The 144,179-nt window shown below is 32.5% G+C and overlaps 9 protein-coding genes and 1 pseudogene across 18 annotated transcripts in view; 5 read left to right on the top strand and 5 right to left on the bottom strand.

Moving 5' to 3' along the window:
* The first annotated feature begins 15,248 nt into the window (after positions 1–15,248).
* Positions 15,249–18,931, top strand: LOC100809356 (receptor-like protein kinase 7). Its single transcript, XM_003526471.5, has 2 exons — positions 15,249–18,185; positions 18,308–18,931. The coding sequence occupies exons 1-2, from the start codon at positions 15,614–15,616 to the stop codon at positions 18,685–18,687; spliced, it is 2,952 nt and encodes a 983-aa protein (XP_003526519.1). The 5' UTR covers positions 15,249–15,613; the 3' UTR covers positions 18,688–18,931.
* Positions 18,932–45,020: 26,089 nt separating this feature from the next.
* LOC100808284 (receptor protein-tyrosine kinase CEPR1) lies at positions 45,021–48,981 on the top strand. The gene is made up of 2 exons (XM_003526469.5): positions 45,021–47,773; positions 48,292–48,981. Exons 1-2 carry the CDS (start codon positions 45,277–45,279, stop codon positions 48,684–48,686), a joined length of 2,892 nt encoding a protein of 963 aa, XP_003526517.1. The 5' UTR covers positions 45,021–45,276; the 3' UTR covers positions 48,687–48,981.
* A 15,087-nt stretch (positions 48,982–64,068) lies between these two features.
* LOC100807401 (tubulin alpha-1 chain) lies at positions 64,069–66,239 on the top strand. Its single transcript, XM_014776272.3, has 3 exons — positions 64,069–64,251; positions 64,343–64,948; positions 65,409–66,239. The coding sequence occupies exons 1-3, from the start codon at positions 64,159–64,161 to the stop codon at positions 66,066–66,068; spliced, it is 1,359 nt and encodes a 452-aa protein (XP_014631758.1). The 5' UTR covers positions 64,069–64,158; the 3' UTR covers positions 66,069–66,239.
* A 4,088-nt stretch (positions 66,240–70,327) lies between these two features.
* Positions 70,328–74,277, bottom strand: LOC100806868 (xylulose kinase 2-like; annotated as a pseudogene). Of its 2 annotated transcripts, NR_174998.1 has the most exons (11): positions 74,219–74,277; positions 73,509–74,125; positions 73,289–73,377; positions 72,782–72,897; positions 72,569–72,633; positions 72,260–72,315; positions 71,929–72,049; positions 71,741–71,815; positions 71,622–71,675; positions 71,177–71,526; positions 70,328–70,816 (listed from the first exon to the last, which is right to left on the bottom strand). The product of NR_174998.1 is annotated as a xylulose kinase 2-like, transcript variant 2 (transcript). The 2 variants fall into 2 exon arrangements; NR_164004.2 differs by lacking the exon at positions 72,782–72,897.
* A 2,965-nt stretch (positions 74,278–77,242) lies between these two features.
* LOC100785676 (protein FAM135B) lies at positions 77,243–90,786 on the bottom strand. 3 transcript variants are annotated; one of them, XM_003527811.5, is made up of 16 exons: positions 90,578–90,786; positions 89,797–90,186; positions 89,625–89,710; positions 88,777–88,931; positions 87,643–87,707; positions 87,320–87,514; positions 87,080–87,164; positions 83,425–83,670; positions 83,190–83,323; positions 82,500–82,689; positions 82,316–82,375; positions 81,996–82,244; positions 80,269–80,527; positions 79,989–80,194; positions 78,297–78,347; positions 77,243–77,808 (listed from the first exon to the last, which is right to left on the bottom strand). In XM_003527811.5, exons 2-16 carry the CDS (start codon positions 89,898–89,900, stop codon positions 77,518–77,520), a joined length of 2,376 nt encoding a protein of 791 aa, XP_003527859.1. In that variant the 5' UTR covers positions 89,901–90,186; positions 90,578–90,786; the 3' UTR covers positions 77,243–77,517. The 3 variants fall into 3 exon arrangements, with proteins under 3 accessions (XP_003527859.1, XP_006581472.1, XP_025984640.1); XM_006581409.4 differs by having other exon boundaries at positions 78,297–78,344; XM_026128855.2 differs by having other exon boundaries at positions 89,827–90,186.
* Positions 90,787–96,872: 6,086 nt separating this feature from the next.
* Positions 96,873–101,148, top strand: LOC100806335 (amino acid permease 6). The gene is made up of 7 exons (XM_003526465.5): positions 96,873–97,159; positions 97,453–97,686; positions 98,147–98,240; positions 98,334–98,548; positions 98,690–98,835; positions 100,210–100,437; positions 100,534–101,148. Exons 1-7 carry the CDS (start codon positions 97,063–97,065, stop codon positions 100,957–100,959), a joined length of 1,440 nt encoding a protein of 479 aa, XP_003526513.1. The 5' UTR covers positions 96,873–97,062; the 3' UTR covers positions 100,960–101,148.
* A 1,409-nt stretch (positions 101,149–102,557) lies between these two features.
* Positions 102,558–111,096, bottom strand: LOC100785136 (KH domain-containing protein HEN4). Of its 4 annotated transcripts, XM_014776270.3 has the most exons (10): positions 110,934–111,096; positions 107,511–107,589; positions 106,597–107,291; positions 105,807–106,250; positions 105,466–105,720; positions 104,789–105,097; positions 104,041–104,120; positions 103,826–103,934; positions 102,903–103,059; positions 102,558–102,680 (listed from the first exon to the last, which is right to left on the bottom strand). In XM_014776270.3, exons 3-9 carry the CDS (start codon positions 107,284–107,286, stop codon positions 102,916–102,918), a joined length of 2,031 nt encoding a protein of 676 aa, XP_014631756.1. In that variant the 5' UTR covers positions 107,287–107,291; positions 107,511–107,589; positions 110,934–111,096; the 3' UTR covers positions 102,558–102,680; positions 102,903–102,915. The 4 variants fall into 4 exon arrangements, with proteins under 4 accessions (XP_014631756.1, XP_025984639.1, XP_006581471.1 ...); XM_026128854.2 differs by having other exon boundaries at positions 102,558–103,059; positions 110,032–111,095; XM_006581408.4 differs by having other exon boundaries at positions 102,558–103,059; positions 110,934–111,093.
* A 5,824-nt stretch (positions 111,097–116,920) lies between these two features.
* LOC102662300 (probable ubiquitin-conjugating enzyme E2 24) lies at positions 116,921–120,148 on the bottom strand. The gene is made up of 4 exons (XM_014777124.2): positions 119,972–120,148; positions 118,350–118,490; positions 117,514–117,654; positions 116,921–117,169 (listed from the first exon to the last, which is right to left on the bottom strand). The coding sequence occupies exons 1-4, from the start codon at positions 120,146–120,148 to the stop codon at positions 116,921–116,923; spliced, it is 708 nt and encodes a 235-aa protein (XP_014632610.2).
* Positions 120,149–133,374: 13,226 nt separating this feature from the next.
* ITPK3 (inositol phosphate kinase) lies at positions 133,375–138,871 on the top strand. Of its 3 annotated transcripts, XM_006580841.4 has the most exons (11): positions 133,375–133,826; positions 134,383–134,464; positions 134,663–134,695; positions 136,115–136,235; positions 136,357–136,449; positions 136,687–136,806; positions 136,911–137,087; positions 137,630–137,685; positions 137,773–137,857; positions 138,313–138,442; positions 138,531–138,871. In XM_006580841.4, the coding sequence occupies exons 1-10, from the start codon at positions 133,612–133,614 to the stop codon at positions 138,393–138,395; spliced, it is 1,065 nt and encodes a 354-aa protein (XP_006580904.1). In that variant the 5' UTR covers positions 133,375–133,611; the 3' UTR covers positions 138,396–138,442; positions 138,531–138,871. The 3 variants fall into 3 exon arrangements, with proteins under 3 accessions (XP_006580904.1, NP_001237484.1, XP_006580906.1); NM_001250555.1 differs by lacking the exon at positions 138,531–138,871 and having other exon boundaries at positions 133,612–133,826; positions 138,313–138,395; XM_006580843.4 differs by lacking the exon at positions 133,375–133,826 and having other exon boundaries at positions 136,123–136,235; positions 138,313–138,871.
* A 5,259-nt stretch (positions 138,872–144,130) lies between these two features.
* LOC100805806 (50S ribosomal protein 6, chloroplastic) overlaps positions 144,131–144,179 on the bottom strand; it is a 1,166-nt gene continuing 1,117 nt past the window's right edge. The window contains exon 1 of the mRNA XM_003526464.3: positions 144,131–144,179. This exon is cut by the window's right edge and continues 1,117 nt beyond it. The gene's annotated coding sequence lies outside the window, so the exon portion shown is untranslated.

Here is a 144,179-nt window from a genome sequence, read left to right as displayed (position 1 = left end):
TTGATGTTGTTAATATTTTTCATTGGCATTCAATCACAAATTGACGTATGATCAAATATAAAATAATTATCTTAAAATTCATATCAATAATAAATTTTTATTAATTGATAATATGAAATTAAAGTTATGCTAACAAGGCATGCCTATTAAGCTTTTTCAAAATAATAGTACTTTATAGTTATTAGAACACAAAAATAAATAAAGTAAAAATGTTCTATTGGAATTTTGAAATAGAGCGTAAATAATATAAAGTATCTATAATTGATACAAAAATTATGTTTTTATATCAATTATGAAGATGGAGTTTGAAAAAACAGGGTTTAAGAAATAGTAAAGATTGAAGGTAAAAAGGAATAGGGTTTTGAATAATAAAAAAGATGGGTGCAAAAATAGGTTTTATATTGTTTTTTAATATATACAAGAGTAATTTGTTGGTAAGAGTGTATACTTTTTTTTAAAAAAAAAAAAGAAGAACGTACACTTATTAGTTAAGGGAGTGTAAATATTAAAAGCCTAAAAGTTTTTTCTTTTAAATGGGTTTATATCATTCAACTTAGACTAGTTAAGATGTAATGTGAGTTTGAGATATGAATCCATCAAAATTAAAAAAATTATATTCCTTAATATATATATATATATATATATATATATATATATATATATATATATATATATATATATATATATATATATATATATATATTTCTTATTTATAAGATCCAAATTTAAAATAATATTTGTTTATTTTTATAAGACTTAATCTATTATTTTTCTTGCATTAATTATTTTAAAACTTAAAATATCTTTAATTTAAAGAAGAGGGAGAATATATTAAGAGAGATGAATATTAATTGCAGTTTTATAAAAAAATATAAATTTAAGATAAATTTATTGTTATCAACTAAATTAAATATTTTTCTTAATTTTGATTAATTAGGTAATTGAATTTGATATAATGAAACGAAATCAAATGTAATAAGTGAATTATTATATGAAAAATTCGTTGTATTTAATACTTATTTTAAAATGTGTGTTGGTATAATTAACTCTTGTATTATAAATTTGATATTTTTTACTGTGTATAATGACAATAACGAGATTAAAATTTATAATCTCATCGATTATTCAATTTCTTACCAGTGGATCCATCTTAGTTGGTTATTATAAATTTGAGTTGTTACTTTTTTTTAATATATGGAATTTCATATTGTAGTATTTTTCTTCTTGTAAAACAATACCTCAATTCATTATCATTTAATTTTTTTATACTTTTTGTATTTTTACAAAATTGTTAATTACTTAAAAAATTTCCTATTATGTTGAGTTTTATTTTTCTATCACTTCAAAACTCAACTTTAATAACATTTTTTTTTATTTATTTTTTACCGTAAATCACATCTTTCATACTTTCAATCTTTTTTCTAAACTTACGAAGTTTCATTTTAAAAAAAAAATAAACTACTTATATTTAGTAATATTTTAATCTTTTAAAATTTGTTTTTATCTAATGAAGTAGACTATAATTTATAAATGATTTATAATAATAAATTATTTATAATGAAAACATATTTATTTCTTCCTAATATCATAAATTTAAAATACCCGATCTTTATATATACACGATTAAACTCGTTAATATAATACCCAAGTTGATCTCATTAACTGTATTAATAAAGTATCACTTATATTAATACAACATGTATTCGGAATCGTCTATTCTAACAAGTTTATCATCACCTCTTATACGCTGGTCAATGTGGGATTCACTTTCCAAAGTGCCAATATTGACTATTGACCGACAATTTTTTTTTTTTGGCTCGTTCTTTATGAAAGTCAAAAGTATGTCTTCTTGTATTATTCGCACCATCTAGTAGTGCCAATGTGATGCACCTAGATTTTAATCTCCAATGGGACTGGCACTGTGCAATAGGGGAAAGACGCTATATTTTTTAATTGGGGTCAAAAGAAAGTTTTATTTTTAATGACTAGAATGAGATAAAAAATAATTTTAAATTCTTTTATTAATTTCATTATTTACATTGTATTGTATGATAAGTGTTGAATTTTTATTTTTTTAGGAGATTAGATGTATTTTTTATTTAATATTTTATATAAATATTAATAATTTTTAAAAATATTTAGTAATTGACAGGAAAAATATAACATTATTCTAAGATAAACATAGATCGCATAACAAGGCACGATGAGAGTAAGAACATGGTAGATAAAGATAAACTCTTATCCTATAGATTATGTGCTTGTTGCATTGCATCACGTCACATGTAACCTAATATACAATGCTACAATTTTATGTGAATGACAAAAATAAGAATTTTGTAAAATAAAACAACGTAATGCTTGTGGTTATAAAATGCTATTAATAGTGTTTTTATAAATATTTTATCAAATAATATTATTTGTGATTTTGTTTGTTTGTGATAAAAATAACAAGATTTAAATTTAGAATCTTGTATAAGCTATCTAAACCTCTCTTTATCAAGTCAACTGGTAGGTTTTATTATTGGTAAATTTAATACAACAACAATAAAATAATATAATTTCTATAACAATATATCATTTCTAAAGTGTTTAAAATCCTTGAACTATCAATTAATGTAAAAGTTTTACATTTTAAACCAATTAGAAATGATTTTTATATAATTTTAAATAAATTATCATAAAAAAATAAATTTACACCCATGCAGGCACAAAATTATATTTACGTTGGCAATAATGTTAATTAATGCTTATACCCTCATATTGGCTATAGCTATTTATGCCTGAAGTCAAAATTATTATGCTCACTTTTAATTGATTCAGTATAATATTTTATAATTTGTTTCTTTGACAAAGTGTTCAAAGTGTAGAAAATGAATACAATTATAATATTAATGAACAAAATCAATGAAAAAAGAGCATCAAATTAAAGTATAAAACATAAACCTTAATTGAAAAAAAATATTCAAAGATCATCCAATTCTAAAATATAAAACATCACAAATAAAATCATTTAAATTAATTATAAAAAAATTCAAAAATATTTTAATTTTCAACTATAAAATATCAAAAATTTATTATCCACGTATAAAAAATGACTATATTGTTTAATATACACCCACAAAATTTTATCAATAATTGCCCATACATAGACCCAAATCTATTTAATGGATGAATTCCCTTTGCTAGCTGCAGATAATTTTTTATCCAACTAAAGATTTAATGTTCATACATTAGGTGAAAAAGAAAAAAAATATTTAAAAGATACCGTGAATAAAGATGAGAAAAATGTTTTTTTATTAACAATAATGTAATCACTCGATTCAAAATTAGGTTATTTTAAAAAAGATCAATATATATTATCAAATTGAGTTACACTTATTGAATGGAAAAAACAATTAAAAATGAAGATATTTAATTTAAGAAAAATAGAAAGATAAATAAATAAATAAAAGCAAATAAGAAATGAAATAAAAATGACCGAATCTCAGACCTTTAAATTTCTCTCCTTTTTATTTTTCCTCCAAACACAGTTCATTTCTCCTTCACAAAACGATGGTAAGCGAGTTTAATTAGTTATACGCTTATCTTCACAGGTTTTCCACGCTCTGGAAAAGGGTGGTAGTCTTTGTGCGCTTAGTAAAAAAAGTAGTAGAACTGCTTCAAGGAAATAACCAATTATTGGCCGCGTGTGATCTCTGACGCAACATGCACCCATACACGTATTTGTATCTTTTTTTCGATTTGAGACAACTTCATTCACGTGTTTCTTTTAGGAGGCAACAAAGATAAGATTGTATGAGTGTTCTATCATCCTTGCTCTTCGTCTTGTCTTTCATATCACCTTGTATTTAATAATTAATATATGGGACTTTAATTTAGTGGTACCGCCACCATATCTGGCTGAATATTCTATTATTTATCCAATAATGCCTCTATCGACCTTGCATGTGTATGATATAATAGTATAAATGTATAATTAATTAATTAATTAATTATTAAGAGTATGGATTAGCATATGCTGTACAAGTTTTTCCTAGCTTTCGAATTAGTGACTAATTAAATTCTCTAGCCAGGCTGTTATTCCTTTTGCATTCACATTCGCTTGCTATAATGAACAATTTCCATTTTCCACCGTGTCTGAATCCTTAATTCTCATGAGCAAGAACCGGAGAAAGTTCCTATAATTCTCTGTTATATATACCACCAATAACCTGAGTCATGTGCTGATCACCAAATAATCAGAGACTAATTGTGTAGATGCATTTGAAACCTATTAATACTTAATTTGTGACGAAAGCTCTTGCTTTATTTTAAAAATAGAATTTGAATAAATATTCTTAATTGGAATTATTATAGTGATTAACTGGGGATTAGCACATGGTTTGGTGCCCAACCCTCGCACAATTAATCTTATATTATCGTCATTTCTTAACAAGCTTAAGCAGATAGAAATGTTTGGCAAATAGTTGCAATATTACAGTCAAATCATTATTTTTTTTTTCAGAATATTTTGACTGTACTGGCATTGGAAGAACATCTAGAAGATCTTGAAAAGCATATGCCTAGCTCGAGATAAATATATAATTGTATGCAAAGAATAAAATAGTTGAGGGAAGATTAACGTCCTGGTCGTTCACTATTCCTGACAGATGCATGGCTTGCAAGTTGCAATCAAATTCAAAATTTAAGATTAATGATGAATGTTAGGGAATTAAATGTTCCTATCAATCCAACTCAAAAATTCAACCCGAATCAATTAAGTTTGGTTTAAATTTCTTTCCTTATTCTGATTGAATTCGAATCAAACAAATTAAAATCCAATGTTATATTTACACATTTCAAATTTAAATCAAATCAAATCAATTATATATCTATTACACAACTTATGTTTTGGAGGCTAGTTTTCAATTTTATAATAAAAGTTTTTCACTTGCGAAAAAAAACTATATACCTATTATTATTATTACTATTTAATGTTTAATTTATATATCCACTATTGTATTCTTTTGGATCTTTTTATTGTATTTTATTTCAGTTTGTCTCTAAAATTAAGGTTGTGTTGGATAATTTAGTTTATTTTATTTTAATTATTATATATAGATGAAATTTTTTTATTTAATCAATTAATTATGTTATTTTTTATAATTTATGTGATTATTTAGTTGGTTATAAGTCTATAACATTTAAATTTTTGTTTACATTGTATTAAGACATTATTATTTGTCAAAATTAGGACAAAATTATGTTATTTTTAATTTTTTCAAAATATTATTTTTTAAAATGATCAGATATCTAATTACAAAGTTGAGTGAATCCGTTCATTATTGGTTTGATTAAATTAAATAAAAAATTCTGAAATTCAAATTAGACTGAACCAATTAAAATCAATTAATTTACATTTTATTTGTTCTTAAATTCAAACCAAACCGACTAACACACCTAATAAATATACATCGAAATCTTTTACAATTCACCTATATCCCATTTTTCCCCCTATTTTTTTGTGACCTATTTTTTATGAGGAATGTTAAATTGGTTTAGTTTTAAGAGATATTTTGATCCAAACCGGTTTGGTTCTTTAAAAAAATTAGCAATCTAAATGGAATCAACTCAATCACATTTGGAAGTGGTTCGGATCGGATCATCTAATAAAATAATAAAAAATTAAAAAAAAATCATAAGATGATGAAAAATATTAATAATAAAAATTATCAATCATACAACATAAAAACTATAAAACTATAAAATTACACAACATTAAAAATAATTATTTTTTCTAAAACAATATTAGTTTGAGTTGATTCAAATTCTACCCACTCAAATTGTATCCAAATCAGCGTCATTAAATTTGTAACTTTAAAACCCGAATCGATAATCTAAAATTAATAAATAAAAAAATCTCTTTATTTGAATTTATCGGATCATTGGATCATATGATACTCATAGTCCCGCCTATTTTTTATCTTTTCAATCATATTTATCATTTTTTCTTACTTTTTTTTTTGTTTTTGTTTTCTTTATCTCTTTCCTCAAGGCTCTATCCACCCCAATTTACCCAAAATGCGGTGCACGTGTAACATTACTCAAAGTTTTGTTTGCAAGTTTTTTTTTGGCAAGCATTGTTTGCAAGTTATAGCTAGGTAAGTCTTATATTCATTTCACGCGGATTATGTCATGGGCCCATGACCCTAGATTGGAATATAACTATAACTCATCGAGAATTTTTTATGCCCACAAAAATAATAAAATAATTGGGGAAGAAAATGACGGGTTGATTTACAATTTTTTTTTTATATACATGCGAAATAAGTTGATTTACAGTTTAGGCGTGCTAGCTTGAACCAGAAATGTAGCTAGGTACAAATAACGCTTGATTTCATTTTCTTTGGCTTCTCTATATCTCTTAATTTATTTACCCCTTTCAAATAAATTATCATGTCGTCTGAGAAAGAAAATTTTCTTTCCCTTTTTTTGTTGATAGCCTGAGCCATAAGAATTATAAGTCATTTTCATGATGCGTTTCCATGTGCAACATAAATATAATTCAAATTATCAGTATTCATTATAAAAATGTGTTTTTTTTCTCTCTCCAGAAAATTCATCTTCATACCGACACATGCATATTCTTTGAAGCCACGATTTCATTAAATACTGTCCTGGCATTTTATTTTATTTTACACTTCCTTTCTTTTCAGACTTTAATTTTAACTCAATTTTAATGTAATCCTTTTTAGATGCCAACTAATTAAAAATTATCTTAATTGTGACTTTTAAATTAATTATTATAAAAATTAATAATTTTAAATTATATAACAATATACGATTAAATAACAATGTAAAAAAAGTTACACTCTAATGTATTCCAATGTAAATTCTTTTTTTATATAGCATTTATGATTTATTTCAAGTTTAATTTCTATTACCGTCCTTAACATTAAGAATAAAAATAAATTGAGCTAAACAAGATTTTACTTAAATAGATTTTCCTTTGGGTCGTCTTTTGAATATATATAGTCCGCTTCTTTTGGGTCTTTTGAGTTTTGACCCTCCTTTTAATTAAAAAAAAAAAATGAATTGATCAAATTTGCACAATTTTTTTATTCATAAATTTGCAGGATTTGAAAATACTAAATTGTCAAATTTGAGAAGACTAAATTGGAAAATTAATTCACTATATTGGGAGACAAAAGATGCAATTAAATCTACTCCATCATTTGTCGCATATTTGAATGCTGTTGCCCTGTTTGATTGGGGTCAGTTCTGTTCCTAATTGCTGACTCGTCCATAATAATACAATTTTTGTCATTTTCCTCGTCAATCATACAGCCTTTCTTTTTGCCTTTGCTACTCCTCTTTTCTTCTTTTCTCTTTAGAATATATTTTAAGTCCTGCTCAATCGCACTTCACTCTAAAAAATCAATGGTTTTTTTTCTTACGTATACGCGTCCCTACCATTAAGCATAAATCAATTTCATTCAAAATAAGTTTTTTCTTTTTTGTCAAATTTTATATTGGACATGATGAATTAGCCGTTAACTGGAGTGTGGTTGTCAAGAACTAGAAGGCCAGTGATAATGCAGCTAGTATATAGTACTATAAAAGTCATTGTTTTTCTGGCTGGAAGATATTGGAGAGAACTGGTTGGTGTTAATTATGACGTTTGCCTCTATAATTTTCCCCCCCTTTAATAAGTGGTCCTAGAAAATCATCTCTCAGAGGCTAATAAACTCAAAAAATATACACTAAATTATATTGCTTGGCCATAGCGTTTAATTTTATTCGTTTTTTCATCGGTATAGAATCTGATTCAGTCATACATATATATGGTATCGTAAGTGTACATGTTTATGGCGTGCCTTAGCTATAAGTTTCCCCTAACTGATTGTTAATTTGCGATGGTACATTGTTACAAGTATAGTGTATATAGCATTTGAGGGCGTATTTTTGGAATGATTTTTCATCTTTTTTCCTTGTAACCATGCTGAGTATTGATTCTCTTTTTGATCCAGAAGGTCGTGACACTGATGACAGCTTTAAATTCCTTCGAATAAAAAAAGATTATCAATAATAAAAAAGATGCTATAACATACCATAATACCAACACTTTGAGAAGGAGAAGGATATATAATGTTGCTGTGCAGCTTGGGAGATAGGAAAACGAATATCCATTCTAATTTGTTGCATCAAAAGGCAAAAGGTCTTTTAGTGACAGAAGCAATATCTAAATATCTTCCATGTTTTAATTAAAGCATTAACCTCTCATAATTGGGTGGTAAAAGATTCAATTGCCTCTTTAGCATCTAAATTTAATTATAATAGCTAGATTTGTTGCTGTTCTTTTTCTCATTATCATTTTCAATTTAACTCTGTTTATAAACATTGGACAAAAACATGTGCATGTTACTGGATTAGCACTAGGACAAAGGAGTGACACACCAAAAAAAATTCTTAAAGAGAGCGAATTGAAAGAATGTGAAATAAATAATACAAATTGGAAATATATGGTGAAAGTTTTGAATACGTTTCCAGCGAATCTAATAGTGAATATATTTATGATTATACAACTTATTTATGTGGCTATCAAATATGAATGATGTTGACAACTTGACATTGTTTCTTTAATCCCATATGCATAAACCCAATATAGCTCTATCTATCCAAAAAGAAACCCATTATATGGCTCTTAGTAGCCTATATATCTCCGACTTGCCTGATATGAATTCTAAACTCGAACTGTTTTAACGTGCCAAAGCAATTAGACTGTCATACGAGTATATTAGATAATTGACTATATTGAATCAACGACTTGAGTAGATTTGCTATGCGTTTTCCTCCATAAGATTTGGATTGTCATTTCCTCCATAAAATTTAAATTATAGATTCTGTCAATGTTTTAAAGTGCAATCACAGTTAGAATCTAAAAATAAACGGTGTTATGAAAAATTGCAAACAAATTAATGTGGCCAATATAACCGCAGTGGTAGTCGCAATATGGTAAAGCAAACTTCAAAAACTTTGATGTTGCCAGGTGCAATTTTTGTTTCAAACCTTAATTTAAAACCCTGTCTTTTATTACTCTGTGATAATGTGATATTTTTATGTGAAACACAGAAGAAGTACAGAACAATGTAATCGCTCTTCAAAATTCGTCATTTGTTGACGATGTCATGCATCCATTAATCCTTGTAAGTCAAACTGCATCTGATAGTCAAAATGGAACTTATTCATATTCAGATATTTGAGTCAAATGGTCATCCATATATAACAGGGTAAATGAATTATTGATATTTATTGAATTATTGCTACAAAAAAGAAGGTTAACTAACGCCACGTATACATGCACGTTCTAAGATAAAACCATTCAGTAGGACTTGTCCAAGAAAAGAATAAAATAACTAAGGGAAAAAGAAAAAAAAAAAAAAAGGCAAACGAATATTCAAAAGAAAGAAAATCATGAGCAGTATTTAATTCACAAGTCGCGTGTTTTTTTTTCTTCTTATCGACAAAAATAAATGGTTACTCCCTCGGTCTTTACATATAAGATTATTTTAATTAATTCATATATTTTTTTAAAAATAATAATTAATATAATTAATAATATTAAATTTATTAAACATTCGTATTATCTTGTTAAAATTATCTTTAAGTTTATTAAGACTTATAATCTCTTTCTTTTTATTTAATTCTTTCTATGTTTAATTAATTAACTAATGTGTGTTAGTCATCGTATAAGAGAAATATTATATTTATGTTCTTTTTATGTAACTATATTTATATTTTAAATATATAACATTTATTATGAAATAATAAAAGATATTTAAATAAAAAAATAATACAAAACACAATTTAAAAAAATATTATAAAAAGGAATAAATAAAATTAAAAAAAGATTTTTATAGTTAAAAATCGAAATCATAATTATTAAATTTTATCATCGAAAAAATCGAACGCAACCTTTCCTTCCATTTTTTTTTCATTAAACAAACCTTATAATTCCACGTAATTTTAGTCTTTATTTTAAGAATTAGTAATAGTACGCTACATTAAAACTTGACCCTGATTATTTCCGCAGATAGAGGTCTGAAGATGAATGCTAATCTTGAACAGAGAAAGTGAGGAACCTTGCTTTATAAATGTGAGAGGTAAAAGTGGGGAGAAGAATCTTTAGCAACTAGAGGGGAACCAATAGCATCGACGAGATTGGTACACACAAATAGCGGTGCTGCATGTTGATGTGTTCAAGAATGTGCAAATGGCACTCGAAAAGGAGCTGCTAGTTTTTGCTGTTTGTTTTTTGTTAGGATGGTTTGACATTGAAAGTTTAAAAATTAATTTTTTAAATTATAAATATTTAATAAAATTTGTTGTCAAAATAATTGAAAAGTATAAAATAAATAAAATAATGATTTATTTTTAAAATTATAATAAGAAAAATTATCAATATAATATATGAAGGATAAAAATAAAAGATAATATAAAAAATTAAAAACTAAAAATTAACATTTTAAAAAATTAAAAATTAACTGAAATATTTTATCGAGTTTAACCTTCATAAATAATAATCATAATTTATCTGGGTTCTATGTTAATTTAATATATTTTTTATTTGCTGATAAAAAAAATATGTGAGTGCACCACATAATCCGATTACATCCACTAATTTATGTAATAATTTTGAGTTGAATATGATTGATAATTTAGCATTGTGTTACATTATTGAGAGGGAGTGAAATGTACACTTAAATTTTAAATACTAATTTTATAAGAAGAAAAAATCCATATGGCTTTTGATATGAGAACGTAAATTCATTTACGTGTAGAATAATATAAGAAGGGTTTGCTAAAAATTCTATATGACATGGAGAGTTTTCATATTAAAACAATTAATAAACTTATCAATAGTCATTATATTCATTAGATATATCATATGTTAGGAGAAAAAACATGTTATGTAACGATCATATAAAATGATTTATAGTATCCTTTAATCATAAATTATTATATATCATTAGTTTATTATATTTTTACATATTAATGTAATTATTTTTATATTGTCATATAATTATTAATTATTATATACATATATATGTGTATTGTTTAAGATTCATAAAATACATGTGACATTCTATGTAATATTTTGAGACACGTGTTAATTCCTATGTCAGTCATTCTTCTTTGGAGTGCAAATGCTCGACCCTCAGCCGGATTTTCCAATCAACAGGTTATCTCTAACATAATAATATTTGAATATCTGATCCATTGATAGATAATTAATTATCTATAAGGTCACATATTATCTACAAGGTACGATTATCTTCTACCTTTTATTTATAAACAAATGTTTATCTCTAATATTATTTATAATCTTTCGACTATTATATACAAGCGAAAATTATCTGTAAAAGATATAACAACCCTACAAACAAAGACTAACAGTCACACTCAACCCTTAAAAATAAGCATGTGTCCCCTTCTCTCTCACTCAAGTTATACTTAAGCATTTAATTATTTTATTATCTTAACTTATATTATTACTTGAGTATCAAAGTTGTTCATTTTGTAGGTTTCCTCTCCTTTCAAAGACACATTTTTAAATTGACGTGTGAAATGAAATCCTACTTCATTCACCTCTATCCTAATATGTTAGGATTCCAAATTTTGATAAGAATAATATATAATTAAAAATTATTTATTTATAATAAATAATTTTAAAAGTATATCTAAACTAATGTTTAATTAGTCAATAATGTAAAATTTTTATTCTGACAACATATTAAATTAAACTAAATAGTCGATTTTATTCCGCTGAATAAAGTGTGGTAATTCATTTTATGATTGACGCCCCTCCCCAAAAATTATTTTTATGATATAAAATGATTGTAATCAATTTGTAGATTGTATCCGATTGTGGCAACTATCAAAGATTTCATTGGCAGAGCTGGTCATTATTTTTGGGGTCATGCCTGTAGAGAAGCTGCCCAAGTAGTTTATGCTCTTGTAAAGTTTGGTTTTTCCATTTAGGGAGAGGGTAGAATTTTATACTATTTTGCTTTCCTTTCTTTCCAGTCTTGTTTTGACTGAAGTATATGGTATTTCTTTCCCTTGTGGTTTTTAATAGATGTCCTTCTCTTGGACCCGGGGTGTCTTAACCACATGTTAGGAAAAAAAAAATTATAGATTGTATTGCAAAATGAGTAAAGTCTCATTATGCACTAAATACTTTCGCTATCACATTCATTACTTTCAGAAATGAAGCTTAATTAAACCGCAATTAGTACCTTTTTTTTTGCTGGGGTAAGTGAATCTCCATTTGAAACAGCGACATTTGCACTCTTTCTGTTTCTGCTTTCTAGAACAACAAGAAACTTGTCATTTGTTTATTTAGAAGAAAAAAAAATAGTCAGTTTCGGCGGCTAGACACTTCCGTATGTCTCCTGCTCTCTTCCTTATCGCTTCTCCTTACCTTCGAATTAAATTATAAATCCCTAGCCAGTAGCTAATATTAATTTTATTTTTAAAAGAACGATATTATCAATATGATTTTTCGTTGTCAAGATAGCAAAAATCCAAAATAGAATCATCTATTAAGGACAAAATAATCAAATATGTAGTCGCAGTTTATGCAATAATATTTCCGTAATACATTGTTGGCTGATAAAAAAGTGTAAGTTGTTGCACTGACACGTACCATTGGCTTGATATTGTATTTTTGCTTTCTTTTGTGTAAACGCCTAAACGGTACAATATTTGGATGAGAATATGTATGGATAAGTGAGGGTAAAAAATGATGTAAATGATTGCATCAACATCGCTTTTAAATACTAAAACTCGGGTTGTATAATTGAATTGCAAATTTGTTAGCAGCTCTACTTTTCATTTTGCATATTTTGTTTTGTGTTAAATAAAAAAGGAAATCTAAGTCATTTGATAGAATAGAATGAAAATGTGAATATTATAAATTTTTGATATCATATTTAATTCTTACCGATAATTATTTTTTTTTGGAACAACGTATAAATTCACTTGTCTTTCTAAATAAAATAGAATTATGTCAACGGTTGTGTCAAAAACACTAAATAGACGCGGGGTCCCTCTTGCTCATATTCTAATTTAATCAAATCCATTTGCATATTTAGCTACTCCAAAGGTGGCCCTCAAAAAAACAAAATAAAAAAAACTACTCCAAAGGATACACCCACTCGTGGTTATTCACTGTTGTTTCCGACACCAATACAAGAATAATATCGAGTGTAAATTTTCTTTTGTTGATTTATAATCTACTAGTTTCTTTCCAAATAAAATTGATTGCCATACAATGTTTTATTGGCCTATAATATTATAGGTATTAATTAATCCAATAGTATTTGAACTGAGATACATATACCGACAAACATACTTCCGTAATCACTAGAGAAACCCCCAAATTCAGGCTCTAAATTTTGATTTGAAATATCCTATTTTCAGTAAAAATATTTATCTATATCTCACAGTAATATCATCATCGATCCGATCCCTATCTATATACATAACGTGGGAGTTCATTCAATTAGATAATAACCTACAAAATATCCTCCTTTAAGTAAAACATCTATTAATTAGATAACTAATGTACAAATATTATTTTGCTTAATCAATAAATCAAGCACCTCTCATTTTCTTTCCTATAAAAAAGCAACGCACCAATTGTGCAATAACAATAGTAGTTACTCCTTAATATTGTTTTGGTGTAGTATTTTCTTTCATTTTATCTTGACAAAAGGATCTTCTTTCTTTTGTTTTTAATGCATTATATATTTGTTTTTTCTTTTCAGGGTAACACGGAGGTGTTCTACTGTTCTTTGTTCATGCAATCATTTATGATAGTCTTGCCTAAGTCAATGACTGTATCTGTATGTACATACTACATACATTGACACTGGCTGCTTCCAGTTTCATATCCGTCTACTTGGTGGGCCTTCTTCCACACGCATTCAATCACTGGTCCAAGGGACGATAGGAAAAAAAAAACTAGTGAATACTTAACAAAACTAGTTGAGTAAAAAAAATCAAACGAAAAAATCAAATGCTTAATTACAAAAAGTGTCCTTCTATTTTTTCTATTTCACTAAATCAGTTTTTCTATTTTTTAATTCACTATCAGAGTCATTCTATTTTTCCAAATTTACTATCTAAGTCTCCAGGAGAAAAATTGAACGTTGATTGTTAGCTTAAAACATTGATTGCATAATCGAGTCCTTCCTCTTACCTCCCAGTGCTTCAAATATGAAGACTTGTAACAATTCCACCATGGACCGGTCAATGTTGAAGCTTTTCCTTTTGGCGAACAATGCCATTGTCCAGGGAGCTGAGTTTCCGCCTTTGCCGTTTGTGATGTTGCCATTGCAGTATTTGATGTCGAGGAGGAGAAACGATGTAAGGGAGATTATGGTTGTCAAAACGCACACCTTGTTGTTGTTTTTGAGATAATTTTTAGTTACCTAATTACTGATGAGGGTAAATTGGAAATATCTCTTAAACGACCAATTATATGCGGACACTTGTTATTCAACGTTCAATTTTTCCTCTGGGGACTCAAATAGTGAATTTGGAAAAATAAGAGGACTCCGATAGTGAAGCAAAAACATACGGGAACTGATTTAATTAAATGAAAAAAAGGGTTAAGCCAAAATCAAAAGAAGAAAAGGACCGTTGTAACAAAAACACAAACATGAACAACCTTTTGTCTTGTAAACTACTGTACATCATAATCCAACGATGTCGTTAGGCTTAAGATGCTTTACCGCATGATTGGGTAAGTGGGTCAGACCGCCTCGCATAAGGTCTGCCTACATAAGGCCGCATTGATAGCAAATCACCATCTCATACTCTTACACAGACTTAATATATTGATCCACCCACGTCTTGTGGCCCAAACAGGCTGGTCCACCAACCTAATTAAAAAAATCTACAATTAAAAAAAAAAAACAAATTCTAAAGAGAGAGAAGGACCGTGTGTTACGTTTAAGAGAGGAAACGAAAAACCTAAACGATAGTGACGTGGTGGTGACATAATGAAAATGACAGATCAAATCGTGGTAAGGAGATCCGCACAGGGAGAAGTGGAGAATAGAGTGTGAGGCCGTGAGTTGCACACGCCGACACACGTGAGGAGGGGCTGGCGTCGCGTCACGGTGGTTATGGGCATGAGACGCAACGTGCTACATGAAGGAAGTGATGGTTATGACAAAGAAGAAGGAACGAGTGAACATTGAAGGAGTGGGAAGAAGTTTATTGTGCGTTATTGTGTTATACTTGTGCATTTAGTGTGTTGTGTTGGTCGGTGGTTCGAGGTATGGGACAACCCGCGAATCCCACAGTCCAAAATTGTACAACACACAAATTATACAAAGTGGATCCAAAATCCTACATAACTATTAATTCTTAAAAAAATTTGATCTATAATCTATGCTAACCACAACCCCACAAATCGATTCATGAACCTAAACCTATTTACATACCGTGACATCACGGCCATCTTTTTTCCTTCAATGTCACTACTTAAACTATGTTGAAATTGAAAGTCCCAAATAAAAACAGAGGTCCTCGCAGCCATTTTCTTTGACACTCTCCAAACATGTTCGCCACCTTTCGACTCCTTCTTCTTCTCTCATTCCTCTCACTACTCACCAGCGCCCAATCCGAAGACCAGCGTCAAATCCTTCTGAACCTAAAATCCACCCTCCACAATTCAAATTCCAAACTCTTCCACTCATGGAACGCCACCAATTCCGTTTGCACCTTCCTCGGAGTCACTTGCAACTCCCTCAATTCCGTCACGGAAATCAACCTCTCCAACCAAACTCTCTCCGGTGTTCTCCCGTTCGACTCGCTCTGCAAACTTCCGTCGCTTCAAAAACTCGTGTTCGGTTACAACTACTTAAACGGGAAGGTTTCAGAGGACATTAGAAACTGCGTTAAGTTACAGTACTTGGACTTGGGAAACAACCTTTTCTCTGGTCCCTTCCCCGACATATCTCCTCTCAAACAAATGCAATACCTGTTTTTAAACAAAAGTGGATTTTCGGGAACTTTTCCGTGGCAGTCGCTGTTGAACATGACGGGTCTGTTACAGTTAAGTGTCGGAGATAACCCTTTCGACTTAACGCCCTTTCCCAAAGAGGTTGTGAGTCTCAAGAATCTCAATTGGCTCTACCTATCGAACTGCACCCTCGGATGGAAGCTTCCGGTAGGACTCGGCAACCTCACGGAGCTCACCGAATTAGAATTCTCCGATAACTTCCTCACCGGCGATTTTCCCGCGGAAATTGTGAACCTTCGGAAGCTCTGGCAGCTTGAGTTCTTCAACAATTCCTTCACGGGAAAGATTCCAACCGGCCTGAGAAACCTCACAAAGCTTGAGCTTTTGGATGGGTCCATGAATAAACTCGAAGGGGATTTGTCTGAATTGAAGTACTTGACCAATCTGGTTTCGTTGCAGTTTTTCGAAAACGATTTGTCGGGGGAGATTCCGGTTGAGATAGGCGAATTCAAACGCCTCGAGGCTCTGTCTTTGTACAGGAACAGATTGATAGGTCCCATTCCTCAGAAGGTTGGTTCCTGGGCCAAGTTTGATTACATCGACGTGTCGGAGAATTTCTTGACGGGGACGATTCCGCCGGATATGTGTAAAAAGGGAACTATGTCGGCGCTGCTCGTGCTTCAGAACAAGCTCTCCGGCGAGATTCCGGCCACCTACGGGGACTGTTTGAGTTTGAAACGATTCAGAGTCAGCAACAACTCGCTCTCCGGTGCCGTCCCTCTTTCAATTTGGGGATTGCCAAACGTGGAAATAATCGATATTGAGATGAATCAGTTATCAGGTTCGATTAGTTCGGATATCAAAACCGCGAAAGCACTCGGTTCAATATTCGCCAGGCAGAACCGGTTGTCCGGTGAAATACCAGAAGAAATCTCAATGGCGACGTCGTTAGTGATTGTGGACCTGAGCGAGAATCAAATCTTTGGGAACATTCCAGAGGGAATCGGCGAGCTTAAACAACTAGGTAGCCTTCATTTACAGAGCAACAAGTTATCAGGTTCGATACCGGAATCTCTAGGTTCCTGTAATTCCCTCAACGACGTTGACCTATCTCGAAATTCATTCTCTGGAGAAATCCCTTCCTCGTTGGGTTCTTTCCCCGCTTTAAATTCTCTGAATCTTTCAGAGAACAAACTCTCGGGTGAAATCCCAAAGAGTTTAGCTTTCCTCAGATTGAGCCTCTTTGACTTATCGTATAACCGGTTAACCGGTCCAATTCCACAGGCTCTAACCCTAGAAGCTTACAACGGAAGCCTCTCGGGAAACCCTGGTTTATGCAGCGTCGACGCGATTAACTCGTTCCCGCGTTGCCCTGCTTCCTCTGGCATGTCGAAGGACATGCGCGCGCTCATAATATGCTTCGCGGTGGCTTCGATTTTGTTGCTCTCGTGTTTGGGCGTTTACTTGCAACTCAAGAGGAGGAAGGAAGATGCGGAGAAATACGGAGAGCGTTCGCTGAAGGAAGAAACGTGGGACGTGAAATCGTTCCACGTGTTGAGTTTCTCGGAGGGAGAGATTCTAGATTCCATCAAGCAGGAGAATCTCATAGGAAAAGGAGGCTCGGGGAACGTGTACAGGGTCACTCTTTCCAATGGGAAAGAACTCGCGGTGAAGCATATTTGGAACACCGATGTCCCTGCAAGGAGAAAGAACTCGTGGAGTAGCACCCCCATGCTTGGGAACAAGCACGGTGGTGGTGGGAAGTCAAAGGAGTTTGACGCGGAGGTTCAGGCTTTGAGCTCCATAAGGCACGTGAATGTTGTAAAGCTTTTTTGCAGCATAACCAGCGAGGATTCGAGCTTGTTGGTGTACGAGTATTTGCCCAATGGGAGCTTGTGGGACCGGCTTCACACGAGTAGGAAGATGGAGCTTGATTGGGAAACCAGGTATGAAATCGCGGTTGGGGCAGCAAAAGGGTTGGAGTATTTGCATCATGGGTGTGAGAAGCCTGTGATTCATAGAGATGTTAAGTCCAGTAATATTTTGTTGGATGAGTTTTTGAAACCTAGGATTGCAGATTTTGGACTTGCTAAGGTTATTCAGGCCAACGTTGTCAAGGATTCCTCCACTCATGTCATTGCCGGAACCCACGGATACATTGCTCCTGGTTAGCATTTACTACTAGCTCCTGTCTTTTTATAAGAAATAAGTTTTAGTGTATTTTGTATGTTAATTTGACAATCTTTAATCATGCTTATTAATGTATGGATTTTGTTTGAATTGGTGTAGAATATGGCTACACGTACAAAGTGAATGAGAAGAGTGATGTGTACAGCTTTGGAGTGGTGTTGATGGAACTAGTAACTGGGAAAAGGCCAACTGAACCAGAATTTGGGGAAAATAAGGACATAGTGAGCTGGGTTCATAACAAGGCAAGGAGCAAAGAGGGACTTAGGAGTGCGGTGGATTCGAGAATTCCGGAGATGTATACAGAGGAAGCTTGCAAGGTGTTGAGAACAGCAGTGCTGTGCACGGGGACTCTTCCGGCTTTGAGACCAACCATGAGAGCTGTGGTTCAAAAGCTTGAGGATGCCGAGCCTTGTAAATTGGTTGGGATTGTTATTACCAAAGATGACAGTGAAAAGAAAATAGGAGTCAACGACAAGTAATGTATTGTATTCCATCCTCCATAGTTGGTTACAACCGGACTGAAGATTATGGATCATCATGAAGTTGAAGGGGAACCAACCACCTCCACGAGTTATCTATAATTGATGTAAATTTTCCCGGAAAGAGGGAACACTGTAAAATATTAGTCTTGGCTTCTTTAATGTCTATTTTAAAGTGGAAGACTTGTGTAGTAAAAGGGTCTGCATCTAGTACTCCCAATAAAAGAAAAAAAAGAGAAGCAAATTCCTTCTTCCTTAATTTACTAATTAAATGAAACTGGTAGTGTCCAAATAATTGGTTTTAATTTTTATCCTATCCCAGTCAGTGTATCATAAATTGGTATTTATAAGATGACTGTGACTAGTGTGCATATTCCTTCCTCTTTTCAATTTAGGATAACCTAAATCCAACGAAAACTGGATAATAACAGATGATTGTGCGATGTCATAAGGCAAATTGCCCCGGAACGGGTGAAGGAAAGACAAGGCTAATCGAATGCTTAATTTACATACATGAAAATGGCAGATAACTGATCTCTGATCCAAAATAGTATGTTCATGCATCTATATTGAGTGTTGTATTTTTTTTGTATCATTTATCGCTATCATCTGCCTCCTTTAGTCTTTATGAGGTAAGGTGTGCTAAAGCCAAATTCAGTTCATTTTGCTTTTATTCATTCACGGTCTACTTAGTGGATTCTAGACGTGGCCATTAATGAATGGTAAAGTAGTAAATTCCTTTTAAAAGATAAATTAAAAAGAAAAAGCTAACAAATACTTTCAAAACACTAGTTGAAGAATAAAAGTAAAACAATAAAGGATTAACTTAAGGCGTATCTTGGAGTCAGGAGGGTTATATGGTTGCCTGGTGAAAATTATACGGTATATATAATCTTTATAGTGATCATTTTTGACTAAGAATCTTCCTGTAAATTGATGGTATTTCGCTCAGGATATTTAATGTCAGGTAATTGAAAAATTCATATGAACCTTTAATCATGAGTGTTTGATACAGATTTGTTTCTCGACAAGAATAATTCTATTTTTTAGAGAGAAAAAAACTTGACTCGGCATAAAACCAATGGAACAATGGATCAATATTATTATAGCATGCAGCTTAGGTAATTATGTGTAGATAACCAGTTGAAAACAACCATATCATGATACTTGTATGACAAGTGAAATGTGGCTGTTTTGTTGTGCTGAATGCATTTTTGTCAGGAAATTAACTTCAGTGCATTTGACTACATTTTCTTTCACCATGTACATAAATGGCTCCAGACCTTTACAAGTACTCAGTGTATATAGATCACTAAGTGTATTTTGCTGCATTACAGCATGTAACTATAAATAAGCTAAAATTGACAGATTTCTTTCCATATTTCTTTGAATGAAAGTGAATACAAAAATTGGGGAGGTCATGTTGTGGAATGAAGGTCCTGCTCAAGAAAGGAGATTGGTTGAATTGCAGCTGTCCACTGACCACAGCACCAACATTGGATAATTTGTGCAATATTTGAATTAACTTATTGCTCAAATATTTGGACTTGTCAACTACTGTGTGTGACCAATTTTGGACTCAATAAGAGCATCAAGTAACAATCTTAACTCTGAAGTCCAAGTTTACACTTAAATGGGGGATACGGGCCGCAGATAAGTGTGTATAGCTTTTGATTTAACGATGGCTTATATAAAATTCAACAAATTATGTCTCTGCACAGGTTGGTCCACAAGACGTATAAGTTAAACAAGTTTGGTATTTGAAAATCACTTTTATTAAAAGAATTACTTGTTTAATGTACAGTAGCTCTGTAGCTATAACTCAGTTACTTTTTCTTTTTTTTAAAGAGACATAACTCAGTTACTTGTGTATTAATAAATGTGTGGAAAATTAGACGGGAAACCAAAGTGTTTTTTTTGGCATGCCACGTGTCATTTATTAAATAGTAAATGGATGTAGATAACTTTATTTTATTTATCTTTCAAGATATATAAATAATTATCATATTAAAATTTTATAAAATATTAATTTAGAGTACTGTGATCATTATAGTTTTAATTTTAACATTAAAAAGTTGTCCATTATTTATTTGAAATTCTAAAAGTAAGAATTAAGACATTGATATTGAATATTTTTATAAATTACAGTATTATTTATATGAATTTAAAAATTAATAAAGAGATCAGTCATCCTGAAATATAAAATTACATTTTGAATTAGACTTTACACAAAATTAAAAAGGTACAGGAAGTAATTATGGAGATGCAGGAAGCAATTGCCAAGAGATCCACCTATAAGTTGGCCCATTTAAATGTACACCCGATCAAGTTTCTTAATTTCATATTGGGATTATATAAACTCATCAAGTTCAGTCCACATACCGAAGAAGAACTATTCACACCAATAACAAGACAGTTTTTTTTTTTTTATTTTCTTTTTGAGATTTTGCTATAAGCCAAGTGATAACCAGTTGTATTAAAATCACAAGAACATGCAGCTAATATTATTTAACAAATATCTTTAACTTTCATGAAAAAACAAATATCTTTAAGCATAATTTAATAAAAAAAACTATTTTATAAACACTATTTTTATATAAATTTAAAATGCTCCCTCCTTTCTAGGGTTTTACCCTTTTCTACAAAGATGAATTATTTTTCTTTGGAAAATCACTATGTCGATTTCCCCAGAAAAAAGATACGTTATTACATTTTGGTTCAAAGAAGAATTGAATTCAATATCAAAAGCCCAAAAGCAGCAAGTCGGGCTTACAATGTTGGCAAGTTCTAGTGTGCACAAGTGTGTTAGGTCAGTATCATGCATTAAATTATTTTAAATCCTCGGATATAACAATAAAATAATTAAGGGTGTAGATCTTAAGGTTGTACCAAGCAACACAAAGCATGCCATAATATATATATATATATATTTATTTTATTTTTTTTTATCGCAAAGCTCTCTCTCTTTCAGTTTTTCTGTCTTCTTTTTCAGATTTGGTCAACGACATGCCCTTCCTCGGCACTCTCCTCCGCCTCGACACGGACGCTAAGAACGTTCACCACCACCACGTTCATGACATCCAACCACGCGCCCTCCATGGTGGTTTCTGTTTTGGGGAAGGGTGAAAGTAAATGAGGAGGACATCGTTTTTGAATCATCTTCTCCTCACAGTGGTCACAGATCTAGTCACCACAGTTGCACTAGTGGCATTGCGACCAAGTGATAGGAAACGAAGAAGAAAGGGGATAGAGACTGAGAGACCAAAAAGTGTTGCGACGGTGGCTTATGAAGTTTTTCGACAATAAATGTTTTCCCTTTTATTGTATGATGTTATGGTGATTTTCTTTTTAACAGATGGTGACAGTGAGGATTAGTTGATTTTATGTTTTTTTTACATGTCCAAAGCTATAAAAAAAATTAATGCAAAACAAAAACATTGAACACTAAAAAATCAACATTATTTGTAGTTGTTATTATTTCAAACTTTTTCAAAGTCTACACACTACACTGTTTGTAGTTCCTTTCACTTTTTGGGTTTTTTTTTTCTTGAATAAAAGTTTGATTTTGATTGTCAAATGAGAAGATTTTGATTTTCAGAGTAAGTAAATGGGAGAATGACATAGTCGAAAGTTGAAGAAGAGAGATTTAAAAAAATAAAGGAAAAAGCTATGATGAGAGAAAAAATAATACAAATACAATTATTCTATACTTTATTTTCATGTTACTCCTTCATTATCTCCGTGGTTAATTATTTTATAACTATATCCAAGGTTGTTAAAACTTTGACACCGTTCCATACCTACCTCACTTTTGGCACGCTAGAATCCGCCTACAATGCTAGGAAACTCAAGTTACAATAATCACAATCTTCTTGCACTGTTTTTCTTCGCTTTCTTCAACTTTTATATTATTATTTTATACGTGTTTAATTTTATGATTTCACAAATTAAATTCTGACACCATCTGAATCTGTATAAAAAATCATTCTTCTGAAATTTAATTTTCAAAACTCAATCATTTTGCCTCTTGGTTGGTCGAAAGAAATAAGATAGAATATCACATATGAGAAGCCAAAGGTTCGAACATTCTCTGGTCTCCTTGGGGTGAGGTTCCTCCCTCTAAATTTTATTATACCAAAAAAACACTCCAAAAATAACTTTCGTAACTTATTGTTATAACTTATAATAACAAGAGAAATAGTAATTTAAGCATCCCACGTACCATGGGATTTAGAATGAGCACTCAACTGTAGTGTACTGTGCAACAGTAGCCCAGAAGAAAGAAAGAAAAACCTGGTTCCATGAATTTAACCCAACTTTGTGGCTTTCAAGGATTCAAAACGAGCACCAAGAGGCACGAAGGAATTGGTCGAGGGACCATAGAGGTACAAAAATTAACGGTGTTAATTTCTATACTTTTATACAGGGAGTTACTGATGGTCCCATGTAAATTACACTTGACTCCCCGTCATTTTGATGAGCTGAAATATGCTCTAAATACGTATTAGATGTCGTCTTGAATTTCGAAGCGTATTAAAGAGCAAGAGTCTTGTCAGATCCTGTTCGAATCGAAAAGAAAGAAGAGGTGATTGAAAGGGATTCACGGGATCAAAGAAGTATTTATGAAGTATAAGGCTAAGACAAGAAAGAGGGCTTCGAACCATTGGGCGATTCGAACTGGTGTATGGTCGAGTCGAAGTCGAGGCAGCAAGAGTTCTGGACTTAGCGCAATTTTTGACAAAACTTCACAAAATCAGTTCGATTTCGAGTAATGTGGATAACCGTTCTAAGGAGCAGTTATATGCATGCAAGGTATACGTAGCAGGACACTTGGCATTAGGATAGTGTTCGACCGTTAGGGCAGTTTATTTTCGAATGTCTATATATAGCAGTTTTTTAGTCAGATTTCAAGGTCGCAAATCATTTTTACAAAATCCTTATATACTCAAAGTACCCAGCGCAGAGAGAAACGAGTACGCAAGGAAAATGTATGATTGTGAACCATTTTAAGTTTCTGTAAACTTTACATTTCGAATGCAATGCAATTTACGTTTCATTTTATTATTCCTGTTTTTTAAATGGTTCATTCGATCGAATGAACTCGCTGATCCTTTAAATTCTGCAATTTACCTTTCCTTGTCAAGTTATTTCCAGCATTTCGATTTCTGTCAAACAATTTTGCTTTCTGCAAATCTCAAACCAGTGAATGTTTGTTGCAATGATGAACATTAAAGGCTTTACATCTAAAGCAAACACACAAATGGCATGCTCCTGAGATTCACTAGTTGATCTCGCAAGCAATTAACTTAGACTAGCGGTTGTTTACCAAATTCCAGCGTAAACAAATTGGCACGCCCGGTGGGACCGGTCAATTGTGTATTTTGGTTTTAAATTATTATTAAAGTTTTGTTTAGTGCAGTTGGTTTATTGCATTCTTAATTGTTTTGATTTTGTATGCATTTAAGAAGTGGGAAATCTGTTCCACACTTAACAGAATTCAAAACTCGTACAAGGATGGCTAGACCACCCCCAAGTAATCGAAACAATGATCTTCCAAATATGGAGGGGCAACCAACGCAGACATCTGTCAGTAATGCCAATATAAATTCTGGCATAGGAGCAATTCCTGACCAAACTGTTGGCACGATAAGTTCGACCGCTTCGACGGTTATGAATCAGTCAGGGGTAACTTCTCCCATGACCAACATGACGTTGGCAAGTTCGACCACGTCAGCGTCTGCTTTTGCCCCATGGAATAACCCTAGTTTAGGGAATCCCAGTGGAAGTCCCTTTCGACCGCCTCAAAACCCTCTATATGGCATGCCTACATCTTTGATGGCAGGGTTGCAAAACTCTCAACCAAATATAGAGAATCTTAATATGTCCTCTCCATCAGGATCTGTAGCGGGCAATCAAGGTAGGGTAATTCCTCAACATTTAACCAATACATCCGTTTTGTCACTCAGACAACAAATGGATGAAAGTAACCATGATATGGTTAACATGTTAACACAACAAATAGGAACTGTTATTAACCCCTTAATTCAAAATACAAATGACAGTTACCAAATGTTAACAAATCAAATAAGTCGAATTGCTGACTTTTTTGGGGCACCACCCATACAGCAACCACCAATTCGACAGATCCAAATACAGGCGCCTGTCCAAGAGATACAGATGCCTAACAATCCAGGGATGCAAATGGCTCAAGCACCACAACCATTGGCACGCATAGAGCCACCAGCCCAACAGGTCGAACCAAACCCTGGTATAGTATTGGTAAATAGGAACCAAAATGCTGATGAAGTAATAGGGAATATTCAACAAAACCGTTTCGATAGGCAGAATAACCTGGCCCAAATGGTCGAAACGATTTTGGTGCAGAATGGTTTGAACTTAGGCTTACATAGGCCTAATTTTGTGTCTCCATTATCTGAGTATGTGTTACAGACAAAATTACCAAGGGGTGTGAAAATCCCTAAGTTTACTAAGTTTGCAGGAGAGACAAATGAGTCCACTGTCGAACACATTGCTAGATATTTGGTCGAGGCAGGGGATTTGGCTAATAATGAAAATTTAAGAATGAAATTTTTCCCTAATTCCTTGACTAAAAATGCTTTTACATGGTTTACAACCCTTCCTCCTCATTCCATACATAATTGGAACCAATTGGAAAGGATTTTCCATGAGCAATTTTATATGGGACAGTCTAAGATCAGCCTTTAAAGAGTTAGCCAGCGTTCGACGCAAGGCACCTGAATCAATTGATGATTATTTGAACAGATTCAGACTCTTAAAGGCAAGGTGTTTCACCCAAGTCCCTGAACATGAATTAGTCGAAATGGCTGCTGGTGGCCTAGACTATTCGATTAGAAAGAAATTAGATACCCAGTATTTAAGGGATATGGCTCAATTGGCTGATAGAGTTCGACAACTCGAACGATTGAAGGCTGAAAAGGCTAGAAATTTTAAATTCCACAAGAAGGAAAAGGTTGCATATGTCGAAACCAATGACAGTGACCAGGAGTTCGATATTATTTATGAAGATATCGAAGACAATGAGGTTGATTTAGCAGAATTAAAACCTGGACCTCCTTATGTTTGTAAACTCCTTAGACCTTCCAATGGAAAAAACCCTGTTGAACCTAAAAATGATAAATTTGTGTCTAAAACTTATACATTTGACATAACTAAATGTGATGAAATATTTGATTTATTAGTCACAGATGGCCAGATTGTTGTTCCTAAGGGCTTGAAAGTACCCCCAATCGAACAACAGAAGAAAAGGGGTTATTGTAAATTTCATAATTTCCTTGGCCATAAAACCTCACGTTGTGTTCTTTTCAGGGATTTGGTTCAAAAGGCTCTCGACGAAGGGAGGCTCAAATTTGGTGAGAAACCAAAGGTTGTTCAGGCAAATGCTGAAACATCCAAAGCTGCTGAAACTCTCTATGCGGAGCCCCAAGAAATAATGATGGTCGAAACAATGGAGTTGTCCCATGTGCAAGTTCAGGACATATCTGAAGAGGATTACAACGAACAAATGAAGGTTGTGTATCCTCAGGCTGAGGAGGATTTAATTGATTTCTTGAACAGATGCAAACTCGAAAACAAGATTGTGATGCTCTGCCCTCGCTGCAGTGCAGTATGTGATAGGGAGGCTACTGAGGGCCTCAAGAAATACCAAGTTGTTAGCAAGGGGGCAAAGCAGAACCAACGTTTCGATAAAGGCAAAAGAGTTATGGTGCAGTCGAATACTAATCAGAAGTCTGGTCGAAGGAATACTTTCGCTCCTCCTGGTTCAGTTCCGGTCGAAAAATGGATGCACCAGGGACTCATAAGGTTCAACAAAGGGATCATGGAAGTAGGTGGTTCGAGTGGAACGAAGCAAGTTGGCCCACAAGAGGCTAATAAGTACTCTTATAAGAACAATTACAGAGGAAAGAATCCTATGACGAGGACCCAATGGCGTAGGTTCCAGCGTCAGAAGAAATTGGCCCAACAGAATCCGCAAACGGGCCAGTATAAAGAAGTATCTAGGAGGCCAGTAAAAGAGAGGCTCCTGCCTCCAGTGGATGAAGATAAGATGGAGGATGAGGATCTACTGGATTCTGAACCAGATTTTGATGTCATCTGTGTGGTATCTATCTTGCCATCTGAATATGATGTCCAATCTGAAGTTACTGAGATCGAAAGTGAGTTCGATCATTTTGATATGGCTGACCCAAAGCCAGTATGTTACTATGTTATGAACAATGGCTGTGTGGAAGAACAATTAGCTTATTTCGAAAAGCCAGATTTTCAGATGAAAAGTCATCTCAAACCTCTTTACATCAGGGCAAAAGTTGAGAATGTTGGAATCAACAAAGTGCTCATTGATGGAGGAGCGGCTGTCAACTTAATGCCTCGATCTATGCTCTACAAGATCGGGAAACATGACACTGATCTATCTGCCCACAACATTGTGCTTTCGAATTATGAGGGTAAAACTGGCTATTCTTTGGGAGCCATTCAAGTAGATGTTGCTGTGGGCAGTATAGTTCGACCAACTCTATTCCTGGTGATACAGTCCAAGGCTAATTTTAACTTGCTATTAGGAAGGGAATGGATCCATGGAGTTGGGGCTGTGCCATCTACCCTTCACCAGAAACTCATTATCTGGAGGGAGGATGGGATTGTTGAAAATATAGAGGCGGATCAAAGCTTCTATAAGTCTGAGGTCGATAATGTTACTGCACAAACCTTTGACAAAAAGTTGGCTAACATAGCACCTTGTGGTGATAAGGAGGCTATTGTCGAATCAAGTGACAATGTTATCCACTCTGTCAAACTCCATCCTACCTATGGGTTTATATGGGAGAGGGAGGAAATTGATGTTGTTCCCTCTGAAGATGGAGTCATTCCACCAACTGGGTGGAATATATATGAAGATTAATATGGCTGAGGCCACTGCATGGGCCAGAATTACGGCTTATATGGCCGAAAATAGACTAAATACGGCCTTTGAGGCTGAATCTCAACAAAATATGGCAGTTGAAGCCAAGATCGAAGATCATAAAAACAAAGAAACAAAGGATCGAAGACTGGATTGCATTTATGACGATGAGCCGCTGGGTTTCGAGAAAAATCCCGTAAGTGAGGTGCCAAAGATGCAGGCTCAAGATCCTTTGGAGGAAATCGACATTGGAGATGGCTCGATGAAAAGGCCAACATATATCAGTGCCAATATCACCTCCAATCTAAAAGAAAAGTTGGTGCCTCTTCTTAGAGAATTTAAAGACTGTTTTGCTTGGGATTACCACGAAATGCCTGGGTTAAGCAGAGAAATGGTCGAAATGAAATTACCGATTAAGGAGGGAAAAAGACCAGTAAAACAACTACCAAGAAGATTTGCACCAGAAATCATGTCCAAAATTAAGGAAGAGATCGAAAGGCTGCTGAGGTGTAAATTCATCAGATCTGCCAGGTATGTCGAATGGCTAGCAAATATAGTCCCTGTCATTAAAAAGAATGGAACTCTTAGAGTATGCATAGATTTTAGGGATTTAAATAATGCTACACCTAAAGATGAATATGCTATGCCAGTAGCGGAAATGTTGGTAGATTCAGCAGCTGGCTTCGAATTTTTAAGCATGTTAGATGGTTATTCTGGGTATAACCAAATATTTATTGCTGAAAGTGATGTGTCAAAAACAGCATTTCGATGTCCTGGTGCTTTAGGCACTTATGAATGGGTGGTTATGCCCTTTGGGTTGAAAAATGCTGGGGCCACTTATCAAAGGGCCATGAATTCCATGTTTCATGATTTTATTGACACATTTATGCAAGTTTATATTGATGATATAATCATCAAATCCTCCTCAGAAGATAGCCATTTGGATTACCTTAGGCAATCTTTCGAACGAATGAGGAAACATGGATTAAAAATGAATCCATTAAAGTGTGCTTTTTGTGTGCGTGCAGGAGATTTCCTTGGTTTTGTGGTGCATAAAAAAGGCATTGAGATAAATCAAAATAAGACAAAGGCTATTCTTGAGACGAAGCCTCCTTCGACCAAAAAACAGCTCCAATCTTTGCTAGGAAAAATCAACTTCTTGAGGCGATTCATTTCGAATCTAAGTGGCAAAGCTCAAATTTTTTCGCCATTACTTCGACTCAAGAAAGATGAACCATTCAAATGGAATGAAGAGCATCAAAAGGCTTTCGATGAAATTAAAGAATATCTGATCAAGCCTCCTGTGTTAATGCCTCCTAGTCGAAACAAGACTATGAAGTTGTATATTGCTGCATCTGACAAGACCATTGGTAGCATGTTGGCTCAGGAAGATGATGATGGCGTAGAGCATGCAATTTATTATCTTAGTCGTGTACTAAATGATGCAGAAACTAGATATACTGCCATAGAAAAACTTTGTCTTTGTTTGTATTTCTCTTGTGCGAAACTTAAGCAATATATAAAGCCTGTTGATGTTTATGTATATTCTCATTATGATATTATTAAGCACATGTTGTCAAAACCTATTCTACACAGTAGAATTGGAAAATGGGCTTTAGCATTAACAGAATATTTTTTAACGTACAAGCCTTTGAAATCTGTTAAGGGTCAAATTGTGGCTGATTTTATTGTAGATCACTCACTGATCGAAATGCCGCAAGACTATGTGGATACAGAGCCTTGGATTTTGTATTTCGATGGTTCGAAACACAAACATGGAACTGGAATTGGAGTTTTAATAATATCCCCCAATAAAGTTCCAACTAGATTCAAATATAAAATCAAAGGGCTTTGTTCTAATAATGAGGCTGAGTATGAGGCTCTAATTACAGGCCTTGAAATTTTAATTAGCCTGGGGGCAAGAAATGTTAACATAAGGGGTGATTCAGAATTAGTGTTGAAGCAATTAACACAAGAATACAAATGTGTTAATGAACACTTAGCAAAATATTTTGTTATGGCGAGTTCTCTTCTGAATCATTTCGATCATATTAACATTGAGCATATACCTCGACAAGAAAACCAAGAAGCAAATGATTTAGCCCAAATAGCTTCAGGGTACAAAATGTCGAAGGAAAAGTTAACTCAGTTGATCGAAATAAAAGACAAACTGGTGTTACCAGAGCCATTAAGCACTAAATTGCCAATGACAAAACTTGTGGGGGCAAGTATACCACAAAATAATGGAGATGAAAGCATGGATGATCTCCAGGGAAAAATTCAAATTTTGGCCATTGACAATATGTTAGATAATGATTGGAGAAAGTCCATTGTTGAATATTTGGAAAATCCAATAGGCAATGTGGCTCGAAAGGTCAAATATAGGGCTTTAAATTACGTGGTTATGGGAAATGATTTGTTTAAAAAGACTACAGAAGGAGTGTTGTTAAAATGTCTAAGTGAATCAGAAGCATACTTAGCAGTTTCCCATGTTCACAGTGGGGCTTGTGGATCACATCAAGCAGGCCATAAAATGAAATGGCTTTTATTTCGACAAGGTTTGTATTGGCCTTCGATGTTAAAAGACTGCATAGAATTTGCTAAAGGCTGTCAGGAATGCCAAAAGCATGCAGGGATACAGCATGTACCTGCTAGTGAGTTACATTCCATAATCAAACCTTGGCCTTTCAGAGGATGGGCTTTGGATTTAATTGGTGAAATCAAGCCTGCTTCTTCTAAGAACCAGCGTTATATTATAGTTGGTATCGATTACTTTACAAAATGGATCGAAGCAGTCTCTTTGCCAAATGTTGATCAGGAAGCAGTAATTAGTTTCATTCAAAATCATATTATTTATAGGTATGGTATTCCTGAAACAATTACCACTGATCAAGGTTCAGTTTTTACTGGACGGAAAATGCAAGAATTTGCCCAAAAAATTGGCTTTCGATTATTAACCTCAACACCATATTACGCGCAAGCAAATGGTCAGGTCGAAGCAGCCAATAAGATTGTAATTAACTTGATTAAAAAACACATTGCCCAAAAGCCAAGAAATTGGAATAAAACGTTAGATCAAGTTCTATGGGCATGTAGAAATTCTCCTAAGGAATCAACTAATACTACCCCATTTCGACTGACTTATGGGCATGATGCTGTACTTCCGGTCGAAATATATTTGCAATCAGCCAGGGTACAAAAACAAATGGACATTCCAATCGACCATTATTGGAAAATGATGTCAGATGAGTTAGTTGACTTAGATGAGGAGAGATTAAGAGCATTAGAAGTTTTGACTAAACAAAAAGAAAGAGTTGCTAAAGCTTATAATAAGAAAGTGAAGTAAAAAACTTTTAATGTTGGAGATTTAGTTTGGAAGGTTATCCTGCCCATAGATAGTAAGGATCGAGCCTTGGGCAAATGGTCCCCAAATTGGGAAGGACCGTTTAAAATAATTCATATCTATTCGAATGGTGCTTATGAGTTAGAGGAGCTAACCCCTCAGAAACGTACTTTGAGCATAAATGGTAAGTATTTAAAAAAATATAAACCAACACTGCTCGAAGTTAAAATAAGCATAGAATGAGAGAAATACTGGAAACATAAAAATGGCGATAACAGTAAATTGCCACAAAAGGGCCTGTGTCAGTATTACATCAAAAGTAGAATCGAAATACAGAATTCGAAATAAAGAAATTATAAGTTCTACTAATGCATGACCAAGTCCTCATATAGTTTCTTCAAGGTGGCCATCTCTTTAGTTAAGACCTGGTCAGCACTCTCCATAACTCTCGCCTCATCTGCTACAGCTTGAGATGCGCTAAAGGCCTTCAGGCCTTCTCTCCCTTTTTCAGCAACCTGTTTCTGAATCGAGTTAGCGGCCTTCTCCTGGAGTTCCTTGCGTTTGGCCTGCTCCGTCACAATTTTTTGCCTTAGATCATCGACCTGAGACAGCAAATCCGTAATAGTTGCCTCCCAGGAGGAGATGTTATCATCACAGGCTTTGATCTCAGAAGATCCTTCTTTCGCCTCTTTGGTGAGACGTTCGACTTCATGTTGAGCAGCTCGGGCTTTCTCGAGCAGAAGGATATGTGCCTGTTTCTGGGCATCCAGTCTGGCGCCATTTTCGCGTTTTTTCTGCACAGTACTTGCAAATTGATCGATAATGGACTCGATTTGGATAACTTTGCCTAGAATCTCATCAGAGGTAAGGGGGTTGTGCAATTTCTTCAAAAAGTTCAGGTGCCCAAAAGCAGCAGAGGGGTTCTCTTCAATGGATTTAAGTACGTCTTCCCGTGTGTATTCCATTGATAACTTCAAGAGCAGGCAATCTTGGCGTATTGAAGAGTTTATTTCAGCATCAGATGAGGACGAAGCACCAGGAATCTTTTCACTTGAGGTGTTGGCTTGACTTGTGTTCAGCAGGAGTCGAAGGGCTGCAGCAGGGTCTTCGTCTTGCATCTGAATGAATGTATCTTCTGCGATCCCTATGCTAGCGGAAAGCTTAGATGTCGAAGACGCCGGGTAAATGTCCGAACCTCCAGCTTCAGCCTCTTCTATGGCCTCTTCATCGGAAAAGTTTTCTTCGGATGAACTTTTCTGACTCGATCCATGAGGACTGCTGGATCCAATGCCTTGACCTTCACCCTGTTTCTCAACATTCACTGCATCCGTCTCAGGAGCGGGAGATGTTCGAGCATGTGAGGGTATTTCTTCTACAGAAACATTTTGTTGTACCTGATTTGAATTATCATGGAAAAAGGTTAACAAATAGTTTCGTATAAGCTATGAGTTGAAACACATTAAGAGGATGATACCTCGACGGCAGGTTGTTTTTGTGGTGAGTTCGGTGGCTCGACAGGGTTGCCCATCTCAGCAATAGAAGGAGTAGTCTCTACTTCAGTACCGTCAATATCGGTCGAAGGTGGTTGGACGTCAACAGGTTGATTGTCACCTTGTTCTTTTGAAGACTTGGTCTTTTTCTTTTTCTTCTTGATTGGCTCACCACCCTCAACAGCCACAGAAGGTTCAGGCTCGATTTGTTTCACTTTCTTTTTCTTCTTAGGCATTTGAGCCTGAGAATTGCCTGTCTCTGTTTGTTCAGCAGACTTGGTCGAAGTCGAAGGTAACTTTCTTTTTCTTATGAGTGGTCTTTCCTCTTCTTCCTGCATTACGAGGGTAAAGAATTGTCAGAATATAGACTTGAAAGAAAGTTATAATATTGACATTAGAAATAAAACTTGCATCTTTCTCTTCGTCTAGTTCGACGACCGCATGCTTCGAGCGTTTTGAAGTCGTGGTAGTCTCAGTGCTATCATCTTTCTTTTGACTCTGAAAAAATAAAGAAATATGAGGCAAAGACGTTAAGAGTAAAAGATAAGTTCAGAAGAGTTACCTTCTCTTCTTGTTTCCCTTCTTGGATCTTCACCCCAGTGGGTTTCTTGGGTCTCACATCAGCTCGAGACGTTTCAGTGCTTTTCTTCGTCATGATTGTTTTGCCTAAAAGTAAGAATATTAGAAAAGGCAAAAATACATATCAATTTAGAAAGTCAAAAGTAATTTAATACCTCGAGCTTGAAGGTTTGAGCGAATATTCTCGACCGTTGGTTGTGTAAAACCACTTTCAAGTCTGGAGATCATGATAGTAGTGTCTCCAATTGAACGGGTCGAATAATATTTCTCCCACCAGGTAACAAACCCCATGGTGCAGAAGTGGGAATGGTTGAACTCAAAAGGATGCAGGTTATAGTTTTCATCAAGAGAAATCTTCAAAAACTTCTTGAAAGTCTTTTCCGAAAGATTGGCCCCTCTTATGACGTCTCGAGGATCTTCGAACAAGCTTTTAGGGCGGATTTGCGAGAGGCCAAATTGTCTTGAAACCAAATTAGGCTGGTATCCAACCAGGCCTAAATAGTTCGATTGAACACCTGTACGACAAGACAGGATCTGTGGATTCAAGTAAAAGGACCATATTTCGTTCACTTCTTCTTCATTGTCCGGATCGACAGCAGGGAAATAGTCAGTGAACCAGGCTGGGCCAACCTCTCGACTAATGAATGGAGCATGTTGGGGAAGAAACTTGTCAAAGGTCAGGAAAATCCTCATATACTTTAGGAACAGCTTTTGTGAGCTTTGATTTAAGGACTTGGGTGTTAGTCGAAGTGCTCTCTGGCCTTCGATCGAGCGATTGGCAACTTCTTCAGCATAATCTTGTGGGATTATTAATCCCATTTCTTGTTCGAAAGTGGCATTAAGCCACAACTGGAGAAGCCACATAGGACCAGATACTAAGAAGGAAGACCCATCCTTCGATTTCTTCAGGTCATCGCATGCCTCACCAAGCGATTCGTATAGTACTGCTAACAAGAGGCGTCCAAATCCAAAGTTCTGACCTTCATGAATTTGTAATGCCATTGGAATAAATCTTTTGGCTACTTGCAAGGATTTTGTGCAAAAAACATAGTGAGATAGCCACAGGGTTAAGAAGGCTACGTGCTCTTCATCAGAAACCTCCTCTTCGACGGATCCTTTGTGTTCAGCTATGTATTTGGAAAAGGTGTTCTCCTTAGATACTAGCTTGATATTGTCACTAGAATTAGTGGGGTCATACGTTTCTCCGCTAGGCCTAAGGCCTGTGAGGGCGGCTACATCTAAGAGAGTAGGGGTCATCATACCACATTTAAATTGAAAGGTGTTGGTAGAAGACTCGAAAAAGTGCATAGCTGCTATCAGCATTTCTGGTCGATATTCAGGACCAGATCGAGAGAATTGTATCAAGTCAAAGATGCCATATGTCTTCCAGAAATCCTCATACGCTTGTTCGACTCGATCAAGCCAAGGTAGGTAATCCCTATGGGCTATTGACGGGGCGGATCGAAAGAGTTTGTGGGGTTTGCTTAAACAATTAAAGTTGTAAGGCTCACTATCAAAAATCCTAGGTTCGCAAGTTGGGTAGCAGGGAAATACCTTGTTCATTGTACTCGAAAGTGATTCTTGGTCTGGCAGGGGTCCACCGAAAGCGTAAACTGTTCTTTCCACTGCGAAAGGGATCATCACCTCTGATTCCCAGGTTTCTGTTTGTTCGGCGTCACCATGTGGTTCTGGGACCACCTTCTCTCCGTCATTCCTGATTGTGAAGTGTTGCCACTTCCCAGCAAACGGAACTGATCCTTGCGACATTGTAAGAAATCTGAAAAGGGATGATTTTCTCGTGAAGGGTTTGGTAACTGATAGAATCAGTGAGTAAAAGCTTGGACTCACGGAGAACAACGGCAAGGCTCAGAGATACGGTGAGGTTGATGATGAAAGGAGTAGCAAGTTGTTATCTGAAAATAAGAAAGCTTCGCCAGAGATAATGGATACGAATTAGAAGAAGAAGGGGTTTTCGGAAGCAAAGAAGAAGAAGGGTCTTCGGAAGCAAAGAAGAAGAAAGGTTTTGGAAGCAGAGAAGCTGAAGGGGTTTTTTTTTCTGGAGTTCTCTGTGCTATTTATGGGGTTTTACTTTAAAAAGGGAAAAACAATATAATAATCAATGGTCAAAAATCAATCAAATCATATTTACCTTCCGACTCCCCAGCGTGACACGTGTCCCACTCTGCCTAGAAAGGTGGAATTAATGATGGGTAGTGGGAGATCGAGGCGACGGTTACACAGTGAACGTGCGATCATGACGCCGTTTCAGGAAAACTGGTAGAAGAAGAGAAAAAATGTCAACTTCTCATCTTCCTTCGATCTCGAATCGAAGCAGACATTTTTTGGGGGCAATTTGTTAGCCCATATTTTTGATGAGCTGAAATATGCTCTAAATACGCATTAGATGTCGTCTTGAATTTCGAAGCGTATTAAAGAGCAAGAGTCTTGTCAGATCCTGTTCGAATCGAAAAGAAAGAAGAGGTGATTGAAAGGGATTCACGGGATCAAAGAAGTATTTATGAAGTATAAGGCTAAGACAAGAAAGAGGGCTTCGAACCATTGGGCGATTCGAACTGGTGTATGGTCGAGTCGAAGTCGAGGCAGCAAGAGTTCTGGACTTAGCGCAATTTTTGACAAAACTTCACAAAATCAGTTCAATTTCGAGTAATGTGGATAACCGTTCTAAGGAGCAGTTATATGCATGCAAGGTATACGTAGCAGGACACTTGGCATTAGGATAGTGTTCGACCGTTAGGGCAGTTTATTTTCGAATGTCTATATATAGCAGTTTTTTAGTCAGATTTCAAGGTCGCAAATCATTTTTACAAAATCCTTATATACTCAAAGTACCCAGCGCAGAGAGAAACGAGTACGCAAGGAAAATGTATGATTGTGAACCATTTTAAGTTTCTGTAAACTTTACATTTCGAATGCAATGCAATTTACGTTTCATTTTATTATTCCTGTTTTTTAAATGGTTCATTCGATCGAATGAACTCGCTGATCCTTTAAATTCTGCAATTTACCTTTCCTTGTCAAGTTATTTCCAGCATTTCGATTTCTATCAAACAATTTTGCTTTCTGCAAATCTCAAACCAGTGAATGTTTGTTGCAATGATGAACATTAAAGGCTTTACATCTAAAGCAAACACACAAATTGCATGCTCCTGAGATTCACTAGTTGATCTCGCAAGCAATTAACTTAGACTAGCGGTTGTTTACCAAATTCCAGCGTAAACACAGAGTTACCCTTCTAACGGAATTATGTTTTACAGGGAGTTACTTTTATACGATTTTCACCCACCTATTATATTTTTGTTCATCTCATATATAAACGAAAATGCATACGTATTTTTTCATGAAAAATTAATTGCAGAATTAAAAATTATCTTTTTTACTTTAATTAATTTTGATATAAATTATATGAATGACCATACACATTTTCTTTTTAACAACAATCAAATTAATTGTTCATACACTAAATTTTTATTTAAATTTAAATTAATGATGACATAAATTACTCTTTTTAATTATAATTAAAATAACATCATGAAATGATTTCATTACGATTAATAAATGTAATTCTTATAATAATTAATTTGATTATCTTTATAAATGATAAGTTGTATTCAATCAATTTAATCTTAATTAAAAAGATATGAAGTACTATTAAAAATGATAAATTATATCATAATTAATTTGATTACTTTAAAAAAAAGGTAATTTGCATTTTTAATTATCCTTTTTAAAGAAATTTTGTTGTTTGTCTCAATAAAGATCACAATGATTTTTTTTCCTCAACAAATTATAAAATAGAAATACAATTTTATTATATATTTTAACAAATATTACAATAAAATTATATTTTTGTTATGTATTTAACATGAGATGAGAAGAAGGATAATAGAGGTAAGAGGAAAGGGGAAGAAGAAAGGGTGGAGTGTTTAAACAGAGAAATAAAATCATATTTGTCAGGAATTTTAAAGTTTTGTAGAAGTCGAAAGCAATTATGATAGAAACTAATAATAACACCCTTGTATTAAATTGTTTCATGTACCCATTATATTTTAGAAGCCCAATCCGAAATGTTAATGAGGTGCCGGAAGTTTTAGCTAAAGATGAAACAAGTGCTAAAACTTTCTACACATCCAAGTATTGCTTCCTTCATCTCATTGAAAAGTCCAATCTAGAATATAAAATTACATTTCAGTTTTGGTTTTTCCAAAATGCGTTGGGAGCGCAGGAAGCAATAATTGGAGGTGCAGGAAGCAACAGGCTGGAACAAGAACCAAATGGGACGACAACAATACATGCAGTGCACATCTTCCCTTTCCAAAGATTGGGCCATTAATAAAACCAACTTTGGGCTTATTGGGTAGCTTTACAGAGAAGCGGTGCTCCAACAGTCAACATTATCATTTGGTTGCTAAATTCACACTTATTTTTTGCTTATTACACTCCTCTTTTCTTTTTCCTAAACTAAAATTACTTAAATAACCTCTCCTTTTTTAGCCTTCTTCTCTCCTTTGCATTCTCTCCTTTTCAATGCAACAATGCACTCCCTTTTTTTCCATAGAAACAACACATTTTCTTGTCTTTCATCACACTTCCTCCTCTCTTTCACTCTCCTTATTCCCTTCAATCTCTTGCTTTGATCTTTCTTTGTTCTTCCCTTTCCCAATCTCTTCCTCTAGCATTAGAGTTTTTTCATCCTTCAAACTTCAAGTTATTCCAGTGGAGTGTGTCAATTACATGTTTTCTCTACTTCAATTGCTACACTATTTTATAAGATATTTTTCATAAATCATAATAGTCTTGGACCGTATGCGTCTACAAATCAATCGGCCTAGCTTGTTGGGTTGTTGGTAAAATATTTGTGTGCATAGATTAGTTTTTTTTTTTTTAATTTTCAAAATACAAGAGCTATTAATTTAAGAGTTTAATGAATATTCACTCATAGTGTAAAATCATTTTACCCTATCATTCAATCACAAATTATCATTTTAATTACTTTAAGATAATTATTTTAAAAGTCAATAAATTTATCATACATAATGGATTGTGATCAAATAACTGTATAAAATATTCTATACTGTCAATGTATAACCATTTTTCTCTTAATTTAATCATTTGACTATAAAAAGTGACATCAAAACAATCTTTTTTTTGTAAAAAATAAAAATATTTTTTTTGAGGACAAACAAAGAGGTTAAAGGATTAAATTGATATTACTATTTTTTTAACATTTTTAATATGGGCTGAAATAACATTTTTTTTATAAAAATGTTTTCCGTAATCTAAATATGTGAAAATCAATTTTAGTCCTTCCAACAAATTTATTTCTATTTTGATTTTTCCAAATATAAAATGTGTTATTTCTTGTTCACACATTTAACTCCATTAACTTAGTACCATTGTGGCTAATGGAGGTCCACGTGTACATGTGGCAAATTTGAGTGATGCGGCATTCAATGTGGTAAGTGGTTTTGTTTTTAATGTTTGATTTTAGTATTTATAAATTAGATTATCATTTTAGTTACTATAAATTTTATAATTTTATTTTAATTTTTATAAGATTAATTTGAAATTATTATTTTTTATTATTGTTTGAAATTTATTAATTCTAATCCATCTCTTATTTATTATATTGAAATTTAGATTTTGGTTTGACTTTAAATCTATAAAACTATGAGTTGTCTATCCTTATATATTATATTTTAATTATATTACTATTTGATTTGATTTGGATCTCTGGCAAAAACAATAATGACTTTTTTCTTTAGATTTTTCTTAATTTTTCTTTACATTAAATTTTAAAAAGCAAAATAGAAATTATTCCGTTTTAAAGTTAAAACACAACAATCGAAACTAAAATTTATTCTGTCACATATATTCCCTCCCATCTACTGAGCTAATTTTCGGTGGTCATTCTTTTAAGGGCTTAAAAGCTTTTATAAAATACACATATTTGAAAATCCTATTAACTGCATTTTATCAGGCCTATTGCAAAACTTCATGATCCGCCATGCATGATAGTATAGAAAACAGTTTTACATTTATACAATTTATGTGTAATGCCGCTTTTCATTCATTTGACTTTTTTTTCTTCAAGATTAAGCATTTTCGATCAATAACATGTAGCGATTTCAATCAAACCTATGCCGACTGTCATCCTATCTCTATATGTAGAACGAAATAATTTTACAAGACATTAGGACGACAAAGGATAGAAACCAAAGCCATAGAGCATGTATTCCATCGCTGATTTTTCCACGTTTTCTTGAGAAATTTATTTTCTTAAGCTCGATGCTATCATTAGTATATATATATATTCATTAATCAACACACAAATATATATACAAAATTATGGACTCGAGCATACATAAACACAAAACGATATAGGAGTGATCTGACAAAGATTAACATTATACTTCTATCTGCAGAAGTATTCTATGTGAAACAGAAGCATATATGATGTCCATTATAAAACTTATTCTATCCCATTCAAATAGATCACGAGTCCGTTTGTTTTAAGAATTTCATTGGAGTATAATTGAAAATTGCCAACATTTATGGTAACTATTTTAAAAAATATATATTTATGATTTTTATTTGATTAACGTACAATAAATACCATTAGAGCATTTTTTTAAGGTAAACTATCTTATGACCTTTCATTCATGATAAGAAAAGTGATCATTTGGAATTTGCTCAAAGTTAAACTTTTTAAATTAAAAAAAAAAATCCAAAACGGAGGTTTTGGACGTGAATACAAATAAAGGTAGACTAATTGAAATTAGATGTATCCTTCCAAAAGATTATATGTATTCTTATACCATAGATATTAAAGCAAAAATAGGGCAAATATTTTGGAATATTTTGCCATAATGTGCTGCGACGCGGCCTTCCGCAGCACGAAAACAAAGCTGATGAGAAAGTGTGTTGTGGTGTGGGCATTGTTAACATGCTACCATGTAAATTCTTTGAAATGTTTTGGACATTCCGCAGTGTAATAGAAGGGATATTATTTATTGATAGAGCAGAATTATCCATCCACAATAAGTGAAGTTGCCCAAATGGTGGGTGCTCGTCAGGGTTAGAGCCTGCTCTGATACCATGTTAGATTTCATCTTAAAACCAATTGGCATTAAGTGAAGTTGCCTAGCAGATATATAAGCCGCACTCTCCAAGAATTGAGACAGCCGATGTGGGACTTAGGTATTTTCCAATAGTCTATTCGTCACCAAAAGAAATTGTGGGTCCTTGCTGCAAGTTCAAAATAAGATTAAAGCAACTCATAAGGAATTGGCATGCCAGCATTTTAGCAAATCTACGCACTCAAACTTTTTGAAGAGTGGGCATCTTTGCTTGCTAGTTGCTTTGCACTTCCATCATTGAGCACTCATAATGCATGCCGAGATTCCCACTCATGCTATATGGGCTCGGTAACCCCTTTTGGGTTTTCACTTTAGGGCCCCCTTGATTTCCAACTTCTTCATTGTTGTGAGCACCTTATTCTCGTCTTGTTATTTGGTAAGCCCTGAGAAAATAAAAACAAATAAAATTGTTCGGGGAACCAGAACAATTTATACCAAGAAAAAGTAGCCCTAAAAGAAATTTCATTGAAAAGTCAAAAGATATACAAGAATAAAAAAGAGACAGTTCATTCTGCATGTTTGTTTGCATGTCTTTTGATTCAAAAAGTTCGAGTTCTTTTTTCTATTTTAGATTTGCTTATTTCAAATTAAATGTGATTTTCTAGCTTAAAAACTCTTGAAAATATTTTGTTGGTATATAGGGGTGATTACGGGCTGTGTCAATTTAATTAACTTAACCCAAACCAAGCAAAAAAAAAAAAAATTGGTTTGAATTGGATTCATTAATGATGAATCTAACAGATTAAAATTTTAAACTCGATGTGCTTGGGTTGTGTCCCAGGTTTAATAGCGTTTTGAACTCAATGAAGCTGATCCAACTTTAACATATATTCTTATCAAAATTTTGATTTGTTAGTTAGTGGATGGAGAAATTAAAGCGAGAAAATGGTTTGGTTACACATATATTAGTATTATAAATTGTAAATGGATTGCATCATACTCTGTAAAAAAAAGATTGCATCATACACTAATTTTGTTTTCATTTGCATGTTAATAGAAAGATCAAATACTCAAGTTTATTATATTTTGTTGTGCATGTATTTACTATTTATGGTCGAACTAGTAAATTGAATCACTTTGGAGTAGATTGTTAAACGAGTTTAATTAACATTGGCATCAGGAGTTGAATAATAGTTAGATAAATTTGAGGACAATGCTATATAAATCATACTATTTGCCAATACAAAAATATAAATATTTTTATTAAATATAATTATTAATTTTTTTTTTCTATTTGGTATATATATATATATATATATATATATTGAAGTTTTTCTAATTTTTAGCAGCTTTTAGATTTTTTGAAAAATAATTCTAGCTACAAATATTAATTTATTTTTTAATTTCCCCCTATTTCATTTTTATTTTATAAGATTAAGCTTATGGTTCAACTCAAGTAAAATTAGCTCATCATTGTTTGATCGATTTAAATGAGTCAGAATTCTAATATATATACGAGGACCTATCTAATGAGAGGGCTCTTTTTATATGAAAATGAGAACTAAAATTTAATCTAAATCATATAATTATACATGAGTAATCAAGATTTAATTTTAAATAATTATTTAAAAAATTAAATGACCTTTTAAAAGACTCATATCAATTTTTGATTTGGATCCAAAATCCCTCATATCTGAAACGACTTGACCTATGTGCACAACAATTTATTAATATAATTTTTTGTCATGAATACAAGAGCATGGTAGTTTAATAAATGAAAAGCAACTAATTAATAAAAACTATGAAGTATATCTGGCGATGTGATGCAACAAGGATCTAATTCTTCACAAATGGTGAGAATTTGACACAAAGGCCCCGACTATGTAACCCACTAAAGCCACAAAGCGATCCATTCAATCAAGAAAAAAAGAAATTATTCACAAACTTTTAATCGGAAAAGTACAGGACAAATGGTAAAAGGGACAGGAAAAGAAGACCTTATCTTAGGACCTTTAGTTCTCCACTTTCACTTGTTCTATGATAAAAACAAAACATAAACCCTTTCTCAGATTTTAACCAGATTGGTCCCAAAGAACGAGTTTTGCGGCTGATCCATGTTTATCCTTGCAGCAGAGATTGTAACAACCCTTGTTTATTCTTATTCTTTTTTCATGAAAAACATTAGGATATAATGCATTTGCTTTACCAACTATAGGTTTGTAGAATAGACTTATAGGAGGAAGAAAAAGAGAGAGGGAAAGGGAAGATCATAAACAATCGAGAATGCTCTTAGCACGTACACTTAAAAAAAATGAGGCATGGTCCCCTATTTCTGTATCTTTGATTGAATATAGAATATAGTCCCCACCCTCTTGATGTTAACCGTTTTATACACAACTAACCTATCAGGATTTATATTTCTCTCGGAGAGTAAAATTCGAAAAAAGCAAAGGAATATTTCAACAAAAGATAAAATAGAAGTATGAGAGAATCAGAGAAATTGATCATATGATTATGTGGTACTCTTTCTCTATTTCATAGGAGCTGTGCACGGTATACACATGTCAAGAGACTACCCGTATTGCTACACACCTTCTCATTTCTTCGATGATACACTACCAAATAAGACGTGGGAATGGAATCCAGTGTCACAAAAAATATCTGTTATCATTGAGAATATTTAATATGCAGAGGTGGAGTTTACTGTTTGAATATGGTATTGAAAAATATATGAAATAAGTGGAAATTACTGTGCACCCCAATAACTAATGCTTATTTTTAAATAATTCATCTCTATATTTTCCCCCATTTGTTTACTTGAGATCCGGGTGGAGCAAGCATGTCGGGAAGCAATGTAGAATTTTGATTGTTTCAGATAATCAAGAAATATTAACTCCTCGCTTTAATTAAGTGACTATACCAAAATAAAAATTTTCACTGTTGTCCTTTGGTAGGTTTATATAAACTAACGTTATTCATAATTTAAGATAATAACAGTTAAAAATCGTCCCAAAACAATACTTATAGACCCGGATGTGTTTTCGCTTGTACTTAACATAGTTGATCAATATATAGTAAAAAATCAATGATTTCATTTAAGCATGTGTGTAAGAATTGAATATTTTCAGGCTGCAGATTTTACAAAATTCAATTTGTTTCAACATATAAGTCCATATTTTTTACATGTTGATTGAGAAACTTTGGTTGCTTTTTCCATATGGAAGCAATATCTTAAAAAAACGATTTCATTCCGATCAAGCATGAAAGATAATGATTTGGGTTAAGTTTTCATGTTGAAATAATTTTTTAAAATTTCCCATGTACCCGAAAAAAATCCTTGTTTAAGCTTATATAATCACTTAGTGGCATTTTTGTCTTTTTACACAAAATTCTTAGAAAATTCCTAAAATTCTATTTTATTTAATTTTATAAACATCATTCTATGTCTAAAATAAAATTTTCTAATCATATAAACTAGTTTTACAAAATTTCATCCTATTTAGTCTTATAACTACTTAATTAGTCTTAAGGGGAAAAATTGTTAATTTTTGGGGTTTCTGCTAGAAAATATTATTAAAAAAAACAAAAATTGTTTTGTTAAAGTTCTAACTAATTCAAACATTCAAGTACTTTTCCAAGCCCCACTGGTTTTGACGTAGAAAAGTTTCACTCACTATAAGAGAGAAATTCAAACACCAAATTAGATCTTGGCTATATAATAAAGATAAGTTTTATTCTGGAATAGCCCCCAGATAGATTCAATCACAAGGGTATGACTCCCCAAAACCAAAAACTTCTAATCGATTAGCGTCTCTGAAATGCGCTTGGTCGATAGGTACGATATATCACCATTCATGCAGCCTAGTCGAGACACTCCAATTCATCTAAAGACCTTTGATATATTGATCAACCTTGATTCGATAAGTCTCAAATTATTTAATTCGCTCAATAATCTTTTAAGTGAAACAAACACCACGATAATGACGACACTAGTTTAATCACCCATATAAGTAGCTAAAGTATCCTCATATGCATTACTTATAATTCTTTGTCACATTATGCACAGGGGAAGTGACATAATCAACCTTAATATCAAATTTCTTTCGTACTAGCTTCTTCTCCATTCTAATATTTAATTCATTATTATTAGCTTAGAGGTTGGAGTCTTTACATGTATTACGACCTCCAATATCCGCCATGCTCAAATCATAAATGGAGTATGAGTTTATGTCTCATATCCACCTCAGATCACAGACTCTGATAAGTAAATGTGAGCAAACGCTTCGTTTTGTCAATATATTTTAATGATGCGAATTTGTTCTAATTTGTTTAAAGAAACAAATAATGAGTTGGTTGATGAGCACTAGCAGTGGATTTGTTCGTTTCCGTCTTTCCTTTTATTATTGAAGTCGGATATATCTTTGTAATTGGCTAGGATTGGAATCCATGCATGAGAAAGTTGTGGATCACACACCCCAGTAAAGAAAAAAAAATTATTTTCTTCCAAAAGAAAAGCGTAATCGCATCAAAAGGTCCTGCTCATTGATACATACGGGGCGTGATTAGCATAAGATGCAGTTCATTCTACATGCTGTAGAGTACGAAAGTGTATAGCAGGACAGGAACATAATGCTTTTTTTTTGAAGAAGATAGCACTATAATTACAACAAGATTTTATAACACTCTTTATCAGTCCTTATATCACTCATTTTTTATTTATAAAATAACGAAATTAAATGTTTTTTTAATCAAAGTAAAATAACAAAGAATAGATGTATGAATGAATGATTATAACATGTTAAGGTGGAGTACATACAATATAGTTACAGGTGCTGGGTGAGTATATATATATATATATATATATATATATATGCAGTGATGTTATTCTTTGATGAGGATTTGGTAGTGGAATGGGTATAAATTAAACGTAAAGCCTCTTTACCAAAGATGTTCACTTCTCCCAGCAATAGTACTTGACAGCAAGAACCTGTTTTTCATCATCAAGGCTTGTCACTGCTTCGCTTCCCCCCAAGTGATCCACTCAAACCCCATTCATTCCCATCTTATATACATCTCTTACACCCTTCTCCTTCCTTGCAACCTTTTTCACATTCAGCACAACCACACCCTTCTTTCTCTCTCAAAATGAACCACCCCTTCATCACCCTCTTCACTACCATCATACTCATCATCATTTCCACCACCAGAGCCTCCCTCTCCCTGAATCAGTCACAGTTTTTCTCTCTGATGAAGGACTCTCTCTCGGGGAAATACCCCACGAATTGGGACGCTGCAGGGGAAGTAGTACCAATATGCGGCTTCACCGGAGTCACCTGCAACACCAAAGGTGAAGTTATCAACCTCGACCTCTCAGGTTTGTCATCACTCTCTGGAAAGTTCCCACCAGATATATGCTCTTACCTCCCACAATTACGCGTTCTCCGCCTCGGCCACACCAGGCTCAAGTTCCCCATAGACACCATCCTCAACTGTTCCCACTTGGAAGAGCTTAACATGAACCACATGTCCTTAACCGGCACCCTCCCAGATTTTTCTTCCTTGAAAAAATCCATCAGGATTCTCGACTTGTCCTACAACAGCTTCACAGGCCAGTTCCCCATGTCGGTTTTCAACCTCACCAACCTCGAGGAGCTTAACTTCAACGAAAACGGAGGCTTCAATCTGTGGCAGTTACCTACGGATATCGACAGGTTGAAAAAACTTAAGTTTATGGTGCTCACAACGTGCATGGTGCATGGCCAAATCCCTGCCTCCATAGGGAACATAACATCCCTCATCGATCTTGAGCTGAGTGGGAATTTCCTCACGGGACAAATTCCCAAAGAGCTTGGTCAGCTGAAGAATTTACAGCAACTTGAGCTTTACTATAACTACCACCTCGTTGGGAACATACCAGAGGAGTTGGGGAACCTCACGGAGCTCGTGGATTTGGATATGTCGGTGAACAAGTTCACCGGGAGCATCCCTGCGTCGGTGTGCAAGCTTCCGAAGCTTCAAGTGTTGCAGCTCTACAACAACAGCCTCACCGGAGAAATCCCAGGTGAGATTGAAAACTCAACAGCTATGAGAATGTTGTCTCTCTACGACAACTTCCTCGTAGGACATGTTCCCGCGAAACTGGGACAGTTCTCTGGGATGGTGGTTCTTGATTTGTCGGAGAACAAGTTTTCTGGACCGTTGCCAACCGAGGTTTGCAAGGGAGGTACACTCGAGTACTTTCTCGTTCTTGATAACATGTTTTCTGGTGAGATACCACACAGTTATGCGAACTGCATGGTGCTGTTGAGGTTTAGAGTCAGCAACAACCGTTTGGAGGGGTCCATTCCCGCTGGACTCCTCGGTTTGCCACACGTTTCAATCATTGATTTGAGTAGCAACAACTTTACCGGTCCGGTTCCTGAGATTAACGGAAATTCTAGAAATTTATCTGAGCTGTTCCTCCAGAGGAACAAGATTTCAGGTGTCATAAATCCCACAATATCAAAAGCCATTAACTTGGTCAAGATTGATTTCAGCTATAACCTTTTGTCTGGTCCAATCCCTGCCGAAATTGGCAACCTCAGAAAGCTTAATTTGCTTATGTTGCAAGGGAACAAGCTGAGTTCTTCCATCCCCGGTTCACTATCTTCATTGGAGTCTCTCAACCTTCTTGATCTCTCCAATAATCTTTTAACTGGAAGCATCCCTGAAAGCCTCTCTGTGCTGTTACCAAACTCTATTAACTTCTCACACAACCTGCTTTCGGGTCCAATTCCTCCCAAACTGATCAAAGGGGGTTTGGTGGAAAGCTTTGCAGGGAATCCAGGTTTGTGTGTTTTACCTGTGTATGCTAATTCATCGGATCAAAAGTTTCCTATGTGTGCAAGTGCCCACTACAAGAGTAAGAAGATAAACACAATCTGGATAGCAGGGGTGTCAGTGGTTTTGATCTTTATTGGCTCTGCCTTGTTTCTCAAACGTTGGTGCAGCAAAGACACTGCTGCAGTCGAACATGAGGACACGCTGTCTTCTTCGTACTTCTATTATGATGTTAAGAGCTTCCACAAGATCTCTTTTGACCAAAGGGAGATAATTGAGTCCTTGGTGGACAAGAACATAATGGGACATGGAGGGTCTGGGACTGTGTACAAGATTGAGTTGAAGAGTGGTGATATTGTTGCAGTGAAGAGGCTGTGGAGTCACTCGTCGAAGGATTCGGCTCCGGAGGATCGGTTATTTGTGGACAAGGCATTGAAAGCAGAGGTGGAGACCCTGGGAAGCGTAAGACACAAGAACATTGTGAAACTGTACTGCTGCTTCTCAAGTTATGACTTCAGCTTGTTGGTTTATGAGTACATGCCAAATGGTAATCTTTGGGATTCCCTGCATAAAGGTTGGATCCTTTTGGATTGGCCTACTCGTTATAGAATTGCACTGGGGATTGCACAGGGTTTGGCATACCTCCATCATGATTTGCTTCTTCCTATTATCCACCGAGATATCAAGTCAACTAATATCCTGTTGGATGTTGATTACCAGCCCAAGGTTGCAGACTTTGGGATTGCCAAGGTTTTGCAAGCAAGAGGAGGGAAGGATTCCACAACAACTGTTATTGCAGGAACATATGGTTACTTAGCCCCAGGTAGTTTCTCTCACCAAAGTCAATTATAATCATCATTTAAATCTCAATAAAGAATTCGTTTAAGCGAATTACCATTATATGTTTTCCTTAAATGATAGAGTAAATAGTATAAAGTCAATTAATCCAAAATCATCAAGTATAATAACTATTAACTTTTATAATAATTTCCTAAAAAATCATACCTAACATGATTTTTGATCGGTTAAGTATACAACATTTTTTATATTCTATAGAAATTAAACTCCATGATAAAGGCTCAAGTATACTTTGACTATCAGCATTCAGGCTTTTGTGAAGCCAAAAGTACTGCTTTGATATCCTCATGGTACGCCTTTTTACAATGTAAATAATTGAGGTGCACGATATGAATGTTAAATATGTAAGTAGTACTTTGTACCATAAAAAACATAGGTGGTACTTGGGGGTTGGACAATTAGTCATGTTGGTAACTTCTCTATCATCTTTTGGTGTTTTATATGTTGAATATTTATTTGCACTTGCTTTCATGGCTGTCATAGAATTTGCATATTCATCAAGGGCCACCACCAAGTGCGATGTCTACAGTTTTGGGGTGATTTTGATGGAACTGTTAACTGGGAAGAAGCCCGTTGAGGCAGAATTTGGAGAAAACAGAAACATTGTTTTCTGGGTTTCCAACAAAGTAGAAGGCAAGGAAGGGGCTAGACCAAGTGAGGTATTAGATCCAAAGTTGTCGTGTTCATTCAAGGAAGACATGGTCAAAGTGTTGCGGATTGCTATTCGCTGCACCTACAAAGCCCCAACAAGTAGACCAACCATGAAGGAGGTTGTCCAGCTTCTGATTGAGGCAGAGCCACGAGGTTCCGATTCTTGCAAGTTGTCAACCAAAGATGTATCAAATGTCACCGTAATAAAGAAACCATACGAGTTATAATTATAATTATAATTTGAGTAGCTTAAAGAAAGGGTAAGAGGCAGCATATGACAACTAAGATAAGCAGTCTCTCTGGATGTAACTGAGAGACTCATTGTAGAGTAGAGAACAAATTAGTATAATCTTTTTTTTTTTTTCTAGACAAGTAGTTTGTAGATTCTATCTTTGACTATGTCTCTTCTCTCTATTGCTGCTCCCTTTTACTGTCTTTGAATTTTGACTTTTGTAAAAATTTGAAGTCAGATTGCTATCCAAGCTTTTCGGTAATATACAGTATCTATATTTTATAGGCCCACACTTGAAAGCATTTGCCAACTTGCTTTGTGGAATTTTGGTTTTTTTCCTCTTCCTATCAGCGCTTTTATTTTGAGCGATGCAAGATAGCTCCAATAAAAGGAGCATATGCTGTGAGCACTGGAAGGTTGTGATTCGCAAAGAGGCTCCTTTTTTATATATATTATTATATAAAAGAAAATCAAAATGGGTTCCAGATTCTGAATACAATATTATGGCATTATTTGTATGTGGAGGGGTCCCTTTTCCAAAGCTATCCACTGGAAAATAAAGATGAATGGAATGATTGATTGATGAGAGCATCTTGTTGCTATTTTAGCCAGTGAAAGAGAAGAAAGCAGCACCATTAAGCTTTTCCTTTTTTCCCCTTTAATCTTTTTCTAGGAGAGATTATTGTTTTGTTAGAATGAGGCCTTGGGGAATAGAGGCATCAACCATGTTTAACCGTAGGAAGTGAGCAACGAACCTCCACTTACAAGTTGAAAGTTGAATGCCCCCTTTGCCCTTTAATTTATTAAAAGGATTTTTTTTAAAAGTGACATTAGATTAATAAACCACTTTCCTAATTAATAAATAGAAACTTTCTAAACACCTCTCACTGCTAGGACAGTACAATCCTAAATTAAAGCTCAAACACTAGTATGCTAAGATACCAAGAAGAGGAAAAACCAATCAAAATCATAACAATATTTCAAGTATATATTGATACAACAAGATCATCATATTTATATAGGCTTCGTGTGGGTGTGAAAATCAGGAAGAAAAGAATAAGAAAAAAAACAATATAATGAAACCTTTATCATGCTCCAAAGGCAAAAGCTATAAGCAGCACAAAATCACTGGCACATGCAAAAATGCATGCAAAGTGAGTCACACGTGTGCGTACAATTATATGATTATGAAATATCTGTGTTTCTGTGCATTGATGTGCTTTATGAGTGGATGGCGGGGTCGCCCCTAGAAGAATGAGATTCACAAACGCAATATTTCTTTAGGCTTGGTGGAGAGGCCATAAAGCAAAAAAGTTAGAAGGTTCGATAAGAATAGTTTTTTTCTTACACCAAAAAAGACACAAGGCATCAACTTCCGAAGCATGCTTGACTGTGAGAAGAAGCTAAATTGAGGACAGGTATGTTCTCCTTAAGTACAAGAGGAACCTAACAACGGATTTCAGATGAGACACTCGGATACTCAGCAGCAGATTTAATAATCAATGCATATTCTATTTGATTTATGGACTATAACCCGTCACAAAGTCAGAAGTATATATATTCTAAATATCTACTCTTGTCTCGTCTCTTCTCATCAACAATCCCAAAAGGGTGGAATAGACTTTCACTGAATTAAACAGTCACTCAATAAAAAATAATTGATGTTTGTTAGAACAACATATATGTTCGTACAACAAGGAATTGTTAGAATATGAATTTAACTCCAATGCCTCGAGTGTAAAATGCCCAATTTCTGATAAAATTAATTAGCATCAACCGTGCATTACCAGACAAATCAAAATGATGCACTATAAAGGCAATAATTGTCAACCTGATCAGTAACACAAAAATATTACACACATGACATTATCTGTTAACATAATGAGTGTACCCCACAATGGTCTAAATTCCTAGTTAGTAAGACAAATCTAATAAGGGTTTAGCAGGAAATAATTTCAAGTTTCAATGGGTGATTGATCAATTTGTCATTGTTGACATCATTGGGAACATAGCCAACTTAGGCACTTCAGAATTTGTATATGTCAAGTGTGTGCTAACATCTTATCTTAGAGTAGAAAAAATTAGTGGCGCACCCACGTCTCGAGAGAGTTTAAAATGGGTCTAAAATAATTTCCCTATATCTTTTTATCCCAGTTGGAAAGTCTCAAAAATATACTAATGTTCACAGTGAGGGTTTTTTTTTCTTAAAAAAAAAGGAACAGTTTCTGGCACTTGTCAGGGATTGTCCTGTCCCGTGCTAAAAAAGGTCAAAACCTGCAAGGTACTATTGACGAAGATTTGCTCTCTATTACCAGGAAAAGGCATGCATGAAATGTTTTTGGCTGTTAGGATTAGGGCTCATTGAATCCCAAATATTGAGTACCTGAAGATGCTGTTCCTATTTGCTAATAATAGCCACTATAAGCATTAAGGAGGGGAACAGCATCTCTTTTTTTTTTTTTGTTTGATTTTATGAACAGTGCAGTCCCACGTCATTGGGCTTAATTAATTAGACTTCATAGCCCAACCTCCTCCTTAAGGTTTTAGGGCCCAGTACAGCTTTAAAAGTTTAATATTTTTCTGAAATTGAGATTTCTTCTTTCTTTTATTTATACACATATCATTGAAAATTATTAATTTTATAAGTTTTTAAATGAGATTAAACTTATAATATAATTTCTGTATATGATTAAATCAAAAGTTTTTTTAAGTCCTTTTATGAAAAATGAATATAAAAAGCCCAAAATAAAAAGGGATTTCACTATTTATAGATAATTTTTATTCATAAAAAAGCTCTCTCTATTACTTTTCCTACAGTAATAGTACAGTATTTTACTTGTTAAATTCTGTAATTTAAGATTCATTTAGATAAATAACTTAATGAGGTATTTATTTGATAAGTTTTTATTAAATAACAGTTCATTCATAAGTTTGATAGTAAAATTATGAAAATAAATTAAAAAAAAATATTGGTAAGCTTTTCCAGGAAGTTTATTAAAATAAACTCGTGCAATTTTTTTTAGTAGTCTAATTAAACTCTATCTTGATCCATCATATATCAAAATCAACTTCAATATTGTTCATTAGTTAACAACCATTAATGAAAAAGATGAAAGGTCTATGAGTCACTGCAGGACAAGAAATGAATTTCTGGCACTAGATGTTCACACGATTTTATCATATGAAAATTTGTATTTATTTGTTTATTTATAAACATCAAATAAATAAGGTTTTTTTCATAAGTAATTATGGACGTATACTACCAAACACATAAATCAAGTAACAGAAAATGCAATTGTACTAAAATTTGGTAAGAAAATCTTTATCACTCTTAATAATTTTACTCAAGTCAAATGAACAAAAATAACACAAATTGTAGCAAATAAAAATAAAAATAACTCAAACCAAAATGGAATTGTGAATGTCAACGAAGAGAAACCGTGTAACAATATCACATGAAAAAAAAAATATTAAAAAGTAAAATTAACCGAAACTTCGGGTTACAGATGTGAATATCGAGTTTGCGAAAGCCAACGAGAAGAGGAGATATAATCTGTCAAACTTCATATGATTCACACAAACATTAACATTTTCTTGAAAAAGAAAAATGATTTTTTGTGTGCTGTACATTTGTTAAATGTTATTGAACAGTAAAGCAGAATTTAATTTTTTTTTTCATTAAACTAGTATATATTTAGAACTGCAACATCCTCCTGCGTTTGGAATCTGGGCAACCAAAAAACAAAACTTGAAGGAGAACTAGTTCATGAATTAAATGCCGTTTTCGTAGACAGCATTATTGATACTTTATTTAAGTCGCTGTACGGCATAAATAATTTTTCACTTCTGGTCCACCAACATGCATATATACACACAAAGGAAAAAAAAATGCTACCGACAATCTTTGATATACTCTTTTTAATATATTTTTACTAAATAAAATTAATATGAATTCAGTTAACACTTTGGACACGCTTTTCATTTAGTGAGATTACGCCTAAAATTTACCAAATAATGGAAAAAATGCATTTAAAAGTATTGCTGCCATGTCTATAGTACAAAAATAAGACATTTGTATTGTTTCACAAAAATGAAAAATAAGGGAATGCATTTTAAAATAAAGCAATATTAGGAAGGAATGTAATACGCGAAGAACTTAAGAAATATAAAAGTAAATATTATACTTTAAAGTAATTGAAAAACAAGATACATATTTTGAGGTCTAATTAAATTGTATGAAAACAATTAGTGGAAGAAACACATTTAAGATAGAAAAATAATGAGAAGGGAACTCTTGAAGTTGATGTCAATGATGGACTGCAAAGATAAATGTGAATATTATTTCCATTGCAATATATTCCCGACAGAATTCAAATTGTTTAAAACCTTGGTTAATTTATTTATTTCTATATACTTTTACAGGAGATTGCAAAATATGGGAAATTTTTATATCGTTAATTGAATTTTTTTTTTTTTATGGAATGGAATCCATATTTGAAGAGATAGTGTAATCAAGTCAATATGGATGGACACTAGCTATAAGTGTACCACTCGAATCAGGTGGAAAAAATGCTACTTCAAAAATACCACAAAAAGATTATTGAATCCAATGGCAATAAATTTAATCTTGATGGTGACATTGGCTCCATTGGAAAACACTCAACCCAAAAAGAAAAGAAAAATGTCACAATATAAAGTGGCAAAGGATAAGAAGGAAAATAGAAATGCAATGACTATGAGAAAAGCTTTAGACCAATATTAAGCAATTGAAAGTCACGATGAGGGTAAAAGAGATGACGTTGCAGTCAAATTTGATGTCCATGAACAATATTTCGTGTCGGATTGCATTGAAACAATGAAAAGTCTAAGAGTATATAGTATATACTATATTGTGGTTTGAATTCTATACAAGTATGACTTACGGGGGTCATAAAAAAAAGTATGACTTATATAGGAAAAAAATGTAGTAATTAGTTTAAAATTTAAAATTTAGTTTTATGTTTGTTATTAACATGATAAACCCCGTGAACTTTTTTATTGACCTTTATATTTATGAATCTGAACTAATGATATAAAAGTGTATTTGTATTTTATGATGTGATAAATTCTTTATTTTCAAAGTCTTCAAATCAATAAACATGGAAGAAAAAATTAAAAGGGAAATGTGCAAAGTTCCATATAAAAAAAATGGTCTAATGACAACAGCTTGTGAGTAGCTGATTATTTAATGAAGTATTGGATTAATGTGTTCTCAATGTAATTGGGTTTGAATAACTCTTAATAGTCCAGGTGAAAGTTACAACTTCTTAGGGATGAAATCTCATGCTATATTAAAAATAGAAAATTATGGTATTGGTTAATATAATGATGTTTACATCTATAAGTAAATGGAATTGTTGTAATTACTTGCTATATTTCTTTGGAGTTGCGCATATAGTTAAACAAAACGAAGTATTCAAAATAATTTTGAAAAATTAAAAGAGATAGTAAGTAAGAAACTAATTGAAGATAATAAATCGAAGTATTTTACTATAGTTTAAATTTTTTAAAATAATAATTTCACCATTCAATTTTTTCTCATAAATTATTAAAATATTAAGAAAATGCTGTAAAAGAATACTATGATATTACTTATTAACTTTTAGGCCAATGCAGTAATTGATCAACTATTTGCAACAATTTGATGCGGTGATTATTATTATTATTATTTTTAAGCAGAGTTGGATATGAAGCTCTATATATATATATATATATATGTTAACTTATACTAGTACCGAAGAAGCCGTAAAAAAAAAAAAGAAACTTATACCGAAGAATTTCATTCAATGTATTCAACTGAAAATGTACAATTGGCAAAATATAAGCTCTATTAAATTGCTTTATTGTCAAATTTTGTAGTAGTACTACTATTTATTATATTGTTGTTATCGTTTAGTGGTGGGGGTGTAACATAGCGTTCAAGGCACCCAACAGAACATCAAACAAAACAGCTTTTATAAGTCTGTCATACATAAATATAGGAGGGGCGGCTATTTCATTTATTGTTACCGACACATTTATTAGTTATTTAAGTATTAATTAATTACATACATCTACCTTCTAACGTTTCTTTAAATGTAGCATCTATTTCATTTTTTTGCATGTTTAGCTGTGGAAGAAAAATATACGAAACTAGAACAAAAATGAAAAGATAGTTGTAACAAACAAATATACCATCATACCATGTGTCTGCCTTAGCAGTTTTCTTGACACCATTTTCTCCAACATTTTGCTTAGCTGTTTTGCCAAGTTCTGATCCCACCCCCAAAATTCAACAAAGTCAAGGAAAAATAAGACAATCATTTATTTGACTGGTTTGGAATAACTAACAAGTATCGAGAATATTACATATAAATATTTTATTAACTTAAGAAGAATTTAAATATCATAAACTTGAAAATATTTAAAATTATAAAACGTGTGCATATGTAGTTTAAATAAACAAATAATAAGAGCGTATTAAATTTAAGAAAAAATATAATTTTTTAAAAATTTAAACAATAAATTTAAGCGTATGAATAGTTTAGATTTGAGAAAATAATTACTCCCTAATATGAATAATAATTAAAAGAGATAAAAAAATAATTTAAAAAAAATAAATTGATTTAAAAAACAGCGAATATTGATTATTAGACGATAGTGAAATCGTATGTCATAAAGAGAAAGTACAATGAAAAATACCTTCATTTTTAAAATAAAGATTTAAATTTATAGTATAAGAATTAATAAATGGATACAACTTTTTCTTATACAAATAAATGGTTAAAACTCTGATAATATATCATAGGTGTTGCTGATACTATTTTGCAAACAAAATCAATATTTCATCTGAGAATTCAATGCTACTTCTAGTTGAATTAAAAGTAGTGGTTTGTTGAGATTAAAAAACTATTTTTGATTAAAGAACATCAAGATCGAGATTTAATTATATTACATCTAAATTTTATCGTAAATAAATATCGATTTCACATTTAACTACTTTTGCTAATCATGCAGATTATGATTATAATTGTATCAGTTTTTAGATTATTTAGTCTTTTAGACGTAATAATTCAATTTATTTAAATAAATATAAATAATATAATTATATTAGTATTATTATTATTAATTCTTCATACAATATTTTGAAATTATATACACGTTAGCTAATTTAGTTAGATGCTTAAGATTGGTGTCTTACATGTAAGTGTAAATTTATTAGTTTAGGATTATACTTATAATATTATGTAAAGGATTTCATTATAAGGTAATTCTTTAAATATGTTGTTTTCAGTCATTACAAACTTTTAAAAAGACCATCTTAAAAAAATGTTCATTTTCATAAATTAAAATAAGTCAGATTTGAGAATTTCGAAAAAAATATTAGATATAAGTGTTCTAATTAAAGTCTAATCTAATTTGTTCTTGTATAAAGGTCTAACTCACTTTTTTAGTTGATTAAATAGGATGGGTAAGTGTTATAAACTCTGGTGGTATATTCAATTTCTATTGGGTAAAAAAAAAAAGAACTTATTGTTAACTTATACTTATCAAAATTCAAAACTGACATATGTTAGGGTGGACATGACTAATGTGGATTTTTAAACTTTCCAGGTCAATTGAGAGTGACCTTTATTAAAAGTATAAGAAAGAAACTTGTAAAATAAATGACTCAAATGCTCAAGTAAATATAAAAAGAGGACAAATGTATGAGTATGTAAACACGTGTGTATATGTGTTCGGGGTGTATTGAAGGTTAAAAAAAACCTAATATTTATAATAGTGAAATAGAGCTGCGCATCCATGATTTAAGGTTTGTACATGTCTGATATTTATAGCTGGAGAAGCTGCAAATCCTTGTGCTAATCAAATTTTTCAAGGATCACAAATAAATAGGCGTTTTGATTAATTTTAGTACAAATTCAGTTTTAAGGTTCGTGCGTGTCTTTTATTTAAGGATTCTTTAATTTTTATTTACATAGTATAATTCAAGGATTACAAAAAATAACGCTTGTTAACATTATAATTCACCAAAACAAAATTGTTAACATTATTTAAAAAAGAGCTTGTCATTGTGTACGAAAGTTTTCACGCACGAATTGCACGAAGACATACATGTCAATAACATGTATATAATTACAACCCAACAGAATTCAAGAAATAATATAATTTTTTTAAAAAATAACCAATGGGCTCTTTTATATATTGTTTTATGAAAATATTTTTGTAATAACTAACATTTTCCTAAACAAAAAATAGCCGTCATTAAAATGCATAATGGTCATCGGGCTTGACAATGAACACGTTACAGGACCGGCCTCTGCCTCCCAAGCTGTTTAGCAATTGTGTTAAGAAGAATAAAAATGAAAACAGATAATTTATTTTTTTTACGATGGAAAGGAAAAGTGTAGTGTAAAATAAACCTTCATCAAATTTCATTTAATTTAAAATATATATTAAAATAAAAGTGTTTATTTCATAAGATCAAAACTCGGAATGAGAGGCATTTGAAAAAGAGAAAGATTATCAACACTATTATCTTTTCGATCTTTCGGTAATTGATTAGAACTGATTGAAAAAATATATTATTCAAAATATGATATTGCTAATGAGTTCTCTATTTTTATATCTTTATCTTAAAAGTAAAATATATCTTTATGTTATTTAATTTTAATTTTTATGGCCATACATTCACAGATTGTAAGTTGCGAAGAAAGAAGATTAGTGTGGGAAAAGATAACGACTCAGCCGAGGCATTAAGCAGGGCCACGAGAGGAGAGCTAGAAAAACCAAAAAGAGTTGCATAATAAAATGTTGGGGCAATGCAATAAAAGCTTAATGGATACAATTTGGGAAGCAAGTCAAAAATTCCTGTGACACTGCTCTCACGTCATTTCACGCTTTCACAGTCTAAATGGCCAAACAGCCACGATGTAGTAGTACTGTGCAACCCCAAAGTACCCCTCCCCTTACGCTATTCTATTGCCCTATCTCTTTTCTTTTCTAACACCGATGCAAATGGGTAAGCAGTAAATAAATTTATTTTTTAAAATTAAAAACCAGGTTAGTCACAGGACACCATAACCACTGTCAACACGACCAAAAATTTATATATTTAAAACCCAAAAAACAAACACAGCCAGAGAGAGAAAAATAAGGGGTAAAGTGGTGCATAGGAGAGACAAAACGGTGAGTATTACCAGAAAGAGGAACAAAGAGAAAGTTGAAAATGGCCTTTCACCGGCCATCCCCAAACCCAATAAACCTCAATGCCTGCATAAGTTGCCTCCTCCAACCAATCAAAGTTTCCATTTTGGACCCTCTCTCTTTCTCTCTCTAAATCCTTAGAGAGAACCCTCACAGTCACAGTGTGAAAGCGGCAAGGCCTGGCCTGGCTTGGCTTGGCTACCATTTTATTCTGATTCTGTTTTTGCTACAATGGAGGAGAATAACAACTACAACAACAACACGCTGCTTGTGCTTCCTTGTTCTTCTTCCACAACATCAATGACCCTTTTGCCCTTCCCCCCAAACAGGTACCTGTTCACCTCCTCTTTGTAAATCCAACCTCGTTTCCCTCCTTTCGTAGATGAGACATGGGCATGAGCAATACAATGTAGCTCTGTCTCCTCTTCCATTGCGTCCAAAAAGGCAGACAGGATGGAGCCAGGCATAATCCATATTTATATATTTATAACATAATCTTATAAATACTACCGCCTCTATATATTCTCTTTTCATTTATATTAATTTTGTTTCTCTTTTTGCCTTTTGTTTTCATCAAAAGCTGCTGCGACAGCAACAATACTACCCCCCCCCCCCCCCCCCCCCCCCCCCCCTTCTTTTCGGGGTCATTTTTATGGGTTTTTTTTTGTGCTACCCTGATGAGATTCAAAGGAAGAAAGAGGAGCATGTGATTCTTCATCGATCATGGGTTTTGATTAGTGCTACATTAGAATGAATTCCTAGGAGAGACAAGTGTATCGAGGATTTTTCACAATTTATTGACTTTCGCATGTGTATCTATCCTCTCTTTCGTTACTGATTATCATAATCATGAAGTATTTATGTTTTTCCTCCATTTTTTAATAGATTAAATTGTTTTTTTTTTTAATTATCTCCTTGTTCGTTTGAGTTGTCAATTTGTGACATTTGTTATCTCTGTGTTCTTGCATTTATGTTTTCTTTGGGAGGTGGAGAAAAACAACATTCTTGAATTGAATCCAATAAGGTTGAAACTTGAAACGATTTCGTGGAGCTCTGAACTAGTGAGATGTCACTGTTTTTTTTCTGATGTTCTGTGGGAAATGGTGGACGGGAAGAGGGAGAAATTAAAAAAAGAAAGAAGAAAATAAAATTGAGCAAATGTGGTCCAAGAATGTCAGGGAGCATTGTGTGGAGTTGAAATCTTTGGTCACTGTTTCCAACCTTTATTCCTCTTTACTGAAGCAGCAGTAGCTGCATGATTTGACTCTAGTGGGGCATGGTTTGTATATATGACAAGTTTGTGAATTTGTCTGACTATTGCAGTGAAAGGAGCAATGAGCATGCTCCTCCCCTTCGGTTCAGTAGTTTATGAGCACAATAACATGCTCATGAAAAGTGCAATGCAAGAGCTCATGAAGAAGAATCACTTGACTACAGTGTTTTGGCCAACACCTTGTGAAAGAAACTAAAAAGAGAAACCTTTCTTTAGCTGCTAACATTTTGAGTGAACTATTCAGTATTCACTATTACATTCACTCATCTTTTTGATTCATTTTATGTTCCAATTTCACATTCCTTAATAGCTCTTCTTTGGAATTGCATTAGCTAGAGTCCTGTGTATATGTTTTTGTTTCGTCACACATCATACTCTATAGTTCTACCTCATTCATTCTTGAAGCAACTATTTGTATTTCTGTTTTAGTTTAGCGACACACATGATGTCTACGACAACTCTAGCTCCTGTTCTTATCATGAATGTGCATCCTCCTGTCATATGTTTGAGCCTATACATATACAAATTTCTCGCGTATTCATCGTTATCAAACGATTGTTTTCAATTTTAATACTTGTGCTCCTAAAGTTCCTTGCCGTTGGCTTCTATTTTATTGCTTCAATTTTCTTAATTGAAACCACAGTATAACAGTTCCTTTGTCCTCGACTCACTATTTGCTTCAGAGATTGTTTCTCCGCATGTTAGTCCTTCTGACTTCTTCTGTTCATGTTAGGTGAGTTGTTTTATGACTGTTACGACAGGGAACAGCTATTTCTAATTTTCTATGATAATCTTCAATTTTTACTTTGAAACTTTCTTTTGTGTTCTGAGTCTTCTGAATATTTTTACTGTCTTTAGTCTTTAGCATACAAAGTGACTACCATCTCTTCACTTGCTGTGAAGTGATTTCTTCCTTCCTCCTTCACCTTGTGTATGAAGTTAGGGTGCATTTTCTGAAACTGGATGCAGGTACCATTCATTAGGCATTAAGTGTATTGGGATTCTGTGTGCTTGAGCACTATATGGAAGGCTTCAATTTTTCATCTGAATAATCTTATTATTTTCTTTGAAGTTTTATAATAAAATGGAAAATAAGAGGATGAAGCATAATTCTTCTTCCTTCTGGAAAATCATTTGTTCTAATTTTCTAGCTCTGCTACCTTAGTACCTTGGATAGTTTCTCTTATGGTAAGAAACAATCTGTCAGCTGAAATTTTCTGTTTCGGTTATGATCTTTAGGTTTTGAACTTAATTCTTCAAAGGTACTAATTGGTGAGGAGATTAAATTGTGAGCATATATCTCTGCTGGGGTGCAGTCGTGCAGAGATTTTGGTCTCGCACCAAAATAGTTTCAAAACTTTCCTCGTGTCATGGCATATATCACTTGGTAATCTATCAGATTGGTAACAAACTTTTTTCTGTATTTTTTTTCCCAACTTTTCCTTGCCACATGTGGAAATTCCGTTACCTTGAGACTGGGTTGTTTATCTAGGCAAAGCTAAGATGATATTTGATACTCCTCACCTGCCAATCAAAAGGCAACAAATTTTCTCTATGATTCCATTAAAATTTCCTAACTTTTTCTCAATCATACATGCATGTGGTACTGAAGAAAGCCAACAAATTTTCCGTTTCATCTGGCCTCTATATAAATATAATCAATAGGTTTCTCCAGTGCTATGGCACATTGGTTAAATATCCAACACCTGCTACGTTAAGCCACGTGAAAATCAATGCCGTGTGAGACCGTTCGTGTAATAGGATTTTATAGTTTTTTATTTTGGTAGATAAAATTTTAGGGAGACCGATACCTCAATTTAATGCAAGAAAATTTTCTGGGTTCAAAGAGTAATTAATAATAGAAAATTTTATATTTATCTTGTTTCAAAAAGATGAGTGTTTCTTTTTTTGGTCCCGAGGAGTGTGGTTAAAGCTTGCAATTTATCAAATACGACTCTGACTTGTTCTACTTGACTAAACTTGTAAGGAATCAGTAATTAGAGGTTTTTATTATTATTGAAAATTACTATGTTATGGGTGTATTGAAAATCATTGTGCAAATGAGTTAATAATGCTTTTTAATAAATATATTTTTATTTTTAATTCATTAACTTAACATTTGTAAGTTTTTGCAATTTAAATATCATGTCGAAAGAGAGCATAAACTTTCATTTTTTACATTCCTATGAGCTCAATTTTTTTTCATAGTGGTTGTATACTATTATTGCTAATGTCATATGAGCCGAGCCCGCTTTGCTCTGGACACTGATCCAGAATTATGGGCCAGTTAAGTTACAATGCCCCCAAAATTAAGTTCTTCAAAATTTACATTTAAGACTCTTTTTGGCGGCTTTTTGAAAATTTAGTTTTGGATCCTAGTTTCTATCTTTGCGTTAAGTCACACCTTTTTTTATATGTAAAAAAGAAAAAAAATAGTTGTCATGCAATGTTAATTATATTTTTTAAGCATTTTCATATCCTATGATGCTCCGAAAAATATCTTAATCCTATGAATGTGATGTTGGCCCAACAAACAACAAAGTGTGCTGTCGCTTTTATGTTAGAACAAAGTGCAAATAATTGATTTTTATTTTTTGTTAACAAATGGTTGAAGTTGATACATCTGACAAATATGCAAGCTTCATTATTCTCTCTACATTAGTTGAACGTAGTCTGTCGCTTACGTGATATTTTATTGTACACTAATTTGATATTCAGAAAAAATATCATTGATATTTTGAAAACAATTTTCTATCTATATTTTTTACTTTTTAAAAATAAAATACAAAATAAAAATCTACCGTGACATTTATAACAGTTAAAAGGTAAAATAGCCTTAAAATGTTTGACAACAACAATATATTAACAGTAGCCTTAAAAAAATATTAACAGTAATTTATGCCGTGTAAATAATTTTAAAATTTTACATAAAATTTATTTTAAAAATATAAGTCATTAATTTAAGACTAAATAGAGCATGCATTGCTAGTGGATTTTTTTTTTTACATTATTGTCCAATTATATACAAATATGTCAGATAAGTTTGTTAACTTTTTGTAATAATTATTTAAATTTTTTTATCAAAGATGATTTTTAATCGATCAAAAATGTAAAATTTTTTAGGAATAAAAAGTGAACCTCTTAATTTAATTATAAATCTCCTTTACCTACTGACATATCAAATAATAACCTGAACGAATACAAAAAATAAATAACTTGCATTTTTTTTTTCAAATCGAAGATGAAGAATAATATGTTGCAATTATATTAATTTAATAAAAAATAAAATGAAATGATAAAATGACGTAAGTATTTTTTTTCTTTCTAGTAATTAGTTATTATTATTTTGTCGTAAATTTGATTTTTATTTGATGAGTAGTAAAAACTGATAAAGACACGGGGCCCGCAATAGAAATGTAGGATCTACTGAGTGTTGACAGCCCAACTATTGATGATATAGCATGTGACCTGAATTTGGGCCCAGCAATTGCCGAATATACATCATCCTTATCGTTGAACTTTACCCAACCAGGACAAAAAAAAAAAAATCCTAAGATGTTAAACATTAATAAGAGTCATTAAAGCACTGGTTAAAGTATGAATTATAGATGCATTTGATACCCGACGAAAAAAAATGAATTATGGATGCATTTGATACACGCTAAATAGAACAGTATCAGACAAACGTTTAAGTCACATGATAATTTTTTTGTCTATAAATTGTTTGATGGACAATCAACAATACAAATAAAATAATAATATAAAATTACTATAATACTTTAAAAAAATATTTACTGATCATTAATTAATAATATAAATACAAATATTACTATTATTATATCTAAGCTTCTCAACTTTTAAAATTTAACGAGTTTGGTCTCTAAACTTATATATAACTTTTGAATTTTGTACAATGTTAATTGATCGTGCATTGTTTTGGATGTGATAATGTTTACAGTTGATGTTATATTTATATGTTTCAAAAATATTTAATTGTATTTTTTTTGCCTTTGAAGCAAAAGTTTAAATCCTATTACCTCCACAAGTTTTTATCATTTTGAGTCTTTCCAAAAAAAATATATTTCCTTATCATGTCAAAAAATATAAAAACTTTAAGGACATAATTCGTGAAATTTTGAAAGTTGGGAAGCAAAAAGTGCATTTTATTAAAAAAAAAATTACAATTTCAAAGCTAAATTAATTTATTTACAAAATTTGGTGCCATTTTCTCCTTTTATTTGTTTTAGGTACAAATTTAGTCGTTTATTACAACTTTATGAACTAAATTGATTGATAATATACAATTTCAAGTCCATTTTCCTTTTTGTTAATTTTAGGACCAATTTGACCAACTATTGTAATTTCAAATTGACGATTCACTCAGACTTTTACATTTATTGTGTAATAATACAATTGTTAACGTTTATAATTGTGATTATTATTTCAAAAGATATGAGTAAAATAGTGTCAATTTTTTTAGAGTATAAAATTAAAAATTAAATTATAATATAATGGTAGAACACAAAATGATATTATTTAATCATAAATTATTACATTATTGACTTTCGTAATTAGAATGAGTTTTAAAGTATACATGAATATGAATATAGGATGAGTTATAAGAAATTATAATGCATTTTTTGAGTTTCTTAGTTTATACGTAAAAGAAAAAGGAAATGAGTGAAATGACAAGAATGGAGTGAGGAGCCGTATGGTTGTTGCGAGAAAGCGAAGCAATGGCATTCAAAGCAGGAATCCAGAGCGGGAAAGTGGGCCATAAACGTTCAGATCCCAGTTGTCAAACCAGGGTTAAGCAAACCCTAGTAAATTTCCAACCCCACATTTCAAATTTAGCCAACCCCATTTCTTCGCATATATAAACTCCCAGACTCACATTCGAACGGGAAAAGGCGTCTTCATAAACGCCGCCCAAAACCATTTATAGGGTTTTCTTTTCTTTGCCAAGAAAATGAGAGAGTGCATTTCAATCCACATTGGTCAGGCCGGTATCCAGGTCGGAAACGCCTGCTGGGAACTCTATTGCCTTGAACACGGCATTCAGGTAAGCTTTCAAATGATTTTATTTTCGGCTTCGGCTTCGGCTTCGGCTTGGGTTGTAATGCTTCTTTTTTTCTTCTTTTTTTTGTGTTCAGCCCGATGGGCAGATGCCGAGTGACAAGACCGTTGGAGGAGGAGACGACGCCTTCAACACATTCTTCAGCGAGACCGGCGCCGGAAAGCACGTGCCTCGCGCCGTCTTCGTGGATCTTGAGCCCACCGTGATCGACGAAGTCCGAACCGGCGCGTACCGGCAGCTCTTCCACCCGGAGCAGCTGATCAGCGGCAAGGAAGACGCCGCCAACAACTTCGCGCGTGGCCACTACACCATCGGAAAGGAGATCGTCGATCTCTGCCTCGACAGGATCCGAAAACTCGCCGACAACTGCACTGGTCTCCAGGGCTTCCTTGTCTTCAACGCCGTCGGTGGCGGCACCGGTTCCGGCTTGGGCTCGCTTCTCTTGGAGCGTCTCTCCGTTGACTACGGGAAAAAGTCAAAGCTCGGTTTCACCGTTTATCCTTCGCCTCAGGTTTCGACCTCGGTGGTGGAACCCTATAACAGCGTCCTTTCAACGCACTCTCTCCTTGAACACACCGATGTTGCCGTGCTTCTTGACAACGAAGCAATCTACGACATTTGCAGGAGATCACTTGACATTGAACGCCCTACCTACACCAACCTTAACCGTCTCGTTTCCCAGGTATATAGTCAAAACTTTTTTGAAACGAATTTTCAGTCGTTGATTCTAACCGTTAAATAAACATCGAAATGATTAGATTTTAATGCTTGATTAAAATTCAAATCATTGGTCTTCATGTGAAGGTTTTGAGTTTCTGATTTCATGAATGTGTTTGAATTGACTTAATAATTTAAATTCGAATGAACCTGGATTTCATGTAATGAATTTCTCCATGCATTCCCATAGTTATAATTTGGGTGTCAAGGAGATCTAGCTCAATTGATTGACTAAGGTTCATGAGTTCTTAAAGCTCTTGATGCTTTCTTCTGTCTTTCATTTCTACGAATAAAAAAAAAGGTTAATAATTCGGGTGGCTTAATATTTATTAATTTTGATAAGTCTAAATCTTACTAAAATCTGATTGTTACGATGAACTGAATCTTAATCTGTTTGATTTTTTTAAAAATTTAAAAATTTGCAGGTGATTTCATCCCTCACCGCCTCGTTGAGGTTTGATGGAGCACTGAACGTTGATGTGACTGAGTTCCAAACCAACTTGGTTCCTTACCCTAGGATCCATTTCATGCTTTCCTCATACGCCCCTGTTATCTCTGCTGAGAAAGCATACCATGAACAGCTTTCCGTTGCTGAGATCACCAACAGTGCCTTTGAGCCATCCTCCATGATGGCCAAGTGTGACCCTCGCCACGGCAAGTACATGGCGTGTTGTTTGATGTATCGCGGCGATGTCGTGCCGAAGGATGTGAATGCTGCAGTGGCCACCATCAAGACCAAGAGAACCATCCAGTTTGTGGATTGGTGCCCGACTGGGTTCAAGTGTGGTATAAACTATCAGCCTCCAACCGTTGTTCCTGGAGGTGACCTTGCCAGGGTGCAGAGGGCTGTGTGCATGATTTCTAACTCCACCAGTGTGGCTGAAGTGTTCTCAAGGATTGATCATAAGTTTGATCTCATGTATGCTAAGAGGGCATTCGTGCACTGGTATGTGGGTGAAGGTATGGAAGAGGGTGAGTTCTCGGAGGCTCGTGAGGACCTTGCTGCTCTTGAGAAGGATTATGAGGAGGTTGGTGCCGAGTCTGGTGATGGAGATGATGATGGTGAAGGAGATGATGATTATTAGAGTGTGTCAAATATCTCCTATATCGTGTTTGATGATTAGAGTGTGTCAAATATCTCCTATATCGTGTTTGATGATGTGCACTTTTTCGTTTTCTTTTGGACAAAGTTTTATCATGTGTGGTTTTTGAATGATGATTGTTAATCAATATATGTGCTATGTAAGTTTCTATAATTTTTCGCTTCTATTATCTATATTTTCGGTCTTGTCTTCGGTGTTTTTGTGATTCATCGTTTAATTAATAATCGTTGCTAATGTTTGAGAAAAAGGCAGGGAAAAAGTGGGTCTGCTCGTGCCATTGTTGTGAAGAAAGTGGCAAAACTTATTCTATTTGGGATCTCAATTCTGAAGACAGATGGTAGAAATGCCATTTGGTGGGGTCCTTTTTGTTGGTGGGTCTTCCATCGTTGTTTATGTGTAATTTAGAATGTTGTAAACTAAACTTTAAATATTTGATACAAATTATTAAAAGGAACACGAAACTATACTTCTACATAGAAACTAAAAATTACTTTTCACCAATTCAACAGTATGGGTGACAAATCGATTTGTCAATTCAATTAAAAACAATTTCTGGTGGTCCTGCTGCGTCAACAGACTGGGAACTTTCTTGCTGTTGCTGAAAGTCAAGCATTTTCTCAGTTTCCTTCTCGTCAGCAGCAACTTGAACCTTTGAAGGTTTTGCCGATTTGATTTAGTTGTTTCAAGCTTGATTTCTTTTGTGGTTTCTTGGTAGCTTGTCTGTCCTGTTTTTGGTTTACTATTGTCAACTTTTTCAGTGTCAAAATCATTAGGCACCTCGTGACCAGATATATTTAAATCTTAAGAGTGATTAGAACAATCATAAGCATCCTCTTGTTTTTTAATGGACTTAGAATCAGCAAAAGCATTATCTTCTCCAACACATGCAACCCCATTGCTCATGACCGACTTTGGGGATATGTAGTTAAAAGAAGTTTGAGAGGGGGAGCTAAAGCTCCTGGGTGCCCCTCCTATATCTATATGTCCATGTATGACTAAGATATCAAGAATATGTCTAAATTTCTTTAGAAATACTTTTAAGATAAGAAAATAAGAAAAAAAAATAAGATGAATTTTTTCATAAGCTAAAATAAGTTTTTCATTAATTAATTTATAAAAATTTTCTTATATAACTTATCTAAAAGATGAGAGGTCATCTACAAATTAATTAATGATTAACTAATAAAGATCTAATTTTAACTTATGGAAAAATTTAATTTATTTTTTTCTTCTACAAGTATTTCTAAAGAAATTTATATCCAAACAAACTCTAAATCATATCAACTTTTCAATCTATTTGTCCTTAAATATATGACTAAAATATTAAGTCATTTGGACTTTCTAACAAATAATTAAAGACATTTAAATTTTTTTAACCAAATATAGGTTTATATATAATTTTTGAGAGACCTTATTATTATTATTATTATTATTATTATTATTATTATTTCACTCTTAGGGCTATCTTCTTTCTTCTTATTTTCATGTTTCTACTTTCATAAGTCCATGATTCTCTCACTCTGTGTTTGCATGTTCTCAATTTCTCTTTCTCTACATTTGTAAGACGTTTTATGTCACTCTTGCACACTAAGACCAAATGGGAAAGAAAACTTTTTAAAGAAAAATATAGGCCAAATTAAACATTTATGTGACAAATTAAACTTTTATTATATGGGTCCAAAATTAACTTTTAACCATTATTTGAAAGATAATAAAAAAATTACAATATTATAATATTCAAATATTTTTATTAATATTAAATGTTAAATATTTTTATCAATATTATACTAATAAAATATTCAAATATTTAATAACATTTTAGTCTTTTATTTATTACTATCTTTCAAATAATAGTTGAAAATTAATTTTGGACCCATGCATTGAAAGTTCAAAAATAATTTGTCCCATTAACTAATTCCACTTACATTTTTGTCTCTAAAAGCTCTCTCACCCACTTGAGACAATGACACAAGGTGTCATGCAAATGTACAAAAAGAAAGAAAAATTGAGGATATGTAGGTAAAGTGAAAGAATTGGAGACCTACAGGGATAGAAACATAAAATAGGAAGAGATAGATTTAAGAGTAATCTAGATGAAATCCATAAACACTAAATGCAATGAAAGACATAAATCCTAATTGTAGAATTGAATCCAACCTTTGAAGACTTATAGAGTCAATAGAGACTTGCAAAGGCAGAGAGTCCTAAAAAAGGTAGATAGCTATCCTGAGGGCTTGCAAAGGTAAAGAGAGAAATAAGGACATGAGAAAGGCATAAACATAAGAATAAAGAGAAATACATAGACTTAAGAATAGAGAAAGACCTGTGAGAAAAGATACACGGTGAGAAGAAAAAAAATCCAAGGAGAGGATCGAGAAGTGAATGCGGCAATGATGAAGTGCGATGGAGTAAGAGTGCAATATACAATGAAGTGGGAATGCAAATATATAATGTGGGGTCTGTCTTAAAGGTGGAAAAGCAACAGGATGGGGAAATGCAAAATAATGTTGGGAATTTTTTTTCAAAGTAATTAAAATTAAAACAAACACATAAAAACAACATAAACAAGGATTTTGACTAAACCTTAGGAACTTATCTATTATTCTTTTAATATAAACTGCATATGGTATTGTAAAACTCAGAACGAACTGACCAATATGACCGGGAATCAAGCCATGACTGATCCAATCAAGTTGTCATATTTGATATGCCAACAAATGAGGGCAGATGTAATTAAATAAATAAAAATAACATTAGTAATGCTATAAAACTTAGGTTGAACTGAGCAATTTGATTGAGTTCCAAGCCTGGGACTATTCCGATCAAGTTATTAGATACAATATGCTAGCAAACGGGGACTGATATAGTTAAACTAGATGAAAACAAGATTGGATTGGTAAAGTTCGATGACCTGATTGTAACTTGTGGTTGGGGGCAAAAAAGATAAAAAAAAAAAAGAAAAATCTTTCCAAGTTTCCAAGAGATAAGAATAAGAATGAAGATCTTGACGACTAGATGTGCATTGTGTTATGTCTTCTATATTTGAAAAGGTAGCAACATGAAATGAAGAAAGAAAGGAGGAAGGGAGCCATGAAGTTCACAATTCAAGAGTATGTGATACTATGTCTATATGTAGACAAAGCGATTTAGGATTACACTTAAACAATCAATAGGATTTTTTGGAGTTTATATTAGTTATATACTTTAAACGAGAATGAATTAGAGGAGGGATGAGACGGTGGGATAATGAAGCTCACAGGTCAAAATATGTGCGACGCTGTAACTATGATGTAAACAAAGTAATTTAGGATTATCAATATACAATCAAAATGCGTCCTTTAAGTTTATATATACTTTAAAAGATTGCCACATGGGTTTGTATATTAAATAATTGATACACAATTATAAAAAAATCTTAATATTATAATTAAATTTATAAATATAAATATATAGTTGCACAAAACCAAAATGTTGGTACATTATTATTATTATTTAAACCAATTATAGGTTTAATATCAAATTAGGTCCATGTATGTTAATTTATTATTTTTATTTTATAGGACATGATATAGTTATATGTCAATTTATTTTTTTAACTTATTTATTTTATATTTTGTAGTTGGCTTGTCATTTAATGTAGATGTAATTATATCAACAACAGTTTAATTCTGATTGGACTACTGAACCGTGAATGAACTTTATTAATTTAAATAACCGGTATGAACTTTACAAGTATAATCAATTATTCTTGCCTAAAACGTGTGTCCAAAGAAATCTTTAAGTCTGAAAAAAAAAGTACACTATCCCTTCCTTTTACTCGGCCTTTCATATATATCCCCAGCTTCTAGCTAAATAAAATCAGATATAATAAAATAGTAAAATATATAATATTTCATCTTTCTTTTGTTTTTCCCTGTTCAGGGGACAGAAGAAGCAGACATAAGTTCACCAAAAAATAAAAAAACAGACAAAAAAAACATAAAGGTGAATACGTGTTTTAACTTCTAATGCAGGTTCTGAACGGAGAAAAAAATATATATTATGTTGGATGAAGCACTTATTGTCAGGACCGAAAGTTATAATCGATAAACAATAATACAATTTTATATTTTCAAGGATTTTTAAAGTCATACATAATCTAATTTAAGATATTTCAGGCATCAAAGCTACTAGAACTGAGTTAGTGGTGAAAGATTGGTAAAGCTTATTCTTTAAAGTTCAAATTTCATAATTAGCATTGTACCCTAAAAAAAATCCAATTAGCTTCTTCTTGGTCATTGTAACCATGAGTTGGAATTTTATGTTTAGTTTGGCAAAGGAATCTTACATTCAACACATCCCAGGCAGTTGACGCAGTTTTGTCGGGTAGTTAGCATGCACAGACTAACTCAAACTTGAAAGTGATGCTTAATCTTCTGTGATCACTTTATTCTATTCACATTTCACAGCAAACTCAATGAAATAATTCAGAGCAAAACAGCAGCTTAGATGTTGGTTTCAACAGCGTCCAAGCTTTTGAACGAGCTGATTCTCTATTTCAATTCTCTTATTCATGAGGGTAGCATACTTGGAAACCAATTCCTGATCTCCAGCACTCACTGAGAGTTTGCAGCTCAGAGACGTTTTCTCCAATTTGTGCATGTACATATCAGATATTGGTAAAAACCCACCCTTCTTGTTGCAGAGCCAGCCATGAGCAGCTCTCAATGCAGCTCCAAGTGAAGCTGAATCTTCACCAAATTAAAGAATTTTTAATACTTAATTAGTTTAGTTTATCACTTAACAAGGAGAAGAACAAACTTTCACCATTTTACAAATAAAAAAAGTATTTGCAATAGAAATATAGATATACATGATGTTTAGAAAAAAGGAAAACACTGCGTGACATGTAGTGTAAACTTAAAACTCAACAACTTAGATCAAATCTTGTTTAAAGAGAAGCCAACACTTTTTGTTCATATGTCAATAGGAATCTCTCAAAGGGACAGGACAGAATTCGGAGGTATCTAAACGTAATGTAGATAAGTGGATCAAACAAACTTTCACATCATTAAGAGTGTCTAGAGCAGAAGTTGACAAATTTTGCTTACCAGGTCTTTGAACTGTATAGACATCACAACCGAAAATTGATGCTATTGCACTAAGGATGCAATGATTTGCTGATGCTCCACCAGTAGCTATAATTTTCTTTGGAGGAGAAGGCATTCCAAATCTTTCAGCATGAGCCCACATTGAGAGAAGTTGACCCTCAATTAATGCTCGTACCTGTAATTTGGCTTATTGGTCAATAGAAATGTTTTTTATTTAGGATTTCAACTACGTCAAGGAATTCCCATGTGATTTCTAATCTCAGATGCAGGATCAAACTCCTCCACTTCTTTTTCCTTCAGTCCATCAGGAGTGCCTGAGAAATTTTCTATAATATAGCGGTGGAAACCAACTGAGACAATAAAAAGTTTGTTAGTAACTTCTTGAGGCAAAGTCAACTGATTATTCAGTACAAGTACTTTATTGGTTGCAAAATTAAACAGCCACCTTGAAGAGGAGGTAGAATTTCATGCTCCTTTTAGTAGAAACCTAATTTTCCACCTATTAATGAAAAAACATTGTGAGAAAGGAGAGTGGATAACATAGGAAGAGTTCGTGATACCCACCATTTAAAGGTTGTGTTTGCTGCAGAAATTTATTGAAAACATCCCAAGATTTGTCTGCATAGCAGTTGCGCACATCTGACATTTGAGATAGAGTCCAGATTTAGTAATTACAAGAACCATTTATATAGGTTTATAAGCAAACAAACAATATATTATATATGTACCAGACAGATTCACAACAACAGTACCTTCTCGGGTAAGGGACCCATTTTTGTATACCAACATTACCATGTAACCTTCTGCATCAACCTGATTAGGGAAGACATGTCCCTCTAATCCTGGATTAGGATCTTTAGTGATCATAAATACCTGAGATAAGCCAGAATTAATTACAACTAAAAGCAAAGGTGTTAATAAACATTTTTCTTTAAAATATATGTTCAATACTAGAATGGAGAGCATAAAATGGGATTTAATTATAGCTTCTATTGGCAACATATGCAGCTGCTGTAATTTCCAAAGTAACAGCATGAAATTTGGACCAACAAAATAAACATAACACTATGCATCTTAACCTACAGTGTCACTGGTGCCGAGGCTGATGGCAAGATCTCCTGGAATATTTAGGGTCAAACCTGCAGATCCAAAATGGTTAGTTTTTTATATGAGCAGGCAAAATATAGACAATATGAAATATTGTTGGATAAAAATAGTACTTGGCAACTAACACTACGAATGGAGTTTTGGATTTTCCTGTTTTTTTCTCAGGAAGGGGGGTTGATTTTCATCATTCAAACTTTGACATAAGTATATAATTAAATCCCACTAGAAAGAATATACAAAATCAAAGGTAAATGATAGAACATGTTAATGAAGAAATTATGGCACCTGCCACACTATTGGGATTGTCTCCTGACCATTGAACAACTAAGCAATCCTTGTTAAAGTGATACCTAACAAAATAAATAAACATCACTCATCAATCTAAGTATTTTTTTACACAACTCATGCAACAAATAAGTAGATAAAGAAGAACCATAACAGTTTTATATTGTAATTTAAACAAAGATTTCACTGCACATTCAATATGTCATAACTCACAAAACAACATAGACCATTTTGGCCAGCAAAGGGTTGTGGAGAAATTTTATATCCTTATAACGCAACAATTGTTGATACTTATTGCATATAGATAGCATACAAATGGCTTCGGAGGTCTGAAAAAAAAATGAAACAGAAAATGCAGATTATACAGAATTATATTTTGTAAGAAATCATATCTAAGCCATGACCATGACATGTGGGAGATAATTAGAGTAATTTGGCTGGCAATTATGCAAGTGGTGAATATCAAATTGAAAAATATTCAAATTTCAGAATAGGAAAATTCTCATTGTACAAATAAACATCAACTCCAGCATATATTATTTAGCTCTCTAGGTTCTAAGTTAGTATGTTACCCAAGTGTTGACTTGATTTGTTGCGAATTGGTGTACTATAAAATTCATTGGAAATTGATAGTACATTAGCTTCTAAGCATATAACAACCTGTCTTAATTTTTCTCATATTCCAAAAGAAAACTTAGTGGAAAAAAATGTCCAACAAACCTCTCTACAAAATATGGAGCAATATTTCCAGCTACAGCATAAGCAGGGGCTAACTCTCCAAGTTTTGACTCCAAACCAGGGGCAGTTGCCTGCAATCACCATTAGAATCCACATACATTGGTTAAACAAGAACTTCAAAATAAATAGTCACTAAACCCCCGCCACACATAGAGGCACAACAAAAACCAAATCAACAAGAGTTAATAATATCAATATAAACCTCAAGTGCAACTTTAGACCAGGACTTTATATCCATTAAATTCATGCCTGCACCATCAGAATGATCAATGGCAGCATAAGCGCCAACGAGAAGAGACGCGCCATGAAGGAACTAACAAGCGAGATCCTTTCAGTGCTGCTATAAATTTCTGGCCGAGTATCAAATATCTTCTTAATCTGTGGGCCAGTAAACCTCTCATATGCATGAGATCCCGTGACATGAACCAACTCCAAGGCTCCCCCAAAAGCCTTCTCTATAGCCCTACACTCAGCAGTGGTGCTAGAATCCATCCAAATTGGGGATTCCTTAATGGAAAAAGCATTTTCAAGCTGATCCAACAATGGCCTCTTAGGATCCAATACACACTACCATGTTGTTGGCCACTGCCAGAAACAGCAGCAACCTTGGCAAAATCAAAATTTGGTTTTGAAAGCTTTTGAAGCATTAGGTCAAGAGCTTCCAGCCACATCAAAGTGGGTGAAACGATTCTGCCATTGCCAGAAGGGTCTCTGTATACCCCATCTTTGGTTTTGTAATGGGGCAAGTCGGAATCGAAACGAACAAGCTCTGAGGCTACGATGTTGAGGTTGGAGTCCAACACTGTGGCCTTTAACGATCTTCAACACAATAAAAATTGAAATTTTAATTTCAGCTTTTACATGAAATTGAAAGTGAAAAAATTATGATGCAATTGAGGGAATTGGACTTACTGGGTGGAACTGTCGAATCCGAGAAAGTAAGAATCCTGAGGAAGAGATAATTCGGGCATTGGATGTTTTCACAACACTCAGTGCAGGGCTGATTTTCGAAATGGCCACATTGTGATTCATAAACGAGTTTTACAGCGCTGATTTTGGATTCGATGATAACAGATTTGGATAAACATGAAACAGAATCATCCCATAAGTTGGGATTCGAATCGTCTCCCATCCAAAACAAAATAATTGGAGAGTATCAACTAAAAGAAGAGACTTTCGGATCAGATGTGGCGTTTAGACTAAATTAGATAGTTATTCATAAACTCACCCTTTCACATTTATGAAATATTTTTTTTTGAAATGTTACTTATGATAATATTTTTTTTATGGGTTAGTTTTTAATTTTTTATATTTTATTTTTTATTTATAAAATATTTATTTAATTTTTTATTATCTTATATTAAATATGTTATTTTATATTTTTTAATTATTTTAATAATTATTTTTATTAAACATTTATAATTTAATAAATTAATTTAAAAAATTTCTACTGCTAATTTTGCTAATTTTCCGTTGCTAATTAACTTTTAATTAATTTTGCCCGAACCTAATCTTTAACTTACGAAAGAAATTTAATTTATTTATCATCTTATTTTCTTTTCTGTTAAACACTTAACAAGTTTATTCAAATAAAGTCTACGTGCAGAAGAACGATAAGTAAGCTTTTCACTCTCATTATTTTCTTAATTAAAATATACAACTATAAGGATAACACTCTCGTTGTTTTCTTAATTAAATGTCCTTAATAATAGTTCCTCTCTCCCTCTCCAGGAACATTTCATACATATCCAAACTAGCAATTTTTTTCTTTCAATCGTATTAAACTACTTTATTCTTATCTTTATGTATATATTTAATCTTCTTAACCACCTCCCTTACAACCCACCATATTTTATTTATATCTCTAAATTGAATTCAAATAGTTTTAAAAAGAATTCTCAATAATTAAAAATATCTTATATAACAATTTAAATTTTCATTGTAAATTTAAAATATAATTTATATATTTTAAAATATTTATTTATTATGAATTTTAAAATATAAAACAAATTATATATTTAAAAATATGCATTTATTGTAAACTTTAATTATAGAAAAATAAACAAATGTCTTGTATAATACACAAACTAAAATACTAATTACAAATAAATTATAAATTATAGCTTATCAATGATACATAGATTCAGGAACAGAGATAAAGGGGGACTAGCAGGGCTTCAGCCCCCCTCCCCAAAAGCATTTTTTTTAGTAATCCTTCCTGAGAAGTTTTAATAAATATATAATAAGTAATGAAATATATGCTCAGGGACGGATGCAAGGGGTTAACACTTAACAGGGGCTTCAATTCCCCCTCCCTCAATTTCTTTTTTTAACAATCCTCCTTTAAAAGCTTTAATAAATAGGTTAAATTACTCATTTGTTTGATCTTTATAATTTAAAAGTAGTTTTTTTAGTCTTTATAATTTGCATTTTAATTCTCTTTTAATCCTTATAGTTTTGGAAGTGATTTTTTAGTTCTTATGAATTGTATTTTAATTCTCTTCTAGTCCTTATAGTTTGAAAGTGATCTTTTGAGTTTCTATATTTTATATTTTAATTTCATTTTAATCCTTACCATCAAAATATGAGTAATATTATCAATTATAATTAACTACAAAAATGTTAATAAGTAATTCATAACTAATTTACCGTAAGATAATTTATAATAAAAAAAATAATCGATAATTTATAATTAATTTGTAGCTAATTATTTTTATATATATTTTTTGTAGTAAAGACTAAAAGGTAATTAAAATACAAATTAGACTAAAAATATCACTTTCAAATTATAGAGACTAAAAGAGAATTAAAATACAAATTATATAAGGACTAAAAAGAACACTTTTAAACTAGAGAGACTAAAAGAGAATTAAAATATAAACTATAGAGACTAAAAAGTCACTTTCAAACTATAAGGACTAAAAATGTAAGAATTATGAAACTATAAGGACCAAATGAATAATTTAACCTAATAAATATATAATAATTAATGAAATATATATTATAGTAAAAATATATATATAATTTTCAATGATTATATATTAATATTTTTAATAATATTATTGCCATTAATTATGATATAACCCAACAAGATATGTATACCAATTAATAGATATGATAAAAATTATATTTGTATGTCTTTTTATCAATTGTTATTAGCTAGGTTAATGATATGCTTTGCCTATTATTATAAGTTTCATTTATCTATTTATATATCTAATTATTAAGATTATATTATAAACATATTTATATATAATTGTTATAAAATTTGATGAATTTTAATTATTAGGATAAAACATGTTTTAAGTTTATATATTTACATCGAATCTTTTGTTTAGTTCTCAATCTTTCATATTTAATAATTTAGTCCCTCAATTTTATATATAAAAAAATAATATATTTGTAGTCCATCATCACAACCAAGTAGAAAAAAAATATAAAAATTAAATAAGTCCAGCAACTAAAATCATTTTTTTTTTTATAAATTTCAGGAACTAATTACACAAAATGAGAGTTTGAAAACTAAAAATAAGATTCATAAAAAATATGTGTCTAAAAACTTATTTTATCCTAGTTATTATTATATCTAATGAGTTTGTTTTTCTTTTTGATAGTGAAATGATTATCTGTTTGATTGTTAGTGTGATTGTGTGATCAAAAAGTTTTTCAAAACTTACAACAAAAAATTAGTATGAATTTTCTTTCCTATATCATTTGAATAAAAAAATAATTTTAGTTTTACCTATAAAATTAGTAAATAATTTAGTAAAAGCCATTGATTATTAAATATTTATTGGTTAGAGGTTAGATATTTAAATAATTAAAGTAAAAAAAATCAACCCCTCTTTGATGCATTCCTGGATCCGGCCCAGGATAGATTATAGATTATAAATATATTTTTTAATTTTTAAAAAGTTTTTTTAGTTCCTCATAAAATATTCTTAATCAAATATATATTGATAAATCTAACCAAATAATTACATCGCTCTGTCATTGGCTCTTCCTAAAACGCACACATGTACAACTGTGTTTGAAAAAAACGTGTTGAAGGCAAGTAAATATACAACTCAGACATCAACATGCACCTGCTAAGTGTTAACCTTTTCTTTGAACATCCTGTCACAGAAATCTGAGCACTCTTGATCTCTGAAGGGTGAGAGGTTATGCCTGAAGGCTTTAGAACTGAATGCAGAGAAGGAAAATCACAAATGCTATCGAAAAAGATCTGGGAATGACCACATTATAAACCTTGCGAAAATGTCAGAATCCAGAAATTCAATATGTGCAGCCCGACCTATTATAGAGTCCAGATTCTTGCCTTGGGTAGATGCATCAAAGTTGACATCACAGCGCATGAAGACTCCACGTTGCATGGAGTTGGCGCGGATTTGGTCCAAACAAGCATTCAACATCTCTAGGAACAGCTTACCCTTCTTTGAAGTGTCACGTGAAGCAGCCTGGCATGATTCAATTCTAGCAGAATGGTAAGGCACATAACCATCCTGAAAAATGTCATATTAGTTAACACCAAACCAAGAAGATTTAATTAAAAGCAAATGTAAAGAGAATTTGAGGCAATGAAAAACATGGGAAAAGGTTAAAAGGGAAGGAAATTTCACTTCCTCCACAGAATAATGCATTACCATACTCTGCCCCCATGCTTTAATATCTTAGTACTTATTAAGAGAATCAAGTTCATCTGTCAGCATAATGTAATGCTAACGAAAAAACTTCAGAAGCTTGTTTTCATGCAGTTTGGATTTAGATCCACAAAAAACACAAGACTGTAGAATTCACTTCATTATGTAACAGAAGAGCACTCTTTGCATGCAAATTAATATGTTTTAAGATCCACAAATAAGGACCAACTTTACACAGACTCGTATTAAACCCATGATGATGCTAACGTATAAAACCCAACAGCTGATAAGAATGACAGTAGATAACATTCCTAAAAATGATTTTAAGAAACAAGAAGAGAAGGCAATACCTGAGGGGAAGATAGCAGAATAATATTCCTAAAATGTTCCAAGGTCTTCTGCTGAAAAAAGGAGAGGGGAGGAAAGAACTCTATTAGAACCTCATCAAAATAAATAATTCCATATGATATATAAATGATTCGTGCAGTTTTCAACTTTAGGAATTAACTTCCCGTAACTTTGTGAAAACTTATCGATTCTGATAATTTTTTATCATCCATTTCATTTTCACTACCATCCTTGTCCTTGCATTTTCCTTTCCATTAACTTTTAGTTTAACTGTTCATACCAAAAATAGGCAATATGCACTTGCACAAAGTAACCATTGAAACATTTGTCAAACATACAGGCCTGGATGACAAATTGAAATTTGAGGGGTCCTATTCATTCGTTTTCCCCTAAAAGAAAAGGGCATTCACATGGAAATGGAAAAGATGGAATAAAATAAACCAAATATTATACCATTGATGACATTTTATATAATGCATTTCTCCATAAAGCACCACTTGGCTTCAAAGAATTCAAAACGGAAATCATGCATGCCAGAGTTTAAAAATAACATCAACATTACTTATGAGTTATTATTTTCAAAAACAAAGAAACTTTACAAGAAAATGTAGATAATATTCAGTAACTCCAATTTGATATCAAAATTGGAATGCCGAATCAAAATAACACTTGGAATTTTGGATTTGGACCTAACTCAACCTTACAAAACCAACTTGTAAGATGAGGACTGTCCAACCTTTATAAACTTTTTTTAAATCATATCTATAGTCAATGTGGGACCTAAGATGGGATCAGAGCTTAACCTTCTTTTCCCTCTGTAGTTGCAGCATTCTTCTCCTTTTTGATCGTAAGCTTCTTCAATTCTTCTTCTGTTGCCGCAGAACATTCTTTGATTCTCCTTTGGTGATCTTTTGCGTTTGTCATGGATGATTTTGTTTCTTTTTCCATTGCTTTGTTGTTGCAAGAGAACCAAAGAGACAGAAAATAAGAAATTGGGTGAATGGGAAATTTGAGAAGTTTTCGACCATTTCTTTAGAAACAAAATCATCCAAGATGGAAACACAAAAGATCACCAAAGGAGAATGGAAGAAGTTTCCAACCATGACAACAGAAGAATTGAAGAAGCTTACGATTAGGAAGGGTGAAGAATTGAAGATTGCCACAACTACAGAGGGAAAAGAAATGAAAGTTAAGCTCTGGTATCATCTCAAGATTTACAAAATCAGCTTGTAAGGTGAGGGTTGTCTCCCATTTATATACTTCAATATGGTCATATCACTAGTTGTGGGATCTCCAACACACACTACCTCTTGCTGATGACTGAACATCTCGAACATGAAGTTTGCAAGACTAGACATTTGCAGATGGTTTGATAATGGCCTACTAGCGGGTGGCATAATAGGACCAACAACAATTGTTAGGATAGGCTCAAATATCATCTTATAATTTGTGTGTTTGAACCTAACTCAACCTGAAAAACTAGTTCATAAGGTGAAAGTTGTCCTCTATATACTCTATTTTGACACCATCTCTAATCGATGTGGGACTTGGGTTTTTCCCAATAATAACAAGTGCTTATAATATGATAGTATGATTGGTAAAAAGTACATCCCACAATAGGTTATTCAAGCAAGCAAGACTAATAGTTCATGTCTGTCTCATTTTATTCAACCATTGTAGGACACAATCCCTACCTTACACAGTTTATAGAGAAATGTATTTTGGAAATCTGGATCATCTGTGAAAGTGAGTTGATGAATGCACTGTGTGCCTTTTAGCTTCTTCAGAAACCACAATCCAGAATTAAACAACGAGTTTGAACTATAAAGATACCCTAAGTGTGGACCAGATACTGAAACATATGTATATAGGTGACATAGAAATGGCTCCATTATGCTATCTGCAAACACAGGACAAGACTTAGCACCAAATGTCAAACTGATGAACAGCATTGCTTCTACAATTATGACCTACCTGCTATCGCTGTTCTTATAATGAGATTACCAATAGAATGTCCAACAAAACTTAGCCTAATATCTCCCAGACTCCCATATCTTGATGCTTTGTCCATTTTGCTTTTAAGAAAAGCAATAACTTCCTTAGCTAGCCTATGTCCCATCTCTCTGAAGTCTCCAAATGTTTTATCTTCATTAGCCTCTGACATCAGAAAATCTACTTTGGGATCTATCAAAAGCCATTGATTCCGGACAAGTCGTAGATCTAGATGATGCCCCTAAAACATTTTAAGTGACAAAGAATAAGCATTGAATCTACTTTATAACCAGATACTGAACAAAAATATAGATTTAGTCAATCAATATTGGTCAGCATTCTCAATGCAGTTCTCAAACGAGAGTGATATACATGTTATGTCTATGATATGCATCCTATGTTATCAATTTTACCATTTTTTAACATAGGAGAGTAAGCAAATCAATCATTTGCAAACAGCATAGCATTGTTCTATCTGGTCTCAGTTTATGTCAGCTCAACTGTGCCACAAAAACTGGCATCCTTCTATTTTCAGTAAATGTTCGAGAGATAAAGTAAGGGTAACATAACACGTATTTATTTTAACTCTTTCTTTTATTATTATTGAAAAAGTTACTTTAATTCAATCATCAGAAGAAAACCAAGATTTACCCATCCTCTTAAATAATTCTGTACTTTAGGTTTTTAAAGTTAATGTCGTATACTAGATATCTGATAAACTTGATCGTGTTGAACAGAGTTTACTTTATCAATTAATACCCTTCCCTATATTACTATAACTACACTAATTAGATCAAGTACTAGTACTAATAGACAAGCCCAGGCCCTGGCCCACTAACAATAAAACAAAGCCTGTTAAAATAAGAAAACGGGTCAAGAAAGATATTCTAAGATAATCCAAACATATATCTTGAAATGTTTCTAACCCCCTCAAGTAGTAAATCCACAAACATATGACAAAGAACACTGCTTATCTAGCCAAAGAACATAGGCAGGCTGAATCACAAAACCTTCAATTCAGTATAGAACTCAACAACCTTCATCTGAATCCTATGACAGATCCAAACAGCTAAACAGAAAAGAAGAGAAGAAACTACAGACCATTTGTTGTCAATAAGAAGACAAGAGAAAGTCAACACAATGACAAAATTATAATATATTAAAATTAAAAATATTAGTATGTCCAGAAAATAATCAAACACAATCAAATATATCTTAAATATTTTCTAATAATATTAATGCTACTGATGCAACCATTCTTTAGTATACCAATCTTGACAAATAGTTCGTAAGTCAATGAAGGTCAACTTTACCTGGTAATGGCCTACAAAACCAAATCAGATAACGGGACAGGCCTATTTAACTTCATGTTTCTAATGAATTACGATTTTCACTTTGTTTAACCCAGGGTCTGATCTGATTCAAGGATCTTTTTCTGAATTTTTTTATTGTTAAACCAACTATTTTAAACCCAAATAGGGTTTTGGGTTTGTGAGCTAAATTAAAAGTTACGCAAACCCTACCTGGTCCTATTTAGCCTTGTTTGATGATTTAGGCCAGGATAGTCCATTTTGACAATGCTACAAAGAGTTCAATGGTATATTATGACTTGACACCGACTTTCTAAAAATAGGTGGATAAAACTAACAAGCTCAAATCCTACATAAAAAAAAAGGTATAGTTTTTGCAATAAAATCCACGAGACATGCCTGAAACCCATGCACAAAGACAACAATCTTCAACACACGAGCATTACTTTGTGGTGCAAATTTCTTGCCTATAGTATCAGAGCTGAGGCCAATTGGTAAGCCATCTGAATCTATACTCCCAATATGTTTCAGTAATGAATTTGCACTTGGACAATGACGGGGTACATTCATCACATGTTCAACAATCACAATTGGAGTATGCAAGAGATCTCCAAATATCTGCATGTCTTGAACTGAGCGGTTGTTAATCTGCAAAGCAGTGATCAATATTTTGTTAATAGGCCATATGTAAATGTCACATATTCAAGTTGATAGATTACCCGCATTTGTTCAATGCTCCTTCGATGAAGTTCAGCACGTGTAGTCGCTGTCTGAAGAGGCTGTATGATTAATCAGAAAAAAATGTAAGTCTATTGCATCAAAACTTGTTTATTTTCCCCATTTTCCTTTTCTCAAAGCGACTTGGGTGATAATGAGAATATGAAGGAACACACAAGCACTTACATCATCAGGTAACTTCCACAAACTGGAAACTCGTCTGTGTACACCGCGATGGGAAGACTCTTCACTCTTACTGTTTATGTAATGATGAGGCATCTCTACCTTAGAATATAACATCCATATTGACCATTCAGCTTTCCGGTCCTTCGCCCATGAATCACATAAAAATCCTAAAATCTTTGTTTTGTTATCCCTAGGAAGATGTAAATATTTGCTTATTAAACAAGGTTAAGATAAAGTTTAACGATGATACACATTTGAGTATGAGCCATGCAAAGACCACAACTTCTAATTCTCAGGCACTAAATTGGATCAATCTCATGTTATATTAATTTCAGCGTGTGCAATCTTGAATGCAGATTAAATTTTCAAAGTATTCATGTGGTATTATCTTCTGAAACCAGCCATAGAATCATTTAGCAACTTCCTCAAATTGTTTCATCTACTTAATAATAGTCTCAAAACCAAGTTATAGACCCATGCTAGTTGAAAGGCAGTAAGAAAAAAGAAAAACAAAAACTACACCCATTAATCAAGCTACGATTAAAACTGTATCAAAGTTGTTAAAATTAAGTTGGAAAAATGAAAAATAAATTTAAAACATGAATCAGATTCAAATGCAGAATTTAAAAAAAAAATCACACATCTTTGTCGAATTGTAATGAATCTCATGACACAGGATAAGAAGCAAACCTATGGAACTTTAAAAATATTTTCCATAAATATAACAATTGATCTCCTAATGAATGAAAACAGTCCAACAGTTCATTCTGAGACAGGGAATGGAGTTTTTCAACATCCAGAAAATCCAGAGCTTCATTTCCTGCCTGTACAGGAGGACAACAAAGAATTAAAAAAGAAGAATCTCAAAAACAATATAAATGCAAAACAAAAAAGTATTCCTATAGAATGAAATAAAAGCCAAGACCTTAAGACCATTTTGTGGCTTGCCTTGTCCGACAACTTCAACATTTATTGCAAATTGATTTGCTCGCAGCACAAAATTTAATAACTTCGTATTACTCATTATTGACACAAACTCTGAAATATCTAAAGATTCATTAATTGCTTTGCTGGTTTTTTGTAGTTCTTCAAGCAATATATCACGAGAAGTTAATAATGCTTTAACAAGCAAGACATTTTTCATATCTAGAGAAGTAACTCCACCAAAGCCCTGATCAGCCACACAAAACATTCAGTTAATGCTTGAAAAAGAATGTCCGAAGATAGAAAACACAATAGGATATAGTTTTAAAAAAGAATAACAATCTGCATCATCTTTGATTACTAAACTACAAATGCAAACATTGAAGTTACCATTACTTATGTAGGTAAATCATTTTAACCTCATTTCCAGAGCAGGTGCAATTCTTTTTACTAAGTATCTGAAGGTGTAAAACCTCAAAATCTTATTTGCCAGTTGATGGTGTAAAGAAGTAAATGCATATCATGGTCTCTGATATCCAGTACTTCATTCCTTCTAAGGAAAACTTAAAAGAAGTCTATCGGAAAATAAATAAAGGAAAATACAGTGGATTAATGACTCGCTTGGGCAAGAGATGTGGTGGAAGAATTTGCACAGGATAAATTTTGATAATTGCCTAGACATGTGGCAGCGGGGGAGAGGTGTATGGAAGATTCAGTTAGAGAAAGAGGTATTGGGTGGGATTGGCCATTCCTAAGGTTGACATCTCTTGGAGTCTATCTAATATGAAATTTTCATTTTTAGGGCTTCCAGATTTTGTTTATGGTGTTACGGGCTAGTCTCCATTCTCCAATCCTGTTTTTAGGGCATAAAATTAGTTTATATGAAATTTACTCTCCGTTAAACCAAAATATCAATCATAATAGATTGTATTTAAGAGAAAATTATTGTTAAGATGTTGTCATTGCATGGTACACTTTGAGTATGACCTAGAAAAGATAGAATTAAGTACAAAACAAAAAACAAAATTCACTTACAAAGAAATATGTGCATGTGCTTCTACCAAAAAAAAAAGAAAAAAGGAATAGTTCATAGGTGAATACATGCGCATAAGAACTGTCTCCCTTTTTTGACTGTAAAATTGAGGGCAGTTAAGTCATCATACTAGCCAATTTGTATTGTTTGGATACTTAAAAGTGGTCGCGGTGCTGGTATCCAATACTGTATTGTTTGGATACTTCTCAAATTCTTTGGGATACTTCTTGCTTACATCTTTAAATTAGTTCTTCAACTTTTGTATCAATACAAGAAGAATACCACAGCGATTATATATGTTTTATTGTAAAGTGAAGATAACTTTTATAGTGTGTTTGGATGAAGCAATTCAACAGGGAAATTCATTTTTTCAAGGAATTTAAAAGGATTTATGATAAAATAGTTTGTTTGGATAGAATATTTGAAAGGAGATTTAATTTTTAGTATTTTTATGAATCATTTTGATTGACTAAAACAGTGAGATTTTAAATTCTCTCAAAAAATAAAGAATTTGAAATTCTTTTTTGGAGATGCTAACTCTAACTCACATTCTTGCTCGCAATTCTTTCTTGCTCAACACTTGCAATTATGGGTGACCAAAGTTTTTATGACCGACATCGACATAAGTTGTTTTTCACTGACGTTGGCCGAGGTTTTTTCGGTCAGAATTTTTTGTATGATGTCAATCAGAGCTATTTTTGCTGATATCAGCTAAGATTTTTTTTAGATGATGTTGGTTAGGGTTATTTTCTCACTGATGTCAGTCATAAGAATTTTTTTTACTAACGTCGGCCAAGGATATTTTTTGGCTGTTGTCATCCAGATTTTTTTAGTTGATGTTGACTAATGATTTTTTTTACTGACATTGGCTAGATTTTTTCTACTAACATCGGTCATGACTAACTTTTGAGTAGATACCTGCTTGGATTTTTCAGTCCATGTCAGCTAGGTTTTTCCATCCAACATCAGTCAAAACTATTTTTTAACCAACATTCGTTAGGGTGTTTTGATTGATGTCAACAAGATTTTCTTAGCCAACGTCGATTAGGATTTTTTTTGCTGACATCGACTAAGGTTTTCTACTAACATCAGTCATAGCTATTTCTTAACCACATTAGCTAAGGTTTTTTCTACTAACACCAACTAGGTATTTTTGACCGATATCAGGCATGACTATTTTTAGTCGACATCGACTAGGTTCTTTCAGTCGACATCCACTAGAGTTGTTTGGATCGACATCGGTCAAAGCTATTTTTTAGTCAACATCAGCCAAGACTATTTTATAGCCGATGTTGGCTAGAGTTTTTTGTCCGACATTGATTATGGCTATTTTTTGCTAACTTAGACTAGGGATTTTTCGGCCAACATTGACCAATGATGTTTTTCAGCCGAGGTCGGATAAGTTTTATTAGTCGACATCGACTAAGTTATTTTTTAGCCGATATTGGGTAGAGTTTTTTTGTCAACGCCTGCTAGGGTTTTTAAGGCCGATGTTGGTTAGTAAGGGCTATTTATCGACTGAAAAATCCCCAAAAGACATCGACCAAAAAATCCCAAGCAGACGTTGGCTAAAAATAGCCTTGGTCAATGTCATTCGAAAAGGCCTTAGCCGGTGTCGGTCAAACAAACCCTAGGCAACATTGGTAAAAAAACCTAGCCAACATCGGCAGAAAAATAGACTCAATCAATGCTAGCCAAAAAATAGTCTCGACTAACATCAATTGACAAATATTCCCGACATACTTTGACAAAATAAACCCTATTTGATATCAATCGAAAAATAGCCTTGGCTGATGTCGGTTGAAAAATATCCCAGTTGTAGTCAGGTAAAACAACCCTAGTTAAAATTATCAATAATTTGTATTTTTAAATTATTAAAAATTGAAAAATATTTTTAGTTAATATTTGAAAATTAGATTGTGTTTGTTTTCTATAAAGTTTAATATTGAAATTTCATCTATTTAAAATATAAAATTAAAATTTTGCATATGGAGAAAATTGAATTGCCTTATCCAAACAAAGAGTTTAAAAGTGAAGAAATTTGAATTGATTTATCCAAACAAAACATTTGAAAAATGAAGGAAATTAAAATCAAAGCAATTCAAATTCCCTAAAATTTTAAAATTCCTGATTCAAACACAAGGTTAAAGTATTGATGTACTTATTATAATTCAGGATGTGTTTTTATGTTGATATTGTATTTATTTTATATATGTTGTATATCATGTCCTATAAATTTTAGTTTTTCAACTTTTGTAGAAAAATACCACAGCGATTATATATGTTTTATTGTAAACTGAAGCTAACTTTCGAAGTATTGATGTATTTATTATAATTCAGGATGTGTTTTTATGTTGATATTGTATTTATTTTATATATGTTGTATCTCATCCATGTCATGTCCTATAAATTTTAGAAATTTGTTATGTTCATGTATCAGACCAATGTCATAACAGAGTTCATATCTGAATCCATGCTTCCTAGATAGATATAAATCAAGCAAAGAGCACAAGCATGAAAGAACGCAAGGAAATGCTTGCAATAAATAATTTGCACGAAATCAACTTGATCAACACTTCAATGGTGATTATCAAAAAGAAACATCCAATGTTTTAGAACATACTTGATTCAATGTGTTGCAACTTTTATCAATATTTTTTTTTGAAACAGAACTTTTATTAATAATGACTTCACTGTTGGCAGAGTTGCTGAAATGGATCAAATGAACAGGTTACTCTATGTAATCAAGGATGCATAAAAAAATAGCAATCAAAGCTGCTCTAAAATAAACTTCTGAATGGACAAATAATGCTAAAATCAAAGTCTAGCAGATTCAAACTGGAAATAAGACCATCTGACAAACCTGGGCAACTCCAAAGCAGATGAGTAAGAGGCAGCTTTCAGTAGAGTGACATGTATACTTACATCAACAAGCACTGCATGTAAAGCATCAAAATGGACAGGACAATAAGAATGCAATCCTATAAGAGCTTTAGGAGGAATTCGGAATTCATGGATAGCTGCAGGGGAATCATCCGGAGAAGCTTGCATGTCGGCACTGTAAATGATATACTCCAATCAACAATCAACATGTCAATTTCATCTAGTAGATAGCAATGAAAAAGGAAGCAAGCATTTGTCTGGATCATATAATAGGCCAATGAATACACTATTTTTGTGACTCACCCAACCTCAGTTGCGGGAGCATATCTAAGCTCAAATTTTAAAATAACAGCAGTTGTAGCTAAATCCTGCAAATATGAGCCACATAAAGCAGGTCAACTTGATAAGGATATTGAACTAGAGAAAAGGGAGCTATGAATACTGTAAGTGCTAAGCTACTTAGTTTCTCATAAAAGGTTGATTAATCCTTAATGTTGGTTGTTTTAGGTCCCTCCCCTTTAGCCACAGATGCAAATTAACTGTGTATTTTCTTTTTCCAATACTTCTCAGTACACATGTGAAAAATAAGCACATGTAAACCTCAATCTGATACTCAAGTCCCAGCCAATTAGTTCCATATTCATTTCCCTAACAACAAGTACCAATAGAAAGCATACAATTCAGTAGATGTAATGTGTTACAATATCCTAACTCAATGCTTCTACTTATACTCATATTTAGGTCAATAAAGGTCCAAACTCATTAGCAATAAGGCTAATAACCATAATATCTTAACCCTTAAACAACAACCAATATTTTAAGGCTAATAACCCTAATATCTTAACCTGACTAAACCTGACTAATATTATGATTAATCCTTGAATGAACTTCTTAGAATTTGGACTTGGGCCTAACTCAACCTTGCAAACTAGCTTAGTGGGATTGAGTTAGACCCAAACCCAAAATCTAAGATGGTATCATAGTCTATCTTAGCAATTGTTGTTGATCCTATCGGCCCATCTACTATTGCAGATATCCAATTTTGCAAACTTCATGGACGAGATATACTTGGCTTGAGTTGGAGATCTCACATCGACTAGTGATAAAGTTAAAATAAAGTATATAACCTTACAAGTCGGCTTTGTAGGGTTGAGTTAGGCCCATTCCCAAAATCCAAGAGAACTAATTCATAATAAATATGTCTTGGGTTGTGGCTCAAATGTTGTCTACATCAATACATACACGTGTATGCAGTCACACAATGTGCTAGCATGTGTATAAACTAATTTATAACACAATTGATATGCCAACCAACATGGTATGACCTAGGGAACCTTAATAACAGATACCTGCTACCCAAGATACAATTTGATTCCCACAAGATGCCCTATCACTTTATTACACATGGAAAGAAAAGAAATGACAGATTGACATTACCACAAATTCACTACAGGATAAGTTGAACACGATCATCATATACAAATGAACATCCTGCCTAGCGTATTTTATCCGAAAAGACTGTGTTGAGAAACTATTATCCGTATCATCGATCCTCCATACACCATATATACTGCTAGGATCCATATCAGGAGCTGCAGAACCCAAGATTTTCTACCTCAGTATCACTTTTGCATATAAGAAATTTTTTCTCTTATAGTTTTCATTTTAAGAAAATGTTATATCCGAAATATATATATATATATATATATATATATATATATATATATATATATATATATATATATATATATATATATATATATATATATATATATATATATATATATATATATATATATATATATATATATATATATATATATATATATATATATATATATATATATATATATATATATATATATATATATATAATATATATATATATATATATATATATATATATATATATATATATATATATATATATATATATATATATATATATATATATATATATATATATATATATATATATATATATATATATATATATATATATATATATATATATATATATATATATATATATATATATATATATATATATGGTGTGTGTGTGTGTGTTAAAGAAGAGGAAATAGAGGCATAATTAGACTAAAACCGTGTGTTTTAGGACACCACTCAACTGTGGGTTAAATAATTTGGAAACTATAATAAAAATATGGTGTTGAGAAGTATATTCTCCATATGCAAAACAGATCATGAATCCTGGGTAGGGTATAACATATAACCCACCGAGTTTACTCGCACAACCCCACCAGAGCATAATTTTGATAAGTTACCTTCATATTGAACAACACTAGCTGGAATTCCGAAAGACATATTTTCACTGTCCTCCCATCTCACAGTAATCTTAATCCGATACCATCTATATGAAACAACACATACATCAGTTTATCAGGTTAGAAATGCAGATAAAAAAAAGGTAAAAAAATGAATGTATATACAATATACCCCTGCTTAAAAAGGTCAAGATTGTGAAACCTCTGAATATAGACACCAATCTCCCGTACAGTTTCCAATGTTGCCACCGACTTGACCTTCGCAGAGCGTGGCATTACATCAGGTAAACTCTCTACCGGCCAGCTTCAATGTTTCAGACCAACAAAACATCCTCCCCTAGTTGCTGCTGCATCATGCGTATACCACAATAACAATAACCAGCACACACATCTCTCCCTTTTAGGTAATATTACCAATCATGGTTAGCAGCAATTAGCAAATTCTGGTGCCCCTTTCAAACATTGACACATCTCAAACACCCCCTAATTATTTACCAACAAAACTCATCCGTTGATATGCACATTTCATGGAACAAGCAGGAGCAGGCTATTGAAACTAAACCTGCAAGTACATATGATTAGATTAGAGTAATTTTAAATTTATTATATGATTAACCATGATTAATCAAAAGGACAAAAATGGGATTTGATCATTAATATGCGGTAAACAATGACACAGTAGCAGGCGAAAAGAAATTTCGCAATTATGACGTGAAGCTGGAAAAATGAAAAGAAATAGCGCCAACAACTAACAGTGCAGCGCAGCAATACAGAACAGTGAAATTAATCACGTATCCCCTCGACAATGACATGGCAATCAACAAAAAAGGAAAGGGAGAGAAAACAAAGATCTGAAAGGGAAAGGGAATCATATTCTAGGGTTCGTAATTGCCGCACAATATGGGTATTAACAATGATGTTTGGAATGAAATTGGATGAATGGAGGACTGAACCTATCTCCAATTGTTCATCATGTTGTTGTGTGGATTTGTGACGGTTCTTTATGTTACGATCACTGAAACGAAAAATGAAAATGATGCGTTTCGATTGTGAAATGAAATGAATGTTAATCGTTTCCTTCGGCACTGTCATCACCAAAAACACACGTAGCCTTTTTTTCTATTTTTCGCAATGCAATGGACGTTGGTTGAATCCAACTCAGATGGACATGACAAATCTTATTAAGCGGTAAAGCGGAGTCAAATTCAAGTTATATCTTTATTTCATTGACGAGGTCCTTTCTTTTCACACCTTTCTTAATGTTGTTATATCTTTATTCCTCAAAAATATTTTTCAGGATGTATATTTAAAAATATGTAAATATTTCATAATTTAATTTTTGAAAAATATTTTGTAACATTCCAAAAATTAAATTTCGAGATTTATAAAATAAATCCAATTATGAAATTTAACTTTTGTCCTTTGGTATGTTGTAAAATTTTGCCCATTCAATAAAATAAATTTTGGAATTGTATTAATTTAAATATATGTTCGATGAATAATAATACAATTAAAATTACTTAATAAATAAGATAGAAAACACAAAATTATTCGATAAAAGGAAAAAGTCAAATACTAAAATATGCATCAAATACAAATTAAATATTAAAAAAATATAAGTCAACTACGACTTTTTTTCTTTCTCTAATGAATCATATTAATATTAAATTTCTCTCTGAATTATGAGACCAGACTTCATAACATTGTGTATAACCTATACTGGCATAATGGTGTCAGTCCGCAAGATATTTAATGCCTCTTTGCACTAATTAGTCTCGTTTATGAGCATCATCAATCAAGCATGGACTAAAATAACTTGAAAATCATCTAAAAATAATGCGCTAACGGAAAAAAAAAAAAAAAAGATAACATTTAAGGATGAAATATAATGTGATTGTCCTAAAATACAAAGTAAGAGTAAATACATATACACTTACAAAAAACGATTAGAGCCACTTGAACGTATATGTAAGTAAAGGTAAATGCACCCCATGCATACATATTACGTGTCTAAAGATTGCAAAAGAATTCCAAGAATGCAACATATGTGGCATTCTCGTTAGTAAAAACAATGTAACCCACCAACAAATGCAAGAGAAAAGTTATCGCCAAATACTCAAAGCGTTGATCATGCACGTGTACCTTGTACATATCTCGCAATAAACTAAATTGGACATCTGATCTTAGGGTTGCAAAAGTCTTTGTGAATGCCTCAGACATGGTGACCTCAAACAGCTCTACCAAGTACAAACAAGCATCATCTCTAATTAAGGATGGTAATAGATACTACTTCCCATACATCAGTAAATATAAGAAAGATGAGACATCATCTTGAGTGATGGTCATTTCCTAACTGAGAGTGGAAGGATTAGGTGACCTTATGCTACTATTAACCAAAAGTAGACAAGATGCCCATGTCCTCTATGTGGTAATTGCATTTCCTAACGATTTGGCTTGACTATATTAACTAAGGGTATTAATTTGATGTTTCTTTAATTGGTTTCCTTGTTAAGTAACTAATAAATAATTATAGGCAATCGTTATCTCATGATATAGTTTAAGGTCTTGGAACATGGCAATCTTTCTCATTCTCATAAATATATACAGCACACTTTTTTGGTGCTATAAAACTAGTCTGATTTCAATGATTTATTTATTTTTAATAATAATTTGATTAAATTTATAGGAGCGAATAAGAGAAATAGGATCAATACTAATTATAGAAGGATAGAAACACATAACTTACTATTAATTTGCACCAGTATATGGAGCAAATTGTACCATTATAATTTCCCACTGCTTTTCCCAAATTGAGTACATGGGCGTCAATAATAAATTGGCACAAACGGTAGAGTAATAATGTAATAACTCGTCGACACTGAACAAACTTCCAAGTGCGAGCTTGATTCGTTGAGAAAATTGGATCGCCCCATGTTGTTCCAAGGAATAATGGGGTAGTTTGAACCTCATCCAAGTCACTACTTTTAATTTTCGTGAATTTCTGGTATGTACTTCTCAATGCACGTAAATTAGTAATTTAGTATATATCTATAATTTCTGCATGTGTTGTAGATCTATTAAAAAAATGAAAACAAATGGGCTTTTCCTGAACCGGAGAAAAAGAATATAAAGGATTAATGGAGACGTTTCTGCACTATATAAAAATCCAGAACCAGATTGATGTCTCGGTGGGAATAAATTGAGGGATTCGTTTTCATAGAGGCAGGCCCATTTTATATTATACACACGTCGATCTTAGTTGAGAAGAACTATTATAAAATTCCTTAAAAAAAGTATTCGATTAAATTAAAAAAAAAACTAGTGACGATGAGTCCGAATACTTAAAACCTTGTGATAATTACAGGGCCAAATCTCTTGACCATCCAAAATGTGCCTTCATCAGGGAAAAAGTTACAAATTGAGAGATGCTCTCACACATATAAATTCGTGAGTGCTACCCTGTCTATGTTTTTTATTGTCGCAGCAACAATATTGGCATATTCTCAGGCCACGGCTTTCTGATCACTAGAACTAGTTGAGAATCAGTGCGTGTGACTTTGGTCAAATCTAGACTAAGTACTAGTCGCTTAGTCACAACTCACAAGCTACACGTACGGTCACAGCAAGCAAAAATGTTTTGGCATCATTTGGTACGGTTCATTAATGATATTTTTGGAAAGAAAGAAAGGAAAAAAAAAACATGAATATTTATATAATTTTTTTGTTTGAATTAAGTGCGTGTTTGTTTAAAGAGAAAGATGATGAAAAACAATCAAAATGAACATGTGAGACGCATATTTTTATATTCTATTTTGATTTAAAAATTTTATTTTAATTCAGATTTTTTTTATCGGATTAAATGAATCCTAATGGTATGTTCGGTTTGAAGGGAAAAAAATTGAAATTTGAATTTTAAAAAAATAAAATAAAATAAAATTTTCAAATTTTGTTTTTAGAATTTTTCTTCTTTTTTTTCTTTCATTTTCTCTTTAACCAAACAAAAATAATACACTTAGTTATCCGTATTTTTTTATTCATATTTTCTCTCCAACCAAACATAGGATAAAAGAAAATGAAAAAAATGAATTTATAAAAAAAAATCCTTTCACTTTTCTTTTAATTCAAATTTTAAATTTTTTCTTTCCTCTCCATCTTTTTTTCCTCATTCCAAACATAAAATAAGACCATAAAATATAAGATTAATAGGATAATTAAGAAAAAAAATTATAGATTCAATATTTTTTTTCTCAACTTTTAGGATGCATTATGCTATAATAAGTTTTACTAATTTATAAAACAGTCATTACTTTATTTACCGCTTAATTTTGAAGAAATTGCCGTTTGGATTTATAAATCCTGCTGCTATTGGGTTTTTATCTTTCAAGCTTACAGCTGTACCAAAAAATCTTTCAATCTTACATATATTGGAATTTTCATTTTAGTCCCTTTGCTAATACAGCGACCAGTCGGGGGAGGGAAAGGTTTGACCCTTTTACAAAACCAAGAAAAACTCATGACCAGATCAGGGTTGCATGAGACTCATTTTAGATAACATATATCTTCGTTTAAATAAAATCTAGGTATTATTTCTTGGATACTTGTGGTGTTGTTTTCTTATTAAAACTGAGTTTTACTTTAATTAAATTTTTAATCTTAATCTTTAATCCGTAGGTTCCCAAAGCAAAAAATAAACTTTAATAGGAAAATCATAAGCACCTAAAGAAAAATAAGAGCAAGATTAACTCGTTACACACTGTAAAAGCTCACGGCAAGATTTTCTTGGCAGATTTCGTATAGGATAAAAGATACGCATATAGCATTTTGTATCTAGGTGCCTAATAGTAATACTATACTACATGTTTTCATGCATCATTTTTCTTCATTTTTTTCTGAACCATAAGTATCATTCATTATATATAGAAAACTTTTTTTATCCGAAATTCAGACTCAAGGATTTGTTTCAGGAAACCCGTTGATTTTTTTTTATGCAGAAACCCGTTGATTAACTAGGAGTATTAGTACATCCGAACCTTGAATTCAACTTTCCTTTTATGTATGAACACGACATCTCCATCTCTTTTTCTGGAATTCAATGATGGTGATTCATTTGTGTTTTGTGCACCAAAACCACTCTCTCATCCCAACCTTTATTAAAATCGTCCTTTGCTTCACTGAACCTCACAACAGAATGTGTTCAAGTTCAATAACTACTATTCAAAATCCCACAATGGTGAAAATCCTGGAAGATTTCTTTTCTCCAATGATCATACACCAACTCAACATCCCATATACACTCATTACATTAGAGTCAGAAATATGCCGTAATGCAAATTTGTTCAATGTCACTTTCTCTATATCAAGAAATTTCCTGACCACAGCATCCCGTCACCTAAGGAGAGTGGAATGACGATGGGATCTTTGGAGGATAAAAAAGGACTGAAAAGCAATAAACTAGAACTTAAATTTATTTCTAAAATAAAAATATTAAAATAAACTTACTAAACACTCGACCATCCGTGTAAAATAATAAGAGAAATTGTATTTATAATAATTTTGTATTTTTTATACAATAACAAGAGAAATAAGAAAAAAAAAGATAAAAATAATTATAAAAATATATGATATAAATAATATAATAAAACAGCAAAAATATTGCACCAAATACCAATCGTCCAAATGGATCACAGAAACCAGAGTCTATTGGTTCATATTGCTTTTTTTTTTACACTCCTAGTACCCTTTATAGGTCGAATCAATTATCACACACATGGAGAGTGGTTGTGGGAAAAGACAAAAAGAAAAGACTGTCTTATAAAAATTTGTGTAAACTAATGATTGTTAGCTCCCTTTTTTACAACTTAATTGTCTTGCTCAAACCATAACCTTGGTTCAATGTTTCCAAGTCTCATCGTTGGACAAGCATAAAGAGGAAAAGAAGCACTTGTATCACGATTCATATTAACAACAAATTTGGTTCTTAACTTCAATTGTGTTCCATAGTACTAACTAGTATAATGGCACACTGGGTTAGGTCAATGCTAGTAGTAATTAACACGGTTGCTCTATGAAGTGGGAAAGGACACATTGAGTACAATTGAGCAAATTAAAGATCAGAATGAATTTTTGATAGTTAATGCCGACAAAGCAGAATTTCAGCACATCTCTTGATCAGGTACTGCAGATAATCACGAACACTGACAATAGATAGTGATGATGGACCACTTCAAGTTTCAATGTCACTTTAAAAGCTCTTCTATAGCATTTACTGCAAAAGTTATCCAGATCATGACCACCATCGGTGTCAAGTCATGGTACATCAATAAAGACCATCCATTCGAGGCTTAACTTAATTCCTGATGTAAACAAAGATACTTAGAGTGAAGCTTAAGCTTTGTTTTTCTTAGAAGACAATTAGTATAAAATTGTATTTTGGAGAGAGATAAATTTAATGTTACTAACAAAATTAATTGATTGCCAAATTGGTTAATAGGTTTACAAAATGAGTAGATCAAGGGAGTATCATTTTGTTGATCGTGGTTAATTAGTAAGTACTAAGAAAAATGCAAGAATCAGGAGTGCTTAGCCGGCAAATTCAGCATTATATCATAGAATTGAAGGGGGTGCATGCGCCTTATATATATACATATGATCTTTCAATTCTTCATCATAGCCCCCCAATTATATACACCAAGAAAAATGTAAAAGTTAGGTCAAAGTTCGTATATAGTACTATTTGATATGCAAACCAAAGTTTTAATTAGTTAGCTGTGAATAATAAATTAAGATAAATAAAAACCCAATAAGACCAAAAAGTTCGGGAATCAAATGCGAGACAACGGCCATGCATGGTGACTTAGTCAGAGGGAATTAATGTAGCATGCACTTTCAAGAAAAACCATCATCAGTGGCTGCCATCAAAAAATTCTCCAAATGGATGGACTAAAACGAAAAACACGAGTGTGGGGACCCACGTGTTCAACATGTACCAGAGATTTGCCACCTTCAATGGTTCTAAGCCGTGTCAAAAATTCCACACTTGCAAAACCACCTATCATCTTAAACTCCCCAACTCTATTAATTCAAGCTTTTCAATTTTTATATTATCTTTCTCTATTTCCATAGGCTTTTGATAAAGTATTGTGCCACTTTTTTTATAAAAAAGAATCAACAAATTCCTCACCTATCGTTAAAGTACATGTGCCACACTTCCACTCAACCACTCTCCTTTGACTTCGCTTCTCTATTTAACCCATTATTGTTTTTCTCACAAACTATCATGAATTCTAATTGCCTTTTTTTTCTCTAGTTCATTATCTTAGTCCACCAAAATCTTATAAGTAGTGCCAAGCCAAACCAACCACACCTACAACGCACCTTTCTTTCTCTTTTCCCTTTTTCTTAGGCACACCACACACCCACTCAAATAATAGAAACTGAGATGAATCCTGATCAGTTTCAGAAGAACAGCATGTTCGTAGAAACCCCTGAAGATGGTGGCAAAAACTTCGACGATGATGGACGAGTCAAAAGAACTGGTACATACGCATACATATTGTCACATAGTATATATAGCTAGCTAGTATTAGCTTTATAGTTATACATAAGATATTTTCCAGCTAGAAACTAAGACTAATCCTCAAAGTAATAGAAACTAAGATAAGAGTTAACTTTCGTAATAATTATTTTAAAATTCATTTTATCATGAATTCTAAATATAAATTTGCACAAACACTTCGGCATAGAAATTAAACTTCAATAGCAATATGGTATATGTGATGATTTGGTTGTAACTTAATTATAACTTATAACTTTATGATTGTGTTTGAAGGTACATGGATAACTGCGAGTGCCCATATCATAACGGCAGTGATAGGTTCTGGAGTGTTGTCACTTGCATGGGCAATTGCACAAATGGGTTGGGTGGCAGGCCCTGCGGTTCTCTTTGCCTTCTCTTTCATCACATACTTCACCTCCACTCTTCTTGCCGACTGTTATCGTTCACCTGACCCTGTTCATGGCAAGCGAAACTACACCTATTCAGATGTTGTCAGATCCGTGTTAGGTAAAATTAAGTGCAACTTCATTTCATTCATGCAATTTAATTAACTGGGTACGTAGTTGTCAGACATAACTGAGTTGATTGAGTAGAGTATGTAAGTTGTTATAAATCATCTGTTATATGTCTTCTATTCCTACGAATTAACAGAGTATGTAGTTGTCATATATAGCTTTGTTAATAGTTACTATTGCTGAAACATGAGCATTCAAGCTGTCTAGGTACTATACCCACCGGCCACCACGATTTCTTTTGTTCAAAACACGAAGAGTACCTATTTCCCATAAATATTTTATGTCTCTTGTACATGATTTTGTTCACAGATGAATATTTACTAGTACTAGCTAATCTATGATTTGAACAAGTAAAACTTGTCATGACCAAATTAATTTGAATGCAACGCATAGTACGCACCGACTTGGAAATTTTAACGTATCTTATAATTTGCCGTTTGCAATTTCCGTAGGAGGTAGGAAATTTCAGCTGTGTGGATTAGCTCAGTACATAAATCTTGTCGGTGTAACTATCGGTTACACGATAACGGCTTCAATTAGTATGGTGTAAGTTTCCATATCTAAATAAAGTTTGGACGGTGGTAATATATGGTGAGTGTAATTAATAATAAAGTCACTTTGTTTTTCAAACCAAAACAGGGCGGTGAAGAGGTCCAACTGTTTTCACAAACATGGTCATCATGATAAGTGCTACACGTCAAACAACCCTTTCATGATCCTCTTTGCCTGCATTCAAATCGTGCTTAGTCAAATACCAAATTTCCATAAGCTTTGGTGGCTCTCCATTGTTGCAGCAGTTATGTCTTTTGCTTATTCTTCCATTGGCCTTGGGCTCTCCGTAGCTAAAGTGGCAGGTAAATTATAAGTAATCAAAACTAAATTAAACTTCAATTTCTTTACACTAGCTAGGATGGTAAAAAGAAGTTGCTTACATTAATTTAAAGTAAATTAATAACAACAATATGATACATACATATTCATGTTTAATGGTGAAGGTGGTGGAGAACCTGTACGGACAACCTTAACGGGGGTGCAAGTTGGGGTGGACGTTACGGGATCCGAGAAGGTCTGGAGGACGTTTCAAGCTATTGGTGATATTGCCTTCGCTTACGCTTATTCTAACGTGCTCATTGAGATACAGGTAATTAACTCATATTGTTATTGTAATCAAACATATGGTTTGCATAAAAACTTTAAAAGGGCCATGCATGCCTACATATATGAACCATTGGGATTTATTGACTCAAATCCTGTCCATATATATATTTCCAAAGAGAATTAACCTTAACGAATAAATATAAAGCACAAAGAATATATGTCACGAGATGATATAAAACGAGTTTGCCCACCTATCCACAGCATTAATAGTTTAAGATCTACTAAATAGCACAAAGTTTTTGGAAGTTCCATACTTCTTACATGCTGGTATTATGGTATAGCACTATAGCTATTGCCCCTTTGTTCTTAGTGATCATGATTGCATGCATGCATGCATAATTCAAGATAAACGTGGCAGTATAGCAGGGTACGGGCCCAATGGCTCCGAGTGGTATTTTGGCCACTTGGCGATTTTCAAATCGAAACTCTTATTTGCTTTTTTTCTTAAGAGAAAAAACTATTATTTTCTACTACTGACCAAAAAAGACATTTTATTTGCTACTTGCATGTCTATGTGGAGCACACATCTTAGTCCAAATTAAATTGGCGTTGCCCTTCTATCTAATGTGTTCAAAAAAAAAAATCCTATTCTACGGGTAAAGTCAGTCTGTCATTGAACCAAATTTAAAAGACATTCAAAACTTATCAAATTAATTGGAGATATTTATATTTACGTAGTACTCGTATAAACAGTTGGATGATACAAAAACCAACAAAAAAAAGTTGGATGGTACACTGGTTCTATTAAAACATGTTTTGGACGGTCTAAATCTAATGTAAATTAATTTATACTTTTTTCTTAATTAACTGTTAATGTAACAAGATATCATATAATATTGGCACGTTTTTGTCAAATGCAAGTCATTACCTATCCATTGAAGTGCTAGAGCCTATTCTAATCGAAAATAAAGATTCTTAAAAAAATGAATTTTTTAGTGGAAAGCAGATAAGATAAAGGATGCCTTTTTACCAAAAAGTCATTATTCTATCATGGAAAAGATGTCAAGTTAAATTATATTATCTTCGTACGGACGTTCATTACTTATTATGTATCTGTATACACTTATCACTTGCCAGTAGTTAGTGCATAACTAAAATTCCATAAATATTGATTAACAAAAATTAATAATAAAATCTAAAAAAAAATACTTCATCCATCCCAAAATCAGTCTTGTATTTGAGAAGAAAAATTGTCAACCTAATAAAATTTTGTTTGTGCATGTATTTATAAAAAAAGTTGTCAAGCGTCGGTCTAAGGATTACTAGTTCTATTCATTGGAAAGTAATTATTATCATTAAGGACACGCGATGACATTTTGCTTCCACCCCCACCAAAATGGGGCCCACATAACTGCAGGATACCCTGAAATCGAGCCCTCCAGAAAACAAGGTCATGAAAAGAGCAAGTTTGATTGGCATCTTGACTACAACCTTGTTCTATGTGCTATGTGGCTGCCTAGGTTATGCAGCATTTGGAAACGACGCACCAGGAAATTTCCTCACAGGGTTCGGTTTCTACGAGCCCTTTTGGCTAATAGACTTTGCTAACATCTGCATAGCCGTACACTTGGTTGGAGCATATCAGGTAAACAACTAGAATCAAACCCATTTCCTACTTATACATTTTATGGCTACGTGTATTTTGCTCATGAATGGTGTTTTTTTATGCCTTGTTTGTCAGGTCTTCTGTCAGCCCATATTTGGGTTCGTAGAGAACTGGGGTAAGGAAAGGTGGCCCAATAGCCATTTTGTAAATGGAGAACACGCTTTAAAGTTTCCACTATTTGGAACCTTCCCTGTGAACTTTTTCAGGGTGGTATGGAGAACAACATATGTCATCATCACTGCTTTGATAGCTATGATGTTTCCATTCTTCAATGACTTCCTAGGCCTGATTGGTTCACTGTCATTTTGGCCATTAACGGTTTACTTCCCCATAGAGATGTACATTAAGCAGTCAAAGATGCAAAAGTTTTCCTTCACTTGGACATGGCTCAAGATATTGAGCTGGGCTTGCTTGATCGTTTCTATTATCTCAGCTGCTGGCTCCATCCAAGGCCTCGCTCAAGATCTCAAGAAATATCAGCCCTTCAAAGCCCAGCAATAATTAAATTTGTTCCAAAGTGTTCTAAATTGCTTTCTTCCCTAAGTCACTTTGTTTTAATAAGTTTCAGCATGTTCATGGATAATGTATTGTTATCAAGTGCTTATGAAAGAAAGAATATAGCACACAGCTGCATTGTATAAAATGTCAAGAACAATTCTAAGATTTATGAAAGTGTGCACTATCATTTAACACTGTCGTCTAAAGTACATGCACAATATATATACCCACTCAATTTAGTGGAGCATGCGCATTTAAATAGCACAGTGAACATTCTGGACAGTGACGAGATTCAAATTCACTAACTGGATATGAAATCCTGTAGTGGCACAAAGTATAATGAAGTTGCAATCAACAACTATCTCTAACCGTGATTCATAAGTCAGTGGAAAACATTCTAACCTTCAAGACAAGACCAATCCATGTAGAACCAAGCATTTAAATCAGAACGCACAATCGGTCATCTAACATACTCCATTTCTCAACTGTCTTATACATATATTCAGCATGTTTATTTCCACCAGTATTATAAATAGAAAAAACTTCGTACCCCATTGCCCAGAGGCTCTTCGCTATGCGAAGGTATGGGGGAGGGATGTTGTACGCAGCCTTACCCTTGCATATGCAAAGAGGCTGTTTCCGGATTCGAACCCATGACCAACAAGTCACCAAGGCACAACTTTACCGTTGCACCAGGGCTCGCCCTCAGTATTATAAATAGAAGAATTCAATAAATCAAATTTTAATATGGTGCGTTCAGGCTTATGATAGATACCCATTATGTTAGTAATTAGTTGGATTAATTATGAATTAAAAATTAGTTAGATTAATTGGCCAAAGAAACACAATGGTTTGTGTTAGAAAGGGACTGGGCCTGCAACTGATTAGGCCCAACTAGAGTGGGTTTATGCTAGTAGATCAGCCTATAAATAGGAATAATCGTAAACAGTTAAGGAAACTTTTGGTGATTGTGAAACAGTGCAAGGAGCGGATCTAGACCTCGAAATATCTGGAGCATATTCCTAGGGGGCTTCCTAATTCCATTCAATAAAAAATTCCTTATTGCTGTTATGATACCAATTCTATCAGTTTATTTAGTAAATTTGAGTATTTTCATCCCTGCATCTCTTTTTTACTTTTTACACATTTAACTGGGTTCCATCATTATTACACATCACTTATTTTTACGTTTTACAACTTAAACAACTATTCTTTCCAACCCATCAACTTAAAAAAATTTACTATTACCAACTTTTTTAATTGTTTTTCATAAAAAGTATATTATATGACCCCTAAAAAAAAAAAGTTAAGCACCTGGTGCATTAGCATTACATGTTCTCAATAAGATAAAATGATCTTACTAAGGATTGGTTCTTAATAAGAGAAGGGAATTTAAGCACTTCTAGATGGAGATGGCCTTAGGATCATCTAGTACTTGAACATAGTACATACAGCAGAGGAAATGCTCTTTCCATTATCTTCTTTCTTTCTAGAGCAGAGCACATGCTATTGTCTTTTCTCTTTCTTTTGGCATTTTTTTTGGGGACAGACAGGGTCTTACAAGCCCAATGATAAAAGCACAGATGCAAGGAAGAACCAGATGATTAATATTCTTACATCTCAAAGAAGAGGAGTAAAGCATACACCAACTTGCTTGAGTTAAAGATACAAGAGACGTTGGAAGCCCTTTTGACTGTTTATCTTCTACAAGCCTCAAAACAGTACTGATCTCGGACACAATGAAAATCTATCAAACATAGGGATGTATAAAAGCATACCAAATAAATGCACATAAAAGCAAAGCTGGGGTGTAGTGGTATTTCTATAGGATAACATTTTACAATTTATACCACATGCCTACAAAAAATTGCAACGCGGAGAAAATTAAGCAAAAAAAACTCAATTACAACTGCCAGACTAAAGAAACAAATGTATTAGTGTATTACCCAAATAGAGTGATCAAACTGACTCCCTCTCACTCATGACAAATGCCTGAATAAGACTTTGGGCAGCATGAGTTTGCTCAGGGGTTCCAGATATTATAATTTTAGTTTCCACAGTTCCAGGCTTTGGATCAGTAATAGTAATGTTTGCATCAGAAATCTGTGTGGATCACATAGTAGATGTCAAAATCATGAAGAATTATACAATAATTTCATCAATAATCACTCATCCAACAAATTATGTTCCAATTGAATTGAAATTGGAAAAGAGGGTAACAATATTTTCATAGTTTTTTACTTATACCTTGTGGTGTATTGGGTGCACTTTCTTTAACTTCAATGACTAAATGGGAGAAACATGTACAATGTTTCACATTAACACAATCAAAGCATACAGTGAATGATGATATAAATTACATCTAGGCTAGTAGGCTTAATTGCCCTCTTGGCCCCCCTCTAGTCCCCTCTAGTTAGTTTTGGACTATGCACAAAGCCCCTCTGATTTTAATGTTAAGCAAAGCTGGTCCTCTCAGTTTTATCAATTTTCTTCTACCCAATACCCTCAAATTCTAAGTATTTTGAATGATGTAAAAGTTTTCCAGTATTTTGAAAGATTAGGCTTTGATGAAGAAAAATTTAGAGATTTTTTATATTTTGAATGAACAAAAAACTACCAAAACAACACTAGTCCAAACTAAAGGAATCAAAAATACAATTATTTGTTTCATCTATAATGTTGAAAGATGTCCCTTGTGTGTGTTCCTTGAGAATTTGTAAACACATGAGCATATGCAAGGAAATTTTGGTATAGGTGGGGATGTATGAGTGGCACAAGTAACTATTTAAAGTGTAAAGCACAAATCATCTAACAGACAAATAAAATCTACAAAATTAACATCATAAATTATCAGATGCAGTGGGTTCACCTGAAGTATTTGTTTTAGGCATTCACCATCTTCCCCATATATTACAGGCACCACTGCTCGAGGAACAACAACTTCAACAGTGGTACTTGTGATAATTGGTTGGCTCCCCCTGCATGGGGAAAAAACCTCAGTAATAGAGATAGAGAGAAAAGCGGAGAATTTGAAAATTAAAAAGAAAATAATAAAGAAAACAAAATTATTGACAGTAGACACACCCTGCAAATCCTGAAATTCTTCTAGGAGGACCTCCTGGAAAGTCTGGCAAGCCAATGGGTATGCCACCTTCAAGTATCCCCTAGAAACCAGATATCCAACACAGGTAGGCATATCAGTGCATAAAAAGAGCTTCTTTATAACATAGCTTCTCAGTTCTCAGAAGTCACTAAAGATTGGCATGTCATTACTTAAGAAATTTTACATTTGGGAAAAACAGACCAGGTAATTTGGCCTGGATAATGGGATATTGGTCCATAGTCCTTCAGTCCTCTTCTATTGACTGATATTTTTATCCAAGCAAGGCTTCTATTAGCCTCTGGATTTAAAAGAAGAAAAATTCCTGCCAGGGATTGATCTATGTTGCAACTTCTTGTGTGGTATATGTAAATATATAGATTAAATATTAATTATAACTTTTAAGACTTTAAATTTTTTTATATAATTTTTGTTAGTATCTCTTAGAAATTATGCAAGTACCAATGGAAAGAAAATATTTAATAAAATAAGAACCTTTAAACGGTATAGAAATGAAAAAGTAATATATCACCTACACTTGAAAAAAGAATTATGTTTTATCAAATATAGATCACTCTTTCCTCCCTCATCCATTTCAATTTTAATTTTACCAATACTAACTTCAACATCTAGCCCAAGTGTTTGACAGTGATTTAAAAGACATGCAGATATGCTGCAAAGGCAGTATTTTAAGCCAAAGTTAGTACCAAAAGAGAAATAATAGTCCAATACCTGTGGACCCCAAGGCTTCCTTTCAGATATGTGAGGAGGAAGGCCTGGTCTATGTATACTATTCAAGAAAGGAGGGCGATCATCAAGAGGAAAGCCCGCGTGTGGATGTGGATGACCAAGGTCAGAATACATCCTAGGAGGTGAAAGTCCCCTTCTTCCTAAATAAGGTGGGAATGGAGGAAGTTGATCCAGAAATGGAGAATTTGAAGGATAATTGACAGATGGATATGAATCGCGAAAGCAATGATGTTTTAATCTAGTGGTTATTTGCAAGAGAGCATCATGCACTGCCTCAATTTCTCCATTCACCTGTCAGAAATTAAACAAGATAAGCAACAACCATGAGAAACAATAAATAAGACTAGAAGCTAAAAAATGTTTAAACTAATTAACACCAATCACCAAGCATACATTTCATGCCAATTAATAAAATTGAGAAATCAGTATCATGTAAACATAATTATCAACAAGTTACTCCAACTGCTCATTTTGAAAAGCTACAGGACTTCACAATATGAACGTAATTGTAGTTTTCCCTAGGAAATCACAATTATTCTGTTATTCTTAAATAATTACAAGATATCAGCATTATTATGTAAGTTAGCCATATGGAATAAACTACAAAGAACATAAAGTAGAAGAACTTTACACCAATATCAAACTCAGTAAAATTGCACCTGAATTACTTCTTCATCCTCTGAAGCACACTTTGGAACCTTATCCTTTCCTAATATACGGATATGGGCCCCTGATTTCTTCCTCATTTCAGTAATGATGGAACCACCCTTGCCAAGAAGACAACCTATTTGAGTGGAAGAAACCAGAAACCTTGCTAACATAATATGGTCTTTGGCATCAGGTATAGGCTTGGCTATTCTAGTTTGCACACGAAATACAGCCTCTTGCACAGGGGATATTCTATCCTCTGGGTGCTGCAAATAACAATCTAACATCAGTTAAAAAAAATGTGGCTTCATAACAATAGCTCAGATGAGAAAATGGAAAACTTGAACCATACCGCTGGACCAGATATAACAATAACACAGTCCTCTGAATCTGGAGGGGCTTCTAAAACCTTGATCTCACTTGCTGTCTCTTGCTGCACGGTCTTTATGATTGCTCCACCTTTGCCAATTATATTTCCTACCCTCTCCGCAGGACACAATAAACGAAAAGTAAGCATTTCTTGTAAAGGCCTCATGCGACCGTGGATGGCAGCTTCATGAAACTTGGGAATCAGAGGAGCGGCAGAATGAAAAGCAGAAATATCATGAGGACCACTAGCAAAAGGTTCTCCTTGAGCAGAAAAAGAACGGTTGTGTGGTGGGAATTGCCCAAATGAATGAGACGACGGCCCAGTAGACTTGGCGGACAGGGAATCATGATCCCGAGGCGGATTTTCCAAAAGTTGTTGAGAAACAGATTGAAGAGCTTTCCTGACAACTTCTACACTTCCTGAGATCTACATCAAGGAATACATATGAAAAATAATGTTGAAACAAGATAACGAGCATGAACAGATCTTAAAATGAGTAATAAGTAATAACTAATAAGCATCAAAATAGCTGCTATAGAACCCCTTTTCTGCACTTCAGACTCGAATTATGTGTCACTCAAAATGTATACATGCAAAAACATAGTATCAATGAAATTAATTTCAGGGTTCAGACAGTTAATTAAATAACATTCTAGCCAGACATGTGCTACTTCAAATACAACTCCCAGCCAGTTAATTTAAAAACACTGAACTAAAAGGGGATAATGGCAGACCCCTTATCCCTTTTTGGATCAGTGTCACAAACATTTACCTGAACTATCTCATCAGAAGCCGATGCACACGCTGGAAGCTTGTCTTTAGGAAGGATCCGAATCTGTGCACCACTCTCAGCTGCCATTCTCTTTATCACACTACCACCCTTTCCTAGAACACAACCAACTTGAGCAGTAAGAATAAGTAGCCTCAAAAAAAAGGAAGAAGGTTTATTACTTTCTTCATCTCCTTCAGTTGTCTCCTCTACTCCCTCAACCATCCTCTCAAAAACTAGTGATATAGCCTTCCAAATAGCCGAATTCCCCTTCTCGCTCTTTGAATCTTCAACGGGAACGGCATCTTTTTCTCTTTTATCTTCATTACCATCGCCATCATCCTTCTCCTCCCGATCCTTCCCCTCGCTTCCACCATCATCATTATCATTAACCTCCTTTCCCTGTTCAGTGTTATCTTCTTCAGTCTCTTTTTCAGAACCTGAGATAGTGATAACCCTTTCATCACACCCGGGAACAGCTTCCTCGATCCTAAGTTTCACGCCAGTTTCTTGGCGAATTTGCGATATGATGGAACCACCTTTGCCAATAACACCGCCAATTCTAGAAGCATGACAGAGCAAACGGAACACAACGCTCCCCGGAGAAACACCCAACGACGAAAAACCGCCAGAAGATCTCCGGCGTTTCCCTCTCCCATTCGGCCCCGCATTAGGCCTCTTAGAAGACGTCATTGGAACTGACACAAGAACGAAACAATGACAACACTATTCTACATCAGTTCAACGCTATTTATCAACAATATAAGCATGTAACCACAAAGTAAATAGTGTTGATAACATATCCTGTGAAATTATTCAATCATGCGAGTCTGTGAGGTTGTAAAATTCAAATAAAAAGAAGGAAAATAAGAAGATGAAGGAAAGTGGAAGTGTTAAGATCTGAGTATATTCCAAACCTTCGGGAATCGCACGGTGTCGACGATGAAGGGCGGAGAACGACGGAAATGGTGCTGGCAGAGAATTATGCAGTGTAACCTAAGCAGTAAGCTCTTCAAAGTTAGAATAGCGATCGGGCCACTTCTATTCGTTGAGCCCAAAATGATTAATTGGGCCCCCACTTTTCCTTGCTACAATTTTTGCCCAACGTATTTTTAAATTTAATTTCGTTGGTTTTGTTATGTTAAAAGACAAAAAGATACCAATATTGGTTCCCGTCTATTCTATAATAAAAAAAAAAGATAAATTTAAATAGAATAAAAAAATAATATAAGCGGGCAGCAAGAATCGAATCTGCACCGTTAGCCTTAAGGGAGGAAATACCCCCATTAAACATGCTTCGTGACAACTAAGTTTTTTAATAAAGGCTAATCATAATAACCAAAAAAAAAAGTCATAAATTATTTCTTTTCCTCCCTCGCTATTTTATCCTTGTACCTATGTTCCCAAATCTCCCATTATAAATTATGTAACATTTATTTTTTGTCTTTTGTGTTTTATTTTTATGCTCTTAAATATAAAGGCATGAAGTATCTCATCCTCTTGTAAAAATCAACTAATTAAGAACACGCATAAAAAATCTCACATTTAACTAAAAGCATACATCAATGATAAAAAAAAAGTTACGTAAAGCAAAAATATTAAAAGAAAAATATACCATATGGTTAAATGTTACTTGCAATGGCAACATGGTGGTGGTATGTGTGAATGTATGGATACAGGGTTTTTGACGATGCTAAAGTAGAATAAAATAATAAGGTTGTTTCAACAAACATTGAAAGGTTAAATATTGCTTTAAGATTAATACAAGGTTACTTCAACAAATATTCAAAGGTTAAGCATTGTTTCAAGGTCAAAGCAAACAAGAGAAAAAAAAGATAAGGTCTCAAACAATCTTATTGGTTGATCAAGCTTTTGCCTCAAAACATATTGTTTCCAACATTCAAGGCTTTAGTAATCAATTACCAAATAGTATAATCAATTATCATAAGACAATTTTGAAAAATCAACTTTTAGAAGGGTTTTGAAATTTGAATTCAAAAGTTGTAATCAATTACCATTGATATGTAATCGATTACCAGTAACAAAACTCTTGAAATTCAATTTGAAAAGTCATGACCCTTCAAAATATAACTATGTAATCGATTACCAGTGAAAAATTTCAGAAAAAGCTTTTTGAAAAGACACGCATCTTCAAACCATTTTGAAAAGGCACAAATGACTTATATATATGTGTGTCTGACTTCAAAAAGCAAGAAAGATACTCTAAGAGAACTTAATTGCCAAATATTCTCTCAACAACTCTTAGGCAAACACTTGCAAATCTATTGAGAATTCACCCAGGAACTTCAAATTGTATTATCATCTCTAAAAGAGAGAAATTCCTCTAAAAATTTCAATTTGTATTATCCACTCTAAAGAAGAGAAATCTTTTTGTTCATCTCAGAAAGTCAGTTGTAATCAAGAGACTAGTTGTCTCTTGGAGAATCTTGAACATAAGGGTGAAGATCCCAAGATGTGTTCAAAGTCTCTAAATGATTTAGAGGGATAGTGGAAAATCTCAAGTAGGTTGCTTGAGGACTGAACGTAGGCATGTGAAGTGACCAAATCAGTATAAATCAAGTTTGCATTTCTCCCTTCCCTTATCTCATTTATGTTATTGCAATCAATTTTTTCTTGCATGTTTAAAGAATATTATTAAATTGATTGGTGTTGCTTCTTCTGCATTATGAGCCTATCATTTAAAAGGGAGTTAAAAGTTTGTTAGTGGAAAATTTTGAAACTTATTTCACCCTCTCTTAAGTTATTGAGGCCACTTGTCCAACTGTATGATGGTGCTTTACAAGACATTTTGTCACTCTTGGACACTAAGACCAAATGGGAAAGAGAACCTTTTGAGAAGAAATGTAGGCAAAACTTGACATTGATATGAAAAAATAATTTTTTAGACTTTCATTATAAGGATCCAAAATTAAAATTTGAAAGATTATGATAGATAAAAAAAACTGTGAAATTATAATATTCAAATATCTTTATTATATTAAATGTTAAATATTTTTTATTAATAATATACTAATAAAAATATCTAACATTTAATATTAATAAAAAAATATTTAAACATATAATAACATTTTATTCTTTTATTTATTACTATCTTTCAAATAATTGTTAAAAAACAATTTTGGAGCCAATGAATGTCCAAAAAAAATTTGTTCCATTATCCAATTTTGCTTGCATTTCTATCTCTAAAAGCTCTCTCACCCACTTGACTCTAGCATACAAATGTGACATAAAGTGTCATGCAAATGTACAAAAAGAAAATTTTAGGACTTGTGAAGGTAAAGTGGAAGATTTGGGGGCTTACAAAGGTGAAAACACAAAATAGGAAGAAAGAGTTAGGCTTAAGAGTAATCTAGATGAAATCCATAAACACTAAATGCAATGAAGGCCATAAACCCTAATTGCAGAAATGGATCCAACCTTTGAGGACCTATGAAGTCAATAAAGACTTGCAATGTTAGAGAGTCCTACAAAAAGGTAGAGAAATATAATTGAGGGCTTGCAAAAGTATAGAGAGAAATAAGGACATGTGAAAGGCATAAACATAAGAATAAAAAGGGAGACATAAACATAAGAATAAAGAAAAACCTATAAGAAAAGATAGACAATGAGAAGAAAAAGAATCAAGAAGAGGATCAAGATGTGAATTCGACAACGATGAAGTAAGAGTGCAACAATACAATGAAGTGAGAATGCAAAGATCTAATGTGGGGTCCATCTTAAAGGTGGAAAAGCAAAAGGATGGGGGAAATGCAAAATAATATTGCGATTTTTTTCAAAATAAATTAAATTAAAACAAAAAATATAAACAAGGATTTTGATCAAACCTTAGAAACTTATCTATTATTCTTTTAATATAAACTGCACACGGTGTTGTAAAACTCATACTGAACTGACCAATCTAACTAGGAATCAAGCCATGATTAACCCAATCAAGTTATCATATTTGATATACCAACAAATAAGGACAAATGTAATTAAATAAATAAAAATAACATTAACAATACAGTGCTTTTGACTAAACCTTCAAAATTTACCTATTGTTGTTTTAATATAATTCACACACAATGTTATAAAAATTGGACTAAATTGACCAATATGATCGGGTGCCAAGCCCATGACTTTTCCAATCAAGTTATCAAATCCAATAAGGTAGCAAACGGGGACTGATGTAGTTAAACTGGACAAAAACCATATTGGATTGGTAAAGCTCAACGACCTGATTGTAAATGGTGACAAGAAATGAATAATAAAAAAGAAAAAAAAACAAAATAAAGCTCTCCAAGTTTTCAAGAGATAAGAATAAGAATGAAGATCCTTACAACCAGATGTGCATTGTGTTATGTCTTTCATAGCTGAAAAGACAAGAACATGAACGGAAGAAAGAAAGGAGGGAGGGAGCGGTGAGATAATGAAATTTACAAGTCAAGATGTTTGTGGCACTGCGTCTATATATAGCAAAGTGATTTAGGGTTACACTTAAACGATCAATTGGGCCATTTTGGGCTTATATTAATTATATACTTTAAATGATGAAGAAATAGGGGAAGGATGGGGTGGTGAGATAATGAAGCTCAAGTCAAAATGTTTTGCGGCGCTGCATCTAAGATGTAGGAAAAGCGATTTAGGGTTATAGATAAACAAACAATATGGGCCATTTGGGCTTATATTAGTTATACACTTTAAACGATGAAGAAATTGGGGAAGGATGAGGCGATGAGATAATGATCAATTGGACCCTTTTGGGCTTATATTAGTTATATACTTTAAATGATGAAGAAATATGGGAAGGATGGGGCGGTGGGATAATGAAGCTCAAGTCAAAATGTTTTGCGGCACTGCGTCTAAGATGTAGGCAAAGCGATTTAGGGTTATAGATAAACAAACAATATGGGCCATTTGGGCTTATATTAGTTATACACTTTAAATGATGAATAAATTGGGGAGGGATAATGCAGTGGGATCATGAAGTTCACAATTCAAAATGTTTGCAGCACTACGTCTATGATGTAGACAAGGTGATTTAGGGTTATAGTTAAGCAAACAATATGGTCCCTTTGGGCTTACATTAGTTATATACTTTAAACGATGAAGAACTATGGGATTGATGAGGCAGTAGGATAATGAAGTTCACAAGTCAAGATGTTTGCAACGTTATGTCTATGATGTACACAAAGCGATCTAGGGTTATAGTTAAACAAATAATATGTGTCATTTGGGATTATATTAGTTATATATTTCAAAAGGTTTCTATTTGAGCTTGTATAATAAATAATAGATATGTAATTATAAGAAATCTTAATATTAAATTAAATTTACAAATACAAAGATATAGCTACACCAAACCAAAATGTTAGATGTCGTGGTCATCATTGTTATGTGATTGAATCGCATGAAATTGATTCAACCCATAATTTTGTGCCTTAATTGTATTGATTACAAGTTTGAATTTTATAACATCCACTACAAGTATTTAACCAAGATTAATTATTCTAATTAACCACCGTTAATTGCATACATATTACTAGCTGTTATAGTAACCCAAGTTAACTAACCCTAATTAAAATCAAGAATTCTCTTAGTGTAGATTTTAATTGTGCTTAAATGATCGTCTAAAATAGAATCTTTTTAATACATACACTATTTTTTGTGTAAAGAAAGCCCGTAATTAAGTGTGAACTATAATATGTGCAAATAGAAAACTACCATACTCTTGAGGTGAGATTTCAAATCTTATATAAGATTGAGTGATATTTATATACAACCTTAACAACGAACGCATGTCACAAAAGTGATTTTTTTATCAATAAAAATAAAAAATAATATCAAAGATTTATAATAATTCATGCTCAATCAACTAAGTCAACCCTTTTACACAAAGTGATTTATAAAGGTACCGTAGGGAACATCTTTGCGACCAAAAAAATAATTATGGTGGAGTGTTTTGTTTCTTTCCACTTTTAATTGTTTTATTGCATTTGGCATCTCACTTGTACAAACCATCGTTCTGTTTGATGCTTCAAGCATTTTAAACAGTCCTGTACTGAAGATTGAGATGGTTAAAATTCATTATCAATCATCCTATGCCTAATTTGCAGCTGTTAGATAAGCAGAAGCCACCAATATATACAGCTGGTACATTACATTTATTTCAGTCTCAGGAGCAAAGGAGAAGCGCAGGTGTACACAGCTCTGTGTTGTATCTCTTACTGATATAAATTCCGCAAAATTGTAGCCCTGTAGGTTCGGTTTTCTGCATAAAGTTGTTTGTCTTATAATTGGTTACTCCTCTGTTTGAAATTTTATAATTAAACTAGGTAACTGTTCATAAGATAATGGCATGTCCGGGAGGACACACATTAAATACAAAACTCGAATATCAAAAATCAAATTGTAGGTTTATTTTAAGATGCTGCAACCACTTAAACTTGGTGGTTCTGAGTGCTTTGCATCGAATTAGTGAACAGCAAGCATAAAAGGCAATTATATATGTAGAGTACCTGCAGTTGCAGTTGACTTCGGTTAATTATGGGTGTTCTTGGTATGAATATTCTTTACCCTAATCCTCTCTTTTCTACTGTGAGGAGGAGTGTAGAATAAGAATGATAGAATGGAATAAAACCAGGTGACCCAGTAGCAGTTATGTCCACTAGTATATCTAAATCAATTTTTTTTTCCATCGACATCATATATAGCACGTTTCTCATTCATGGCCATTATACGCCAAAAAGTTGGAACTTTGTTCCGCAATATCACTCAGGGTAGCCCACCATTTTTGTCACATGCTACTCGCCAGAATATTTGGAACTTTGTACCTTTTTCTTTCTTTAAGGTGAAACTTTGCAATTCTTACATATAAAAACTGATAATTCAGCATAATGCTGAGAATACAATATAAGATCAACTATATATATAGTACTGATCTTTAAATGAGATCTATCTAAACCTTGGTTTATCCTAAAACTAGTGAAGTATTAAAATTTTAAAAAAGTTAAGATCACTTAAGCAATTTCTCATAGGTCTAAATTCTAAAACAAGTTGAGAATAATATATTAAATGGCATGTCGATCAGGTCTAGTAAGGAAGCGATATATTTCATGATTATAAGATTAGTAATTTGCCTTATTTAGTTTTGAAATGAATTATTTTTTAGTTATGATCGACTATAGCTATCTCTACTTGAGTCCAATATAATTCTCTAATGCAGCGTTTGATAGGAAAGAAAAAATTTGAGAATCATGATTCTAAAGTTGAATAATATAAATAAAAAGGAAAAGTGTGATCCTAAAGTCTAAAGTATCAATAAGCCTATTCTTAGTTTTAACATTAAAATTTCCGTTTAGTAAAAAGAAAGTTATGCTGATGATTGAGAACCCTGGAAAAAGAAATAGAAAATGAAACAAATTAAACAAGCTTAGGATGAATATTAATGTGACATAGAAATAGCCAATATTATTTCACAAAAAATCTTTTTTAATTTTCTTCTGACCTTCCAAAAGTCCGAGTTTTGCTGATAGAAAAGCAAATGCCACAAAATGCAAACACGTACGGGGCTCTCTTTGTTTTCTTTTTAGAAATGAAAATCTTCCAGAATGTCTACCCCTTCCTTTAATTTTTTCGGACCAGAATATATTGTCCCCTTTATTTCACCCATTCGTCATCAGCCATGCCAGTTTTTAGGGTTTTGACTTTTGATGGAACCCAAAAATATGGGTGGAAAGCAACAAACACAATGAGGAAAATGAGAAACAAATTGACTGAAAAAGAATATATCTTCATGATCACTCAGATTTAGCAATTAAAATCTTTACGCACCCCACTTCTTTTATTGGCTTACAATTTGTGGGAGGGAAGAGCTAATTTCGTTTTTTGATTGAAAGAAGTGTTTTTAGGTCTTCCGATGCTTATCTCAGAAGTCAGAACAAATTAATTTACTAGTAACTCTAATTTAAGCATTCGTTTGTAGTGCACGTCAATGTTGAAAGGAATCCATGGGTCCGGTTAATCTATAGATCTAAGATGATGTTAAACGTGATGGTTGATTGGTTGGTTTTACCCAATTTGACCTCAGACTTTTGATAAAATGATGGCTTAGTGGCAAAAGGAGACGGGTCCAATTTTTATGAAACAAAAGGGTATTCTATATTTTATAATTGCCACAGTTTCATTACTGGTCAGTGAGTTTCCCCTTTCAAAAAAGTCTTCATTTTTTTTTCTTCTTGTCAGGCTATAATCTGTTGATAGAAAATGACGTAACCATATTGAAACGGAGTTGCAATATAAGATGGATTCGATCGCACATATTCCTCATCACATGCAATCAGGCAAGGTCAAAGTTAGAGAACGTTTAGTAAAAAGCTCTCCAAATTCTACAATAATAGCCAAACTGAATATTTGATTGTCCTCTTGAAGAATAAGGGAACTGTGGTTAGATTGAAATGAAAAGAAAAAAAAAATCGACAAATTAAATTTATGCTAAAAGTTTAATTATATAGTTGGCATATTAATTATAATCTGAAAAATTTTCCCATTCTTTTTTTTAGTGAACATTTTTCTTAAAATTATTGATATATAAACTTAATGATTAACAGCAATTATAGAAAATTAATAGAAACGATACAAAAATGGTTTGATCGGGGCTCCCATTAGGCCATAAGGTGAAGATTTGGATTCAAATTCCCTCTTACCCATATCCCAACTAGAAATAGCTTCGACAATCTATGACATATAGCACACAAAAAATTAGAATCAATGCAACTTTATTACAAATCAATACTTTAAGGAGTAAATTTCGCCATTCAAAATTTTATAAAATATGCTAATTAGTGTAGTATTTTATATAAATAATGGCATTACTTGTATGCTAGTTTCTCATGTGATAATAAAGTTAATAACCACGATTGTTCAACAGAAGTAGCTGACTTCCTAGATGAGGTGAATGTGAGTGAAACTATTGGATATTTTTTTTGGGATTTTTCTTTTGAAGATGGGATAATTTTATTTTAAAACTTATCTTTAAACTAAAAGTTGTCATCACATGCATAATATATCTATAAAATATTAAATGTTGTAAAAAATATAAAATATTAAATCAATCTAAAATAATTTAAATCCTCATTAATATAGATAAAATTAACATCTACAGAATTTTGAGATATATAATTATGTAATTATCAAAATTCGAAACTGATACACGTTAGGGTGAACATGGTTAAGGTAGACTCCTGAACTTCACACGACGGACTGACACTACTGCAAAAACGACATTTTAAGTCGGTTAAGTAATTATTTTAACGTCAGTTTTGAACCGTCGTAATAGCCGTCGTAAAAGGTGCAAGTATTTTAAAGACGGTCTTCTAAACCGTCGTTGTAAATAATATTTTTTACGACGGTTGCCATAAAACCGTCCTTATATGTATACGCGGTTTACGACGGTTGCCATCAAACCGTCCTTGTATGTATACGTATTTTATACGCGTTTTACGACGGTTGCCATAAAACCGTCTTTGTATGTATATGCGTTTTACGACGGTTGCCATAAAACCGTCCTTGTATGTATACGTATTTTACGACGGTTGCCACGAACCGTCGTTGTATATGACATGCGAAAATGAATTTTTATGCCGGTTATAAAATAACCGGCGTAGTAGGTGTAACATACTAAGACGGTTATACAATAACCGTCGTAGTATTGCTTTTTTTTTAATCTTTTTTTATTTATTTTTTGCTTGACTTTTTTTTTTGCCTTTTTTTTAAGGTATTGCATTGGCTTTTTTTTTTAATTAATGTATCTATGAGAATGACACTATCAACATTTCTAGAGACAAATAGTTTCACATTAATGTGAAAACTGTATGAAGGTATAGGTTAAGTACTTTACTCAGAGAAGTTTCCATTCATATAAGCCATGTTCATAAAAAAATAAAAAATAGTTGAAAGCTATTTTTACAATATCATGCAACTCTTGAATGGTTGACTCAATACAGACTTATCAAAATAAGCCATTTAACTCCATGAGTTTTTATTATTCACCCTAATTTACATGACTAACAGATATATATATAAGCCATTTTCCATGTGCATTTATTATTCACCCTAATGTACATGACTTATCAAAATGAAAACAACTTGGCAACGTGAATACTAACACTTTTAGAACTGAAACAACAATACTAATTATGACCTAAAAGAATAGGAGAGGTTATAAAAAACAAAAAAAAATACTTATGATGTGTAAAAAAATACGTTCAATAATTAGCCTACACACAACATAATTGATTGGAAACGAGAGAACCTAAGTTTTACCCTCTTAAGCAAAACAATTAAAGAGGTCACAAGTTTCCGAATCCTTCTTGTCTGGATAACCATATCTATTCTCCTTTTCAAATGTAGGTACTGAGGAAACTGCTCCTGAAAGTAGAGTTCCACTAAAAGTTTGGAAAATGCTGGCTTTAATGCTGGAGAAAAGTTCAAAGGCAGCTCGAGGAAGGGAAAAGGAACTACATTCCCCAAGATTCTTTTCACAATTCTTCCTAGTACCATCACCATTTAACAAGTCCTGATCATGCAAATGTGATATATCAGTCTATAATTAGACAGTTGCATTGGTAAACTCCTAGTCAATAATTAATTATTCAAAAATGTAATTTAGGATGATAATTGACGTCTATAATTTCCAAATTAAACTTGTTGATAAAACTAGAAAAGAATATATATTTCTTTATTTTTTTTTCTGTTGATATATTAACTACCTGGCTTTTCTCCATTTCTGTGTCTCAAATGTTTCCTATTAGAAAATTCATTCAAGAAATGCTAGTAATGCACAAGCATAAACATAACACAATACACTTGGATGCACAGAGATAAAACATGTGAATAAATAAATAAAAAAGTGGCCCTCACCTTTCCCTTCTTGTCACAAGAAGGTAGACTCCTGTGTTCAATCATCTCATGAGTTAACTCTTCAACATTTGTCTCATAAGGAGTGGGGGTTACAGTTGAACCTTCATGTTTCTCAATCCGAAAAATTTCATAAGGTGCAACCTGTTGGGCAAAACAAAAGCTATTCATACATTAATTCCAGTAGATAAAAGCTTCAAAATGTGTACATTACAATAGAAAATCAGAAATAATTTTGGAAAAACTATTAAGAGTAAAAGAATTATTGGTAAGGTTATTTCTATTCTATGATTAATTAACCACTTGAGTGGTTACCTAAGTCAGCAAGTGATAACCCACAAACCATTCTTTGAACATATTTAGCCCGTTGAATAGTTAATAGTGCTCAAACTGAAAATATATTGGCCAATAATTCTATTTTTTGTCATTTTTAAGTGGCCATTATTGATGTAGTCCCTAGTTCTTTAAGATTATTAAATATACAATACGTAGTCCAAGCTCAGTTGTAAGTTATTTTACTATTACCACCATATCCATATTTTGACTATGAATGGAAGAATTATCTATTATATTTCAAAAATAGTTGAAAAAATCATTCTAAAGAATTTAAACCAATGTCAAGTGTCAACTACATAAACTAGCATGCAGTAATCAATTAAGGTTTCAGCTCTGAAATACACAGTAGTAAATATCTAGATAGTACGAATAATTCTGTCAAAACTGTTCATCTAGATAATGAGATATGGGAAGCATAAATTTCATGACTCCTCCACTACCACATTCATCTAGCAGCCTCATAAACTACAGTATATTGAACACAGTAAAACTATATATCATACCTTGGTTGTGAAACCAGTAGCCCATGTAACCTCCACATCACCATCTTGGAAACCAGTAACGCTGCCAATGCAGGACATGAAATGATTATCAGGGAACTCATCCTGATAACTCATTTGGTTCCCATGTAACCTCCACATCACCTACAAATTAAGAATAATTTCATATTTAATAGCACAACAAGATTACAGTTGTGTAACAAAAAAAATTGAAACACACATACAACATATGGCTGTAAGGTAATTCAATAACACAAAAACATTAGTTCATTTTCAAGACTTCAGACTAACTTCTGTTTGTCTTGGGAAATAGATTTAGTGCAATCACATTTTCATGCATTCAATTTATTTTATATTTGTTCTAAATTTCAGTAGTTCAATTTTGAACAACTGAAATTTGGATTTCATTTTTTAAAATTAATTGGTCGAAATAAAATATGAATTATTCAATCTTCATTTGATAGTTCCAAGTTACTAAATGCATTGACAAGTGAACGCAGAGGATATGATCCTCTGCCTTAGTCTTTCAGTCAATGGTAGGTATTCTCACACAACCTTCCAAGCTAATTTTTAGGAATTGAAGGAAACGGGGTGATGTAGAGCCTTAGTTGCTTCTAGTTTTAAGAGCTACATGTGAACTTACTCTAGAATAAGGTAAGGTTAGTGGTACCCCTGATCCTGCCACTTTGTTTGCATAAGATTTGACACTTTCACATACATAATTTAATTGACACTTTCACATCCTTTCATTTATAAGAGTATAAAGGCCTTTGTAATATTAGATTCATTATAGTTTCAAAACAGCTCAAAAGAGTATTTATAATGGCAGCTGTGTGTTATTCCTTGTGATAAGGTTAATCTTTTATTTTTATCCTTGTGTAAGTATCTGTGTTTTTCATTTGCTTTTTAAGCCTTGTGCAAGTTTTTTGGCCTATTAACATGTAGAGAATTCTAGAGACAGAGATTAAGTTCTTACTTACAGCATATAAATAAAGACTTACTGCACTATTATATCATAGGGAAACTTCTTTATGCAAGAACTATTACTTTCTTCTCCTTTGAGAAAAATGAAAATTTAAAAAAGTATAGACAAAGTGCTTATCACTTTTTTCGTGTCTTTAAAACACGGCCTTTATTTATATCACACAAAGTATAAACAAAGTCACAAAACACTTTAAAAAGATACTAGTAAGCCCATACAAAAGCTCAAATACCATTTATCACTGTTGGTATTTTCCTTACTTCCTCACATCTTATCCAATGTGTGTGTCCAGCTGTTGGTAATGCTAGAGTAAGTTCGCAGGGGCATGTAAGATTATGGATGATAAATTGATAATTAAATATACATTTTTGTATAAAAATTAAGCTTAATGTCACTTTTGTTCTATTAAGTTTATTTTAGTTTCATTTTGATATGTTTTCAACAAAACGGATCGTTTTTGTATTTTTTTTGGTTTTTTTCTAAAACATTTAATTCTGTCAATGTTTTAAATTTTAAAACAATAAATTTTAAATAGTGGTGATTAATTAAAAATCATTACTATCTTTATTTTATTTTAAAAATTATAAAACAATCTAATTCCTAACCTCTTTTCTTTCCTAAACACCAACAGTCATTACTTCACCCTTCCCCCCACCATGCCCACCACCTTGCCCCCGAGTTCCTCCTCTAGCATGCCTCCCTTGTCGCCTCCTTCTCCCATCAATTTGTTCACAAAATCACAAAACATACTAATCATGCCACTACCATCTTTAAGCTTGTTGCCTAAAGTAGATGACGAAGCAAATCTTAAGACAGACATGGATGGATTAACGGGGGTAAATGAAGTGAATGTTTTCATACCAAGTGACAAAATTGTATTTGTTACCATTGGATTCAATGTTCAAAAGTGTCATTCAAATAAACCAAAGCAAAACTGCCAATTCATGCACAATGGGATGATGGCAGCCGAAATGAAGAACGTAAGTTTTGAATGGTACTAGAACAAAGGTCCTTAAGTATGGCAGTATGGTGCAAGTCTTTCTGCAAGACATTTATTTGAGAGATGCTTTTGGGTAATTGGGAAAGGATGGCAGCTGCAGGGAATTATAAAATAGGTGCAGCACATTTTCAATCATTGTATTGGGTTCAGGTGGTCCCTAATATAATGGGTGCAGGACATTTGCTATCACAGTGGGTGTGGTTGGTGATGTATGTAGAGGCTTCGAGGAGAAAGTACTGGTTTATTGTGATGGGATTATTACCCAATTGCATGTGGAATTGTCCAGCAATCAACTCCATAGGTCTGTTAAGCCTCCTATTTTTTCAAGTTTTGGAGACATAGCCTTGGCAATTGGAGAAAAGTCTTAGAAGTAGTTGTTGTATGCAATGCCTATGCTTTAGAGTGGTGCAGAACTCGCTGCAGATATATATGCTGCTGATGACAATATGACAGAATACACTAATTGTTTGACAAATGGAATTCTAGAGGCATACTCAGGGATCTTAGAAGGATTTAAAGGTTCCCCAAAGACCCAATTTCTAATGTCTTAAATATGCTCGTTTGCCACTGTTCATAAATAAAAGCCGCTGAAATTTGTTTCACAAATTAAATCTTTTAATATAATTTGAAGACCAAATTGATAACTAAGAAACATAAAGCTAGCCTGCAAATACATTTATTTAAGAGCATTCATTTCTGAACATTCCCCTCATTTTGAAGCTGCTGCCTCTTAAAGGTTATTATTGGACATTTGAATGAAATTAATTTTGTCAAAATTTTGTTAAAGAGAGCTACCAGTTAAATTAGGAAACTTAACATAATATATTAATTTTTTGTAAAATTAGCCATGAGAGTTCAAAGATCTAAACGACAACTTTATATATCCATCTTTATGAGTGAAATTTCTTCAAATCTTGAATAAATGAACAAAAGAAGTAGGCAATATAATTAGCTATAAAGAAAGGAACCAACCTCTATTCTTGGAATTGGATGACCGTGAGTTGTGATTTGTCTTTACTTGTCACTATTCCAAATCGTAAGCAATAAACTGAATGTGAGAAAAAAAAAAGAGCAGCTTTAGGAAGAAAGCTGAAATATGTTGTCAAGCTAAACATGATTTAAGCATATGGATGATGTACTACTAGTCCGAAGAAGACCAAGATCAAGTTAAAAAGCAACAGAATACTGAGAGCATGACGAAAGAAACCAGAAAACATACTCGATCACAAATGATCCTCCCTGTTTGAGTGTTTGGAATGAAAAAATATCTTAAGTTTATCTTTTTTTAAATTATGTAAAAGCTAATTTTAAAAAAAAAAGATTGAAACGTTTTACTCGAGAGAAGTTTCATTTATTTAAGAAAATTTTTATTAGATCAAAGAGAAGTATAACTAGGAGTAAGATACAATATCCTCCAAATAGAAAAAAAACCAGAGACATCAAAGAACAAGAAAAAGTCAAGAATTGCAGCATGGCTTCCTAGTGTCTCTGCATATCTAAATAGCGACTCCCTTGAAACTACCATAACTATGTAAGCACAATTCCAAAGAGAAGCCATGAACATCGTCCTGTCCTACAAAACAAATTTAGGGGCAAAGAGACATCCTTAATGCTACAAAAATTCTGCTTCTGCTAAATGCACCAAAGGGCTATCACGACGTGATTTATATGGCGTCAAACATTTATTGTGATTTTGGATGTTGGTGTGTTTGGGTGGACCTGGTCAGAAGATGTTTTATTACGTGTTTATGTAATGCAGAGTTGGTCAGTTTGGTTTTGCACTAATGTATGATTACTTTGTGGAATATACTTAAAGTTGAAGATTTTTTAAAAATCTTTGTTTTTTTTCTTGTATATGTGTAATGGGGAGAGCCAGAGAGGGGTCTTGTATTGTAAGTAGCTGTTGAAATGGAAACCCATTGATAAGCAGAAATTTTTTTCTATCAAATGCGAATTTAGCTGTATATTTGTATCTAATTCTTTGAAGGATTATAAGGAAGGAGGGTTGAAAGAGAAAGGATGGACTTTTGGTGTCTATGTATAATTGTATGCAATAAAAAATTATTTTTATTTTTGGTCAGGCACTAGTATTTATGCTGTAATTTTACATGTATGATTTGATCGCTGTTAGATGCACCAATTAACTGGCCATGCTAAGTTTTTAATAAATTGTGTTAACCACTTGTTGCAGTAATCAAGAGTTAGATCATTCATTTCAATATTCTTAGGTTTTGTTTGCTGTTTACCTAATCTGTTATGTGGGTAATGAATTTTAATCTACTATTGCTTATTGTTGGTGGCCATTTCTTCTGAAATTTAAGACTGATAATTTTTACACTTGCTGCCTGTTTTAGGTGGCTACGAAGACTGAGTCAAATAAAGTTGCAGGGAATGCCATTTTATATGAATGTGTTCAAACAATAATGAGCATTGAAGATAATGGTGGCTTACGTGTACTTGCCATTAATATCCTGGGAAGATTCTTGTCAAACTGTGACAACAATATCAGGTTTATTTCCTTCTCTTTCATAAGTAACTGAAAGTTTTGATTAAGACCTACTAACACCAGCACATTGAGCGTTCACATTGCAAAGTTCCACTATAAAAGCCAAAAGAAACATAAAAAATTAAGCACTGTAAGAGGTCTAAGATGTCTCCTACAACTAGGGAATAATGTTTTGTTACAGTCCAATGAATTGATACAAGAATCTAGGAAGTGCTCTTGATTAGTAGGATTGATATCTTGACCCCTTTATTAAATATTCTCCTGTTATGCTCCAACTTACAACTATAACACTCATGGCATGTGACCTGGATCTGTCTATTTTTTCAATGTCAGAATATCCAGATTTTTTCAGATGCCTGCAAATCAGTATGTTGACTGATATTAACTCAATATGAAGAGAGTAATCTCTTTTTTTACGTTAGTCCTTGTAAGCTTATCACTTGAAAAGGAACATCTAGGATTTTATTTTTAACTGGTATAGAAATGATCCCATTTGTCTATTACTGATCATTAATCATTATGACATGTTTCCCACTTTTCCTAATACCTTTCTATAGGTGAATTGCTTACTGGATATGCAAGTGTTTGTGTGTGTGTGAGAGTGAGTGCCAGAGAAAATTGAATATTCAAAGTGAGACAAACATGGCAATATTAACAATTCTTTATTTTTGGCTCAAAAATTCAAGAATTGAAATTAGCCATTGCTATGGCATGAACCCCGTTTTTGGCAAGTAACATGATAATGCAAGTGAGTCCTTTAGCCAATATATACAAAATACTAAATGACTGAAAGATAAAGCATGCTTACCTCAATGCACAAAATAGTTGCTTCCCTAACAACAGGATTTGGATCATTAAGCAATTGCAAAACCTGACAATCAATCATGTTTTGGAAGGAGTTATTATTACATGCCAACAATATTTAAATGTACAAAAGATATGTACTGCTTATTTGTAAAAGTCAATACAGGGGGGAGGATGCTTGTTGAAGTGGAAGCTCAGTAGCTACAAATAGATTAATTGTAGCTGCCTGTAAACTCCTCTCTGACTCTCCAACTTTTATGTGCCCAAGCAAAGGACCCTGCTCTTTCAACAATTATTGTAGGAGAAGAAACCTGCATATAATAATGATAATAATAATAAATCCAAAATGAATGCAAAATGCAAGGACTAAAAAAATATCATTTTCTGCAATTACAATCATAATGTTTTCATGAAAGGAAACTATTTCATACTCAAAGGATTTGCAGATTATGAAGTTTGGAAATGTCATTTGGCAAAAAACCCTTCAGACCTTGATTGTACCCTGGTGCTACCAATCTCTTAGCAAAATACAATGGCTTTGAATACCAACAATACATCCACACAATCTCAAATCCAAAGAACATGCAATCCCTAAATAAAAATGGAAATAAAAATTACAATAGTCGTTCTATCTAATAGATTTGAGATATACAGCAATCTTTCGGTGTTGTACTTGACGAGATTTGAAATTAGGAGTTACTGAAAAAGTGACCAGAATAATAGGAAAGTAGATAGGTTTCATTGTGGTTGACACAAGGAAGGCTTTGATCAGAGTAGATTTGTAAGATGCTTACCGTGTGGGTGGAAATAGCTTTGATGGTCGCAACTTGGATTGGGCAAAATCAGAAGATAAGGCTTATGGTGGTCGAAATCAACCTCCGTGGCGACGGAGCAGAGAGACTGAGGGAGCGAGGTCGAGCAAAGGCCCCAGAGTAAGAGTGCGGAGGGACCTCGATTAGGAGCCAAGGAGAAGAGAAAAAGGAAGGGGAAGAGACTGCGGAGTTTGCGTTAGGGTTGTGTTGTTCCTAGCTGTGTTTTGTTTTTATTAATTCAGCGGGAAAATAAAATAAATAAATAAATTTAAAATTTTATAACCTCCATCAAAGGCGGTTTTCAAAAACCGCAGTAGTTAGACCCACTAACAAAGACGGTTTTTATAAAACCGCTTTAGTAATGTTTACATCGAAGGCGGTTTTATAAAAACCGTCGTAGTTATATTTAAAAAGTTTGCTTTATTTACAATAATGCCACCGTATCATTTACTACATCAGTTCCTTTATAACCGATGTAGATACGACGACGTAAAAAAGCCCTTTTGTAGTAGTGTGAGAGTGACCTAGAGAATATGTATAAAAATGTATGCAAGCAAATGTGTATAAATAATAGTCAGATAATTATAAAAGTGAGTGAAAGTTATGGGTCTTTATTTGTAGGAATTGTTACAACCCTGACAAATAATTATCAGCTTGTAGATAATAGTCAGTAGCTTATAAATAAAGTTAGAAATAATATATAGCTTAGAGATAAAAGCTAATAGATAATTGTTACGTAATGTATGATTTTGTAGATGATTGAATATCTATCAATAGATAAAAGAATGATATTATATTCAAATAATTAGAGGTTACAGATAATCTGTCATTTGGAAGCCCGGATGCTAAGGACTGAATGTCCATGTTCTTATGTCAGGACTGATATAGAGGGTTGATGTGTATCTTAAAGTGTCACGTAAGATGACACATGTATTTTGTGGACTCTGAACAATACAAATTTAAAAATATTTTAGATTTTTATTTTATTATAAAATTTTATAAGGTATGCAAAATTACTTATTGAATTATATAAAACTATTCAATAAATATCTAAATTGGATTATTTTTTGTTTGTCCTGGGTTAAAGATCATGAATACCTGTCAAGTTACTGGATCAAAGACTAATCTTACTCATGATGTGCAACTATTGTTGGTCCAACAAAAATTTTGCACATCGAACACACAATTTATCCCATTAAATAGATTGTCCTCCTCATGTAACCTTATATTCCTGAATCAATCATTCGAGTTAAATTTTATTAATTTGGCACGACCTAAACTACATCCCAAATCAATTCTCAAAATACATCAAAGTTAAATTTGTCAAAAATTCCTCTAAGTCTGACTTGGGTTAGTAGGACGAATATGAGTCATAAACATTATTTGCAAGGAGAAAAGGAAAATGATTAGTTGTCATTTACTCTCTCTTAGAGGTTGAAATAAGGAGGGAAGTATAAAATGTCAAAATGTACATGAAATCTCTTCTCTACTATAAGATGTTAATTTAAATTATTTACGAATGTAGCTTAGTTGGTTGAACAAAGTGTGTGAGTGATAAATCTTCTGGTATTTTATTTAATTCTTAGGAATAAAAAAAATTATTCACAATTCTCATTTTTGCTTCTTGTTTCAATCATTTTCTACAATCATCGTCAAATGTAATTTTTTTTCTAATGATTAGTCCTGAGGGGACTAAAAATGAGAAACAAAAGGAGAAAAGTATAAACTAATGAGCAGTAAAAATAATTGAAAACTGAAATGAATAATATTTTAAAAAAATATAATTCAAAATCTGAAATTTTACGTTGATTAAAAAATTATTTAATCCTAAAATAAATAATGTCATTAAATAACAATAATTATTTTTACCTTCCATTAATATAAAATTAAAAATTTATATATAATAGATAATAAGTAAGGATAAAAATTTTGGAAAAACATCATTTTTTTTCATAGCTTGATACCTCAATCTAAACCAAATTTTAATCAGATTGGTATATTTTGGATTAACTAAAAAAAATTCAAAACTTAAATCAAATCAACCAATTTTTATATCAACCTCAAATTAATCCAATCCGTTAACATCTCCAAATTTTGATGTGTTTGTTTGTCCGATCTAACTTTTAAAAAAACATTATATGAAAGGTACTATGAAAGTTTTCCAAATACAATTTTTTTAAATGATCACTAGCTCATCCTGTAAGAAAAATGATCACTAGCTCATAGAAAACATATATGACGACAAATCTTGGAATGTCAAATTTCCTTTAATCTAATGAACCAATGTTTGCTTAAAGAACGACAAACTTCTTTTACGACTTTGTGATCTTTGTTAATTTGAAACGACTTCTGTTTAAGCTTTACTCCCATGAACAACTCATACTTTCCAAGCATCTAGCTCACTTTTCCACTTTCTCAACATTTCATTTGTTTAGTCTCTCAGTAATTATTAACAATATGTCTTGTTATATAAAACGTGCTTATCCACATCTCTCCACGTATAAAGCACAATCAATCAATATATATAGCTAAAAGAATCATTAATTTCGATAAAATAAGCTTCACACTAATTTAATATTTTATAATGCATAAAAGTTTTGGTAAATTAAGTTTCGTAGACTCGCGAAAGATGAGACATTACCACAAAAGCTCAAATGGCCACACAAAAAAAATTGTATAATACAAATACTTACTAATAATTTATCTATAAAATGCTCACATGGCCACCAAAAAAATTTGCTGACATTGATATCAAAACCCGAACCATGAATATCAAAATATTAACAATTTCATGTTATAGATTGTGAGAATATCACTAATAGAATAATAAATTAATGTCACTTAATTGTATATCTCTCTCTCCATATATAGTATTAGTTTTTTATGTACAAATCAATATTTTATTTATATTCAATGAAACATCTATGTCACCTAATTTATACAAATGGATGTTGACTTTGTTTCAAAATTGTAGTAATATTATTTTTAATTATTTTAAAATTATATTGATATAAGTTGGCTATCAAATATTTAAAAACTATGTTCGATTCTTTATAACTTTGTTTATAACAAAAAAATCTAGTCTAAGCATGATTTGATATTAGTGATAAAAAGTGTTTTCTGAGTGTGTGTGTGTGATAAAAAGTTTGTCTCTTTTAAATAATTTTTTGAATTTAAATCTCGTGAATAAAAAAATATTTTATTTGCAAGCAGTAGTTTTTATCTCTCTCCTTTTCCAAGATCATTTATATATAAGAGAAGAATAAAAAATAATATTAAAAGAAAAAATAAAGTATTGGATTATTGTTTGTTTAATTTTATTCTATTGGTGAATTATATATCTAGCTTTACACTTAAAATTAATAATAAATATTTTTGCAAAACTCATTATTAATTAAATAAAACATTTATTAGGAATTAGATATTTAAATAATTATGTAAAAAAAATCTTCTTTCATATGTTTGTGGATCTGTCATTTGATTAATTTATTAGCTAATGTTACTAAGCACTTTTAATTCAATAACTAACTTATTAGTTTTAGTTTTTCAACTCCAATGGAAGTAATCAGATATAGGAAGTTTTAAAAATTTCTATTCAATCTTTCATTCTAAAACTTCTTTCTCAATGAAACTTCAGTGGAATATAACACTTTCTGAAGTCCCGCCATGAGAGGTAGTTTTCTCCAAGCCCTTTGAAAGTGCTCCATTGAGAGTATTCATGTCACAATTGCTGCTCGAGTGGCCGTTGTTACACGTTGTTGATGATGACGGCATTGTTTGGGAATGCCCGAATGCCCCAACGCGGCACTTCTTGATGTTTTTGCATCAACATGAAAGTATTAAATTGTAATTTTAAATGTACTAATATTACTTAATCAATTTAAGCAATATATTAAATTAATAATTTAATTTGTTAAACCCTGATACCACTGCTGGTACCAAACAATGAAGGAACCGAACCAAAGATGGTAGACCACACCTCAAAATAATAGTAACTTTTCCTAAACATAACATAGTTTGCATGATACTAAACTGGTTCCCTTAAATAAAGTTTTATATTTGAATAGAAAAAATAATTAAAAGAAAAAAAATTTCACTTAATGATTAATTAAATTTTTCAATAAAAATTAATCATTAATAAAATTCGTTATACTTCACATCAACCTCATCTTGATAAAAATACATAAAAAATAATAATTGTTTCATCCAAACATCTCCACGTGTCATATTTTTCAACAACGTTCCCCTGCACGTTTTGAAGACATCTCCGAAGGCCAATTTCACTAAACAAATCTTTGTACCCATATTTGCATATCCCTGTCTGAGCTTTTCATTTCTATACCATAGTTTGTAGCTTACAATATTTTACTAGGATCTGCCAACTGTACAAATTATGAATATGAAATCTTCCGGCAGTTGTCTTTGTTGTATGTTTACGGATAGACACATTATAATTTATTAATTTATTTTCAAAGGCAATAGACACATTATAATTATCTAACTAAAAACATAATATTACAAAATTCCCGAAGATAATATATAGTATATACTTGCATAATTAATGCTCACATATAATAATCTATAAGCAGTACACTGAAACAGGAGTGCTTATCTTGTTGAGGTAAGCATGCATATATAACCTTTTGAATATTTATGATTTGTGGTTCGTCGCGTCTTCATGTTTGCAAATGGCCACAATCCTTCAGCAGGAGTTTTTCTATTTTTTGAAGACCCTTCAGCAGGAGCTTTGCTGCTTTAGAATCTTCTTCTCCTTAGAAAATAGCGATTTTCTTTACCGTAGTATGGTTATGTTTTTTTTTTAAGGTTACTTTATGCAATGGCCAATGGCTTTTTATATTTTTAATTATTCATCATATAATATAGGTGGTTTTTTGTGACAAATTAAACTATTCCTCATTCAAGTTGTCATCTACGGTCCACCGCAAACAAACAAAGAAAATTTAGATGCAGGGTCATTTTTGTATACGTACGATCGCGATGGCCATTGAGAAACACTACAACTTTTGTGTCCGTACATAAAAAATATCTATTTTGATTTCATTTATCATAATATAATATGCTCTTAGCTCCAAACTGTGTGCCATCAATTTTTTTATTTAAAAAAATCTATCTATTATAAATTGTTTTACCGTGACACTACAATTCTTTTTATTTGGAAGTTATCACAAATCTTTTATAATCAATGAAAAACAAACAAGAAATAAAAAATACTGGACAACATATTTGTATTTTTCATTCGTAAGTAGTTTTGCAAAACTTTATTCATATTATTTAATTATTTAAGTAGTATATCATTAATTTGTAATGTGATATTAATATATTTTACTTAATATAATTTCACATAATGTAGACAAAAAAGATTATAATTTTACATAAAAGTTTCATTATGATGAATTATAGATAGTGAAAGATTAACTCAATCATACCAATAAATTATGTTAACCCCACTAGATTAACTAATACTAGATTGTTTTAACTTAATAAAAATTTTCAAATTGTAACAATATTGTCTCCCATTAAACTTACTCAAAATCTCTTAAAACTTATGTTAACCTATATAGATTGTGAACGAATATCAAGTCACTATTTCTTTTAGTAATAGTTTGTAATACTTTTTAGACTCTTCCTCAAGTTTTTTTTTAAACACTAGCCTCTAGTTTTTTTTTTGAAATATTTATTATTTTTTCTTCAATTTTTTTACATGAGATATGATTTTATTATCGATTTTTTGTTTCTTTTCTTCCTCTTGTTTACAATGAGGTTTTATTTATTTTCATTAACTTTGGGTGTTTTTTTTATAATACACTGGCTATTTAACTATTAGATTGTTCACTATTTATTTTATTATTTGAAAAAACATACTTCAAGATATTCATGATAATGCATGATATGTTTTTAAGAATATTTTATATTACACTGTTTATTTTAATCATCACACAAGTTACGCTATTTATTATATTATTATTAATATTATACACTAATATATTTTGACCATTAACATAACGTACATATAATTGCTGTATTTTTTTCAGTGAGATAAATATAAATACTTCTGCAAAAGGAAGATAAATATATGCAAATTTGAGAAATAAACTAAAATTATAGGAGATCAAAATTTTAATTTAGTCAAAATTACTTCAAATCCCAATCTTATAGACTTTTAACGTAAATAGAATTTTTTATATTTATTTTATTTTTTTCTTTTGATTTTTTATTAAAAAAGAGAAAAACAAAACTAATAGATAAAACAAAGATTAATAGTTCCATTTCCTCTCTAACATGTCTTCATCGTAAATTTGTTTTTTGAATGGGTATTTTTTTATGATTATGATTTATGATTATCGTTGCCCAATATTTTTTTTGGAAATATTAGAAATTAAACATGATTATCGCGAGATCTTATACCACTATTTCAATATTTTTTAAGGGATACATGACTTCATCCTATAATTAAAACTTTTTTTAAAAAAACTCATTTCTTTTTTTTTACAGGAAAATAACTCATTTGTAAAGCAATGTCCTTTCTTCCAAATATTATAACATATTTTTTCATTTAATTATTAAATCACGCATCTATATCACAACAAAAAAATTCTTACTAAGTTACTATTGCATTTTTTTAAGAAAGTTACTATTGCATTCTTATGATTTGCTGCATGTCCACAGAAATTATATGAATAAATTAAAGAAAAACTTATAATTTAAATAACTTTCTGAAATCAACGAATTTTGATGCGGAACATTCCGTCACAGATAAATATGCTTATGCTCGTGCTTTTCTGTATAAAGAATAATGGGAATCTCATGTATAAAAAAGTGTTTAAAAAAATAATAAAAATCTCCCATGTTTTTGGTCTAGCTTCTTTTTTTAGTGATCGTTCTTGAAATAATGATATGCACACCCAAAATATTATTTTTGTATATTTTTTATTATTTAATTATAATTGGGCTATTTTTTTCTAAGTTTATTTATTTATTAATGTAATTTTTATAATGAATGAATTAATTATATAACAATTTATGATTAAATAATAATTAAAAATATTTACACCATCAAAATATTCTAACGTTGACATTCTAACCAATGTGCCAAGTGCTATCTATTTTCATCGATTCATTGAAAGGAGTGCGCTTTATTTATTATTCAAGTCCTGTAAAGTAAAAGGAAAAAAGTAGTTATTGTTGTTAATTAAAATCTATGTATATTTAATTATAAAGTTGTTAAAATGTTAAACTATTATTTTTCATCAAAAACAACAAAATCTAATTACTTTATCCTAAAAAATACGCATTCTCATTTTAAAGAAGTTAAATTGTTTAATTTAAATAACACTCACATACTTTAATCAACTAACTAATCTCTTATAATTTAAAATATTCCATTCTAATTTTTATAGTTAATTTTTTAACCCTTTTGTTTTGGCTGCCTAAAATTACTTAATGTTTCTCTATCGATTCTTTAAAATCGTTATAATATTAAAGTTTAAATTGACACCTGTTTTTTATTAGAAAAAATATATTTTTGTATTCTTTAAAAATACTTTACTTTAGTTTATGGGATTCATTTAAAGTGGCCGGTGCAACATAACCTGGTAATGTATAGGGCTATTTTTTTATGCGTATGTTTAGCAGTATAGGGCTATTTAGTTAAGGCAAGTCCTTTTTTAAGGTTGGTTCGCTAAATAGTTTGTGGGTCACATGTAAATATATATTGCGGAATCTTATAATACTTTGTTAATCTTTTGGGATATTTAAAATTGTATCTAAATATTACTCTTGTAATTGAAATTTTAAATAAATAAACTGGTAGTTTATTTTTAAAATAAGTTATAGAATTATATTTTTATGTAACATAAATAGAGTTAAATCTTAAATAAATTAAGAAGTACGCATATGTTATAGAAAAATGTTAAAAAGTATATATTATTGTAATATGGCAATAAAAAACTAATACAATAAAGACGATACTACTAGACTTAAGATTCTTAAAAAAAAACTCACTTTTTTTTATTTAGTTTCATATTTTTTCCCAAACTAGTTTCTAATAAAATATTTTTTTTATGGTTCGTTTGGTCAGAAGGAAGAAAAACAAGGGATAAGGAAAAAAAATGAATTGAATTGGAATGAAAATGAAAGAAAGGATTTTTTAAAAAAAATTGTTTTTAGAAGTCATTTTTTTTTCTCCAACCAAAAAAAAAAGTTTCTCTAAATAATAAATAGGAGCACTTAAATTTGTGCTTCATTTTAATATTTTTTAGTCAATACTCTAATGGATGCAACAACAAAAAAGTGAATTTAATAGATAGTGTGTGAAAGAGTATATCGAAGTTGTCCTAACCCATTCATAAAAAATAGAATATATTACTATCATATATCTTTCCATAATTGTACTAAAATTGGATAAATTTATCATCAAAGATAAAATTTTATTTCTAAATAATTAACATATTTACATACTCATAACTAAAATTTCATATAATTGGTTAAATTGATTTTTTTTGAAAATTAAGAATTAGGTAAAAACCATGGACTTTTAAAAAAGAAAAAAAAGTTAAGTCAATAACGTATAATTTATATTTACTTAAATAATTTATTTTTAATAACTTAAAATCTAACTTATAAAACTGAATATATTTGTTTAAAAAATTCCAACTTCAATAAATATAAATTAAATTAGACTGGCTAAAGTGAAATAAAACTATAAAGTCCGGATAAAGTGAAATATTAATTCTCACACACTCACTCGCTAATGAATCCAAAACGCGCACGGTCACCCCCACAAGAAGCGCAGCGTGATTCTAACGCGTGGAATGATCAAAATTTCAATTCAACACTATCTACAGCTCAGCATCACATAATCCCTCTTTCCCCTCTCTCTATATATACCCCCTTTGCGGTCCCTCTTCTTTTCATATTCATTTCACCCTCAGTGTTCCGTTACCTTCGATTTTCCTTTCTCTCTTGCAAATTTCATATCTCTCTTTCTTTCTCAGCCAAGCATTTCTCCCTTTTTCGTTTCCAATTTCCCCTTCTCTTAACTCACCTATTTCGCCTCCTTCGTGTCCCTTTCTCTTCAAATTAAGGCTCGGTAGGGTTAGGTTAGGATAGGTTTTCGGTGAGGCGAGAGAAAGAGAGAGAGTATGAGGTTGAGGGAGGAGGTAGCGTGTAAAAACGACGACGTTTGTGAGAAAGAGGAAGTGGTGATAGAGAATGACGTAACCGTGGCCCAAAATCATTGGTGTCCCGTGGTGAATGCGGGGTTTTCTTCGCCCAAGAGAGTGGTTGTGGTTGGTTACGCTCTTACTACTAAAAAGATTAAGAGCTTTTTGCAGCCTAAGCTTGAAGGTTTAGCTAGGTAAATTATTAACCGAAACATTCCTTTCATTAATCGCAAACCAAAAACCGCTAATTAAATTCATCATATCTTGTTCCGATTTTTAATTTCTTTTTCAAAGAAAATAAATAAATAATTCACTGAAAATCGTTTTAATTTGGACGAGAGAATTTTTCATGTGTGGTTGTTTTCAATTTTCAATTAATGAGGTTCGTCCAAAACGCGTCGTTTTCATTAGGCTGGCGAGAAAGCGAAAGAAAATATATGTGATCCTCAGAGAATCTTTGTTGAGAATGGAAAGATATTTTTACCATTTTTTTTTGTTTTTTACGGGAATTATAGGAGTCCGTGCTTTCTGAAAAACATAAAAGTTTTGTCGATGTAAACGATGATTTGTTTAAGAGCCTCACAAATTCTGAATAGATGGATTGTTCGTACTTGTGACCTGCTTTGTTTTCTAGTTTCGTCCCTGATTTTATGGTTCAATGATGTTGTGTTGTTGTTTTTACTTGTAACTGTGACCGTGTTCCAGTACTCGGTTTGTTACTGATTTCAATGTGTACGAATTTGCGTGCAGGAACAAGGGAATACTATTCGTGGCTATTGACCATAATAGGCCTCTTTCAGATCAAGGTCCTTTTGATATTGTCTTGCATAAGGTTATAATTTCCTATGCCCTGAATTTCCTCGTTCTCTCTCTCTCTCATTACTTCTGTACTGTTTGTTACCCACTGGTTAACTCATAAAACATTCAATATATTGTGTTAACTGTTTGTAGTTCCATGTCACATGCTCTAATGATACTTGTTCTGTTTAACTGTTACTGATTATTCCATTTTGTTTCTTGGAAAATGCAGTTATCAGGCAAAGAGTGGCGCCAGGTTCTTGAGGTTGGTCCACCCACCCACCCACCCCTTTTTCGGCATGTGTTTTTAGTGTGTTGATCAATCCAATCACAATAATTATATGCTTGTGCTGTGTCTATGCTTTTGATGCTAACTGGGATGAAAAAAGAAAACATTGGAAAGGCTGGTCAGCGACTAGCTTTTTTAACTTGCTGTCTGGCATAATTTGTAGAGTGATTGTTCCTATCTCTCATTAACCAGTAGTTGAGGTCGAGGCCTCAAGGTTCCTGCAAGTGAGGATGGTACTACTTTCATGGCCATCTAGCTGATTTTGTCAGGTTTATAAGGCAAATCTTTTCAAAAGATTTTTCCTTTTGATTTCGTTTAAGTAGGTTCATTTCTCCTGGCTGCAAGGATACTAGGATAGAATTCTGGCTGGTTAAGAGAGAAAGTATGACTTTTCACTTATCAGTTCTTTTCTTAACTCCTTATATTCCAATCCTTTATGCTGTAGTGTTTGCTGTACTTGTTAACGGGATATAGGAATTATAGTGGCCTGACTTTGCAAGTTACTACTCTAACTTTTCTGATCAGTGAACATGAATTGTGGTGACTAGATCTCATGCATTTCATTGACAATAATGCTGCCTAGGGCATGATAATACTCCTTAATTGTATTGTAAACACAGATATTCTGACAATATCTGCCTTACCCTAAAAAATATTGTGTCTACAAGTCCACAACTATATGAGTTTATAGCAAGTCCTGAATCTGACTGAAAGAAACTACAATCTTCCATGATAATTACCTGAGCTGTAATAATAGTTTCTTTACATGCTATGCTCTCATTACTAATTAAATGATTATGTATTTTGATCTTTGTCTTTTATGTTGGAATTTTGAGATTATACATGCAATATAGAAAACTCTTCTATTAGCTGACAGATGCAAGAGTTTTGCATTATCATTTTAGCTTTACTGATTTGTTGCAAATAGGTCTTTTATCATTTTTACTCAAAGCTGGATGATATGCTTTCTATTTTGGTACAAATATCATCAATGCTGAAAATTCATCCCATAGTTTGCAGAGTAGTTGTGGGACTTGTATGAATTGGTACTTTCCTATTTACAATATAGATGGGGACCCATTTCCCTGATATCTTTGTCAAATTAAAAGTTATAAATTCATCCTGTAAAGTCTTCTAAGTAATTTGTTGAAGTCACTATTTCACGATTATATATTAAAATTTCATGTTTCTACAAATGAGAGTGGAATCAAGATGCCCTCTATGTTCTATGACTTGGAGATTTATTGCAGTGTGTTATTCTTTAGGAGAAAAGGAATTTTGAATTTGCTCCTGTTTGGCTATTTATTCGCAGCTTATTCTTTGTAGTTATTTTATAAATATCCAGAGAACTGGTGACCTCATTTTCTTAGTTTTTAACTCCTGGATATATTTTAGGATTATAGGCTATCACATCCAGAAGTTACTGTTCTGGATCCTCCAGATGCCATACAACATTTACGCAACCGTCAGTACATGCTTCAGGCTGTTGCGGATATGAACCTTTCTGATTCCTATGGTAAGTTTTTCGCTCTCCACCTTCATTATAACTTATAAGTTACTACTCAATGATGCCGTATGTTCAACCATGTTGAGTTATTAATAGCTAATGACTTTTATCTTATTAATTATCCATGCAGGCATCGTTGGTGTTCCTCGGCAATTAGTTATTAAGAGAGACGCATTAGCCATCCCAGAGTTGGTCAACAAAGCTGGCTTGACTTTACCCCTTGGTATGTATATGTTGGTTTTTCAACTACTTTTAGATGCTGCAGTTATGCGATTTCTCAGAGCATGGACGCATGGACATTTATTGTTACGAGGGTTGTATTTTTGAGGCAAAGTCATTAGAACTTATGAAAAATAGGCATGGTAATCCCATCTTATTTTGTGTCTGATCAGATTACTTAATTTTTTAATGCTTAATTTGTACTTTCCTTCTTATGTTTGCGACTTCAAAATCATTTTAGTTGCAAAGCCACTAGTTGCCGATGGAAGTGCAAAGTCCCATGAATTATCCCTTGCTTATGAGCATTTTTCCCTTCAAAATCTTGAACCTCCTCTTGTTCTTCAGGAGTTTGTTAACCATGGTAAGCAATTGCTGTTTATTTTATTTTATTTTTTTATACTCTTCGATGTCTAGAAGCCCATCATGGTAAAGTGAATAACAAGTGCTACTTTATTTTTGGCGTAGGAGGTGTTCTTTTCAAGGTTTATATAGTTGGTGATGCTATAAAGGTCGTTAGGCGGTTTTCATTACCTGATGTAAGCAAGTGGGAACTCTCGAAAGATGCTGGGATATATCGTTTTCCAAGGGTTTCTTGTGCTGCAGCTTCTGCAGATGATGCTGATTTGGATCCTACTGTTGCTGGTAAGTTATCATGTATTCTTGACTAAAAGCTTTCTATAGACCTTTACCTTTTCCAAACTTAAACAGGTTTTCACATTGTCCCCCCTCAAGAAGGGGAAAAAAGCCTCCTTAGAAAGCTGGTCTTGGCCCAGCCATTCACAAACATATGAAAGACTAGTTCCTGGTTGGTTCTCCTGGGTTGATAATCTTACACTCTTATTAATTCAAAAACACTTTTAGTTTATTGTCATAATTCTCATACTATCGTTTTATGTTGATCTATTTTAAACAAATTGCTATTTCACAATCTGTTTGACTGTATAATTCAATTTTTGTCCTGGCTATAATATGGGTTAGGGTGGTGATCCAACCTTTTGACTATTGGAAATCTAAGCTCAACTGATTAGGTTGTTAGTACATTCACTTTTGGATGTATATAGAAAGGGTTTGCAGTATGGGTTCAGGCATTTAGAGCTAAATATATGCTTCTGCAGTTTGATCAGTCCTTTCCAACTTCACTCTATTTTGTCTCCTCATTTTCTTCATCATTTTTCTCCTTGCAGAGCTTCCTCCAAGACCTTTACTAGAGAAACTGGCTAAGGAACTTCGATGGCGATTGGTAACTTGCTCATTCTTTGGTTGAAGGTTTCATGTTATTGATACAAGGACTATAATTATGCTCATTTGTCATTTTTCTTATTTCTAGGGTCTTCGTCTATTCAACCTGGATATTATCCGTGAGTATGGAACAAGAAATCACTTTTACGTCATTGACATAAACTACTTCCCTGGTAAGAGGATATATTTTAGATCTTGTTTACTTTTTTCTTTGAGAGCTGATAGCAACACAATTTTTTGACACTCTTTTTGATAGTCTTTATTCCCACGAAATCCCATACCCCACTAATATAGAGTATGTCCAGGCTATTTGGTATTGCTATTGCCCAAATGAGATTTCATATAGTTATAAAAGATGTGTTGAGTTGAGAAGAGTATATGTCAAAAAGAGATCCTTTATGAACATTTCCTTTGATATTCTGCTTAAGAGTTCATATATAATTATCTCACCTTCCTATCTGGCATTTACATGTCTTTCTTTTACTTGTACACAAAATGTATAGTCTTCAATTTCGTGAGAGTATTAACAGTTGCCTTTTGAAATTGATATTAAGAGCATTAACTATTAAGAGTTCATTTACTTTCGTATGACTTTCGTTTAAAACTCCTGTGTTGGTTTTAATTGCAGGATATGGCAAAATGCCAGAATATGAACATATATTTACAGACTTCCTGTTGAGCTTGGGGCAGGGGAAGTACAAGAAAAAATAGGCTAAAATAACTGTTTCCAGCCCTTTTATTTATGTCCCCCACATGACGTAAGCCCCCTTGCCTCTCAGTTTGAAGCTCAAAACTATGGCTGTAGGAAAGTATCTTAGAAAGCATTAGTGATAATAACTTTTTCAGTTATGCTGTGTGATGGAAGTGCCATGGAAAACTATCAAGACTTGTGTTTCAGGAACTTCGACCTGTACAGAACAACTGCTAGTATTTTATTGTGCGGGAACTTTCGGCTGTCCTTCCAAGGTAACAAATGCTGTTGCAAATCCTCTGAAGTTCTATAAGCTGGTAGCTTGATGAACGAAGGGGTCAAGTCTGCAATTTGAAGGATTTGTCTTCGCACCGCAGTGGATGTTAATATGACCGTGTTGGATAAGTTGACGGATTTCAAATGTACTGACCCGTTCTTTGCTGTATATAAGGCATAAATTCTTGACACTAGGAATCTAAAGCAAATTTTCGTCAAAGTACATCTTTTTTGTCTTGAAATTTATTTCGTGTTTCTATAATTTTGTTATAATGTTCTCTCATCAGGGAATATGTCGAACAACTAAGGAACCCCTTGCTCTTGCGTATTAATTATAAGGAGCCAATTAAGCGCTCGCTCATGTCTATAGAAATTTTCCTTTCCGCTGTAAGTATATGGTAGAAATTATAGAAGCTCAAGGGAAATGTCCAAAGTGAGATAATAAAAAGTTGTTTTAGTCTTAATTTTATAAAGAAGTATAAATATATGGGGAAAAAACGAAGGTAATTGTATAAACATTATGTGTGGTATTAATTTTTTAATGTTTAACTAATGGAATAATCAGAATATGTTTTGAACGGTATGAAAATGATATTATATAATGCATAAAAGTGTAATTCTCTCCATTACATTTTTTCGAATGATATTTTATCCTGTTTTACTCTTGTCAGGTGCGGTTTTGTAGCAATGATACCCAAAATTTTAACTGAAAAAAGCAATGGTACCCAAAAATATTGTCATACTAGATAAATTTCTTATAAGTTTTGTCTTTTCAATAAAATACTTTTATTTAAATTCATCACTATTTTTTTAGTTTCTAACTTTTTACGATTTTCCTTTGTGTTTATAATTTCATCAATTTGAAAAAGACAGCTATATTTGTCGGTGACACTTTTTTTTTTAGTTGGTTAAGATGTAATTCTAAACACTATTTATGAAAAGTCATTTACATCAAATAGCATTGCTGATTTGATATGCGTACATGTTATCTTTGTTTGAACTAAGATAATATATGACTAGTGATAGGCAATACGCTGGCAATGCTAACATTTTTGGTAAAAACATAAAAGGTCTCCCTAAGCTTATTGTGTTTGGATGAGGAAATTGAGAATTTCAAAGAATTTAAAATTCTAAGAATTTTTTATTATGCATCAATTGAATTCCCTTAATTTCTAAATTTTTTTTATACAGAAAATAATTAAATTTCCTCATCCTTAAAATTATTTGTTTGGATAGAATAATTAATAGAGAAATTCAAGCAAAAATGACAAGCTAAGTATGCATATCTCACTGTCATCAACCTTGCAAATCCTTTTGGCTCATGGAGGCAACGGTGATAACTCAAGTCACATGCTACGTGCTACGTGACTCACTCTGTCACATGCCATTGGATCAAACAAAGTTCTCATCCCCAATGTCATTAAGGAGCGGTGTTTATTTTATGGCGACGGAGGCAGAGTACACGACTTGCGCCGATGGCTGAGGAAGAAGGGCCTCCGTCCATGGTAAATGATGAAGTAAAAATTCCAAATGGATTTGAGGAAGAGTCTGTAATAAATTAATTGATTTAGATACTAGATACAGAGGCACGGAATTTATAATTCTTAATTTAAATTTCTTTTTTTCAGTTTTAAAAGAAATTCTCTGTAAAATCCCGTCATTTGTAAAATTTTGAATATTCAGAATCCAAACAAACCATTGTATGCTAATGTATTTTAATTATCCTCTTGAAATACAATACTTCCATAAATTACACCATCCAAACTCACCCTAAATGTTGTAATTTAGCCATCAACAAAGTTGTAGACACGAAGTTTAAAAAAAAAGTTGTATATACGGGATTATAGAGGATACTTTACCGTATATACGGTAATACTCTACCGTCTACACCAATACAAATAAAAACCTGCATTTGGATATATAAGATAATTTTAAAAGGGAATCTAAATTTTGATAGAATTTAAGCACATTTAAAATTTTAGGAATTTAAATAAAAAATTAGAATATTTGAAATCTATGAATTTAGGATTCCATCAAAATAGGTGGACTTTTCATAATTCACATTAAAACTGTATTTAAGTCCTACATATTTATTATTAACACTTGAAAAATAAACACTCCGTGCGTTGTGTCTTAATTGTTTTTTTTAGTTAGATGTAGTTATAATAAAGAGAAATTGAACCGTCTTTCTAGGTTTTTTTATGATATGGGAAAATGAAACGTCTTTCTAGGGTTTTTTTTTATGATAAGGGAAAATGAACCGTCACGTCTTTCTAGTTTTCTCTTTATGAATGTTAATTTTCGTTTGTTCTCTTTCAGTGAATGTTACTACCTACTAGTATATAAGACAAATAAAGTGTAATACAGTTAGTACTTAAACTGTATCACGAACTAATTCTTTTAGGCAGTTACTAAGACAATCACAAACATTGCTTCTTCTTCTCCCTCTCTCGCAAACCTTGCTTCATCTTCACTTCGTCCATCTCATCGTGCTCAAGTTCCCATCGTGACGAAGGCGTCTCAACCATAGGGATGTGCAAAAAAATCTACTCAGATTGAATCGGACAATAATCGAGCCTAAATTGAATTGGTTTTTTTTCTGTACAAGAAAAAATAAATACACTATTTTATGAAACCATTTTAGTTAATTAAATTATTTCTACATCATTTAAATCTTTTTTATTTAAAAAAATAATTCAAAAACTAGTTTGAAATTGGTTCAATTCTTATAACTAGTTTAAAACTAATTCAATTAAGAATCAATTTTTTGAAATCAGTTAGATTTTTTAACTAATTTCTAAATCAGCTTGCAAAAACTATTTTTTATACACCCCTACTTAATCATACTGTGAATGTTTTTTATGTTGAAAAAAATATTCTCTTGTAAAGAATATATGTATAATTTAGACTGACAAAAGATAATTGGTTTTTCTAAATATGGGGTATACTTTAGACTTTAGAGGATATGATTTATAAGCGTACTTTCCTTTCTAAACTGGACTAACAAATTTTAGAAATCAAATGAAAAAAGAGAGCTGTGCTGAGTTGCGTTTTTTAAAATTCCATTAATATCAAATTTTATCCCCCTTCATGCATTGATTCCGAGATAGGGTCAAAACAAATCCCAACCCCCTTCATTGCCATCCCTAACACTATATTAAAGATTCTAGTTTTACATTATGTCTATATTGTATTTTATGCTTTTCTTTTAAAAAAAAAAAAACTTATCGTTTTTCAAATGTGTATGCTAGTATATTTGTGTTAGGTCTGGTATCTATACCAAATTTAATGTGTTTTTCGTTTAATTTACTTAAAAGAATGGTCATTTGTTTAATACTACCATCAATCTTATATATAATCAACAAATTGTTTTTTTATGTCCTAATTATAAGATATAAGACTAATTTTCAAACTTATCAAGGATTAAATTTCTTTTATATTCTTAATTCATTATTAATTCTATTTATTAGACATTCATTCGTTGAACTATGAATATTAACATTAAATGAGATTATCATTTATAATATTTAAACTTAAGATACTTTTGGAATAAAATTTAAATTTATGATAATATTAAATGTAATCACCATTTTTCTTGATTTTGATGATTTATTTCATGTTCTTTATATATATAGGACTACAGGACTAGAGGTAGTAAGTTTTAAATGATGTTATTAGATATTACATATGATAAGGGTTTAAGATAATAGATGCATGAAAATTTAAGGTTCATTTTTCACTGTTGTCATTGTATATCTAAAAGAAATTGTCTCTTAATTAAAAAAATGGCTCAATTGCAAAAAGTGTCTTTCTATTTTTTTTCATTTCCCTAAATCGATCATCATATTTTTTAATTCACTATCGAAGTTTTCCTATTTTTTAAAATTCACTATTTGAGTCTAGAGAAAAAATTAAACATTGATTGTTAGCTTAAAAGGTTGCATGTCATATGTTCACATATAATTGATCATTTAAGAGATAAAGATATTTATGTGTTTAAAAAATATTATTATTGATAATTAAAGTGATTAATTATTTATGTTATTTCTAGTTTACCCTCATCAGTATTTAGATAACTAACAATTATCTCACAAACAATTACCCCAACCCCAATATGTAAATTTCATCCACCCAAAATCCCTAATTTTCAAAATTAACAACATGAATTCAAACTGAGCAACAAGAACATGAGACACATAAAATAAGTTAATAATGATCAACCGTTCAATTTTTTTTCTGAATATTAAGATAGTGAATTTTGAATAATAGGGAGACTTCGATAGTGTTCCATTTTTCCTGAGTAAGTGAATTTTGAATAATAGAAAGACTTTGGTGGTGAATTAAAAATTAAAAAGACCGATTTAGTGAAATAAAAAAAAAAAGATAAACTCTTTTTGGAATTAAGCGTAAAAAAATCTCAGACGATAGTTTGAAGGTTTCGGCAGTTGCTTGCGTAAGTTCGTAGGCTTTTCAATGAAATATGTTCACAATTTATTTACCAAAGGCCCAATGGTAATAAATCACGTCAGGTTAACTCGCGTTCCACTGCACGACCTGTGATATTATGTAAAACTAGAATCTATAATATAAAAATGATGTTCTAAAATATTGTATCAGGTAATGAAGATGATTATTTATTTGAATCATCCTAATATTTTCATTTGCAATTATGCTATCGTTATATTTTGAGTAACATACATGGAAGTAGGGTTGAAAAAAAAAACTCCCTTGTAAAAAAATAAAAATTAAATTTCGTAATTTTTTTATGACTTTAATAAAATAAATCATAACACAACTTTTAAGTTTTATTCTCATTTGGTAATTAAAAAAATTATCCATTTTCTATCATTTCACCTAAACATCTCATTAGTAGTTATCTGTTTTTTTAAGTTAAATTACTCATTTGCTAGTTTTATGATTTTGAAAGTGATTTTTTTAGACTCTATAATTTACATGAAAAATTAATTTAAAAGTATTTTTTTTAATTTTTATAATAAAATACAAATTATAAAAATTAAAAAAACATTTTCAAAATTATAAAAAAAAATTAAAATATAAATTATAAGATTAAAACAATCACTGACCATGAAAATTGAGAAAATTGAGAAATTATAGAGAGCGAATGATTAATTTAATTTTTTTATCTTTATTTCTATTACCTATATCTATCGCTTATCATTCTTACACTTCCCATTCTCTTTATCTCTTGTATTTATCAACGCACGAAATATATAAGCAGAGAAAGAAAAAAAAAAAGGAGAAATGTGTGAAAAATGTTATAAGAAAACTAGTGTAGGAAGAACATTTCTCTACCAAAATTCAGAAAAATAAAGGTAAAGTTAGTTGCAAAAGGTTGATAAAATGTGTAAGTACATGCTAGAAGAGTCCTTGGTTCCAATTTAAAAATTGATATACTTGAGTCAATTAGTAGTATGCTAAATAATTACTTGATTGGCTAACGCATGCGAACCGTACGAAAGAGAGAGAATTCAGAAACATTTATTGATCCAAAACAAATGATGAAGGTT

Source organism: Glycine max, chromosome 6, assembly GCF_000004515.6.
Source record: "Glycine max cultivar Williams 82 chromosome 6, Glycine_max_v4.0, whole genome shotgun sequence".
Lineage (NCBI taxonomy): Eukaryota > Viridiplantae > Streptophyta > Magnoliopsida > Fabales > Fabaceae > Glycine > Glycine max.
The sequence above is the reverse complement of the archived record's forward strand: the minus strand, read 5'-3'. Positions and strand labels throughout refer to the sequence as shown.

Coding starts and splice junctions, on each gene's coding strand:
- LOC102662300 (XM_014777124.2), bottom strand. CDS start 120,148: ATGTCTGTCTTAAGATTTGCTTCGTCATCTACTTTAGGCAACAAGCTT. Junction 117,655..118,349: donor CTACTGGTTTCACAACCAAG/GTATGATATATA, acceptor TTTGCCCAACAG/GTTGCACCTTATGAAATTTT. Junction 117,170..117,513: donor CTTGTGACAAGAAGGGAAAG/GTGAGGGCCACT, acceptor TTGCATGATCAG/GACTTGTTAAATGGTGATGG.
- LOC100808284 (XM_003526469.5), top strand. CDS start 45,277: ATGAACCACCCCTTCATCACCCTCTTCACTACCATCATACTCATCATC. Junction 47,774..48,291: donor ATATGGTTACTTAGCCCCAG/GTAGTTTCTCTC, acceptor TGGCTGTCATAG/AATTTGCATATTCATCAAGG.
- LOC100807401 (XM_014776272.3), top strand. CDS start 64,159: ATGAGAGAGTGCATTTCAATCCACATTGGTCAGGCCGGTATCCAGGTC. Junction 64,252..64,342: donor GCCTTGAACACGGCATTCAG/GTAAGCTTTCAA, acceptor TTTTGTGTTCAG/CCCGATGGGCAGATGCCGAG. Junction 64,949..65,408: donor TTAACCGTCTCGTTTCCCAG/GTATATAGTCAA, acceptor AAAAATTTGCAG/GTGATTTCATCCCTCACCGC.
- LOC100809356 (XM_003526471.5), top strand. CDS start 15,614: ATGTTCGCCACCTTTCGACTCCTTCTTCTTCTCTCATTCCTCTCACTA. Junction 18,186..18,307: donor CCACGGATACATTGCTCCTG/GTTAGCATTTAC, acceptor GAATTGGTGTAG/AATATGGCTACACGTACAAA.
- LOC100785136 (XM_014776270.3), bottom strand. CDS start 107,286: ATGACGTCTTCTAAGAGGCCTAATGCGGGGCCGAATGGGAGAGGGAAA. Junction 104,121..104,788: donor GGAAGCCTTGGGGTCCACAG/GTATTGGACTAT, acceptor TCTGGTTTCTAG/GGGATACTTGAAGGTGGCAT. Junction 103,060..103,825: donor GCCTAAAACAAATACTTCAG/GTGAACCCACTG, acceptor TGATCCACACAG/ATTTCTGATGCAAACATTAC.
- ITPK3 (XM_006580841.4), top strand. CDS start 133,612: ATGAGGTTGAGGGAGGAGGTAGCGTGTAAAAACGACGACGTTTGTGAG. Junction 134,696..136,114: donor AGTGGCGCCAGGTTCTTGAG/GTTGGTCCACCC, acceptor GATATATTTTAG/GATTATAGGCTATCACATCC. Junction 137,858..138,312: donor TGACATAAACTACTTCCCTG/GTAAGAGGATAT, acceptor TTTTAATTGCAG/GATATGGCAAAATGCCAGAA.
- LOC100785676 (XM_003527811.5), bottom strand. CDS start 89,900: ATGCCACGCTCTGCGAAGGTCAAGTCGGTGGCAACATTGGAAACTGTA. Junction 87,708..88,776: donor TATCCTGTAGTGAATTTGTG/GTAATGTCAATC, acceptor TCATATTTGCAG/GATTTAGCTACAACTGCTGT. Junction 83,671..87,079: donor GTTGCAACACATTGAATCAA/GTATGTTCTAAA, acceptor GTGGCTGATCAG/GGCTTTGGTGGAGTTACTTC.
- LOC100806335 (XM_003526465.5), top strand. CDS start 97,063: ATGAATCCTGATCAGTTTCAGAAGAACAGCATGTTCGTAGAAACCCCT. Junction 98,241..98,333: donor ACGGCTTCAATTAGTATGGT/GTAAGTTTCCAT, acceptor AAACCAAAACAG/GGCGGTGAAGAGGTCCAACT. Junction 98,549..98,689: donor CTCCGTAGCTAAAGTGGCAG/GTAAATTATAAG, acceptor TTAATGGTGAAG/GTGGTGGAGAACCTGTACGG.